The sequence below is a fragment of the Elaeis guineensis genome, chromosome 2 (assembly GCF_000442705.2).
Source record: "Elaeis guineensis isolate ETL-2024a chromosome 2, EG11, whole genome shotgun sequence".
NCBI classification, from domain to species: domain Eukaryota; kingdom Viridiplantae; phylum Streptophyta; class Magnoliopsida; order Arecales; family Arecaceae; genus Elaeis; species Elaeis guineensis.
Genome location: NC_025994.2, coordinates 126,185,742 through 126,309,773, shown reverse-complemented (window position 1 = coordinate 126,309,773; position 124,032 = coordinate 126,185,742). Strand labels below are relative to the sequence as shown.

Sequence of the window (124,032 nt, the reverse complement as noted above, 5' to 3'; positions counted from 1 at the left end):
TACTATATTTAAATATATTTTAATTTCTGATTTAATGCCATGTAATAATCATGTAATAGGATCTTAGATCTAGAGATTTTCTGATCTTAAAAAATAAATTTTGATTTATTTTAGTCTTCCGCTGTATGATCTTGAAAAAGTTTCAAGATCTAACCCTCTTTTTCAAGATCTAACCCTGAAACCCTAGATCTGGTTCCTACAATTGGTATCAGAGCCTAGGTTCTTTATTACATGATTATTTATACATGCTTAGATTATTTTTTAGATTAGATCTAATTTATAATCTGATTATTAAATCTGAAATTAAAATTTTAGATCAATCACAAACTGCAAGGTTGTCCTGCTGTAAGGTTTACCCCTTACAGTGCAAAGGTTGTCCTAGTTTGTGTAGATCTATCTTTAATCATAAATTTGTTAGATATGATCTAGATTAAATTTATGATTTATTAGATTTAAAAATATTTAAATCTGAAATAAAATCTCTTTGTTAATAATTTTTGTGCAAAGAAATTGTTTAAAGTTGAAATTATTTCAATTACATGAACCTGTTTAGATTAGATCTAAAGTAGTTTCATGTTTATTTCACTTGCATCTTGATTATGGATCAAACATGCAATATGGTTGGTAGAATCATATTGTAAAATTATTTTACAAATATAAAAATTATTTTTTGAAAAGTCAAACCCAACCCTCAGCCCAAAACTTAATTAAGAATTAAGAAGTTGTTTGATTAGGTTCTAGGATTGTGAATTGAAGAACCTAAGACACAAATCATAACACATTGGGTTAATGGGTTAGTGGGAATTAGGTCCATTAATTGGGTTAGACCTATGGTTAGATTAAAGATGGACTTAATTAGAGAATTGACTAAATCTAATCAATTGTTGTCTTAAATTAGGTCAAAGATTCTCTAGATCAATTGCAATAGTTGTAGTTGGTCAAGTCCATGTCTTTAATGAGAACCAAATGGACTTGATTTTTGGCTAAGCGGTCTAGCACGAACTGTTAGGTTGATCTAATCGAAACTAATTAAATCAGTTGGTGTCTAAGGTAAACCAAACCGGTGGTTTTTAATTGGGAGCCTGCTTACCTGGCCATTTCTGATGGTGTCTAAAGCAAGCTTTGGCAGACCCTCCCACTGATCGAACTTACCTGGTCTCTTGGTGAAATTATATTTTGATCGGATCACTTGACTATTCGAGCTAACCCATGTCAGCTAGGTAAATCAGTGTGACTGATTTAGGTGCTCCTAGACCAGCCCTTTTAATGGTCTCCCTTAAGCTGACTTGGTGAAGCCAGTGGGAGGATCATGATAAGCTGGTTCATCTGACCTCATCCTCTATATTATTTAAATCCTCTAAAATTATTAGGTCCTTAAAATGATAAAGTTATGGAGATAACTGAGTCATAGCCTCCCATTAAGGTGTTTGATAATGAGTCCATGAACTCAATAATCATTGCAGACCCAAAGGCCTGGTGCTTGTTGACTAATGAAATTATCACTCATCATATGACGACTTGGAAGTATCTCTCTAATGGTGGTTAGGTGAGCCAACCAAAGTTGGGCTTAATCATTCGTTGGTTAGATACACCAAGTATGATCATGTTAATGGTTGGACCTAACTGGATCCTTACAGTGGAGGCCAAAGCCTACTGATTAGGTTTCTGGAGCAAAATTAAAATTACTAAAAATTGTTTAGAGAAATAATTGGTTATGAACCTACCCTTAGATGTACATGGGTTGGCCAACCAAAGTTGGGCTTGTGTGCAGTCTAAGTGGATTCTAGTACCCGCTAAGGAATTAGGGTAATTCCTCGAATTGAAGGTAGAGGCTACCAATTCGAATAAAATAGTGGGAGAAACCTTTTGATTAAAGTCCAAATCTTTAGGTTTAATGAATCAATTACTAATTAGGTTATGGTTCTCCTTTGTGCAAATATGGCCACTTCCCTATCGCTCCGATCATTGTTGGACAATGATAAGTTGGTGGGACCCAACTTCGGTAGCTGGTACCGAAAGTTGAAGATAGTCCTAGAGCATGAACAGATCCTATATGTGATAATGGATCCTGCACCTGAGGAGCCAGCTGTCAATGTACGTGGAACAGTCAGAGACACTTACCAGAAGTGGCTCAATGACCGGACCACGGTGCGCTGTATCATGCTGGCTGCCATGAGCGATGAGTTCAGTCGCAGATTCGAGATGGCTCAGTCAAAGGACATGCTTCAAGTGTTGGAGGATGCCTTTGGCACATCCGATGACGTCGAGAGGCACAAGACTAGTTGTGCCATCTTCAACGCCAAAATGCGGGATGGTGCCTCTGTCACCGATCATGTATTGTACATGATCGAGCTGATGGAACGATTGAGCAAGCTCGGCTTTTCCTTGCATGAGTAGCTTGGGAAAGATGCAATACTGAACTCGCTGCCCAAGTCTTATCTCCCATTCCTCACTCATTATAGAATGACAAAGCCTGAAGAGAACTACCACGAGAAACTGGGGTTGCTTCAGAACTTTGAGAAAGATCACCAACTTTACAAGGAGTCGGTGAACTCAGTGGGAGGTTCGTCTTCTGGTTCTCGATCCTTTGAGAAAGGGAAGAAGAATAAGAAGAAGAAAGTGAAGAAGGTGCAAGTTCAGACTGGGACATCAGTGCAGAGCCAGACCAAAAAGATCAAGCCTGATAAGAGTCTATTCAACTGGCAAACACCCTAGATTAGATAGTGTGTCAGATATCTACTTATGGCACTGTAGGCTAGGTCATATAAACAAGAACAGAATAAACAGGTTGACTCAAGAGGGAATCCTCGAAGTCAGTGATTGTGAATCACTTCCAACCTGTGAGTCCTGTCTTCTTGGTAAAATGACCAAGTCACCTTTTACTGGAAAAGGTGAGAGAGCTACTGAGCTCTTGGGCCTAGTACATACTGATGTATGCGGACCCATGAGCACCAGTGCTAGAGGTGGATATTTCTACTTCATAACTTTCACGGATGACCTATCCCGATATGGATATGTCTATCTGATGAAACATAAGTCGGATTCATTTGAAATGTTCAAACGATTCTGAAGTGAAGTAGAAAAATAAACTGAGAAGAGTATTGAAACTCTTCGATCTGATCGAGGAGGAGAATACCTTTCTAGTGAGTTTCTCACATATCTAAGAGAGAATGGGATTCTCTCCCAATGGACTCCTCCAGGAACACCACAGCATAATGGTGTGTTTGAAAGGAGGAATCAGACTTTGTTAGACATGGTCCGATCCATGATGGGTTTTTGCTAGCTTGCCGATATCCTTCTGGGGATATGCACTCGAATCGGCCTGTTATCTATTAAATAGGGTTCCAAGTAAGTCTGTAATTAAGACTCCATATGAGATATGGACAGGGCGTAAGCCAGTACTTTCACACCTCAGGGTCTGGGGGTGCCCGACCTATGTCAAACGATTAGTCACAGACAAACTTGGACCTAGGTCTGACAAATGCTCATTCATAGGGTACCCTAAAGAGATAAAAGATATTTTTTCTACCATGCTGATGAACAAAAGGTGTTCGTCAGCCTTAAGGCAATCTTTTTAGAAAAGGAGTTCCTTGGTGAAGGAACCGTTGCCTCTAAGGTTGAACTTTATGAAGTTCAACAGGTAGAAGGACCGACATCAATAGCTGAACCTGAGTCGGATATGATTAGATCAGATTCGGAGCCCAATATACCTGCACCATTAAGGCGATCCGGTAGAGTACCGCGTCAGCCGGACAGATACTACGGTTTCTTGGTCCGGAACGGTGATCCCATCGAACTTGATGAGAATAATGAGGATCCGATCACCTATATGGATGCTATGCAGAGACCTGATTTCGAGAAATGGCTTGAAGCCATGAAATCTGAAATGGAGTCCATGAAGGTCAACGATGTATGGACATTGGTTGACCCACCTGAAGGGGTTAAACCCATTGGGTGTAAATGGATCTTCAAAAGGAAGAGGGGCACAGACGGAAAGGTGGAGACCTATAAAGCCCGTCTGGTTGCCAAGGGGTATCGTCAACATTATGGTATTGACTATGACGAGATGTTTTCTCCTGTGGCAATGCTCAAATCTATTCGGATAATGCTTGCAATAGCTGCCCATCTGGATTATGAGATCTGGTAGATGAATGTAAAGACAGCTTTTCTGAATGGAGAGCTGACTAAAGAGGTGTATATGATACAACCTGAGGGATTTACATCCACAGATGAGTCCAAGGTGTGCAAACTTCAGAGATCCATTTATGGATTGAAGCAAGCTTCTCGGAGTTGGAACATGCATTTTGATAAGGTGATCAAAACGTATGGCTTCATTAAGAATGGAGAAGAGTCCTGCATCTATAAATGGGCAAATGGTCCAGTTGTGGTATTCCTTGTCTTGTACGTGGATGACATTCTCTTAATCGGGAATGACATCCCCACACTACAGAAAATAAAAGTTTGGTTGTCATCACAGTTCTCCATGAAGGACTTGGGTGAAGCATCCTACATCCTAGGGATGAAGATCTATAGGGATAGATCTAAAAGGATGCTTGGGTTATCCCAGTCCATGTACATAGACACTGTGCTGAAGAGGTTCAGCATGGAGAATTCCAAGAAGGGCTATCTACCGATAGGCCATGGAATTTCTCTCTCTAAGAAGGATTGTCCGACAACTCCTGAAGAGAGAGAGCGTATGAGTAGAGTCCCATATGCTTCAGTCGTGGGATCTATCATGTACGTAATGACATGTACAAGACCAGATGTGGCATACTCACTAGGAGTAGTGAGTAGATACCAATCTGATCCTAGAGAGAATCACTGAAAAGTGTTTAAAGCCATCCTTAAGTATTTGAGAAATACTAAGGACCAATGGTTGGTTTATGGCAAGTCAGATCTGAAACTTGTGGGGTTCACAGACTCTAGCTTTCAATCTGACCATGATGACAGCAGGAGCGTGTCGGGTTATATCTTTACTCTGAATGGTGGAGCCATCTGCTGGAAGAGTTCCAAGCAGCATACTGTGGCAGACTCTGTTTGTGAAGCGGAGTATATCGCAGCATCAGATGCCGCGAAGGAAGCTGTGTGGCTAAGAAAATTTATCACCGAGCTCGGAGTAGCACCCTCCCTCGATGGTCCAGTCCTGCTCTACTGCGACAGCACTGGTGCCATAGCTCAGGTGAAGGAACCCAAAGCACATCAACGGACGAAGCACATCTTGCACCGCTTCCACCTGGTCTGAGAGATCGTGGATCGAGGTGACGTCGATCTTCAGAAGATCGACTGAAAGGAGAACCTCGCAGACCCCTTCACTAAAGCCCTGGAAATAAAGGAGTTCGACAACCACAAGTCGAAGATGAGTATTAGATACTGTGCCGAGTGGCTTTAGAACAAGTGGGAGTTATTGGAAAATGTGTCCCAAAAAGCCAATCGTCAAGCTGTTGACGGTTGAGCAACCAAGTATTGTAATTGATTTGTTAATAAATAAAATATATTTGGCATTTTCATCATAAGCTTTCATCTTCTAATGAACTCCGTTGTTATGATGAAGTCCTTAGGACTATTTAGATTCGATAAAAAGAGGATTTATCGATTAGTCTTTAAAATAGTTCACGACCAAATGATAGGCTGTTAATAAGGACGACAGCTTCTATCGAGCATAGGTCGCTGTAGGCCATATGAGTTGGTTGTCCTCTTAACCAAAGAGTGTGGAGACACTGGTATGGCATACAGGTGAGATGTAAGGGTACATCGTCATTGAACATGACCAACTCCAGAGCATTCTGCTGTCGAGAATGTCTCTGATGGGATATAGGTATAAGTGTCTCTTAGACTTGAGATCACCTCAGTGACTTGCAAGCAACTCACTGTGCTTTGGTACTGGACTAACTGAATTTCTAATTCAGGGACGGAAGGCTTCTGGGCACAGTCAAGTACTTGCGAAGTCAGAGTGTGATCGAGATGGGATTGACCACTCCAAGAGTTGGAGAAGAATGAGTCGCTGTATTTCAATTTAGCAAAACCTTGGCCAGGGTAATCCATCAGATGGATTTGATATTTTGAAATACAATGTGGACAATCTGATCAGAGTTGACAGTTGAGCTCTGGGGTGTCCTATGATCATTTTGGTCAAGGGGATGAATTATATGAAAACTATATCCGCATGGGTTCTAAGGATTTGTTCTACACATTCGACCTATCCGGTCGTCGGGTATCATTGCTAGATGGTCACTTCGATTGGTATAGGAATTTGTTCCTATGCTACCGGCTTAGGTTCGGACCTATGAGGTCACACACATTAGAGTTCATGATCCGATCAGATGGTTGATCAACGATTAAGAATCGTTCTAGGGTTAGATGATCAATACGATTGATATTTAACCCAGTGCAAGTGTTGCAGGAGGATCGATTAGCAATTCGATTGCTAATTGGCTTAATTTGATTAAGCCAATGGGCTGAGATTAAATCTAATTAAATATGATTTAATTAGATTTAGTTTGGGCTTGATTGGATCAAGTCCAATTGGTTTATTGGATAAGCCAAGTGCAAGGAAAGACTAGTCCTAGTTCAACTAGGACTTGGGTCAATCTAATTTCTAATTTGATTAGAAAATTAAATCAGATTTAAATCTAATTTAATCTGATTAAATTAGGTTCTTAATTAGGTTAAGATCTATCTTAATTAGGTTGATCTAATTTTGATTTGATTTGGTTTGAGAAACCAAATTAAAACAAGTCATGAGAAAGAATCCTAGTAGGACTAGGATTCCACCTTGCGCCACATAAGCCTTCTCCACGCCCTCTCTCTTATTCAACGCCAATCTCTACTTATTTTGTGTGACAAAAGCCCTCTCCCAGATCTCTCTCACGTTCACAAAAGGTCTCTTCTCTTCTTTCTTACATGGAAGGTGGTTTGGATCAAATCTAAAAGGAATAAGTTTGGATTTCGAATTCTATGAGATAGAGTTTTAGAAATCCAAAACTCTTTCAATTTTGCACCGAATTTATCCAATTTTTTTTTGAAATTTTTATGACTTTTAGAGTTTACATTGTACACCCTTTGCTGGTGTTCCATGCATGAAAATATGGAGGAGATGCTCAAGAGTTGGGCGTCCCTTAACTTGCCATGTTTGGATAAGCCTTGACTAGGTGTTTGACCTAGACAAGGACTCTATCATATCTCTCTATATAAGATGAGTTTCTTCGTGAAATTTCAAGGGGAGATAGATATTTGAGAGACCTTTCTACCATCCAAAAATTAGAGAGAAATACCTTTGGGTCATGAAGATATAAAAGACGCAAGTTTGGGTGTCTAGAGAGAAAAACGTGAAGAAGAAGAGGGTCTTCTTCTAGGGTTTTTATTTTCATATCTTTCCTCCTTCCATCTTGAGTTTCCTGAGAGTGTCTCAGATCTGAAACTTCTCCTTCTACTTTTCATCTTTGGAAGAGTCAAAATCAAGAAGAAGGAGGCACCTGATCAACCATCAAAGAAGGATCAGCGCAGTACTAGCATACTGTGCTGATTTCCTGAAGCAGGACTTCTGATTGAGATTCGTGGGCTCGTGTGGACGACTCCTAGAGGTCGGACGCGTGTGCAGCTTGCAACATCATCCTCAAGCCCAGATCAGCAAGGTTAGAACGTCTAACTTGCAAGGTAACAGATCTGATCTATTGTTTAATACATACATTAGATGTAGCTAGTATAGAAACATGTTGATATGATCAACATGTAGTTCATACTATATTTAAATATATTTTAATTTCTGATTTAATGCCATGTAATAATCATGTAATAGGATCTTAGATCTAGGGATTTTCTGATCTTAAAAAATAAATTTTGATTTATTTTAGTCTTCCGCTGTATGATCTTGAAAAAGTTTCAAGATCTAACCCTCTTTTTCAAGATCTAAACCTGAAACCCTAGATCTGGTTCCTACAGGGCATCCATCTGGTGCTTGTCCAAGGCGTGGTGGCTCCCTGATCAGAAAGCTGCAGGGATTTATCGAGAAGCTGCTGCTCCAGCTTCAGAAGATCTTTTGAAGATCTTTCAGATCAGATCCAGATCTAATTTTTGGAGTAAAGATTCACAAGAAGAAGAGGATCCAGATCCTACTTGAGTGGATATCGGTAGAGGCCAGGCAACTGCGTTGCTATTTTTGAACCTCGGGCATTGCTGCGATCATCTACAGGATAATCTAGTTACCCTAGAGGTATTTCTCTAATTCTCAAATTTTAGATTTAATTTTAGATTAAATATCAGATAATAAGAATCAAATCTAATAGATCTTAGATTTGAAATATCATAAGATAATTTTTTTTAAAAATATTTTGCCCCAGATCTCATTAGATCTGGAAGATCCTACAAGGAAAAAGACGATTTTTCCTTCAATTGGTATTAAAGCCAGGTTGATGGCTCTATTTCAGATCTAATTTAGATCTGATTTTTATTTTTATTTATCTGATATTAATGAATTTCAGATATCACATCAGATGTGATTAGATCTGAAATCAAAAAATTTAAAATTAAATCTAAGTAGATCTAACATGTATGAGATGCATGACTAGATTAGAAATAGTTTAAACTATGAATAGTCTTGAAGTTTTATATTTTAATTTGATTAAAATATAAATTAAATTTAATTTATTCTTTGATTTTTTGATGTTATAAATATTATATTCAGATCAAAAAATAGAAAATAAAAATTTAATTAATTCATAAGATTGATCTACTGCATGCCTAGACTAGTTGTAGAATTGTTCTAGTAACTGTCTAGAATAGATTTTATATTAAATAGTTCAATTTAAATCTTATTTTTCAGATATTACATGTGATGTATTAGATCTGAAAGTATGCTAATTAGATCATATTTTAATACATGAGATGTATGCAAAGCATGTATAAGTTAGATCTGAAATTATATATGTGATATGTAACTTAGATCTAACTAGTTTTGTAGTTAAATCAATATTTTTGATTAAGGTGTTCCTCATAGCCGTCCGGTTATAAGAACAAAATAGGATTTAAGACCCTCTCCTCTCATTCAATGGGGTGTTCTTATAGTGTGTAGGGGTGTTGCGCGTTCATCCTTAATCAGAAATCAAACTTATTTTTCTGCAAAATCCTAGATCCTGAAACTTTAGGATTTATTTTACATATTTTATTTATGAACCCAAGACTTAATTAATGAATTAAGCTTATGAAATTAAATTAGATCTAAAATTGAGAATTTCAGATCTAAGTCATTTTCATAAAATTAGATTCAGGTTTGGATAGCTCAATTAGGTCTAGCGGTTGATCAAACCGAATCAAAAGTTGATTAGGTGGGATCATGAAAACTAATAATTGACCAGCCTAATAGGATTAAGTCTAGGTCAAGGTCGAATCACATTCATATATGACTCGATCAAGTTAAGACCTAATTTGGCTCAGTGATTAGAGCCTGGATTGTAGGCTAACCCAATTGGTTCTGGTTCGACAATTTGGTGTCTAAGGTAAGTTGGGCAGATGCGACCGAATGATTTTTAATTGGAAGCTACTCGACTCGAATGTATTCTTGTCGAGTTAATGGCATATCCCTTCCACCGATTTCACTTACCTGGCCATATGTGTCGACCCAGTTCTGATTTTAGATAACTAACAATTCGAGCTAACCCATGCCACTAGGTTAGTCATAATTGTTATGACTATGTCAAATCGAGTTTAATGAGACCTAAATTAAATCTTCCTAAGAAAATATTAAATCTAAGGTCTTTCATCATTGTGGATGTGCGGGCCCTTCCCGGGGTTGATTGTTGTCGGCTGGTTACAGTAGTTCAGTTGCACCGGAAAGACGCAACCATGTCCATTAAGCATTGGATGCTACGGATTAGAGGATGGATTGTGCTCAATATTCTGGATACGGTGAGGGACTTAATCAGGAATCTAGTTTATGCAAATGATGGGTCTGACTTAACTAAGGATTGGAGCAATATTCCAGACACGATGAGCTTCATGAATTAGAGACCAAGTTTTGGGTGCACCATGATTAGAGAATCATTGGACAAGAGTTGTCCACTCTTTGGTTGACCCATCATCAATAACTGTTAGGTGAGGTGATGAGCCAGTCGGTGAGACCGCACCACCCACTAAAAATTATTAATCATAAAAATTTTCACATCTCTACCTAGGGAGTGTAGAGATCTAAAAAAATAGTGAGAGCCTAATTTATTTAAAAATAAATTTTTTAAATAAATTGGTTAAGTCTGATTATGAAATCTAACTAAAAACTTTTGACTCTCTGCAGAAAATATGTCTACGTCCAATCCCCTGACCAAAATACTAGACACCCACAGATTGACTGGACCTAATTTTAAGGGCTGGTTGAGAAACTACAGAATTATTCTGAGTTCTGAGAAACTGACTCATATCTTGGATCAGAACCCACCTGCCATGCCAGCACGTCCAACTGCTGAACAGAGAGCATCTCTGAAAAAATGGATGGATGACGATAACAAAGCCAGGTACTACATGTTGGGTGCCATGTCTGATGACTTGCAGTGCCAGCATGAGAATATTATGACTACCCACCAAATGTTGGCTCACCTACAAGAGTTGTTTGGTAAACAAAATTGTGCAGCCAAGTATCAAGTCTGCCAAAGACTTTTTAAGGCTAAAATGCGTGATGGGCAGTCAGTCCAAGATCATTGTTTGACAATGATCAAGGACCTTGAGGAGCTTGAGAAGCTCGGTGTCATCTTAGATAGGGATTTTCAGATTGATGTGATCCTTCAGTCCTTCTCTGATGCATATGATCAGTTCATCATAAACTTCCATATGCATAAGATGCAGTGTACCTTGGCTGAGTTAATGAACATGTTGGTTACGGCTGAGCTTTCTTTGAAAAGTTCAAAAAGCTCAGTCCTTACTGTGGAGCGAACTTCTTCCAAAAGAAAGTCTTTTGGAAAGAAGAAAAAGTCTGCGAAGAAGCAGAAGGTGGATGGAAAAAGGAAGAAGATGGAACCAAAGAAGAAGGCTGCTGAAAAAAAAATATATTTTCACTGCAATTCAGACGGTCATTGGAAATGAAACTGTCCTCAGTACCTGACCACCCTGAAGAATAAGAAGGATGGTCCTTCTGGAGGAATGCTCGTTATAGAATCGAATCTTATGATTTTCTCTACATTCAGTTGGATATTTGACTCTGGTTCCAGTGCTTATTTATGTACTTTTATGCAGGGTCTTGAGGAGAGCAGGAGGTTGAGGGATGGGAATATGATCCTATGCATCGGGAATGGAGCAAGAGTTGCTGCTGTGGTCGTGAAAACCTATCCTCTACGATTATCGTTAGGATTAGATTTAGTTCTTAGAGACTGTTATTATGTGCCTGCAGTAAGCAGGAATTTGATTTCTGTTTAGCACAAGAAGGCTATGTGATTAGCTTTCATAAGGACCATTGTAACATATTTTATGAAAATAATAAAGTTGCAAATAATTTTCTTATTAATGGTCTCTATCAGCTACATATTGATGTATCTGTATTTAATATCGAGCAAAATGTGAATGCCATAGGAATTAAAAGGCCTAGAGATAGTCTAAATGATAGGTATTTATGGCACCTAAGGCTAGGTCATATAACGGAAGATAGGGTTAACAAATTGGAAAAATTTGAATTATTGAGTCTGTTAACTTTCGAGTCATATCCAGTTTGTGAATCATACCTTCAAGGCAAAATGACCAAGCTTCTTTTTGTGGGACATGGGGAAAGGGCCACAGACCTACTTGCCCTAGTACATACGGATGTGTACGGTCCATTTGATGTGCCGGCTAGAGGCAACTATGTCTACTTCATTATCTTTACTGATGATATATCTAGGTACGGATATGTGTTTCTAATGAAACACAAGTCTGAAGCCTTTAAAAAGTTCAAAGAATTCAGGCATGAGGTAGAAAAACAAATAGGAAAGCCCATTAAGGTTCTTCGATCAGATCGAGGAGGTGAATACTTTAGTCGGGAGTTTCTAGACTATCTTAAGAACAATGGCATAGTCTCTCAATGGACTCCACCTGGAATGCCACAACTCAACAGGGTTTTAGAATGAAAAAACTGGACCCTATTAGATATGGTCCGTTCCATGATGAGCTTCACGGACCTCCCTGAGTTTCTTTGGAGACATTGTCTCATGACAGCAATATATGTATTGAATAGGGTTCCCTCTAAAATCGTTCCTACCACATCATATGAGATATGGCATGGTAAGAAATCAAGTCTGAGTCATCTCAGAATTTGGGATCGTCCGGCTCATGTCAAGAGACAGCAGGCGGACAAGTTAGAGTTCAGATCTTTTAGAGCTCGGTTCATAGGATATCCTAAAGAGTCATTAGGATACTATTTTTATATTCCGAAAGACCACAATGTGATTATGAATCGACATGCTATTTTTTTTGAAAAATAATTTATTCAAGATAGTGGCATCGGAAGAATAATTAAGCTCAAGGAGAATGTCTCCCAAGAGCAACGAGCTAAAGAACCTGAGGAACCCAATCAATTAGAACCAGTCCTAACACAACCTCTTCCATCTCATAGATCGATTAAAATTTTTCGTCCACATGAAAAGTACTTAGGTACCATACAAGAGGATGTAGAGAAAATGTTTCTCACGAGAAATGAGACTGATGGTGATAACCCCAAGACCTATAACGAGGCGATATCAGATATCGACTCTGAAAAATGGTTAGAGGCAATGAGATCAGAAATTGACTCGATGCACTCAAACCAAGTCTGGACCTTGGTAGATCCACCTGAAGGTATAGTACCTATTAGGTGTAAATGGATCTTCAAGAGAAAGATAGATGCAGATGGAAATGTAGAGACATTCAAGGCTAGGCTCGTAGTGAAAGGTTATAGTCAGTGCGAAGACATTAACTATCAGGATACCTTCTCGTTCGTAGCCATGCTAAAATCTATCCGCACATTGCTTGCTGTTGCAGCCTATTTCGATTATGAAATATGGCAGATGGACATGAAAACGGTGTTCCTAAATGGATATCTTGAGGAAGATATCTATATGGAACAGCCGCTTGATTTCACATCCAGTGATGATGATCACAAGGTCTGCAAGCTGCAAAGGTCCATTTATAGACTTAAGCAAGCATCTCTGAGCTGGAATACTCATTTCAATGATGTGATCAAAATATTTGGTTTCATCAAGAATGAGGAGGAACCATGTGTATTCAAGAAGGTCAATGGGAATACAGTTATCTTTCTCGTACTGTACGTTGATGACATCCTCCTAATTGGAAATGATATTTCTATGTTGACCTCCGTCAAAATATAGTTGTCTAAGGAGTTCTCTATGAAAGATCTAGGAGAAGCATCCTTTATACTGGGTATTAAGGTCTATATAGATAGACCAAATAGGATGCTAGAACTTTCACAGAAGATGTACATAGAGAAGGTGCTATAAAGGTTTAGTATGAAAAACTTCAAAAGAGGTTTAGTACCTTTTAGATATGGCATTCATCTCTCCAAGAAGATGTGCCCTAGTACACCTGAGGAGATTGAATGCATGAGCAAGATCCCTTATGCTTCGACAATAGAGAGCCTCATGTATGTCATGCTATGTACACGACCTGATATAGCCCATGCTGTGAGTGTCACAAGTAAAAATCAGTCGAATCCAGGCGAAGAGCACTGGACTTCTATGAAATGTATCCTTAAGTATTTAAGAAGGACTAAGGATATGTTTCTAATCTTTTGGAATGGAGAACTCTAGGTTCAAAAATTTATAGACTCAGACTTTATGTCTGATATAGATGATCGAAAGTCAACATCTGAAAGTTTGTTCATTTGCAATGGTGGTGCAGTCAGCTGGAAGAGTTTCAAGTAGACGGTAATTGCTGATTTCACCATGGAGGCAGAGTATATTGCTGCATCAGAAGCTGCGAAGGAGGTATTCTGGTACAAGAAGTTTACCACAGAGCTTGGAGTGATGTCATCGGATGCCATCCCTCTTTCCTACTATAATAATGGCGCCATAGCCCTAGCTAAAGAGCCAAGATCTCACCATAAGTCCAAGCATATCGAGCGGCGATTCCATCTGATCCGTGATTACCTTGAAAAAGGTTATGTCGAGATTAAGAGAGTCGACTCCACAGATAATATGGCAGATCCACTAACAAAGCCATTAGGCCAGCAGAAGATCGAAGCCCACCTTGAAAAGATGGGACTTAGATATGTAGCCAATTGGTATTAGGTCAAGTGGGAGTTTGTTAGATGTGTGCCCTAGATGTCAGATTGGCTGACACATTCCTGTACAAATATAAGGGCAAATTTATAATTTTGACTATAAATGAATAAAAGGGTTGTTCTACTATCGCATTGTATATATTATGTTTGTGATACATCCTTTGAGTTAGTAGGAATGTTAATTCATATTTTCAAGAGTTGAAAATTTAAGGCATAAATTTACATAACTAACTCATAAATAGCTCCTGACCATAAGATCATCACGAGGATCATTTTCTTAGGATAGATGTATCTTGAGTCTACGGTGTGGAGACACCAGAGCGAGAGTACAGGTATTCATTGAGAATGAGAGTACTGAGCGCGACCACCTCGAGCAGTCATAAGAAAATCTACCTTCTCGTCGATGACTAGCTCAATGCTGCAACTGTGTGTTTAGTTCTTTGATCTGAGGTACATCGATAGTTCACCTTGAGTGTGTTATAGTTTGACTATACCATAACTCGATCTCCTAGCCATTCGGAATCCTGAGGTGTATGTTGGCTTTAGCATATTCATTGTAGGAACCAGATCGCACCAAGATGGAAAATATGCAACCTCGATAGATAAGAGGGGTAGTCCTATGATGATCGAAAGATTGAGTCCTTAAGCCCATGGCCATGGCAGAGTGAAATAATGGAAAAGAGTTTTTCATTGAGGTTTCACATCGAACTTGGATCGATCGATTGATTCATATGACTGATGTTGGATTTGATGAGTTCACCTTAACCCTAATTCAGTCGAAACTCATGATAGAAGAACTCAATCACACAGGTAGCTGCACCGAGAGGTTCATCTTCATTTCTGATGGGTTGCCACCATATACTGCTAGGTATCACTGATGGATTTTGGAAGCAATTAGAATGATCTTGATGATCGATCATTCTATTTGTCTAAATCAGAAGAGTTCTGATCCATCGAAAGGAGTTTCGATGATGTCGATGATGAGATCATGACATGTCTCATTACCATACGGAAATAAACCAAACTGGATCACATAAACAAGAGTTAGGATCTGAATGTCATCAATTGAGCTAGTCCAGTTTGATTGATTTGGATTAGATCTAATTAGGTTCAAAGAAATCGTGCTAGCACACGATTGAGCCTAACTTTCTTCTCGTGCAATCTTTTTTTCATCTCGACTGAGCAAAATGTGATTTGACTCACCCAGAGAATCTTGAGAAGGTTTCTCTCAGTCTGACTGGAGCTAGTCTAGCTCAAAAAAATTTTGTCTTAATTCATGAGATGAATTTAAGACAACACCTGTCAATTCCTGTCACCTGCCATTTCTGTTTTAGGACATCGGTCAAACATTGACCCATGGACCTTGGACTGAAAGTCATTTGGCAAGAGGTCATTGGAGAGTTTTTGTGAAGTGTCCACCTACTAATTTTACCCTCAAAGTGGGCACCATAATCAGATATGACGTGCACCCCAAGTGGATAAGGATAGAGTCCCATGAGATGAGGACTCTATGCCTTGATCGACTCAAACTGTTGGGCGCCAATCTCACTGTGTTTATCCAGTGTTGGCGCCAATAGTAGGAGGATTTGATGGGATTTTTATCTGATATGATCAGATGACATCACTCCATCAATTAAATTTTTTTCAAAATTAATTAAAATTTTTTGATTGGTCGAATGATGTGGCACTGCATGGCGCAGCAGGGTCTATTTAAATCCTATCTGCACCTAGGGTTTAAGAGAATCTGCTCAATCGCCAGCAAAAGCCTGATATCCCTCCACTTCTCTATACCCCCTCTAGTCCTCTCTCTCTCCTCTTCATGTCCAAGAAGTTGGGCATCCATCTGGTGCTTGTCCAAGGCGTGGTGGCTCCCTGATCAGAAGGCTGCAGGGATTTATCGAGAAGCTGCTGCTCCAGCTTCAGAAGATCTTTTGAAGATCTTTCAGATTAGATCCAGAACTAATTTTTGGAGCTGAGATTCACAAGGAGAAGACGATCTAGATCCTACTTGAGTGGATATCGGTAGAGGTCAGACGATTGTGTGGCTATTTTTGAACCTCGGACATTGCTGCGATCATCTACAGGGTAATCTAGTTACCCTAGAGGTATTTATCTAATCTTCAAGTTTTAGATTTAATTTTAGATTAAATATCAGATAATAAGAATCATATCTAATAGATCTTAGATCTGAAATATCGTAGGATAATTTTTTTAAAAAAATATTCCATCCCAGATCTCATTAGATCTGAAAGATTCTACAAGAAAAAAGATGATTTTCCCTTCAAATCTCTACCTTAACTCGACATTCGACCTCCTCCTAACTCTAAGAGCTTTTGGATCTCCTCGTCTCCATTTCTTGAGGTAATTGTCTGCTGATCATGGATGGATAAATATGGGAGTCAAGCCAGACCGCTCGATCCCATTTTCGTCGTATGCTGTGCTCCTCCTGACTTGAGGCCTGCTCCAGGTATCATCCTACAGCAATAAGAATCTCACCTTGCGATATCACCTTTCATCCTTCCGAGTCTTGCGTCTCATGTCCGATCTATCTCTACCTGGAGCTCCACCTCGTACTGGACTCCTCCTGGCTCCTAAAGCTCCATCTCGCACTGGGCTCCCCATCAGGTAATAATATCCTTTCATCTTCTTCTTCTCCTCTAGAATAATCCTATCGTCGCGTAGCACCTTCATGATTTCTCTACCAGCTACCATCCTGTAGCCTCTCGAATCTAATCTGCTGAGTGAGATAAGATTCTGTCTGAAATCGGATATGTATCGTACCTTCCTCAATCTTCTCACTGCACCATCATGTGTCCTCCAGCTGACCATCCCGATGTTTCTGATGGCACAGCTTGATTCATCCGACAGATAAACAGTATCCTCACTATTTTTTAGAGAGTCAAACTACTCCTCTCTACAACATACATGATAGATACACGCAGAATCTAAAATCCATTGCTGGGAAGAAGTAGATACCTCATCAGATATCTCCAGAATATCTCTCTCTGAATCGCTACTGGCCATCGCTACAGTAGCCATCGTCCGATCCCTGAGTTTAGAGCAATCTCTGGCTAGATGCCCCAACTCGTCACACCGATAATACCTGATCTTGCTCAAGTCCCTTCTAGATATGAATCACCCTCATCGTGATCTCCTGTCACTCCGTCTACCGCCTCCTGCTCCTCTAAAAACCACCAAAGCTGAGCTGCCGTCACTTGAGCTCGAAGCTGGGTTCTCTCTTCTGAGAACTTCGTTCTGAAGAATTATCGCGGTGACCTCATCCATCTTAATGGTGCTCTTTTCCACTAGAAGAGCAGTCACCAAGGACTCATACGAAATGGGAAGCGATGCTAGCAAAATCAGTGTCCTGGTCTTCTCTTCAACATTTTCGCCAACACTGAGAAGGTCGGTGAGGATCTTTTAGAAGTGACTGAGATGCTCCTGCATGCTCTGTCCCTTAATCATCTGCAGCTGATAGGACTGCCTCCAGAGGAAGAGAGTGTTGGTGAGAGATTTTACCATGTACAACTCCTCGAGCTTCGATCACAGCACTGTCGAAAAAATCTCGCTAAGCACATAGATCACCACCTCATCCACTAGGTACATACGGATGGTACTCTCTGCCTGCATCTATAGTCGTCTCCAATCCTGCACCTCCATAGTGGTCGACTTCTCCTCGCACAAAAAAGCATCGATCAATCTTTGCTGAATGAGCACGTCCTTCACTCTTGCCTGCCACAACGAGAAATTGCTCTTTCTATCAAACTCGTTGATCTCCATCTTGATTGATCCTATCTTCTTCATCTTCAATCTTTCTCACTATTGCTGCAATCTGCATTCTTGTACCATCTCGCTCTGATACCACTTGTAGATGGATGTCTGGCCAGGACACCATCTCCCAGGATCTTTTCGATACCGCACGTTGCAGTAGGAAGAAAGAAGAAATAAAACAAAAAGCAATCAAATACATGTTTCAGTCAAAACAGGACTCGCCTCCATGGGACATGCAAACTTTACTATGAGAAAAAAAAATATTACAAAAGGAAATCACACCCTCAACCCTCGTACACCCAATCTTTTCCTCACAGAAAGTTCTTTCTCATAAAAATTCTCTCTAGGAAGACTCCCATAAACCTTTGAAGTGACCGCTGTCTGCTATCCAGAAGCCTTCCTGCTCTTCTCAGCATCTCGTCATCTCTCTCTCTCTCTTTGGGTTCTCTAATTTTCTGCTGAAGGAAACTGCATGCAACACCCTTCTGTTCCGTGATCAAGCCTTATGAAGGCTTAAAACCCAAAACAAATAGTAGGACTCCTTAGAGCACCCAAATAAACCCTTTGGACCGTTGGATCACGATCGGGAGCACCCAAGACCGTCAGCTCCCGACTCGATCCACGAAATAAGATGTAGACCTCGAGAAACGGCCCAGAAACGATGTCCAGTCTGCGATGGATCGTGAGAAATGCCCTTGCGGTCCATGCGCTCGGCTATAGACCATCCGATCCACTGTGGACCGAGATACACGGGCTGAACCCACGCTCGATGTGGATCACGTGCTACCGCGCTTGGGCCGTGCACGCTCCGCCGGCACACAGCCATTTTGGATTTCGTGCTAATTTCAATCAGACGTATCTCCTTCATCCGGATTTCGTTTGAGGTGATCTTAGGTTCGTTGGATCTCGTTTTCCATCGCGGATCTCACTGTAGATTCAATATAGATCAAATTTTGAGATGTCAAATCTTAATATCTTTAAAGATAATAATTAATACTATGGGTTTCTTCGGTTGATCTCTGTATTCAGTTTTTTAATTTTTTTTTTTTTTTTTGTCTTCTATGGATCTATTTTTGTTTAATTTAATACATCTAATTTATCCAAAAAATAGCCGGCTTAGAAAGTATCTTCTCTCTCCTTTTGTGCTCTGTCGGTGGTACTCTTATCCTCCCCCGCCTCCCACCCAGTTCTTTTCTTCCGTCTTCCTCTCAAATCCCTCCTACCTGCCGAGGACCATCTCTGACCATCACGTAGTAGTGGAGATCTAATTTGATGATTATAAAAGTCATGTAGATTTATAATAGTTTTGGAGCCTCTGCGTCATCCATTCAGGGCCTCCGTATCAAAAATGAAAAGGAGGAATCTGAAGAGACCTTTGCTTTAAAAGCGTTCAAACGAGATAGAATTTATTTGTTAAATAATTATAATATTAATTAACAAAATGAGGAATCTGAATAGACCTTTGCTTGGTTCCATTGATGAATTCTGAAACATATTTAGCTTTCTCAGAACCATTAAATTGTAGGAGAAGCATGCAAGTTTGAGCCGCCTCGGTCTATTTCCAATTTCTCTGACTATGAAACTATGGGAGAAGGAACGAGTTTCTGTAGAGGAATCATAACAGCAGCTTTTGAATACCCCAGGCGAGAAAATCTCTATCTTTTTTTTCTGGTTCTAACCATCCTTTGTCGATCGGTTGGAATCTGATGGAAACGTTGATCTCGGAAAATTTCAATCAAAAAAAAAAAAACTTTGATCTCTGAAAAAATTACGGCGATGAGCGGTGGATGCGACGAAGACGTTCCTTCGCACGAATCCACCGTTGGATCATCCACCGCACAGATCTCAGAGCGATCCAAACTTGGAAATGCAACCCAACGATGAGAGGCAAAACAGGCCAGAAAAAGAAGGAAATCAAAAAAAACAAAAAACAAAGAGTATCATCTACAAAGCTCCCATCTCTCCTTCCGGCATGGCAGCGCCGAACTCCTCTGGTACTCCTTCGATGCCATCGATGTTAAAGACGCAATGTAGAAGAAGACTGCTGTTACATTTTTAGTACTTAATTCCCACAGCCATCATTGCTCCGAGATCGACGACAAAGAGGAAATTTTACGATGGTGTTACGTCCTACAATGACGCGGGCAAACGTACTTGAGCATGGGCAACACCTCAAGGCCCACTAGAGATGGCTCTAAGGGGACTCAAAAACAACCATGCCCCGGATTAATGCTCCATTCTCTCCAAAATTTTCAGAACATTTTCTTCTCAAGGATATCTTACAATTGCAATGTGAGTATCCATATGTATGTATATTTAATTACACATCAGTTATTCATTGAGAAGATTTTGAGTACTTGTATAACACTAAAAAATCCAAATAATATCTTATAGTATTTTTGGGTAAGATTTTGACTTGTTACAAATAGTATTAAAATCGATCGAGTTTATGGTCATGTGGACTAAGAGATACTACAGCACAAGTTCATTAGGGCTGACAACGGGCTTATCGTGGTTTGTATGATTAGATTCATGGATTTGAACTCTTAACCTGACAAAGATGTCAAAGTTTACAAGGAGAGAGTTTATGACGATCTATGTGAATCCCATATTCATTGAGAAGATTTTTGGTATTTATACAAGACTAAAAAGACTGTGACCTTTTTGTCACATCTAATTGGATGGAAAAGGTTGCGTTGTAAGTCCGTGCTTGTATATTGTCACATTTTTCCATTTTTCCAACAGGACTGTGACCTTTTTGTCCAAGTCAATATGAAGACTGTAATCATGTGCTCGTTTCTTTCTTTCTTTCTTTTTTTTTTTTTATGCATGCTGGCAGCAGTGGTGCCACATGGGCCAAGTTGATTTCTTTCCTCTTTCTTTGCCGATTCTGCTTGATCACATGGCTAATACCTTGGTAGGGCAAGGTCTGAAACTTCTTTTGGCATATGTTGCATATTTAATATGGTAGGCAAGGTGTGAAAGACTCTTTAATCAATCTCAATCTTCTCCGCAACAGCTTATTCGCAAAGCCTATACATTATGTTCTTCTAATTTGCTGCTGTTCAACTTCTTAACGGTGTGCCGTAGAGGGACTAGGGTGGTATTAGTTCTTTTTCCATTTGTTTAATCCGTCTTTCCTGGTTTCATGGCTACCTCCTCCTTTTGGCATACTTAAGGTCAATTTTGATGCATCGGTGTTCTCACATGAAGCTGTAGCTGGCTATGTCATCAGGGATCATCAAGGGAAGCTACTTCAAGCAAGGGGTAAATAATTAATGTCTTCTTCAGTCCCTTTTGCAGAATTAACAGCTGCCTGGTTGGGTGTAAAAAATGTAGTTCGGTATCTTGAAGCCAATCATATCTGAGTTGAAGGTGATTCGGCTACGGTAGTTTCATGGTCATAATGTTAACTTTCAAAATCATGTACACATTCCTCTTCTTAAAGATTTATCTGGCTGGAGTACTCTTATCTTGTGCTCCATTTATGGTTTCTCATATTTATCGTGAAGCAAATCGGTTGGCTGACTACGTGGCTTGGAGGGCTCTACTTGGTGATTTTAACTGGGCATTAGGAGCTGCTATGGATTCATGTTGTCCACAAATTCTTCATGCTGAAGGTTATGGGATTGGCTTTAGACGACATCATTGATTTCCATATGTAATTCCCTTTATACTCTGTGTCCAGATTACTGCTACCCTTGTGTCAGTCTGTGTGCCAGTCCCTGTGCTAGTCCCTATGCCAGTCATTGTACCAGTCCTATTCTATGTTCACCGTGCGAATCATCCTTTGGTATGTTGGTTGCCTTTTATGTTATGGGTCATTTGATTATACATTAGATCCTATGTGCTACATATGCTCATATTACTTGGCTCTGGTTCTGGTTCATTACTAAGTCAGATATTAACAGGTTCCTAATAATTTTCTCTATGGTGATCTATGCTTCAATTGTTTTCTTCTCCTGCCTTCTTCAACATTGGAGTCTGCTGCTGGTTGCCTTTCATTGCTAAGTTTGCTAAGTTGGAGTTGTTTCAACCTGCTGCTCAGGTCTATGCACCATTATCATGGACACTTTCTTCTCATGGCATGCTTTGCAGTGTAAAGTTGGCTATGGAATACTATGCCAAGGTTCGTTCACAACAATCACATACAGTTGCTAATTTTTGCTATTGTCTGCTTGCTCATACTGATGGTGGGTTCCTGATTTTTTTTCTCTCACTGTGCTTTTTAATGTCTTCACTCTACTTGTTTATTTCACATGCTTAGCTGCTACTCTAAAGTATTCCGTACAGAGGGTTGGTTATTATCAATGCCTTGTTTACAGCTACTTTTGTATTCTATTCTGTATGGATCTGCTCTGTTGTGTTATGGTACTTTGTCGGTATCATCATTTCAGGAAGCTTCCTTATGCCCTTATTTGCCTTTCTACCGTTCGTCATAGGGCTCATATCAGGAACCTTGCTTAATTATGCTTTAATACGGCATTGTTCTCTTCCTCGACAGCTGCTTTCAACTTTAACATTTCATGTTCCTGCTTACCAGAAAAAAAAAAAAAAAAAAACCACTTTGGGCACAGTCCATTTTGGTGCTATATACTTATCACTGTTTATGATGTTTTGTTTTACCATTTCGTCTTCATCAAAGTTTCTTACTTTAATAAAATTGACTTCTTACCAAAAGTAAAAAATATCTTACAACGGATAAGGATATATTTTGCGTTGGTAGAGATCCATGTCAACCGCGAGGCCGACGAAACGGCAGACTGGCTTGCTTTAGATGCTTAGAAGTCCATTTTTGATATCTATGCAGGGGACTGTATTCCATACCCCTTGCAGCATATACTAGTTGCTGATGTACAGAAGTTCGGTTTGTGAGACCATAATTTTTTTTTTCCCGCCTTCTGGACCAAAAAAATAAATAAATAAATAAATGAAGAGGGTGCTGATGGCGCCGCTTTCAGATTTATGTTTTATGTCACGTGTCCGTGCGCTAGATGAATTCCAGGCGGCCAAGCAACTTGGGCTCCTCCACGAGTAACCGACCAAGGCAGCGGCAAAATTCTAAATTTTTTTTATAAAAATGACAAAAAGAAACGAAAAAGACAAAATAAAATAAAATAAAATAAATCATATGACGGTAGGAGTTGTGAACTATGACCAGCCTCGGGATGTTGAGAGTTGAGGCCATAGGATTGCTCTTAGGAGAAATTTTTTCTGCACCGTGCGAGAACGCTCACGTGCGGGCCTGAGAATGTCGGTGGAAAAAAAAAAATTTTTTTTCTTTGCCGGTTCCATGCGAGAGCGAATCATAATGCGCAGTACATGATTTTTTACACCGCGCACCGCGTGCGGTGCACAAAGAATTTCGCTTGCTCTTAAAACAACCTCTTGGATTCTGAATGAATGACATGCATTATACCGATAGGATTTGGGCTCGCTGCTTGGCACTTCTCCCTTCAAAAATTCAAATCCAAAGGATGGCATTTCACCGTGCTTGTTAAAAAAAGAAAGTTTTGCTAATTAAACAGTTGTAATGAAAAAAATGGTGTAATTCTTACAAAAAATAATGGTCTAATTATGCTATATATACATTAACAACTTCACATATTCATTTAGAAGGAGCTTCTATAACACTTATCAGATGGCTTTCTAATTCATCTCCTGCTAATAAAAAACTTCATCCACTCTTATAAGATTATTGGTGAATGATGCACTTATTGCTATCAATTTAGATTTCACATATTTACAGAAAAACTAGCAATATTAGTTGATTAGATAGCATCTTATGGGACATATACGGAATCTATCTCATAAGTTTCTTTGGCAGATATTTCTGTTTGATTTTTTAATATTTTATTTGTTGGCTTCTGTGGATACATTTATACTTCATTAATTTGAACCATTTGATTTATCAAAAAAATCTTTTTTTTTTTTTGAAAAAATGGTGGTAAGGCGTGGTAGAGGCGTAAACCTGTCATGCTTGTAAAGTTGGATCGTATTAAATGATCTTAATTTATTGGGCTATAACATGCATCACACATCATATGTTGCTTTCAAGGTACCCTGGAAATTATGTTGAAGCATCTTTTAAGAGATTACGCGCGAGGTGTGGGGGTGGGGGAGACGGGATTTGGTGGTGGGTTATAACATGCATCACACATCATATATATGTTGCTTTCAAGATACTCTGGAAATTATGTTGTAGCATCTTATCAGAACTTAGGATAATCAGGAGCATGGCCCATGATGACACCCCTCTACTTAGTGACTACAAATATTGGATTTTAATTTTTGGTGATGCATCTCCCAAAATTTGTACTTGGATAATTTGCTGTGGGCTTTCTTTTTGATTTTTTCATGGCAGAAAAGACAAAAAAGAAAAAAAAAGGCAAAAAAAATCATCCGGAAGGAGGTCTCATTCGATTTTTTTTTTTTTTTTGAGAAAAAAAGAAAGAAAGAAATGTTATGGTGAGTGTTGTGTGTGAGTACCATTAGATCTCGATCTCTTCTCTTCGGACCACCACCGAGCATCCACTTCGATTGCCCCAAAATAAAGATCGGATGGCTAGAGAAAAATTAACCCATTTCCTCAAGGTTCGATCTGAGCAGATGACTCATAGAGAACTCTGAGGTGCTGGACCATTATAGGAGAGAATTAAAATCAGTAGAGATTCCCTCAATTCTCAAGCAGTTACAGAAAAATATGGTACATAAGTTAACACCACTTATTACTTATTACCCACGATCAATACAATCGTAGGTCTTAATTCTCTATGGCGGTTATCGATTAGTAAGGTAATATAGTACTTTCCTCTCTTCTATAAAATGAGGCACAAAAGACCCTTTGGTAAGCTCTTCAAGAGATTCTAAAAATTCAGAAATACCTACTCATCGATTTTTCTCTTTCATTATTTTCAAAGCTTTAGCGAACTTAAAAATTGAAAGATTCTCTATCAGAGAATCTCCGATGATTGGACTTCTTCTCAGAATTTGAGAGCAATCATCCATCCTTGAATCTCTACCGATCACCGAGCTCTTAATCAGACAAGCACTAACCCCAGCCACTCCCTCTTCATACCGGAGCCTTGCAGCAACAGTGAGCATAGCACCTCTCTCTGGCAAGATGACGTACCTCTCCCTGGCAAGATGAGGTGATTTTTATTTTGTATTTTAAGTAAAAAAAAGGCATTTCTTAGTTAATTGGGTATATAATAATTAGTAACATGCTGCAATGCTTTCTATTGCCGCAAGACTTTGAGAAAGTGCTGATGTGCTTGGAGCTAAACTCTGCTTAAAACCCATGATGCCGAGGGTATCTGTAAAAAAAGTCCGCACACGTAAGTGTGGGAGAGTAATGTTGCCCTTCCTTCTATACTACAACACTTTCTAATTTTAAAATTCGATAGGTTTAGATTAGAGAAAATAATCTTCATCTCCTATCTTTATGTCATGTATCCATCTATTTTATTAGATTTGCTTTGGCGCACATAGATTATTTTATATATGCAAGTTTCAAATGTTAAGGCATTTCAACAAATATCGCAAAGTCATGTTTTGTACAGACAAATATATAGAAGCCATGCATCATTGGTAGATGTGACGATGAAAGCATAAGAGGCACTCATTGGACTTGTTCTGGGGATTTCTTAGGCCCAACAGGTGTCTTTGGTCGAGAGGATCCGAAAATGGAGTCGATGAGGGAGGAGGTAAGGAGTTTGAGCAAAGGCGGCGAGCAGGCGCTAGAAAAATACACGGATGATGGGTGCAGTGAGTGCTAATTTGGGCAGCATGCCGAGCACTGGTCAGACAGCAAACAAGAGAGTGCAATGGAAACAAAACATTAGAGAGATAGAGAACGAGCATGAGAGAGAGATAGCTAGGGAATTTTGAATCCTATACAACCTGATGAATTTTGATTTTAGAATTCTTTGGAGATCTTGAAGTTGGGAAGGTTCTTGCATATTTTGCCACTTGATCTCTAACTAGAGGCATATCAGATTATCAACAGGCTAAAAGGGGAGATTTAAACTATTTATTTATGAATAATTTTTTAAGAAAGACTTATTGGGCTTATATTTTATTGGAAGTAAATTGTAGGTGTAAATTTTCTTTCTTTTTTGTGAAACATGTAAAGGGGGCTTTAGATATATATAAAAGAGAGACGTTTTCTTCTTCTTAAAGAACCATTTAGCAAGGGTTTCTATTTATAATAGAAATTAAAGATGTGATGGAATAGGATTAGAATTTTTTACTACATGCAGAAACACTCGGCATTCTCAAAAGAAATAAGTAAATAAATAAAATAAAATCTGTCACTTGTTTTTATATTTTTAATATTTCATAGATATTTATTAGAAAAAGGTCAGAGGAAAGGACACCATTTCCTTTCTCTATGGTATAGAGATATCTGCTTTCTTGGAACTGAACTGCGGTTAGAATCTTTGGTTTGTTGAAGCGCATAAAAAGGACATTAAAATATGTAAGAGGATAAATTAAAAACACATCATTTCTCCCCAAGAGCATAGATACTTGATGTTTGCCAAAAAGCCAAGAAAGGTAGATACATTAGTTGTGTTAGGACGCAACACATGTACATATATGTGGGCCAGCTTCATCCGCTCAGGCAGGATGTGAGGATTGAGGACTGTTGTGAATCTCGCAAGTTCAATTCCAAAGCATGGATGTTTGAGCAATAGATGGCGTCATTTTGTACCTCATGGAATTCGGACAACAAAAAACTGAAAGCAAATGGCCCTCCTAATTATTATAGTTTTGTCATCATTGCAATTTTTTTAGTATAAATCACTTCAAGATCGTCCTAAAGACCTAGTCATATTAAAAAGAAAAATCGCAAGGTTAGATATCCATCCTTTTCGCAGTGGCTCAAAGATGTCACTCTAAAAGTCACTCAACATTACATAATATATGAACTTCAAAAAAAACATTACGTAACATCTAATTAGTTGTACCTCGTTGCGTTTGAGAGGTGCAAAGAGCTGTTCCAACCACCGTCACCGACAAAAAAGGAAAGAGCTGTTCCAACCACCGGCGTCCCAGTCTAATTGACGCACTAAAAAAACTCAGAGAATGGGAGTACGAACAAAGGGAGGAAAGAAAAAAAAAAAATCCCAAAACCGAGGCCGGAGCTTAGGCTTTTGCTTTTCAGATGCTTGCTGAAGACTGACAAACAGCCAGCCAATGGTTTTCCAAGGACGCACCAAACTCTGAATTTAGTGTTGGCTGCACAGAAGCTGGAGCCCGCCTCTAAAAACAAACTGGGCCCAAATCACTGTCATCACATCATCACCGTCGCCGTCATCATCATCTTCCGGTTGATGGTAGACATTGCTGAAAAGTATTCTTCTATCGAAATTCAATGGCTCTGGCAAATTATTCTGATAGAGGTCCATCTCATAAACAAATCTGCATAAACTTCTACTGGAATACAAAAATTAGAAGATTTTATTTTATTTGTAAATTAGAGAATTTTATTTTTAAGTGAACTCTTGGACTAAAATTTTAGGAAGACTCCAGTATTTTATTTTCATGCAAACTTTCATTAAGATTTTGAACTATCTATGTACAACCGTTTGTATTAACTGAGAGTATAAGTTTTTTTTTATTTATTTATTTTTTTTTGCATTATTGAGATTTGAGATTTAAGAATATTGAATTGGCCTCACCCTCCACTTTCTTCTCTTTCCTCTGCTTCTTCTTCTCTCTCCTACTTCTAACTATCCTGCGTCAATCGATAGTATCAGAGTACGGTATCCTCTCTGTCTCCTGAGCTTGTCTTGCATCATGTTCTGTCTACAAGTCGAGGCAATGTTGAATTTACTCCATGACACACATGAGCATCTATTTCGTCCCATGAAATTATTTTGCAAGTTGAGGCATCTTCAAAAAAATATCTATTCCACATGTAAAGCCTTGTTGAACATTTTTTCCACGATTGCGCATCCAATGCGGATTAGCACTCGCTCACCCACGGCTACGATAGCTATGCTTCAAGGACCATCTCACCATTATGTCCTACCTTGCGGGCTGAGTGGTTGGTGATCATAAATCTGAAAATGACTGCCCACAAGACTCTTCCTCGGCCCACAAAACACTAACATGAAGAACCCGTTTACGTCAAAGTTGCCGGATAGAGTAGCTTCAAACAGAGCAATCCAACCACGTACCCCCCCCCCAAAAAAAAAAACAGAGCAATCCAGCCCACAGATCCCGCATAGAAATAAAGAAAAGTCATGATTGAACTCGTCCGCTCAACTAAAACCGATAAGGACCTTGGTTGTTTTGGGACCGGGGCAAATCTTTCACTTCATGAAATAGTCGTTGAACAGACCTTGCCAAACAGCCAGCGAAAGAATGGTTTTCCAAGGACGCATCAAACCCTGAATTTATTGTTAGACCGCACACAATCTGTAGATCACTTCTAAAAACAAACTGGGTCCAAATCATAGTCATCACATCATCATCACCGTCGTCATCATCTTCCGATTTTTGTGAGGGTCATTTTCTATCAAAATTCAATGGCTCCTGCAAATTATTCTGACGTTGTACCATCCTATAAAAAATCTAGGCATACTTCTGTTAAATATGAAAATAAAAATTAAAAAACTATTTTATTTAAAAATTAGAAAATTTTATTTTTTTGCCAACTCCAAGACTAGAATTTTAGAAGGACTTTAATATTTTATTTCTACATGAATTCTTATTAAGACTTTGAGTTATCTATATAAACCGAGATTACTATTTTGCATTATTGGTATTGGAGAATATATTGAGTTGTCCTCATTCTCTCCTATCTTCTCCGTGTCCTTATTTTATTTCCTCCTCTTCTTCTCTCTCCTTCTTCTATCCTATGTCAATTTTGTGTTAGAGCACCTTATTTTGTATTAGAGCACCTTTTTCTCCCTACATGTTATGGTTGTAAGGATTCGTGTGAGAATGCGTTTAGTTCACATCAGCTATTCATTGCAAATATCTTGTATAATTATACAACACCAAAGAACCCAATTAATACTTTTTGGGATGAGGTCCTGTATTATTATAAATAGTTTCAAAGCAGATTTGGCCTATGACCAATGTAGATTAGGAGATACTGCAGTATGAATCTATTTAGGTGACCATAAGCTAATCATCATGTTTGAGATTGAACTTGAATGAATTTGAACTCTTGACTTTGCAAGAAATGAAAAGAGTATATAAGAATCCATATAGGTGAGTTTAATCCAATATCGGTTATTTATTAAAGAGGTCTTGAGTATTTATATATAGCTAAGAAACTTAATTAATACATTTCATTAGTCTTTTTGGATAAGGTTTAGATTGTTACCAAAGCACCAAGACAAATGTGTTGAATTTACCCCATGAACTTTGTTTTGCAAGTTGAGGCATCTTTGAAAGACTAGCTTATAACCCCATGCAATGTATGGGATACGATTTTTTTTTTAAAAAATATATTTTATTTTATTTATCTATTTTATTATATATATTTTTTATATATTTTAAAAATGATTAAAATAATAAAAACTATATTTTATGCATTGCGTAGATTATAAGCTATTAGATAAATCTTATGAAAATTTGATGATCTTGATTTTATAAACTTCCTTTCTAAACCCATTATTTGTTACTATTTTTATCTTTAACCATTTTGAAATCTTTCCATCTCTCATTCCCTTTCTCCATCAATCCTCTCCTCCCATATCCTCTAACTCTCCCAATGGCAGAGTTAATAATATTGCATGTCGACCATCACCATCACTAATGATAATAGCATCTTCGAGTTTGGAGGGGAGTGAAAATATATCAATGTACGAAACTTGACCGTGAAAATACCTCCGATGATCACATCCCTATCTCTTATAGGAGGAGACAACAATAGATGATCAACGGAGGGAGTAGGAGGGGAGAGAGGAAAGAAAAGAGAAATTTACAAAAACACAAAAGAGATAAAGGGCTATAATTAGCTTCGTAGTATCAAATTTGTGGTTCATGTGTGAAGTTAAATACTATTTAATAGATCATTTATTAAATTAAATATTATTTAATAGCACTACCATAAAAAAGATCTATGACAATGGTTTAAAATCACTACCATAGCCTACGACAGTGGTTGTTTAACCGCTGTCATTGTGGCCGTCGCCGTAGTCTATGGCAGCGATTTTTTTATCTGTGACCGTGGTTATGCCAACTGCTACCGTAGATAACCTATAGCAGTATTTTTTTAAATTAAATACTATTTAATAGCACAACTACAAAAAAGGCCTACGACAGCGGTTTAAAACCACTATCGTAGCTCAAAAAATCACTACCGTAGCCTACGACAGCAGTTGTCTAATCGCTGCCATTGTGGTCGTCGCTGTAGTCTACGGTAGTGACTTTTTTGCCTATGGCAGTGGTTATGCCAACTACTACCATAGATAACCTATGACAGTAGTTCTTTAAGCTACGACAGTGGTTCACAAACGGCTTCTGTAACATTTGACCGGTCAACATGTAGCTGTGGCAACGGTTATGTCAACCACTACCATAGATAACCTATGGTAATGATTTTTTTAAGCTATGGTAGCGGTTGCCAAACTGCTGCCATAGTTTTATGTACGGCAGCGGTTATGTCAACTGCTGTCATAGGGATCTATGGCAGCGGTTGGCAAACCGTTGCTGTAGCCTTTGATCGGTCAAAATGACCGGTCGGGGGTCGGACGATTGCCGGTAGTTGCCGACCGACTGTCTACCGAGGCGGCAGCAGTCGGAGGGGCACGACAGCAGGTGGTGAGGCTCGTAGCGAAAATGCTCAACCCCATGCTATTTGTGGTTGACAACTTAAGTCTTTATATACCGTTCATTCATTATTTTCACAGTCGATGTGGGACTATCAAAATCAACCATTGTTGGACCTACAACAATGGTTGCCATTGACCGCTGCCGTAAGTTGGATTTACAGCAGCGGTTGCCCATCAACCGCTGCTGTAGGTCAACCTACGACAGTCGTTGCCCTTGACCAACCTACGGCAGCGGTCAAGGGCAACTGTTGCCATAGGTTGGGTTAGTTATAATCACTGTCGTAGGTTTAACCTACGGCAGTGGCTCGCAATAACCGTTGCTGTTGGTAGAATATAATTTTTTTTCTGAATATAATATAATTTTAAAATTTAAAGTCCATCTTCATCATTCATTATCTAAATAATTATTGTTAGAGTATCGTCACAAAAGACCACCTCAATCCAGTAGTCATAAATATGTCGATCAATAAAATTCGATTTCGACGGTTATAAACGACCGTATGATGATCTTATAGATAAAAACCATCGATAGTCCGAAAGTTTGCAATGATGATCTCGATGATATTTGTAATATACTATTAAAATTTTATTTCAATCGGATATCATTATCATGATCAATTTAGTACGGAATGATTTGAACCATTAAATAAAAAATGAGTGATCAAAAGGCCAAACAGTATTCTATTATAAGGCATCCAATTAGATAAATAATTTTTGCTATTACTTTGATCGTTTGTATGATGATAATTGTAAAAATGATTAACATGTGTATATGAACGATCCAAAATTATACGTCTCTTGATTCTCATGCTTAAAGCCCTTAAATAATTATACTTGTGCTTTCTGTAAAATCTGCTTGACATGGATGGTTCATATATGTGCAGTTTAGATTTTACAATCATCACTGTACAAATGATTAAAATAGTAGCTAAGATTATTTATCTAAAAAATCATCTTAGTCGGACGTCATTTGATCTTTTGATTACTCATTTTTCAATTAACGATCGAAATCATCTTGTGCTAAACTGACTATGCTAATGATGTCCGATTGAAATGAAATTTAGATAGTATACTAAAAATATTACCAAGATTATCGTTGAAAATTTTTACATCCATCGATAGTCTATCTATCAGATCATCATGCGGTCGTTCGTGACTGTTAAAATCAAATTTTAATGATCGACATAGCTAGGGCTACTGGATCGAGACGGTGTTTTATGATGATACTCTAATGATAATTATTTAGATAATGAACAGTAAAGATGGAGTTTAAATTCTAAAATTATATCATATTCAAAAAAAAATTATATTCTACCAACGACAGCGGTAATTACGAACCGTTGTCGTAGGTTGAATCTACAGCAACGGTTATTAACAACTGCTGTCGTAGAGTCAAACCTACGACAGTGGTCGGCAACAGCTGGTGATAAATTTATTTTCAAAGAAGAAAGCTTTTCATGGATATATGGCAAATTGTGGCTTTACCAACACAGAAACTATTTTTTTAATATATAAATATATCTATATATAATAAAATAGAGAAGAAAACTTTTCATTGACATACGACAGATGGAGATTTTACCATCGTAAGTCTCCATTTTAATATATATATATATTATCATTATAAATTTTTATTTTAATATATATATATATAGAGAGAGAGAGAGAGAGAGAGAGAGAGAGAGACCGCATGTAAAGCCATGTTGAATACTTTTTCCACATTTTTTTTTAAGGTGAGAGAATTGCGCTTCAATTGTCAAGCAGATCTTGCTCATCCACTGCACATGCTACAGGGACCATATCACCATTAATGCCTCCAACCTGACATGCTGAGTAGGTGCTCATAACGTAAGAAGTTAGACTCCTACTCGGTCCACAAAGCACAAACATGAAGAACCTGTTTGCGTCGAAGTAACCGAAAAAAATGGCTTCAAACCGAGCAAAACAACCCACGAATCCTGGATAGAAATAAGGAAAATGTCATGACACCTTATCGACTCACCCAAAATCGATAGGGACCTTGGTTGTTCTGGGACCAGTACTGCATATATCCTTCGCTCCATTAGAGATACTTGGGGTTCAAGCAGCGGCCGGTAAGAGTTGGTGAGGTCAATGCAACTGAGTTTTGAGTTGGTAGGAACCGCCTTGATTATTCTCGTTTATGCAATGTGTGCGTGCTCAATATTTAAAAAAAGAAAAGAAAAACCAAAGAAAGGAAAAAAGATGGAGCGTGCTTCTGTGCTTTAGTGGGATACTTCTATAGCTAGCAATATATATATATACATATATATATATATATATATATATATAAAACAAACCTTCTGACCAGTTTACCCTGGCTCGATTCTCGATTTCACCTACTAAGATCAGACAATATTCTGACTTCCTAGCGAGTCAAATTGGGCCTGAACCAAGCTCGTTGATTTTGATTGGATGAAAAAAGTTGATATATATGTCCACTTCGACCAGCCTAACTTGACCAGTTCAATTCGCTGGATCTGGTATGCTCAGCCTCGAATATATACGTAATTTCTTCCTCCTTTGCCTCTTTAAAGTGGTGCTCCTATATATTGATGGGAGGTTATGCATGGAGTACAATTTCCATCGTGCAACTCCAACCTCTCCGCAAGGCTCGATCTACCAAGCATATATATATATATATTACTTTTTATCACTCTGTAATTGTCAATAAGGATGACCTGCTGCTTTCCGGGCCCGACCTGTGACTTGTTCGTCTTAATATTCTATTGTTTAGTGGAGAGCATTCCTTCAGTAACTTAGTAAACCATTTTCTAAGCTCAGATATTGGTTTAGGTCCGGATAAGTATGCCATAAGATTAAATGCTTTCGCTTTTTTATTTGTCCTCTTGTTATTTTATGCTGTCAACTTATATGTGTTAGGAAAATATATAAAACGAAAGCAGAAGGTATACCTTCTTTGATTGACGTTAGAAGCAGTGCCCACTAAGCAATGAGAAGTGACTATTGTAACGCCGTTTTACTTTTGCTTGATTGGTGCCATGCTAGCCTTCAGTTGATGGCTCAACGTTGAAGGGAGTAGGATCGACAAATAAACCTAAAGTCAACATCTTCTAAACAATGAAATGATGTACATATTTCAACAGCCAGTTGGCAGTGAATTGACAAACTATTATGTCATTGGCTCGTGTTATATTCGTGTCAACCTATTATAATTTAGCGTTGTTTACTTTTTCTTTCTTAAGCTTTGGTTGAAGATTCTTGGCACCAAGTGGATAAAATTAAAGTGTCCTTTCCCCTAATTAGGTGGAAGTCAAAGGTCAGCAGTAAGATGAATTTCCATTCAAACGAACAAATTAAAAACAGGTGGAGACGTGTTCCCACGCTGAAAGACATTCGAATTAAACTAAGTTAACCTTAGCAAATTTTCAAATGATCTGCAGATCCAGTCATGCAATACAACTATATTGAAGCTGATGTTGTCTTCCCTCAAAAACATAACAATTCTACTCAATTTATGTGTGAAGTTTCATTTTGTAGAAGACATGGGATAGACAAATCTTGTTGTAAGGTGGAGATATATATCAGCTTTCAAGCTCCAATTAATCTTTCCTTCTCTATTTGATGTGATCGTAAGGCCCGGTATCATAGGGCAAATGTTGTTGTATGCCGTTCTATGTCAAGCAGCTGTGCTTAGCGTAATCTAAATAGAATAAATATCTTATCCTGTAAGGTAGGTAGACAAACCTACAAGTTCCAAATTAATCCGCCTCTGACCTTTTCAAATGGGAGTAAAACAAGACCGTGGTGGCCTGCAGGAAGCAATCAAAGAGAACCTTATATTCTATATTAAGCTTCCAACAACCCTCGAACCTAACCCGGGCAATATGTGCGGCAGATTGACAGGCTCCTTGAGAGAGCCTATTGCACCAGTTTCCCACCACTCCAACCCTCAACCCTCAAAGAAACTCTATATATCATGCAGTCTCTCTTTACGTACTAGTAACAATTGTGCCATCTCATTATCTCACCAACTCTTGTGTCTTCCTCCACTCACAAAACTCTCTCTCTCCCTCCATCCAAAACACCAGAGAAGCAGGAGAGCAAATAATGGATAGATTACCCAAGTGCGAGGCTAACTATGGCCCCCTTAGCCCCGTCACTTTCTTGGAGAGAGCCGCAAAAGTCTATGCAGATCGCACCTCCGTTATATATGAAAACACCCGTTTCACTTGGAAGCAGACGTACGACCGATGCCGCCGTCTTGCATCCTCCCTCCGATCTCTGAACATCTCCAAGAATGATGTTGTAAGTACCAAAATTAACTTCACTTAATAACAGTTTTGAGTTCATCCAAGCTTCCAACAGAAGCGATTTACCAAATTTTCATTCATAATATCGACCGGATATCGTACGTACCATGTATATATATGTTGTAGGTATCGGTGCTTGCACCGAACATCCCGGCCGTCTACGAGATGCACTTCGCCGTTCCAATGGCCGGCGCCGTCCTCAACACCATAAACACCCGTCTCGATGCCAACAACATCGCTGCTATCCTCGTGCACTCGGATGCGAAAGCCTTCTTCATCGACCACCAATACACCAAGGTAGCTCGCGAGGCTCTCAAGCGTGTTGTCGCCGATATCGGCGAGCGCCATCCAACCAAGCCACTGCCTTTCGTGGTCATCATCGACGAAGTCCACTCCCCGGCAAGCACGAAATCCGGGGAACTACACTACGAGCAGCTCATCGCATGCGGCAATCCTCTGGACGAGCCTCACCGTCTCGAGGACGAGTGGGACGCGATCGCTCTCAACTACACGTCCGGCACCACGGCGGCCCCTAAGGGCGTGGTGTACAGCCACCGCGGCGCCTTCCTCAGCAGTCTCACTGTCCTCCTCCAGTGGCAGGTGCCCATCGAGCCGGTCTACCTGTGGACCCTCCCCATGTTCCACTGCAACGGCTGGGGGTTCGCGTGGGGCATAGCGGCGCGCGGCGGCACCAACGTGTGCATCCGGACCCTCTCCGCTGCGGCCATCTACGGCGCCATCGCGGCGCACGGGGTCACCCACATGTGCTGCGCACCGGTCGTCTTCAACATCCTCCTCCACGCTCCGCCCGCAGACCGCCGCACGATCCCGGGCCCCGTCCAGGTACTCACCGGTGGGGCCCCTCCCCCGGCCGCGCTGCTCGAAAGCATGGAGAAGCTAGGGTTCCACGTATCGCACGCCTACGGCATGACGGAGGCGACCGCGACCGCTCTGGTGTGCGAGTGGCGGCCGCAGTGGGACCGGCTGCCGCAGGAGGCGAAAGCTCGGCTCAAGGCCCGGCAGGGCGTCAGCGTCCTCACGCTCGCTGACATGGACGTGATCAAGAACCGCAAGAGCATGTCGAGCGTCCCGAGGGATGGGAAGTCGCTCGGGGAGATCGTGCTGAAAGGGAGCAGCGTCATGAAGGGGTACTACAAGAACAAGGAAGGGACGGACGCGGCCTTTCAGAATGGGTGGTTCTGGACCGGCGACGTCGGGGTCGTGCACCCCGATGGGTACGTGGAGGTGAAGGATCGAGCCAAGGACGTGATCATATCCGGCGGAGAGAACATCAGTAGTGTCGAGGTGGAGAGCGTGCTGTACCGGCATCAGATGGTGCTGGAGGCTGCGGTGGTGGCGATGCCGCATCCCCATTGGGGTGAGACGCCGTGCGCCTTCTTGACGCTGAAGCCGGAGTGCAAGAAGGGGAGTTTGAAGGAGGAGGATGTAATCGCCTACTGCAAGGCGAGCATGCCTGGTTTCATGGTGCCGAAGAAGGTGGTATTCCTGGCCGAGCTTCCCAAGGCCGGGCCAAAGATTCAGAAGTTTCAGCTTAGGGCTATAGCTAAGAGACTCGCTCCCACGCATGCGACAGAGCAAGCCAAGGCCCAGCCCAAGGACCAATTTGCACCCACGTCTCGTCTTTGAGTGCTTTTTTATTTTTATTTTTTTGTGTTCTTAAATATTATTTTACTGGTGTCCACTTAATTAAGCATTAGCCGTCCAAAAGTACTTTTCATCGCGCCGGTGGCGGGATTTGTTTGGTGTTATCATCATCCTGGTCTAGACTTGCAAAGATGGTTAAAGTTTATTAAGTTTGTCGATAACGACGGAAATAAAGAGAGTGACATCAAACATTTATATTTTTTTCTTTTATTTTTTTGCCTTTTAATACATTATTTTCAGGAAACACGCAATCTTAGGGAGATGAGGGGAAATTATTAGATGAACCTGACCAATCTAATAGTCACTTGCCATATTAATTACCCCCTTGTATTTCAACTATTCAAGATCGAAACAGGTTCATCCTGTTATCCACCGCACACGTACCCGGGGATTTGGACTGGTCCACTGGATCTCATCCATCTAATAATTTCTTGGAAGGGATGGCGGTTAAGCCCAATCCAAGAGATTCAGGAGCTCGATGTACTCTTAGAGGGGAGAGAACAAACATCCTGCAGAATTAGAGGAAATGGGGAAAAGAATACATTTCCCATGTGGCATAGATGGCCCAGGGCAAGGCCGCGGCCTAAAAAAGAGTTGTAGGTCACAAAGCCTGAATCTGGTCCCAAAGTTTAGAGCCCAAGCAATTTTGCACAGGGCAAGGCTTCTGCTTTAGATTTCGATCGTGGCAAAAGTGACGCTTGGGTCCAACCAAAACTGACTGATGTTATTGACACCATGTATTTTACTAAATTCTAATAAAGTTGAATTTTAATTTGGTTCACATTTTTTTATTTTAAAAATTTAAAGAAAAATTAACATTGGTCTGATTTTACTTCTGCCTGGAAGGTTTAAGATAATAAAAAGATAAAATCATAGAAGGGAAAGGAGAGAGAAGGCGAATGAAAGACATGAGTTTGCAGACAGACCACGTGTCTAGTTACGTCTAGACACCGGTTCTTCTGATCCTTTTCTGACTAAGAGATTCACATCCCGTTCAATTCCTTTTACAGAGCTTAGAGGTGCATGGGAAAGGCTAAAATGTGCGATCTCTGTTCTTAAATGCAAAAGAATCTTGTTGGAGGAGGACTCACCCATGGTAGTCAGTTGGATCTCTGGTTGGCCAATTGTCCGTGCTCACATTTCTTTACTGAACGATATTTTTCAATTTTGTTCTTCTGTGAATCGGTTTCATGCTCAACATGTGTTTCGCAAGGCTAATTTTGCTGACTCACCATTCCAATGGAGCTCCTTCACATTTTGTAGTCGTATACGATGGACCGGTGCTATTTCAGGAATCATTGACCCACCTTTTTGTTGTATGCCATAGTTTTGTTCTCTTCGGTTGTTTTTCTCTTTTTGACCTTGTCTTTTGTACGGTCTTTCCTGTATTTTTTTTTTCTCGACTTCAATGGAAAAAAAAGGAAAGAAGAAATCTGTCAATATCGTTCATATCAAGTATGAGCTAGGTTTGTTGCCGTTGAAGATTTGATTGTACTTGTTTTTTTTTTTTTATAAATATATATACTTTTTTGGGGGTACATGTTTAGTTATAAACATATGAAAGCGAAACATATCGGACTCTCTAAGATAGTTGCCGGACTACCAAAAAGTAGGTGGTTGGTGTGGGTGGGCGACCAACCGTCTCCATATTTGTATATCCTTTATTTATAAAGAAAGAGGTTTCTTAGCCGCCGGACCAAGCACATTCCTCTAGCTTCTTTTATTTGTGTTCTCTCTGTTTGTCTAATTTTACGTGGCTTCCATGAGTTTAAGAATTTGTGCTTACAAAATGCAGGATACGCGCAGGCATGCATTAAACCACACATTGGCTATGCACTGGAGAGGTAATGAGTACGTTAAGAGGGTCAAGGTCCCCAGGACCTCAACTAATAAACACTTCAAATTGCCAAAGATATGAGAACTGGTATCATATGAATGAAATTGCCAAAGATATATAAACACGTCAGTTGTACCATTCATTGCTATACTTACGAATACGATTTTTCATTCCTTTGAGAATAGATGTTTATGGCTGTTTTATTAATAGATTGATGTACTACAAATAAAGAGGATTTTTGTATGTTACACCTAAGATTTATTAATGTTGCATATAACATCTCTCCTTGCTTCTATTTACAAATCGCTTAGACAAAGTTTTTTAAATTTGCAAGACAATCCTTGGATTATTTTGATCCTAACAGATCAAAAGACCATTTTCCACCATACACACCCTTCTTTTTTTTTTTCCTTTTTCATCTGTTGGTTCTGAAGTGCTTATAGGTATGTTCCTAGCCCTTGGATCTTGTCGATTTGGTGAGAGATGTTCAAGGAATCAATCCAAGAAAGCCTTCTCTGAACCCTGATGATCTGTTCACTATCGATGTTTAAGAAGTCAAGCTAGTAGTTGATTTGGACAGTAATGGAGCCAAGCCAGAAGTGTTTTCTCTCTTGGGAGCCATTATTGCCCAAAACAAAAAAGGAAAAAAAACACTCCAAATAAGATAGCCATGAGGCAGGGGGAATTGGTTCTCACAGGGAGAATGGGAATGCGCGTCGGTTTCTTTGTTTGCAAATATACTCCAGCTACAGCCATCGTTCGCCAGTAAACAGAATATCAAACGAAAACAATTTTAGATAAAAAAAAAAAATAGAACGTATAATAAATTAAGAAGTAGAGCAAGTTAGTTCAAATAGCACCGTATGCACAAGTTTTAGGGGGACCAAGGTCTTACACTATGCGGATGATACTTTGGCATTCCTTAGAGCGGATAAAAGGCATTGCAGTTTTAAAAATCATTCTTTATGGTTTTGGGCTTGTTTCGGGACTTGCTATAGACTTCCACAAAAGTTCGATCTCTTACATTGGAGGCAAGAATGAGGATTGCCCAGATTGCGGTAGGTGGCTCAACTACTAGAAGTTTCTACTCTACTCAAATACTTAGGCCTTCCTCTCAATGGTGCCAAACCTTGCAAGTCAAATTGGCTTCTTCTCCTCCACAATATTGAAAACTACCTAGCTTCATGGAAGTAGTGTAAATATCTTTCTTTTGGGGGGAGGCTTACCCTCATAAATTCTGTGTTGACCTTCTTGTCTCTCTACTTCATGTCAATGTTTAGGCTATCTGCTGCTTGGGTGATTAAAAAAAATAGATGGATATAGACGGTCTTTCCTTTGGAACGGCTCCTCCTCCGCTTTGGGGTTCTCTTGCAAGGTCAACAGGAAAATTGTTTGTTTGCGAAAAAAAGAAGATGGTCTGGGTATTAAGGACATTTCTTGTTTCAATGAAGCTCTTTTGGCAAAATGGGGATGGAGATATTTGGTCTACGATAAGAGAGTTTGGAGGCAACAAATTGACCTGGCCTATCACAATAAGATAAAACATTCTAGTTGCTAGAAGACACCTATTAGTTGTTCAAATTTTTTGAAAGATGTTGTTAGATCTTTACCTGCATTCTAGAATCGAAGTTAGTATAAAGTTGGCAAAGGCCAGCACACCTTTTAGAAAGATGGTTGGATTCTTGACGCTCCTCTAAAATCAATCTTTCCGAAGTTGTATGCTCGCAGCAACAAAAAAATGGTAATTAACCTATGAATATTCAACAACAATGTAGCTCCCTGCTTTTCTTGCTTCAGTCCATAGTTTTGAATGAAAAGGATGATAAATTGACTTGGAAATTGACCAGCAACAAGTTTTTCAACTGTGCCCCCCACTATCGTTTCTCTGCTTCAAGGGGAGTACTGTGCAAATTCGCCTCGGCTCTATGAAGTACCGCTGTGCCACTCAAAATTAAGTGTTTCCTTTGGCTTGGGTGGAAGAAGAGGCTTAATACCAGAGGTTTTATTGAACGCAAAATTAGGAGACATTTGGGTGGTTGTTTATTACGTAATTGCCCAAATGAAACGGTAAATCATTTATTCTCTGAATGTAGTTTCTTTGCTCTCTTATGGAGATCCATTTGTCAGTTGCTGGAGGCTCTCTCAAATCATCACACCTTTGAAAATCTTTGTTTGGATTGGAAAGTCAAAAACTTTTGCCTGTAGTCTTGATGTTGCCTGGTGCATTCTCATGGTCATGCTGGAGGGAAAGGAACGCAAGATTGTTTTTAAATAGACATGGCTAGGCTAGATCTGTCTGTGAACAAGTCTTACAGTGTTTCAACTCTGGGCCTATACTCTATAATGCTATGTGGCTTGCTGAACATACAAAGCTTTGGCACAAGCTAAGAGAATTGAGAAGTTATTTGGATGGGTGAGCACTCATGATTCTTTTACTTGTCAGTTTGTAGGGTGATCGCTTGACTTCTGTCTCATGTGGGTGTCAATTTGGCTACGTGATCCCTTAATTTTTTTATTCTCTGTTTTCTATATGGGTGGCGGATGTTCCATTTCATCTTATAGCCACTTACCTGTAATCTATTTCTTGGCTTTCTTTTTATTCCTCTGGATGTATTTTCTTTTTACTGATTAATTAATAAAGAGGTGGCGGCTTTCTCAACCTCCTATTTCGAAAAAAAAAAAAAAAAAGGGCTTTTGAACTAAAGGCGGGAACTGGTCATGTACTGGTCAAGAAGCGAAGGCGGTGCCTGGGTTCCCTCCTCCCGACCCCCACTCTCTCTCTCTCCTCTCTTCAGCCTCGTCGTCTCCGAGACTAGAATTCCTTCGTCTCTCTCGCCAAGAAACCGAGTCCACTGCTCATCGGATTTCCCTTCCCGCCCGATCGCCGGAGGCCGGCTGCCTTCTCCATCCGAAGTCCCCAATCTCCCCGGGGCGTCAGTCCCTTCTTGGGAACCCCGACCCCACTTTGTGGTCATAGTTTTTTCAATCTTTCTCTCTTGCCCTCTCGCGCGCATCACCGTATCGCTCTTGGGTTCATTCTAAACGCGATGCGGTCCTAGTCTCCTCTTTCTTCGATAGCCTCCCTGCTTCTTCTTGGTTTCTTGGAAACGTTTGTCCTTTGGGTATGGACAGGTCAAGAAGTAAAGGCGGTACCTGGTTCCCTTCCTCCCTCCTCTCTCTCTCTCTCTCTCTCTCTCCCCCCTCTATCTTCAGTCTTATCGTCTGACTAGAATTCCTTCTTGTCTCTCTCGCCAAGAAACCCAATCTACCGCAACTCTTTCCGTCATCGGATTTCTTCTCCCGGCCGATCGCCGGAGGCCGGCCGCCTCTCCATCCGAAGTCCCCAATCTCACCGCCGGCGTCCATTCCGCTCTTTCCGGGCATAGTTTTTTCAATCGCGCTCTCTCTCTCTTTTGCCCTCTCGCATCGCCGTATAGCACTTGGATTCATTCTAGCGCGATGCGGTCTTAGACTTCCCCTTCTTCGATTGCCTCCCGGCTTCTTCTTGATTTCTTCGAAACATTTGTTGGTTGGAGGTTGGGTCTAGAGAACCCTAGAACCGAATCTTGATGCCATCAAGGGCGAGAACCCTTCCTTTTCCGATCAAGATCATGCCATTTCTTGATTTCTTGCTAGCATTCGATTCTTTTCGTTTCTTGGGAACCCTAGCGCGCTAGAGATGATTGGAGCTGGATAAGCAGCGATAACTTTTCGCTCCAGTCAATAGCCTCAAGAAGGGAAAGAATGCGGACAAGGATCGTCGGATCTCGAACAGGAAGCCAAGGAGTTGGAATTCCAGGTGTTTTGGGTCCCGAAATCGCTAAGTCAAACCTTGGTGGGAGGTTGATGATGGTGAGTATTACCATCCGCAACAGCCCCGCCCAGCCTTTTTGGGTTCGTCGGACCAGCAGCAGAACAACGGAAGCACCGCATCTCTGAAGGAGGTTTAATCCCTGAATTCTTGACTCTTTTCTGAACTTTTGTCGTCAAATTTATAGCCTTTTGTTTTACATCAGCGTTGTTTGTCCTTTTGTCTTTTCCCTCTTTCCCAGTATAAATTTATGATCAATAATTTTAGAAATACTTGTGGCAAAAAATTAAATGTCTTTGCATAATTTTGTTCAACGTATCTTCTTTTTGATGGTCTATCAATCAACTTTTTGATGACCCTGGGCTTTATCATACTCTCTTTTAATGTAATGTCAGAAAACTAACTATTTGATGGAATTGTTGATTCACGGATCGTTCTTAGTGATACCGATGATATTACTCTGTTTACATGACCTGCATTATTCAAATGTTTTTTGCAAGCCCGGTTCCTTTTAGACAAAGGAAAAGTCATATATTGCGTTACACCAAAAACTAATTGATAATTTGGAATGCTGTAAGATTCATTCGTCTGTTGAGTAACATCAGAGATGTGGAAAACTGGTGATCTGACTGTGTTATTTTGCTACATGGTCGGATCAAGTTAAGGCGAATCTAAAGATTTAAAGAGATTATGTGAAAGAAGACTAATATGAAGTGGAGTTCTCTGAGTGGTCCTTCAAAGTTTTGGTTGTTTGTTTACATTGATATATACTGTTTCTGAAGTCTTTGGATTGTTTTCCTTTTTTCTGGATTGAAGAAGTCTTTCCAAGTTGCTAACTAGCATCTGCATTTTCCATGATTTTCTTCTGAATGTCATTGACAAGATGTAGCAAGAAGGACCAGCCATTACTTTTATTTGCAAGCTTCAAAAACTCAAAGTCAGTAAAACTTTATTGAGAATTTGCATCATATATGCAGGCAATGGTGAAGGATTTATACCCCTGTTCATTTTAAGTATCCTGTGGTTCTTTTTTTATAGCTGTTTGCTTGGAAAGTGTATCACCTTTTTGATTCCCTCATACTTTCATGCATCATGAGTATTCATGAATAATAATCACTTTTAAACACCTGTTACCTGGATTTTGGGTTTTAATTACTGTAACAATTAATAGGGAGAAAGGGCTGAACTGACAGATGCATTAGAGTTTTTTAAACAATTGAATTTTTTTTTAATCAAATGATTTTATGATCATATATCTTGCAACATGATTGTGTGAAAAATTTATTCAATATCAGCCACCCTAAACAACATTAACTTTGTGAAGGTACTCAGTCATTATTTGTGTTGCCCAACTATGCAACCCAAGAGGGAGGAGGGGTGAATTGGGTTTTTAAAATTTTAAAGTTAATTTAAAACTACGATGATTAAATAACAGTGAGCAGGATATATTTAGAGAGTGATTTAAGCAAGGTATAGAATTAGATGCAAGAATGCAAGAAGATAAAGAAATTTAGAAAGAGAGCAAGTAAGCACTATACAAACAAACAAGATTTATAGTGGTTCGGTGCCAACCTTGCATCTACATCTACTTTCCAAGCTCCTACTTGGGAATTCAAATCCACTAAACCATATTCAACAAGAATATAACGTCGGTACCTCCAACTCTAGCTATCTCAAGTTAGAACACTTATTTTTCGGATACAAGCCAACTCAATACAATCCGATTCAAGGTTCAGACCAATTTTTTCAAGTTTTGGAACCCTTCCAAAATTAAAGATCAAGACAAAACAGAGTATGTGAGTTAATCACACGAAAATATAAATTTAGCTCCTTTAATGAGCAAATAAAACTTTAAATACACTTTACACAATAAGAAGGAAGCTTTTCTGATTTTTCTCAAGGTGATTGAAGACTTGAATGAGCTCTAGAGGGGTTGGTAAACTTGAATTGAAGGTTTCTTTTTCTTGAAGAGGTCTTTTTGCTTAGGGTTGAAATGAATGCTTGAGTCTCTTCAATCTTTTTTTCTTTTTTCCTCCTTTAAGTGCCTTTATAGCTTCAATAGATGATAGAGATAAATCTGGATTGAAATAGAGCCGTTGGAGATCATTAAAATAGCATTAAATGCTGTCAAAAAGAGCTGAAAACTAACCGTTACGAAAGTTTCCATCACAGAGGGTCGACTCATGGGGTCGATTTCTGTGGCACAGAACAGAAAATCACTATTCTGTATCTTTGACCTGCATAGCAACAGAGGTCAACTCATGGGGTCGACCCCTTTAGGTGTGCCAGCCAAAAATAGCATGCCGTTCAGTCCCTTTTGACAGGAGTCGACTCATAGGATCGATCCAATTATTTAAACTCAAATTTCTCTCAACATATCCATCCAAAAAATATGAAATTGCCTTCAATAGATCACAAATTTTCTGTTCTTGCTCTTGAGGCTTTCGAATCAGAACTTAATAAAATTACGATTTTGCCTCTGAAATACAATAAATCTTTTTTCAAGCCAAAATCATTAGTAACCCCTTCAAATGTGTTGTAATCATCAAAATCAATTTATGGAGTAACAATCTCTCCCTTTTTGATGATGACAAAATACTTGAGTAAAAGCAAAACATAATATATATAAAGCATTAATCAAAAATTTTAAATTTATGAAGATGCATTACTTAAACATTATAGTCAATTATTTGAATAAAATGCATCATGAGTAGTTTGAAGATTAGTGTTAAGATAGCTTATAAGATTATTTTTTTGACAAATTTGCTTTGATAATTTTACTTATTGCTCGATTTTAGACAAGTTTGCTTATTGCTCGATTTTAGACAATTTTGCTTATTGCTCGATTTTGTTCATCTACTCTTCCTTTTTGACAACATCAATTAAGATTATTACTCTCACTTTTTAAGAAAAAAATGAAAGAGACTCCCTCTCACTATAGCAATCATAAAGGACATTTCAATTTGCTCATATAGAAGATATTGCCATTCATAATATTTCATAACACATATACGAGGTATTTTTCATATCATATTAAGACATTTCAATTAATACCATTAATAAAAATCAATCCAAAGATATTCATAGAAGTTAAAAGCATATATATGTATATATCCAAAATGTGACATAAGTGTCACAATACATACGAGTCAAGTCAAAGTACATAGGCCATATAAAAATCATGGATAAAAATACAACTATCCATGAGTCAATCAGCCAACAATTACAAATGCCATAAGCTAGAACCTAGACATAAAAGACTAACTATGCTAGATCTAATAGATATCATGGCTAGAGGGATCAGAATCTGAGGAGTAAGAGATATGATGAGGAGTCTCAGGATCAAGACCACGGACACGTCCTCGACCACATCTGCCTCTACCACAGGTAGAAGTACCAGCACGAGCAGAAAGGCGAGAAGATCCTGGAGCCTGAAAAGCTATAGATTGTGCTAGGAGAGAAAGTCTGATGGTGTCCAATTGTTCTAAAGCTCTCATCATGGGCTGCATTAAGGCACCAATCTGAGTAGAGACAGTCTCACTGGAGTTACTGAACTATCTCCTCAAGAAGTCAAAATCACCCTCCAAAACTTTTCGAAGTCTAGTCGCCTCTGCAAACAGATTGAAGACCTCTGTGATGTCCTCATGCAGTTGGAGATGGGCTAAAGCTAATACCTGCCTTTGCAAATCTAGAACTCTGTCGTCAGTCTCAGAACACATCCCTCAAGCTCCTCAAGTCGTACGGACTGAGCTGTGAGCATCTGAAAGACAGTAGAGATATGAGGGATCAAAGTCTGGTCTGAGTCAGCCTGAGATGTCGACCTCTGAGCAAAGACTGAGGTGGCAAACTGTTGAGATAAAATGGAGGCAATATGTTGGGACATCAACTCAATCTGATCATCTGCAAGTTTGAACTTTGAAGGATGTACCGTGCTCCTTGACTGTGGAACTGAAGCATGCCTCCTCACTGACTCTGAGGGACCAGCCTCGTGATCAAATACGAACTAAATATCAGGAGATGCTCTGTGATCACGAGGAGGTGAAGTCGATCCCTCCTCCTCTGCTCTTTCCTCTGCTCTCTCCTCAACATCCTTCGACCAACCACCATCAGTCTTTGAGAAACCCATGTGGTGCAGTGTGTGGCGGTTGATGGTGTCAGAGTGTGACAATTTGGTGACTGTCTCCCCCTCAAAACAGACTTCGAACCTCTTAAAGATCAGGGTAAGTGCCATACCATAAGGCAAGTGAGCCTTAGACCTGTTCAGGGTCTCCCTCATGCCCTCAAATATTAAAGCAGGAAGGTTCAAGGAGTCTGGGTGATCACATGGTACATGATGCAAATATCTCAAGCAGATAAGAGGTCATGCCTGCCACTCCTAGGAATAAAAAGTTTGGTAACCATGTGATGCAAAAGCTTCATTTCAACTGAAAGAATTTTTGCTTCTAATTTATTCAAATTTTTAATAAATGCTCTTCCTAAAATAGCACTTAATCCTTCTTCTTTGATTGGGAGTTCCATATGAGTATAGCCTTCACAAGGCAAGTGTAAGATTTATCCCAAGTGCAATGGATCAAGAACTATGTTAACCCCTTTCACCAAGGATTTTACTGTTCCATTGCAATTACTCAAATTTAAGTAAAATTTTCTGACCAAATCAACATAAGTATTTTTCTTTAATAAACAGTAAAACTCTCATCTTTGATTTTTAATCTTTGATCTAATAGAGAACCCTTCTTTTTCAAAAAATTTGAAATCTATATTCTTTCTGAGTTTTACTTTTTGATTGGAGAGAGGTACCTTGCTTGGACTGAGTGGAGACTGTGAAGAAGCTGGAGCAAGATCTGAAACTGGAGTTGGAGCAGAAGAAGGCTCGACAGCCATTCTTTTTCTACGCACATCTTCCTCTAACCCTCGAACAGATTTTCTTCTCTGCGGTAGCTTTGATTTGGGAGTCATTTTGGACAGAAGAGACTTGCAAATGCTTAGGAGAGTTAATGAGTGAGAGAGTGGAAGAAATTTTTAGAGGAAAAGCAAGGATTTTGAGGGGACAAACCATCGGTTTGGAGAAAAGGGTTTGAAGCTAGAGTAAGCTCGAGCCCCCCAAACGAAGAAGAAAGAGAAGAGAGATTTAAATCCTAAAGGGGCGATTTAAAAGAAAAATTCTGGTGAGAAGAGGGATTTTGAGATGAGAGTGGAGAGGGAGGTGATCTTGTTTGGTGGAATAGGGAAGACGAACGGCAAAGGAGTCGGCTCTTTGCAATCGGTGAAATCCTAATAAAATAGAGTCCGATTGGTTTTAATAAAAAAATTACAAGTTTACCCTAAGGTCAATCCTAGGGGTCGACTCATGGTAAGGAAAATAAAAAAATGATGGAGAAATTTTGAAAAGCTTGAAACTTGAAAAAATATTGTCTATTTGAGAGATTGATTATTTGAAGGATAGTTTTGAGCTTTTAAGAAAGGAGAGATGTGAAATTAGCTCAAAATCAAATTGGTTCAATGAATTTTTGATAAATTGAACTTGAAATTAGAAGGATACTTAAGCTGAAGGATCAAGGATTCCTAATTCTCTTCTAATTTCACAAAATCTATCTTCACTTAAGGCCTTGGTAAAGATATCAGCCAATTATTTTTTCGTACAAATATAATCAAGAATTATATCTTTATTTTGGACATGTTCTCTTATGAAATGATGTCTAATTTCAATATGTTTTGATCTAGAATGCTGAATTGGATTTTTAATTAGATTAATAGTACTAGTGTTATCACATCTTATAGGAGTTTCATTGAGTTTGATGCCAAAGTCCTCAAGTTATTGCTTAATCCATAGGATTTGAGCACAACAACTTCTGGTTGCAATGTATTCGGTCTCGGTCGTAGACAGTGCTACCGAATTTTGCTTCTTGCTAAACCAAGAGATTAAATTAACTCTAAAAAATTGACAAGTTCCACTATTATTTTTTCTATCTAATTTACATCCAGCAAAATCGGTATCTGAATATCCTATTAAGTCAATTGATGAGTCCTTAGAATATCATAATCCTAGAGTTTGTGTACCTTTTAAATATTTAAGAATTTTTTAAACTGCATTTAAGTGTGATTCTTTTAGATTTGATTGAAAATGTGCACATAAACAAACACTAAACATAATATCTGGTCTACTAGCAGTTAAATACAATAAAGAACCAATCATCCCTCTATAAAGTTTTGAGTCTACATTTTTACCTCCTTCATCCTTGTCAAGCTTACATGATAGGCTCATGGGTGTACCAATTGCTTTGGAGCTCTCCATTCCAAATCTTTTGAGTAGTTCTCTTGTGTACTTGTTTTGGGTGATGGAGATCCCTTCCTTTGTTTGTTTGATTTGGAGTCCAAGGAAGAATGTAAGTTCTCCCATCATGCTTATCTCGAACTCCTGCATGAGCTTAGCAAAATCTTGACAAAGAATTTCATTAGTAGACCCAAAAATAATGTCATCAACATATATTTGTATAACTAAGATATCATAATGATTTCTTTTAATAAAAAGGGTTGTACCTATATTTTTTCTTGAAAAACCATTGTTAAGCAAGAATTTATTTAACCTTTCATACCAAGCCCTAGGTGCTTGCTTTAGACCATATAGAGCTTTGTTTAATTTAAAAATATGATTAGAAAAAGTATGATTTTCAAAATCGGGAGGTTATTCTACAAAAATTTCTTCAGCAATATAACTATTTAGAAAAGCACTTTTGACATCCATTTAGAATAATTTAAAATTTATAAAGTATGCATATGCAAGTAAAAGCCTAATTGCTTCTAATCTAGCAACAGGTGCAAAGGTCTCATCAAAATCAATTCTCTCTTCTTGATTACAATCTTTTGCAACCAATCTTGCTTTATTCCTAATTACATTTTCATGTTCATCCAATTTATTCCTATATATCCATTTTGTGCCAATTACTGGATAATTTTTAGGTCTTGATACTAAAGTCCATACATTATTTCTTTTAAATTGATTAAGTTCTTCTTACATAGCATTTATCCAATTATAATCTTTTTCAGCTTCATCTATAGTTTTAGATTCAAGATGAGAAACAAATACAAAATGATTGTATGCATCTCTAAGTGAAGAACGAGTTTTTACTCCATATGTAGGATCATCAATGATTAGTTCCTTGGGGTGATTGTGATCATACTTCCATTCTTTGGGTAAATCATTTGTACCTTAAGGTTGTTCTTGTTGTTCTTCACCTTCATCATCTTGTTTATTTTTATGTTCTTCATTTTGAATTGTTGAGTCTTTTAGGGTGAGCTCCTCCATCCCTTTTATAAGAGGATCTGCATCATCAATATCTTCATTCTTCCTTGAGGGAAGATCATTAGTCTCATCAAAAATAACGTGTATTGACTTCTTTACTACTAAAATTTTTTTGTTGAAAACTCTAAAAGCTTTGCTAGAAGAGGAATAATAAAAAAAATAGCTTCATCGAATTTTGCATCAAATTTTTCTAATCTTTCTTTACCATTGTTCAAAACAAAACATCGACAACCAAAAATGTGTAAATATGTAATATTTGATTTTCTTCTTTTTCAAAGCTCATAAGGTGTTTTCTTTAGAATTGGTCTAATTAAAGCATGATTTAATATGTAACATACCGTGTTAATTGCTTCCGCCCAAAAATATCTTAGGAGGTTGCTTTCACAGTACGGGTCATTTTTTTAAGGGTTCTATTTTTCTTTTCTACTATCCAATTTTATTGGGGTGTCCTAGGTGCTGAAAAGTTATGATCAATGTCTTTTTCATCACAAAATTTTTCAAAATATTGATTTTCAAATTCGGTTCCATGATCACTTCGAATATGTTGAATTGAAAAAATTTTTTCATTAGTAATTTTTCGATAAAATTTTGAGAATACATGAAAAATTTCATCCTTATGTGCCAAAAAGAAAACGTATGTAAAATGAGAAAAATCATCAATAATTATAAAGCCATATCGTTTTTCACCCAAACTAGTAGTTCTAGTGGGTCCAAATAAATCCATGTGCAATAATTCTAATGGCCTAGAAGTTGAAACAATATTTTTAGATTTGAATGATACTTTTGTTTATTTACCTAGTTGACATGCATCACAAATTCTATCATTTTTAAAATTCAATTTAAGTAAACTGATAACCAATTCCTTTTTAATAAGTTTTAAAAATAAATGCATGCTAATATGTACAAGCTTACGGTGCCAAAGCCAACTAGTCTCATTAATTTTAGCATTCAGGGCTACTAGGCATTGCAAGTTTATCTTGGAAAGATCATTCAAATCTACCATATAAATATTACGATGTCTATGCCCAACAAATTTAATGCCTTCTTTATTGGGACTAGCTATTATGTATCATGAAGATTCAAAAATAACTTTGTACCCTTTATCACAGAATTGACTAATGCTCAATAGATTATATTTCAAACCATCTACTAATAAAATATTTTCAACAAACTTGGAGGGAGTGATACCAATGTTACCTATACCGATGATTTTTCCTTTGCTATTATCTCCAAAGGTGATCATCCCTCCATCTTTTGCATCAAGTGTGATGAATTAGAATTCATCATCGGTCATGTGTCTTGAGCACCCACTATCAAGATACCATTTCTGATTTGTTCTTTGGGATGCAAGACACACCTGCATGCAAAAATCAAATTTTTACTTTAGGTACTCAAGCTTTTTTGGATCCTTTTTGGTTAGTTACAAAGGTTCCTTTTGAAACCCATATTTTCTTCACATTAGAATTTTCAGATTTGTTAGAGAAACAAGTATAGGATTTGTGTCCTACTTTACCACATTTAAAGCAAGTAATATTTGAAAACTTGTTGCTTGATAAGTTCGCATAAATATTTTTCAAAAATTTTTGTTTCTTTAAAGGGTTGTAGCCAAGACCGGCTTTATCATAAACGGCCTTTTGATTATCAAGTATCATTTCAAATTTAGTTGAATTAAGAGTGAACTTTTCTACTATAGATTTTAACTTAGCAATTTCATTTTTCAAGTTTAGATTTTCTTGTGTCAAGACTAATATTTCATTTAAAATAGTTTTATTTTCTTTTAGTAAAGATTGATTTTTTGATTTTAATTCTTTGTTCTTTACCCCTAACTTCTTTAGATCTTTGGCTTCTTGGATTGCGGTCACTTTGGCCTCCCACGTCCTTGGTAAAGACCTAAAAATCTTTCTCACAAGATCGCGATTAGAGTAAGACTTACCAAGATTTTTTAGACCATTAATAATATTCGTAAAACGAGTAAACATTTTAGTTATTAATTCATTATGCTCCATTTTAAAGAGTTCATATTTATGCATAAGCATGTTAATTTTTGATTCCTTAACTTGATTAGTGCCTTCATGTGTTACTTCTAATCTATCCCATATTTCTTTAGCTGACATGCATGTTGAAATGCGATTAAACTCATTAACATCTAAAGCACAATATAAAATATTCATGGCTTTAACATTGAGTTGAGCTATTTTCTTGTCAATCTCATCCCATTCTCTTTCGGATTTGGTTGATTCTACATAATCAATTATCTTAGTGGGTGTGTGTGGTCCATTAACTATGATACTCCACATATCATAGTCAATTGCCTGAATAAAAATTTTCATCCGAGCTTTCCAATAGGTGTAGTTTGACCTATTGAAAAGTGAAGGTCGGTTTGTGAACTGCCCCTCGGCTAATGAAGCACCAACTTGAGTTGCCATAGATCTTTAGCTCTTTGATGGTTAAATCAAAGTAGGACTAGAGCACCGAACTCTAATACCACTTGTTGCCCAGCTATGCAACCCAAGAGGGGGGGTGAATTGAATTTTTAAAATTTTAAAGTTAATTTAGAACTACGAGGATTAAATAACAGTGAGCAGGATATATGTAGAGAGTGATTTAAGCAAGGTGTAGAAATTAGATACAAGAATGCAAGAAGATAAAGAAATTTAGAAAGAGAGTAAGTAAGCAATACACAAACAAACAAGATTTATAGTGGTTCAGTACCAACCTTGCACCTATATCCACTTTCCAAGCTCCTACTTGGGAATTCAAATCCACTAAACCGTATTCAACAAGAATACAACGTCGGTACCTCCAACTCTAGCTATCTCAAGCTAGAACATTTATTTTTCGGATACAAGCCAACTCAATACAATCTGATTCAAGATTCGGACCAACCTTTCCAAATTTTGGAATCCTTCCAAAACTAAAGATTAAGACAAAATAGAGTATGTGAGTTAATCACACGAAAATACAAATTTAGCTCCTTTAATGAGCAAATAAAACTTTAAATACACTTTACACAATAAGAAGGAAGCTTTTCTGATTTTCCTCAAGGTGGTTGAAGACTTGAATGAGCTCTAGAGGGGTTGGTAAACTTGAATTGAAGGTTTCTTTTTCTTGAAGAGGTCTTTTTACTTAGGGCTGAAATGAATGCTTGAGTCTCTTCAATCCTTTTTTTCTTTTTTCCTCCTTTAAGTGCCTTTATAGCTTCAATAGATGGTAAAGATAAATCTAGGCTGAAATAGAGCTATTGGAGATCATTAAAAGAACATTAAATGCTGCCAAAAAGAGCTGAAAACTAGCCGTTACGGAAGTTTCCGTCACAGGGGGTCGACCTCTGCACAGGGGTCGACTCATGGGGTCGACCTCTGTGGCCATGAGTCGACATCTGTTGCTGTGCAGGCGAAAGATACAGAACAGTGATTTTCTGTTCTATGCAACAGAGGTCGACTCATGGGGTCGATCCCTTTGAGTGTGCTAGCCAAAAATAGCGTACCGTTCAGCCCCTTTTGACAGGAGTCGACTCATAGGGTCGATCTAATTCTTTAAACTCGAATTTTTCTCAACATATCCATCCAAAAAATATGAAATTCCCTCAAATAGATCACAAATCTTCTGTTCTTGCTCTTGAGGCTTTCGAATCAGAACTTGATAAAATTATGATTTTATCCTTGAAATACAATAAATCTTTTTCCAAGCTAAAATCATTAGTAATCCCCTCAAATATGTTGTAATCATCAAAATCAATTCATGAAATAGCAATTTGAATGCTTCATTCCATTTTACATCTATCAGGTTCTGTTTTTAGAGAGCATCATAGCTTACATTTTACAAACAAAAATTCCTTATGTTTGATCTATATCTTTGACAATCCTAGCACAACAATATTTAGACAAGTGGCACAATTTTCAATATTTTATAATTTTTCCAATGATACTCACTGTGCTAATATTTGACAATATTGTTATAAAACCATCTTCATGGTTTGTTAACCAGAATGAGATCTGGCCTCATAATTCCATTTGCATTGTCAGTTTATTTCCTTTTTCTTCTGTAGCTTAATATCACTTTGCAATCTTTGTGGTCAATGTTTTAATCACAGATGGATGCAGCTGATAATCTATGTATTAGGTATTATACTATTATCATGTAAAGTAAATGCTATATATCATGCATGTCTGAAACAAGTGTCGTCCATGGTTTTTAAACTGGTTTCATTTTTTTATTATATCTTTGTGTATGTAACAAATAGATGGATGCAATTGATAAGGGCGCCCTGTGGCTAACCTTTTCAATCCACATGCTTGAAGTTTTTCATGCTTCTCCAAATGTATTTGTTCCTTTTATTTTTTAAGAAGTTCTCCCTGATTTCTTATCAAGCTAGATGGTCTCTTGCTTGATTTTTATCAGGTTCTTAGGGGTCTCGACATCTATTCATTTTCATGATTTTTAAAGAAAGATTCAGTTTGCCACTAGTCTGACTTTTATCCTCCCTTTCAATATGCGCATTTTTTATGTTATCAATTCTTGAACTTCCATGGTGGAATCATTTGAAGTTCTAAATGTCATTTACTTCTCATGCAGCAATATAGTTAACATGAAGTATCTTCAAATATAGATGTGTTCATAGAACTTTCATTTCAGATCTTCAATACAAAAGACTGAAAATGTGCTACCAACACCTTTGGATATATGTATAAAAGAATAAACAGAAAACGAAGACATAAAAGAGGACATAGAAATTGATGTGAATTGTCTTGACAAAGGACCTGTTTTAATCATATGTTACTTTTATAATGTTTCTTCACAATAACCTTTTCTTTTTGGAACAAACATATCTAAGGTAAAGAGGATGGGCTTTTAGTTTTTTGAAGTTGGGATTCTCTCTCACTCTCTCTCTCTCTTTTCTTTTCTTTTTTTCTTTATACAAGTTCTGGCAAACAACTAGTAGTCTCAATGCGATATTTCTCTTTTTTTTTTTAACAAAATTATGCACCTCGTTTCCATTCTAAAAATTTCATATATATGGGCTATTCAATGCTTGTATCCCCGTATTTTGGGATCATGATATTTGTCGTTGTTGTTTTTTCTTCATGTCCTCCTTTTTTTTTTTTTTTTTGCTTTTTATCATAAGATTTTTTTTTTTTTTTTTTTTTATGTTTCTTATTAGTTTCATCAAAAGCTGTATGGAAAAAAAATGACCAATGATAATTTTAGGGTTGGTTTCCAGTATGCATAAGTTTTAATAATTGTGCCTGGACAATTATTACTATATCACTTGGTGACGTGGGGATCTATATTGAGGTTTTAGTGGCTCGGATGAAATGATTATTTTACCTAGATATTGTAATGTAATTGATGCATATGCACACAGTCGGAAGATGCAGTGGTCTAGGATTTACGAAATCAATGCATAAATCTTATTGGCTGTATTCTGGGAATATGATAGGTTTTAATAGTAGGATCTAGCTTTGATTATAGCTGCATAAGGCTGTCTGGATCATTCAATAATTGGACCCCTCCTGTTATACCACAAACATAATGTAACAATAACCATAATCGCATTCCATTTAGTTGGCGTTGTCTTCATGGGCCGGTCGTTCCTACCAAGGCTACCTTCGGTGCCATGCAAGTTTTGCCAAAAACTGGGTCATGTTTATTCATGTTAGTTTGGATTTGTCTTTCCTCTCTCTAGACCCATAGACATTATGAACGATTTCTCCCTGGAGAGCTCAAATCTTTCTTGCGCATTGCTTGTCATTTACATCATTCTTCATTACTTCGCTCTCAAATTCTCGCAGCTCCTCTACCTTATCAAATATTTTTATTCATCAGTCTATCCTTTGTAATTTGCCAGAGACAGTTCAGTTACAGTTATATTGTTTCTTATTGCCTGGTATATTAGGTGATGCAACACTACTTGTTCCAATAATCACCAATTAGACATTTACACTCAGTAAGCATCGTCCTCTTCGTTCATCTGCTCTAATTTTATAAGATATGATTTCTTCTCTCTATTTCTTTTTGCATTCCAGGATAACAATATTAACCATGTTGTACTAATTCTTGGCTATCGATTTGATTGGGGCCTTTGTCAGGACTTATCCACCAATTAGACATTTACACTCAGTAAGCATCGTCCACTTTATTCATCTGCTCTAATTTTATAAGCTATGATTTCTTCTATTTCTTTTTGCATTCCAGGATAACAATATTAACCAGGTCGTACTAATTCTTGGCTATCAATTTGATTAGGCCCTTGTCAGGACTTACTCATATACTATGTGTTGTGGACCACCATCTTGGTCTCGATCGATTGTATCCTCGGCTCCTATCGAAGACATATAGAGATCGGACCTCAATAGACATGGAAATAAGAGACCAGACTCAACCGACCTGAAAGAATCAGACTTGAAAATCCAAACCAACTTGCCTACAGAGTAATCACCTTATGGTCGGTAGCTTGGACCTCGTCCATAACTGAGGTGCTTGGGACATCAATTCCGACTAAGGTGCTTAGGGCTCATATCTTGACCACAGACAAAGTGTTTCGAGGTCGGTCGATGCCGATCTCAGGGAGGTACATATAAGGCAGCAACTCTGATTTGGAAAGTTCATCACCATCACGATTCTAGAAAGTTTGGATAAGGAAGGAGATCGTCAGAATCAAATCATGCCTTGATTGGAAACCAGCAACTGATTCCACATCGCAAATGCGGAAACGATCACCGTTAGCTTGATCCACACACAATCATTGGAAATTAGTTAATCTCCTAGGTATACATAACTTCAATTCCTCCTCTATAAATAAAGGGACGTGGGGATCTTCAAGATAAACTCTCAAAAATATTCTTTTTTTTTCTTCTTGTTCTCCATCTCCTAACTTGAGCATCATAGGATCCTTATCGAAAAATACTCTAGTTAGGATTTTTTGCAGGTCTCAAGCTGGCTCTTAGAGATCGCTGCCTGTGCATACTTTTGACACCTCGATCGAAGAGATTGTCTCCAATCTCAGGCATAGGATTTGGTAGCAATAGTTGGCGATGGAGGAAGGGTCTCCAAATTTCGTTTCAGGGTTTGATCTAGGAGGGAGGGATTCACCATGAGACTATGAAGAGGAGTATCGAATGCATCTCGTCGTTCGAATAGAGTATGGGCAAATAATGTCCTTCAAGAGGATGCAATGCCTGAACTAGTTCAAGCGAATCCATCCTTATAGCCAGTGTCAGCAGTATTCAACGAGCAGTACAATAGTCTCATCTAGCAAGTACATACCTTATTTATTGCAGTGCGAGGGATGCATCAAACCACTGCGTCTTAACCTATTCTGGAGATTCCACAGCAGGATAAGGCCAGATCAATGGACTGACCCTCACCTCTGCACAACCCGAGGTTGGGGGCCAGTCACCTTAGTTGACCAATTAGCCCCATCTGAGGAGGATGCAGGCATTTGCCAACCCCACGGTTAGAGAGGGATTCTACCTCAGACAACTTTTCTCCTGATCGTCATTCTGTGACTGTTTGGGATAACGAAATGGAGGGAAGGCTTCAAGAGATGTAGCATTGGATCAATGCATTGTAGAACTAGGCTCCATAGCAATAAGGTATGGAGCTTGGTTTCAATACTGACCCCTATTCACCCATAAGATCTTGGACGAGCCACTCCTAGCATTGTTCAAAATGCTGCAGCTGGAATCATATGATGGGATTGCTAACCCCATTGATCACTTGGAGAGCTTTAAGACTTTGATGTTCCTTCACGGGTAATTGATACAATTCTTTATCGAGCATTCCCATTGATCCTAAGAAAGATTGCCCAACATTGGTACTTAAGCCTCCAACTAGGCACGGTTGGTTCCTTTGGTCAGCTTGGTTGAATGTTTGTCATCCACTTTGTTAGCAGTCGTCAACAGCACCGAAACTCAGACTTCTTTATCAATATCAAATAGTAGAAAAATGAGCTCTTTCAGGATTACATCAACCGCTTCAACATTGCAACCTTAGATGTGCAAAATCTGGACCAATTGGTGGCCATGACTGCACTTTAAGCTGGATTGCTCAAGAATGATCTCCTCTTCTCGCTTGAAAAAAAGTATCCGAGAGATTTCACCGAAATACTAAAACGAGCCTTATTGCTCAAAAAGATAGCAACCTAAGTGGGGAGGGGTGAATTTGATTGTTTAAAAATTTTAGAAAATTTACAATCTAAGCAATGATGTGCTTCAATTTAAAATTAATTTGAGTGATTATGAAGTGTAAACAATGTGTAAAAAATAATTTATAATGATTCGGTGCAACCTCCGCACCTACGTTCACTTCCTAAGCTTTTCTTAAGAATTTTACTATAATCATCCAATTATAATATGTTTATTTTATCCGAATTTATAAACAAATCTAGTTGATTTTTTGGGATTATCAATCAAAATCGTACACCGATCATTTTTCGAATTGACAATCAATTCAGTTGATTTTCTAAAGTCACCAACCAAAATCTATAATATCCAATTTTGAGTTTGGATAGGCCTTTACCTTAAGTTTATTTTCTCTAAAAAAATTTGTAAAAAAAAAATAAACAAGAAAAGGATGTAGAAGAAGTTGGTGATGATCACTCTTTGAAAGCTCTCAAATCTGTGCATAAATCTCTCTTTTTTTTTTCTCAAAAGTATTCAATGAACCTTTTATTTATTTGAAAGTTTTCTTCTTTAAGCCCTCTTTCTCTTGCTTTCTAATTGATTCTTTAACTTTTAATAGATTTGAAAGTAGCTGAAGAATGATTTTTGACTGTTGGAATGCTTGAAATAGCCGTTGGAACTAAAAAATTAATCATTGGAGTAGTGTAGAAAACTAGCCATTTGTGCAGTCCTAAGTTATGAGTCAACGCATAGTTTAAACGAGTCAACTCTAACTATCAAATAAGTCGACTCACAGAATCAAGTCGACTCTTGCAGGGATCCTGAAAATGTAGTTTTTTATTTTCTTTGAGAGAGTCGATTCTTGCTGTTTATGAGTCGACTCGTCGACTATACCTATGCATTTCAACGTGTTAAAGTTGACTCTTCACTTTCAGAAGTCGACACCTATTAGCCAGACATGTCAAAACTTATTCAGCTTGACAACATGAGAGGATTTCTTTCATGGATGATTTCTTTACTGTGAGCATTTAGAAAATCCTACATCTACTTTTGAAACATATGATTAGTATCATAATTATTTAATATTTTGTAATCATTAAAATCAATCATAGAATCAATAAGCTAAAAAGTATGCAAATACAGAAGAGGCCTGGGATTGGCATGGAGAGAACCTCAGCATTGAATCCTAGGCAAAGGGTGGTCAAAAAAGGAGAAAGGAATGTAAGCAGGAAAGCTGATGCAACAAGCGGAGGTCGTGCCAATCATGAACTTCGCCTCAAAATGATCGAACCAAATCTCCATTTAGATGACGTTGGTCTAGGTCCCTACCTTGGATCACTCCACTCAATACCCTCGAAGCACATATACTAATGAAGATAGAACATCAAAGAGATGTCTCGAAGCCAAAAAAGATGACAACCCCATCACATACGAGGAATACGAGAAAGTATTGTCGATATCATCGAGGCCACACTCATGATACTGAGGAATTTTGGCCGCTCAAGGAGGAGATTGAAGCACTCATCCGATGGGGGCGACTGCAGTCATATGTTGATGAATAGTCGAACCATAAAGAACCCAGAGGTGAACCACCTTGGCGTGAAGATCCCCAAAGAGATGGACCGATGGTGGGAGTGATCCATACCATCTCTAGGGGACAGCTTGGCGGCACCTCCTCTTGTCCAAGTCGAGTTGAGGAAAAGGAGTAGAAGAAGAGGAAGATTGAGGATGGAATCACTTTCTTCGAGGCTAACCTAAGGGGGATAAAATGTCCGTATAACAACTTTATTGTCATGACTTTAAACATTTCAAATTATGATGTACATTGTATTTTGATTGATAATGAAAGCTCTGCGAATGTCTTGTTTTACGATGCTTTTGTGCAAATGGATTTGATTTCCAGCCAACTGAAGAAGTTAAACTCTTCCTTAGTCGGATTCACTAGTACTACTGTGTTGGTGAAAGGGGTCATTTCTCTTCCTGTGATGACAAGACAAACTCCAAGACAATCAACTGTCAATATCGACTTCCTAGTCATGAAGCTCCCGTCCGTCTACAATGCCATATTAGATCAACTTGGGTTGAACTCTCTGCAAGTCGTGGTATAAACTTATTATCTAATGATGAAGTTTTCCACTCCTAATGGGATCGACGAGCTTCGGGGAAACCAGCAACTGGCTAGAAAATATTACATGGCAACCTTGCAGGGGAAAGCAGTTAAGGAGTCTCAACCTATGGAAGAACTTGACGTCTGAGATAAGCTGATGGAGCAATGAGGGAACTACTGGAGGACCTCGTCCCAATTTCAGTGAGCAAGTCCAACCCCATCAAAATTGTTCAGATCAGCTCCAACCTATGTGATGAAAACTGCCAGCATCTCATCTCGTTGCTCAGATCCAATGCAGATGTATTTTTGCCTGGTCAGCTTTAGACATATCAGGCATAGACTCGGAGATCGTTGTCCACCATTTAAATATGGATCTAAAGCATCGCCCAGTCAGGTAGAAGAAGAGGATCTTCGCATCAGAATGATAGAAGGCCATACAGAAAGAGGTTGACGAGCTCCTGAAGGTCGAGTTCATTCAGGAGGTTTACTATCCTGAATGGCTGGCTAATATGGTACTGATCAAAAAGGCACACGAAAAGTGGTGTGCATGCATTGACTACACCAAACTCAACCAGGCATGTCCTAAAGATAGTTTTTCGCTACCTCAAATTGACCAATTAGTGGACGCTGCATCATGGCATCAACTTTTATCCTTCATGGACACCTCCAACTACAATCAAATTCATATGGCCACTAAGGACAAGGAGAGGATGGCTTTTATTACTGATAGGGGTGTTTTCTATTATAGAATCATACATTTTGGTTTAAAGAATACAGGAGTGACTTATCAAAAGCTCGTCAATAAAATCTTCAAGCAGATTGAAAAGAACATAGAGGTATATATGGACGACATGCTCATCAAAAGTCGAGCTACAGAGCATCATATTGCCAATCTCGAGAAGACCTTTGCAATATTGCGATGTTCAGCTCAACCTCGCTTGGGGATGGGAGCCTTAGCTGAGGATTTCTTCCTCCTAGCAATATGGTGAACGGCTTCAATATCCTTGGGCTTCATATTTGAAAATGGAGGAAGTCAGTCAAAAAAAAATAGAGAAAAAGTATTGAACAAGATCGACTTACTTTAAGGGTCGACTGGACTCAACCCAATGTTATATAATATCTCGAAAAGGAGCTTAGGAAGAGGAGCAGCGTGACTGAAAATGAACTTTAAGGCCTCCTCCTCGACATCAGAGCACCAAAGGCTTACTTGACGACCTTCGAGGTCAATCCCACGATGTGTCAAAGTCCAAGGACTGCTCGGTCAAGACAAAAAAGAATGCTCCTTCTAATTATGGACTAAGAAAGGAGTGTCCCGAAAGAAGTGTCACCCCATTCGAAGAGAAGTATACCACCATCCGGCCTCTTTGGGGTGTTTCTTGAATGAGAAACATGTCCTGAAGAGGCGGATGGTCAGTTATGCTCCGATGAGGAGGCAATGCGTGACAAAAGCTATTATAAGCACCATGAGTTTGGCACCACACAACAAGAAACTATTTAGAAAGTCCTAAGTAGCTCTACAACAAAAAAAATGAAGAGGTAATCTGAGGTCGGCTTTTAAGGACTCTTCATAGAGTCTGATTCATTCTCAAGGAGGTAGGACGATCCGATCCTTGGGACTAGCAAGCTCCAATTTAAATTTTAGAGGAATTTGATACTTAAGGCACAGCATTTTCAAATCTTCTTACGTAAGGACGGAGGGCAATCAAAAGGGGCTAAAGTTAGACACGTCCCTTACCTCAGAACCATTCGAGGAACATCCAATGTTGGACGCAGGGTCCTCATTGACCTGATTACCATCCGAGGTCTAGGTGGATGGAGATAAGCTTGACACACTCATCCCTAAAAGACTCAAAAAAGGAAAAGAAGAGAAAGCTAACGTAAGGTGGAGACGACCAAGCAAACCCAAGGCCTGGACTTCGGGGTCGGATGCTGGAGCCTGGCTACAATCGAAGAAGATTGCAACTATCAATGGTGATCACAGGAGCTTGCCAGAAATTGCCTAAAGAGCTCACTTCTATTTCTCAGAACAGTAAAACGGTGAAAATGAAATGACTAAAGATGATACGGCACCTATTTATAAGAGCTCGAATGCCTCCGATCTGGTGGCAACTCCTCTAGCCACCATTGATGCACGCCAAGTGGCAGTGCATGGTTGGGTGCGGTAAGGCTCATGTGCATTCAAAGGCTCAATGGCTCATATGGACAGATTTAAGTCGTTAGCAGTGCCGATCTTCAACACATGTCAACGACTTAGGGGATACTTCGCATGACAGCTCGTCGGTTCGACCTTGATCTCGGATTCATACTCTCTTCGATTGATTTCAACATGAGCTCGAACTTGAGAGGGGGGTATCTGTTATGGACCACCACCTTGGCCTCGATCGATTGTCCTCAACTTCTATCGAGGACATGTGGAGCTCGAACCTCAGTGGACATGGAAACAAGAGGTCAGACTTAGCCGATCTGAAGAAATCAGACATGGAATTCCAAACCAACTTGCCTAGAGAAATCATCTTATTGTCGATAGCTCGGACCTCATCCATGACTGAGATGCATGGGACCTCGATTGCGACTAAGGTGCTTGGGCTCGTACCTCGACCATGGATTAAGTGTTTCAAGGTCAGTTAATGCCGATCTCAAGGAGGTACATAAAAGGCAGCAACTCTGATTTGAAAAGTCCATCACCATCATGACTTTGAAAAGTCTGGATAAAGAGATTGCCAGAATCAGCAGCATCGCAAATGCAGAAATGATCATCGCCAGCTTGATCCACGCACAATAGTCAAAAATCAGTTAGTCTTATGGGCATGCACGACTTCAGTTCCTCCTTTATAAATAGAGGAGTGCGAGGACCCCTAAAGTAAGCTCTCGAAAAAACTCTCTTTCTCTTTGTTCTTCATCTCTTAACTTGAGCGTCGGATGATCCTCTTCGAAAAACACTCTGACCAAGGCTTTTTGCAGGTCTCAAGCCGGTTCCTGGAGATCGCCGCCTCTGCATAGCTTCATCACCTCGATCAAAAAGATCATCTCCACCCTCAAGCATTGGATTTGGCAGCAACACTATGTTTTCTTCTTGAAATTTCTTTTTGAGGATTTGACCTTGTTTTCTGTTTTTTTATCAACATTACATCATTTGCAAATAACATGGTATGTCCTTTTTTTGGGTGAAGAGAGATCTTTATTCACTGCTGCAGTTCAAGACCAAAAATATAAACTGAGCCCCAACACAAGTAACAATAACCACAAAAATACTCAGCTCTTAGCACAAAAGCATCAATATGGGAAAAACAAAAGAGTAGACAACCAGATAAAATACATAATTCTCTATACAAAATCCAAACAAAGTAGCTATGTGGGTAAGACATCTATACAATACATGAAAGCGGAGTTCAGAGCTCCCCCCTACGCCACGTGTCGAGCTCTGAACTCCCCCACGATGGATTTTTTTTAAAAAAATCTTGGACAGCTTTTTTTTTCTTTTTTTTCCATGGAGTCCTCGAGCCTTCTTGAATCTTTCGACCTCTCACCAACACCTAGTTTCTCCCTTATCTCCTTGCCGCCGCCGCCCGCTGGTCTTTGTTGCTGCCTTCTTCCCTATCTTCATCAGCATCGAGTCCCGTAGATCTCCAAAAAAAAAGATGCCAATCTCAAACCCTTTTTTAATCTCTCAAATCCTAACCTTTTCTCCCTACCCACCATCGCTGCCACTCCCATACCCTTTCTCTACCCGTTCGATTTCTCCCACCACCGTCGGTGCTCACAATCTCCTCCTCTAATCCTTCAATTCCCCCCACCACCATTGCTTCTCCCACCACCCTTTCTTACTCATCCTTCTGCCACATCTGGTTGGTCGATTTTGTGCACCAACGAGTGCTTGGGACTGGTTACATGGAGGGTCTCTTCTCTCCCCTTTTCGTCTTGGAAGATGGTGGAACAAAGCACAACAATCGAAAATCGATCCTATCGTGACTGGCCAAGCAATCCATTGATGGTATACATCGACCCCGTTACCTTTTTTGTTCTCCCTTTTCTAATTCCTTTCTTCATTAATTTGATCCTAATCCTATTGCTTTCTCTCTTTTACTGCTGTCTTTTTTTTCCTGTTCCCTCTTTTCGATGTCCTCTTCTCCTATTCAACCCTCCCACCTGTCTATTTTTTTCCTCTTCATTTTCGTTGCTTTCTTTCTGGTCCCAACCATTTATCCCTATATTGTTTTGTGATGTCCTCTTCTCTGATCCAACCTTTTCTACAACCCCACCTATTTATTCATTTTTTTGATGTCCACTTCTCCGATCGAACATCCTGTGCAACCCCATCCGTTTATTCCTTTTTTTTTCGGTGTCGTCTTCTTCGATCTAACCCTCTCTACAACCCAACCCCAACCCAACCCTAATCCTAACCTAACCCAAGCCATACCCCCCTAACCCTAACCTTAACCCTAAACCCCAATAGAACCTAACCCTAAACCCCAAAAGAACAACCCTAACACTAACTCTAACTAATTCCCTTACTCTAATCCTAACCGGAGAACCCACCCTAACCATGTAATCCGAACCCTAATAGCAAGTGGGTTCAGCCCGCTAACCCAAATATCTAGGATCAGATCCTCACACTCGCTAATCCAATAACTCGAATCCAAATATTTGTGATCCATGAGGCTCCCAATCCAATAACCCAATACCTATTTGCTCTACCATTAACCCATGACTATGGATCCAGAGCTCTTGCATTCGTAGACCCATTAGCTCATTTGTTATTTTTCTCCAACCCGATCTCTCACAACATGCGCATCCCTTTTTTTTCCCTCTTCCTTCGTTAGAAGCTTGTTGCTACTCAGCAGCAACCATGCCTGTATTGCTCTCTTCCTGGATGGACATTGACGAAGGCTGCCACGGCATGGCAGTAGCCCTTTGTCCCTTCCCTTTTTTGTTCATTGGAAGGCTGCAAAATTACTGTAGCAATCGTGACCCCTTTTTTTTGTTTCACGTGGACATGGGCAGGGCTACTATAACAAAGTAGCAACTCTCTGTCCTTCTCCTCCCTCACATGATGTCTATCAATAAAGGAGTGGAAGGCTGCCACAATATATGCAGCAATCCTCCTACATTCTTAATAAGGAACATATTGTTTCTGATTGAGCAATGAAAGACTGCACACTAAATTGATGAGGGAACGAAAATAAAAAAAAATTGATAATAGTGAAGGTGTCTTCCAACTCACCTTCTTTAGCTCCCTTTTCTCAATTTTTTGGCTGTTGCAAGTGTAGTAGTAACCCTTTCAAAATTCTCTTAGATGATGCTTTTAGACTATAAAATTGATGAGAGGATCTCCCAAACACATTCTCTTATGCACTCTAATCATTCTCTAAATGCAGTCTAGCTAAAAAAATAAAGGGGATTGGGGAGCTATTGCACTCGCAGCAACAATCCTTCCAAAATACTCTCAAATGATGTTATAAAACTCAAAAAACTAATAAGAAAATCAACAAAGAAAGAAAAAAATTCTTAGACCTACCCTCTTTGAATCCTTTTCGAGCCATTCCCTGCTTTCCTCGCCACTATCTCCTGTGGGTCTTCATCATTGAAAAAGCAAAAAAAATTGAATAGCCTATACAGAAAAAGATCTGATCTTTTAAATTTTCTATCTTTTCTTTGTTTTTGTTGATTTTTTCTATCTTTTTCTAATTTTATTGTATTTTTTTTGTTTATGAAAGTATCAATCGTGTGGGAGGCTCGGAGCAGCCGAATAGAAAAATTTAGATCCATCTCAATCAGATGGGAGGCTTGGAGCAAACGAGATAACTTTTTCTCTTTCTCTATGAAATTTACTAAAATCTATTATTTTTTATAAATAATTTATTATTATTATTTGGTACTTAAAAAAATTATTATTATCTTGATGTTGATTTAATTTCATGATTAGACCACTTAAAGGTAATTAAATAATGAAAAAAATTATTAGTATTAATTTAATTTAATAACTATAGGTCTCTTACTATCTCAAAGTCCAACAATGAAAATAACATTTATGATATTGGTATATTTTTTTATTAGAAAAAAAGTGAGTTATAGCTTTCTATTTTTTGTGAATAATTTTATAGTTTTGGATCCATCTATTAAGTAAATATCTTCAAGAACGTATTCATTACATGTTGCTCTATATTAGTTTATTGACAAACAAAAAAATTATGAGATTATAAATTTTATTTTATTAAAATTTATTTTATTATATTATCTATTATTGGAGTAAGTTAATTGAGTAATTTTTTTTTCATATTTTATGTAATTTTTTAATTTGGTTATGTTTGCTCATATCATTTAATTGTGGAGTATTTTACCACTTAGATGGTTCTTTTCTTTTTATTATATTTAGCTTTTTATATCAATTTAAATGGATTTTAAGTTAAGATAAAAATATTATTCTAAAGAGATATGATGTGTATGATATTAAGCAGGTTTAGAAAAAAATTATATGAAATTTTAAAATTTTTGATAAGATATTTTTAATGATTTTAGCTTCATAGCCCTAACTATGGACTTTTATCCTATAAATATTTTAAAATATATTTAAGATTTATTTTCAATTGATTGTTTAGATTTTTTTCATGTAAATATTTGATTTTTCTCTTAATTATAATTGCATAAATAGATATTGTTGAAATTTCATCAAGAAAGAAATTTGAAAGATCTATACAATACATGAAAGGGGAGTTCAGAGCTCCCATTGTGCGCTACGTGTCGAGCTCTGAACTCTCCCACGATGATTTTTTTTAAAATCTCCAATAGTTTTTTTTCTCTCGAGCCCCTTCTCGAGCCTTCTTGAATCTTTCGGATCTCTTGCCCACACCTGGTTCCTCCTTACTCTCTTTGCTGCTACCATTGTCTGTCGGTCTCCATCGGTGCCTTCCTCCCTATCTTCATTGACATCGAGCCCCATATATCTCCAAAAAAGAATACATCGATTTCATCTCTACTCTCCTCGCTGCCACCTCCCATCGGTCTCGACTGTCGCCTTCCTCCCCTCCAATCTCCCTCAAGTGCTTTCCTTCCCTCCGTCTTTTTTCTCCGGCAGCGTTTCTTTTTTTTTTTTCTTTTGCTTCTCTCACCCACCCATCATCGTCACTCCCAAAAGTTCCTCCCTACTCTCCTTGCCGCCACTGCTATATGTCGGTCTTCGTCGGTGCCTTCCTCTCCGAGCCTCCCACCCTAAAATAAAGAATAGAAATTTCATGTATCAGAAGAAAATATAAGACATGAAAAGGATCTCGCCTTCGTTCCGCTGGATATCCTTTCTCTAATGTGTCTTTTCGTCTGACGAGGATAGTTGCTACCTTAATGAGGAAGGAAAGCTTTTTTACTTTTTTTCTTTTATAAAAAAAATTTCGATAAAGGAAGGAAAGCATTCGGAAATAAGAACTTAAGATAACTCCCCATTGGACCCTATTCCCAGCCAATGCCAGTTCTGGTTCTCTTCTCAACCCTTTTTCGCGACTTTAAAAACTCAACTTGGTTCTTCCATGCATTCCCAATTCGTCGTGGCTTCTTCAACTCCTCTCTCCGCCACTCTCCGGCCACAATCACTACTGCCTCCCAAGCACCGTTGAGGAGCTCCTCGCAAGAATATGCCATGACAAATCCCTCCCTCCTTCCGATGCCATCGCCCGGAGGGAGCTGGCTGCCCTCGGAGAGGAGGCTTCTCTCCGAATCTTGCATGACATTTCCACCACTGGGTGCGTGAAGAACCTATCTGGCTTCATTGTTTACATAGCCAAGAACTCTCCTGTCGCTTTGGCCCAAAACATCGAGGCGCTGTCCACCCAGGAGAGTGCATGCTTCTCGGGACCATCTTCTCCTGCCTTTACGTCAAACAGAGGTAATTCTCATTCTTGAATTTAAAACGAACAATTTTTATGTAGTACTTTGATTTCTTTTATGCTAATTGGTTTTAAGAACCCACCTTTTGATTAAAAGATTTGGTGAACATAGTTTTATGTTTGATTTCTTTTACAGATGATTTTACTATGTGCCTATTAGATTGCGAGATGCCTCAGAGACAAATAGCAAGCCCCCAGATGGAAGCATTGGATGAACTGGAGTTTAGAAAAGTTTTCTTGATTTTAAGCTACATTGGCAAGTGTTGAATGAATTTTTTTTTAGTTTGCTACATATACATTATCTTAGAATTCATAAATTATGTAAAAAATTTCAGAATACTTTCTTGATTTTAAGCTGTATAGGCAGGTCACTGATCGTAAGTTTTTATTCCTGTTAGTGTACCACTTATTACTTTAGAATTCATAGGATAAATCAGGGAATGGAGCTGCCGCTTCCGTCATCACCAATGAGCGATATATCGAGCCACACCAGCTCCATTTTTTTCCCATCGAATTGTTCTCGAGCTGTGGAAGCATCATTTTTTTCTTTTTTGCTTGGAATCCTTGCCGAGCCTTTAGTTTCTCCCTTCTTCCCATCGTCACTGGTGTCAGCCTTCCTCCGATCTCCGTCAAGTGCTTTCCTTCCCACATATTTCTAAAGAAAAAAATGATTAATCTATATAGAAAAAAATCTTGCCTTTTAATTTGGCCATCTTTCCTTTATTTTCGTTGATTTTTCTCAATGTTTTCTCGCCTTTTTTGCCTCTGCTTTATGCTTTCTTGGGAGTCACAATCGGGTGGGAGGCTCGGTCGAAGCAATCGGGCAGGGAAGTTTAGATGATCCCCTACTTTTTTTTGTTCTCAGGAGTCTAAATCGGGTGGGAGGCATGGAGCGGCCGTCCTTGGCAATTTAAACCGGGTGAAAAAATTGGAGGGCCGAATAAGGAAGCTTAGATGATGGCTTGAGTTTTCTGTGGGGTATTTATATAGAAGAGCCTAAAGGGTATGAATATTATATGGTGGGTATCCGATCTTTTCTCCATTTTAGGAACTTCAATTGGATGGGAGGCTTGGAGCGGCCAAAAAGGAAAGTTTGAAGGATGGTTGGATTTTGTATTAGATACTTATATATAAGAGTCTAAAGAAAATAAATGTACTATTAATTAATTTAAAAATAGATATAATTCTATGGATTAAGGTAGTGATTAGGATATTATCAATTAATTTAAAAATAAATATAAACTGTGCTCTATTGATTAAGATGGATAGACTCACCAAAGATCTAGAATTTGTAGACATATATACTTTATAATTTATAATATATATATATATATATATATATATATATATATATATATATATATATATATATATATATATATATAATCGAATTTGGATGGTGGATATTCGAGAATAAATCTCAAATCTATTTTCAGACTCAAACAAATTATAATTTTAAATTCTAAATCCATCCCAAATTCAATAGAATATTGTTAAACAGATCCTATTAGATTTCAAGATGAATTGAATATCCAGAAAAATCTATCTGACTGCTATCCCTAAGCTCATTTTAGTATTAGATGCAGGATTAGCCCATTATATTTTCAAGCCCATGTATTGTATTTTATATGATCTTTTTTAAATTTTTTTAAATAAATTTTAAAAATTTATATCCAAACATATAAAATATCTGAATTTATTATATGTAGGTAAAAATATTAGAAAATTTAAAAAATAAAGTTGATTATATTAATTGGATGATACTAATTCATTAAAAAAAAAATTGAGTTTTATAAGATTAATTTTAGGATACTATATTTAAATTTATTATATATGATCCAAAAAACATCCCAGGACCAACATAAATAAAGTTGATAATTTTGCTTATATAAAATTTTAATATATACATATGTATGTGGTTAAAAAAATTGATAATTAAAAAAATAAATTTAAAATTACTAATTATATTTGCTAATTGATTTTAAGTTTAATATTTAATAATAAATAATCTGTTTATAAGCTTGGGTCTACTCGAGATATGTTGGGCCAGATTGGTTTAGCGTTATCTTATAAATTGAGTTCAAAAAATTAGCAGCCAAAGTTGAATTAAAATATAGAGTTTGTTTATTTTTTTGAATTGAGTTTGGATATATTATTGGCTTAACTAGGGATTTTGGAGCTAGGTTAATAATATTTTAGGTGCAAAATAATATTTCATTATATCCAATAACTTACATATGAAAAAAATTAAATTATCTAATTATTTTTAAGAGATAAAATTGCATGCAAAGCTAATTTAAAATCAATTGATATTTTCTATAGTTAATCATATAAAATATGTTATAATTGCAAGGTTGCAGTAAAGATTTATGATTTGTTTTAGTGTGATCAATATGGTAAAAATGATCTGTCCCCATACCATGATAAACCTACAATATATTTATTAATGCTATATTTTATTTATTTAAAATAACTACATTATCTTTATTAAAAAATAACTTTAATATGTTTATTATCTCAAGATATAAATTAAACAATACATAAAATTAATACAATACCTTTTATAATTTTTAAGAAATTAGTTTAGCAACTAATTGATGCCTCAATACTTAATTTTGCTACGGATATAACTATGATAGATTTAATTTTTACCAGTTATTATCAAAAATATCTTCAATAATATTTATGTATTTTACATAATATTTAGTTCACAAAGTTTTAACGATAGTATTTATAATTTTAAAGTCACCAATATATTTTTCAAAAGTTAATTTTGACTTGATAATTTGCCAAAAAATAGCTTCAAACCTATATTATATTGTATGCAAAATCTATATTAATAAAATATATTTTTTAATTTAAGTTAAATCTCGCTGCAAAGCGTGGGCTACGTGCTACTAAGTAGCATGAAAGCCAGGATCAGCCAAGTGGAAGCAGCAGAGTGCAAGGCCCAAAATCCCAAAGTGACAATAAGTGGTCAGATCTTGTGCAAAGCAGAATAATACACTTGCTTGTACCAGCAGCATAAAAAAGACCCCTGATAACAGAACATATTTAAACAGAAACAGCTGTGCCATAGGATTAAGATTATGCAACTGGATGTAATACCAAGGTGAAACAATGAAGCAATAGAGGTGAACCAGCATAAAGTGGAATGTTTTAGTGACAAACTGAAGCTAAAGTTACCTTTGCATAATCACCCGCGCAGCAAAAAGCGAGGAGCTGAAGAACAGTCTACAAAATAGAACCAAGTAACTCTTAAGGCTTTATAGATAAATGCAGCATTGGTTATGTTGGAGAATAATACCCCATGATACGATAATTTCAGAACTCTGCAATTGAAGAGAAGTCTAAAACTGTAGTTGCTAGACAGCAAGGAAGCAGTAGCGACCAGATTATCAAGTAATACAGCTGTATTGCAGGTTTCAAAATGAGTCCACAAAACTTGTAGAGTCATACATCTCCTCTGACAGCAACATAGCATTTCTTCTTAAACGCTAGTAGCAAGCAGTTCATAATGTGTAAAATATATAGATTTGCAATCACCCTTCATGTACACACACTAGCCATGGTACATATCCGCAGCGTATTCTGTCATTCTATATCCAACTTATGCATAGCTCTCTTTGATGAAGTCTGACAGGTTAACTTCATAATCAGGTTTTCTGCAGAGCATTGACTGGATTGTTTCAGCAAAATCATTTCAACGTAATGAAGCCTTCATTACTCCACTTTGCTGCACGCTCAATGCTTTTGCAATCAGGAATCTTCTTATTTTTAGACGAAAAATGGAAAATAAAAATTAATACTACATGGGAAATTTAAATAGTAATAGTAAAATAAAGGAGAATGATGATAATTTGTATAGCCTGATTCTCACTGAATAGAGAATGGCTATAAATGGTATGAACAAGATTCTTTATCAGAAGATGTCCACATGAGGGTTTCCGTATAAGGGTTTACTAAAGAAACAAAGAAAAATTGACCCTAAAAGATGATAACAATAGATACAAACTGGTTCCAGGAGCTTTAGCAAGCATCATGGATCAACTTTCAACAGACACTGAACAATTACAGCCATTATATCATGCTATACTAATACAACCAACAATACAAGCATGTGATATTATCTCAGGAATGCCTGAACTTCCAATTGCTAATTTCTGATTTCATCCGCATAGAGAAGTGTATTACATGTAGACCCCCATATTCGGGGAAAAGTGTGAATATGCAAATGCAACACTTAATTGAAAGCTCTCAGTATCCAGGTAGCAACATCAGCAAGAGAAATCCTTCCTCCATAATTAAGAACTTTGATCGACCTAACACTGGAAAATACATCCCTCAACCACAATTCTAACAGCTAATCTGCAAATACTTTCATGACATTGGCAATATGCCACCATTGCTACCAATTCTATCCTTTAATGCTCATGAGAACTATTAAGACTAAGATTCACCATCTCAGTATCGAATCCATACCGGTAAAATTCTGTCATAATACCGATATGCAGTTTGATACAGTACAGTAGCATCAGTATGGGGTGACACCGCATATTGAAATAGTACTGATATGGTACAATATGCTCCACATCGGATGGTATGAGGCTGTACAGAAGACCATGATTAAGACTACCGACATACTAATGGGCTTATGGCAGAATAGCAGAATTGGATGGATTGCATCCCACAGCAATCAGCAACTCAGCACCACTGAAAGAAGTTCAAGTTTAGTTAAGCATTCCTTTCTCTGAAGTGACTAGCAGGAAGATATACCTGCAGCGTAATTACTTGGCTGATGCTACTTCTCCACCTCTTTTATGATTTTGGAGACTGAATTATGTCCACCAAAACATGATACTGTGAGATACAAGCAACTTCAGCTAAGCCTCTGTTTCAGGTTCCTTATTGTATTCTGCCAGTAATGGTTGGACATCTTTGTGAGGGTCATCAAAGCTGCATGTGCAAAATATGCAATATAACTCAGGCTTCAATGGGAATTTGATGGAATATGAAACGGTATGATCCTGAAACACATTTGTGAAACATAAAGAGTCCTTAGTCTATTACTCATTACCCAACTTAAAAGCAGTATTCAAGAAATTTAACGGTTCAGCTAAATGAATCTTCTCAAATCTGAAAACCATATCTGCAGAAACAATTTTGTATGGTAGCATCTATCTATACTGAATTACAGAGGGTCTGAGGGATTTCTGTCTACAAAAATTTTCAAAATTTTCAGATAAACTACATGTTAATGCAAATCCATTTGCATCATTTCCAGATCAAACATTCTTAGTTTCTTAAGAAGCCCATGACATGATTAAGATCAAGATTTTCAATTGTGTTTCCCTATCAATTCCAAAACTTGATTGTGAATTAACATTTTTGATGGAATGAGACATTTAGAAATTCAAAAAAAAACTTCTATGCACTCTCTTCACATTTCACATTGCAAGGTCTGCAAGGGATACACTTTCAAGCAGTCATATAATTCATCTTACTCTTCATGATCACCTTGCTCTAAATAGATCATTTTCCAATTACTATAGTATCACAAGGATGTTTTCTTATTTGTATATCTCCAATCATGGAAAGCATGCTACAGCTCATTGATCATTACAAAAAACAACATTTAACAATTATACCAGGAAGTAAAACATTCAACCCGTGAGAAAATCTGAGAAGATGATAAGAATCCGGATCGTGATAGTTAAGAAACTATCCTGATTGGACTGCTTAATCTTTTAACCAAACAGATCCGTCAATAAAGAACTAGGTCTTTACCAACATCAGATTTAACAGAAAAAATAAAAATCAAAGATCAATTAAGAAAGAACGAAGATCCTTGACAGCATATGATCTGTAGAATAAGAGATCACTCTTTTCTCTCATCACGATAGAGGAAAATCCTGGAGGAGACAAATCTTCTCTTAGTGGGATAGGCTTGCATGGATAGATGATGGAGTCGAATTGAGGTCGTAAGAACACTGGATCTCAAGGAGATGAAGATTAAAAGGATAGGAAAGAAAGTAGACCTCACATCCTCTCCTTGTGGGGTGATTTTGGATCCACACGCACTCTATCTCAGAGCAATTGACACAAGTATTTGTAGGCTTGTAAAATCATTCATTGTCCTCTTCATGAAAAATACAAAGGTTTATATAGGATCCCAAGGGTCTTATTTCTTTGGGAATCCCTTACCTTTTACAAGAAAGAAATTAGCCCTCCCACAAAAAAGTAAAGCATTATGTGTAGTTTCCAAACAAAATAATCTACCATGGGAAAAAAATCAGCCCTTCAACAAAATAAGTAGGTAGCCAAGAATTCTTAAGGAATACTAAGGAAGAAATGAAACTCTATGTGGGCGCTTGATGCTTGGCACAACTTGGCATGAGGATCCTCGGGCACGGCACATGCTGGCATGCATATTTCCTCCCTGGACGTATGGAGAGTTGTGACTCCAAAAGTGACGCGGACAAACCCAATACAAACCCAAATATGACCCTATGGACCTAAAACTAAATACATCACGATAACTTTATTGACTGAAAATAAATAACTGAAGTAGAGTTAATCTAATGGTGCTTCTTCGATCTAAATCGAATTCCAATCATATCGCCAACTTCTAATGGCTCTGATGTCTGCATTAATTCTCCCAGGATGGGGAGAACTCGACCCTATTGAGTGTGGGTCGATTCTGCTCTGATGACGCTCAAGCAAATCAGATCAATACGCTGCAACTCTTCTCAAGTGATCCAGATATCTTTAGACTCCGATCGACCTCGCCATATGATCAAATACCACTGATAGCCTCGACTCCAAGTGAAAAGGATCTGATCGTGTTTTGCTGACATTTTGGATGGTGGACACACAGGGACAGGCTCGCTCTCAAAGGTTGGTTCAAGCTTAAATGGCTCACTAGGTATCCGAGTTGGCTCTTTATAGGCGACGAGATCTGTAATGTTAAAAGTAGAGCTAATCCCAAAATCGAAAGATAAGTCCATAACATACGCATTCGGTCCGACTTTTTTTATGATCTTAAACAAACCTGCTCCTCGGGCATGTAATTTCTTTACGATTTCGGATGGAAACCATTCAGGCCTCAATCGAACCATCACAATCTCCCTCTACAAACTCTTGGGCACATCGATGAGAATCTGTATTCTGTTGATAAACTTTATTGTTAATGCTAATTTTTTTATTGATCTCTTTATGCAGACTCTGGACATGCTATGCAAATAACTCTGCAGATTCAAAAATCCTAAGATGCATGGGCAGTGAAATGAGGTCTATTGGTCTCCTAGGTTGATATCCATGAACTACTTCAAAAGAACTCATGCCAATGGACCTATTAACAGAGCTATTATATGCAAATTCGGCTCGAGACAACAAAAGATTCCAGTTACCCATATGTTCCCCGATCAAGCAATGCAACAGATTTTCAAGACTCCTATTAACCACTTTGGTCTAACCTTCCATTTGCAGATGATAAGCAGAAAAAAATTTTAGTTGTGCCTAGAAGGTGCCATAGAGTTTTTCAAAAATAACTCATAAATCTAACATCCCTATCAGACATAATGATTTTAGACAATTCGTGTAGTCTAACAATCTCATCGAAGTATATCCTTGTAACTTTCGATGCGTCAGACGTTTGACAATAGAGAAGAAATGAGCTATTTTTGAAAATCTATCTACAACCACTAGAACAGAATCATACTTCCTAGCTGTCCTAGGTAATCCCAAAACAAAATTCATACTAATATCTTGCCAAGGACAGTCTGGTATAGGTAAAGGTGTATATAGATGGTGTTTTGTTTTCTCTGTTTGACCACAGCATACATTCTACATTGGGCAATAATTCGGACGACATCTCTTTTTAAGCTTGGCCAAAAAAACTGAGCTTCTACCAACTCTATGGTTTTATTCTTACCAAAGTGTCCAGCTAATCCTCCAATGTGTAGTTCCCAAACTAGAAAATCTCTTAAAAATGTATAGGAGACAGCCTAATTCCTCTAAACAAGTAACCATCATGAAGGATGTATTCACTATATTCTCTAGATAGCCCTTTATATACAGTGGTATGCTACCAAAATCTGGACACTCCTTATAATCTTCTTTAATCTTATCAAAACCAACAACTTCTATACTAACGGTGGACAGCAAAGTATGACGATGACTTAGAACATCAGCAGCGCAATTCTCTACACCCGCACAGTGTTTCAAAACAAAAATATAGGCTTGCAAAAACTCGACCCACCTACCGTATCTATGATTCAATTTTTTTTGAAAATTCAAGAATCGGAGGGCCTCATGGTCAGAGTACAAAACAAATTCTTGCGGTAGTAAGTAATGTCTCCAGTATCTTAAAGCTTGAATTATCGCGTAAAATTTTTTATCGTAGGTAGAATACTTGAGTTTAGAATCGTTAAATCTCGCTAAAATATGCTACTGAATGATCTTCTTGACTAAAGACACCACCAATCCCAACTCTTGATGCGTCGCGTGCTACTTCAAAAATTTTAGAAAAATCAGGTAGACGTAAGACTGGGATGTGGGTCATCTTGTCCTTAATGTCTAGGAAGGCTCTATTGGCTGCCCTAGTCCATTCAAAATCTTCCTTTCTAATACAGTCACCGATGGGAGCAACTATAGTGCTAAACCTTTTTATGAACCTACGGTAAAAGGTTGCTAATCCATGAAAACTCCGCACGTCATACACACTCTTGGGTACCGGCCACTTAATTATTGCTCTTATCTTTTTGGGGTCGACAGATACACCATCGAAGGTAACAACAAAACCTAAAATGATACGATCTGTCATGAAAGCGTACTTCTTAAGATTGGCATACAAACTTTCTATTCTAAGAACTTGGTACACTCTTCGGAGATGGTCTAGATGGTCCTCCCTAGTTCGACTATAGATCAAAATGTCATCAAAGTATACGACTACAAACACTCCTATAAACAGTCGTAGTACTTGGATCATCAACCTCACGAAAGTACTAGAGGCATTGGATAATCCAAATGGCATCACCATCCACTCATATAAACCATCTTTTGTCTTAAAAGCAGTTTTTCACTCATCTCTCAATCTAATTCTTACTTGATGGTAACCACTGTTAAGATCAATCTTAGAAAAAATAATGACTCCGGCCATCATATCTAGCATGTCATCTAATCTAGGGATGGAGAAACGGTACTTAATGGTGATCTTGTTAATGGCACGACTATCTATGCACATCCTTCATGTACCATTCTTTTTTGGAGTCAATAGTGCAGAAACCACACAAGGACTCAAACTCTCTCATAAATCTTTTTTTATCAGCTCTCCAACTTGTCTTTGAAGCTCGACATGCTCAATAGGGTTCAACCTATAGTGGGACAAGTTGGATTGGATAGATCTAGGAACTAAATCAATGGCGCATTGAATATTTCTCATAGATGGTAAATAATCTGGGAGATCCTTAAGGAAGACATCATGAAAGTCACTAAGAAGGCTAGCTACTTCTTTGGGATAATCTACCTTAGGATTCTCACGAACTTCTCTTGTAGCAAGCATCCAAACTAATGATCCTTCACTCATGATCGTCTCTAATTCTTTAGCACTTATTAGATGGAGGCTTTTCTTCTTGATGTTTTTCTTGTCCATTGTCTATCTTTCTATTGATAGTCTTAGGTGAAGAAGGATTAATCGTGATCTTCTTACCCTGATGAGTAAAATTACAGGAGTTGGTTCGGCCATAAATCATAACATCATTGTCAAACAGCCAAGACCGACCTAATATGATACTTCCAACTTTCATGGATAAGGCATTGCACCAAACATGATCCTGATAAGAATGAAGCTGGATGGGAATACGGTATCTAAATTTGATGACAATAGAAGAATCTGTCCAAGACACACGGTATGGGCTGGGATGATCTACAAAAGTTAATCCTAATCGCTTATCCATGTCGATGGAGATGGCATTGATACAGCTATTGCTATCAATGATGACCATACAAATTTTATCACCAAGTTTTATGAAGGTATGAAAAATAGAAGTCCTACGTCAGTCTTCACTTTCCTTAGTTTGTGCTAGAACATACCTTATGACTCCAAGCCTAAGGTCTGACTCGGATGCCACATAACTTAGAATATCCTCAGTACTCTCAAACTGCTCGGCTAAGTTTGGATCAGCTTCATAAACTTCCTCAATATTTTTTAAGATTTCTTCCTCTAATTTTTTCACTAATAATGATCGGTTAGGACATTGTGCAGCAAAGTGACCGTACCCATGGCACTTGAAGCAATCTACTTCCTTTTGATAACTCTCCTATAGTTCCTTTTCCTTTATCTTCTTTTCTTTCAATAGGATTTGTAGGTGGGGGTTCATTACTAGGAGCCTAGTTAATATTGGGTCTCAATCCAGAAGGGATTACTCGGCTGGGTTCAGGATGATGGGAATTTGAATATCTACAAAACCTCTCAAAATCTAAGGTAAGTTGATAAGCTTGTTCTAACGTGGTTACCTCTCGCAAAAAGAGCTCACGCTGGATATCCTCTTATAATCCAGCTCTAAATCTAGATAAGGTAACAACCCTATCTTCAGCTACTCCACATCTTATAAGGTACTCATCAAATCTCGTGTACTCAGTGACCGATCTATTTTCTTGAGTAAGTCTCTGCCATTGATCTAAAAGTCTTTGTTGGTAGGAGATAGGGAGGTACTTCTCTCTGAGTTTCTCTTTCATTTCATCCCAAGTTTTTATCAGATTTTGTCTTCTCTGGTTGAGAAAACGCTCAACACTTTTCCAATAAAGTCGGACTTGCCTAACCAACTTCATCCTAGCAAATCTAACTCTCCTTGCTTCAAATATTTCGTACCATCCAAAGTAGTGATCCATATCCGATTCCCAGTCTAGGTACTCCTTCGGATCTAAACAACCATCAAAATTTGAAGCTTCGACCTTTACATTCCTAAGGATATGCTCATCTTGGTCGAACTGGATATGATGCGGGCATGCCCCTATAGGTCGATCTAGTCTAGATTCCTATCTCCCTGTCCTATAGGTAGTCGGAGAGACTCAGGTTTAGGTTGTTTCTACCTAGCTTCTTCTAATACTACTATTCTCTCATTCATGGCTTTCATAAAATTTTTTATGTCATCAAACTTTTCCATCAGAGCATTAATGATGGCTGCTGTATTGGGGTCCATATTGGTGTTGAGTGGGGAAGTAGGACGTTGGTACTGGGTACCTGATGAATCTCATGATGGATGTTTGGCTTTAACCACCATGGCCTAAAGAGAAGTGGGATTAAGGGCAATCGGAGCAGCAAGTTTGCAGAAGAAGGATTCCTGTCTAATATCAAGAGAGACAATGCCCAGCCCTCCATTTTGCTTAGAAATACAAACTTTGCTCCAAGCAACTAGATGTGTTCCTCTACAATCAACAGGATCGTCCCAGAGAAAAGCCCGCTATTCCTTTTCCAGTCTATGGAGAATACTCTTAGGAACCGGAAGACGAGAGCATATGAAGAGGAATTGAAGAAAGCACTGATTGCAATAAAGTCACCCTTCTAGCTAAAGAAAGGGCTTTCCATTTCCAAGAAGATATTTTCTGGGTCATCTTCCCTGAAGAAAAGCAAAATCCCCGACACTCAGCAGCTGGGGGGAGAAAGGGAGCCCCAAATATATCCAGGTACCATGGACCAGTCTAACTGAAAGAATATGCCGAATATGAGCTTTGATAGAGTTGGGGGTCTTTGGGCTGTAGGTGATACGAGATTTAGTCAAATTAATTGTTTGGCCAGAGAGGGAACATTACGCATCAATTATAGCTTTTAGGCACCCCACATCCTTAGTAGTTGCTTTAATAATGAACAAACAGTCATCAGCAAAAAAGATATAAGAGATCATTAGTCCTCCTCTAAGAAACTTATACACTCTCAGATGATTAGATATGGCACATTAAATGAGAGAGGATAGATCTTCCGTACTCATAACAAACAAATAAGATGACAGGGGCAGCCTTGATGCAGTCTATGTAAAACAGAAAATCATAGAGAAAGAGAACCATTAATCATAGTGGTCATACAAATCTAGGATACAGAAATAAGGTGCAATAAAAAAATTAAAATACCTGAAAGTAAATTATGAAATTTAAAATGCAAAAATTTAACTTGTGGGAATTTAAATTGCTGAATTTAAACTAAAGCTCTTATCAACTAGCTCTGATATCAAATTGATGCAAGACAACCCTAACGAAAAAGAAAAGAAACCAATCCTAAAGATCAAGCTTCCTTCTATTCATCAACAACAAATCAAGTTCGATCAGTGGCATCATTATTTCCAAGACAGACAGTATAATTACCTATACTCTACTCAGAAGGCGTGATTGATTGATACGAGACCAAAGCGAGATTAATTTAAATGATGCAGATGAATGCCATTCTAAAGATCAGTAAACAACTAGCAATAAGAAAGTACATAAACAGATAGCAGAAATTAAACATGTTCATGAGTAAATACAAAAAAAATATGAATGGGATGATAAAGAGTAAAACATTAAATTCGTGAGACAATCCAAGAAGATAATAAGAATCCGGATCGTGATAGTTAAGAAACTATCCCGATTAAGGTTCTTAATCTTTTAACCAAACAAATCCGTCAATAAAGAACTAGGTCTTTACCAACAATGGATCTAACAGAAAAAATAAAAATCAAAGATCAACTGAGAAGGAACGAAGATCCTTGACAGCATATAATCTATAGAATAAGGGATCACTCTTTTCTCTCATCACAATAGACGAAAATTCTGAAGGAGACAGATCTTCTCTTGATGGGATAGGCTTGCATGGATAGATGGAGTCGAATCAGGGTCGTAGGACCACTGAATCTCAAAGAGATAAAGATTAAAGGGATAAAAAAGAAAGTGGGCCTTACACCCTCCCCTTGTGGGATGATTTTGGATCTCACATCCTCTCCCTCTCGGAATAATTGACACAAGTATTTGTGGGCTTGTAAAATCATTCATTGTCCTCTTCATGCAAAATATAAAAATTTATATAGGATCCTAAGGGTCCTATTTCTTTAGGAATCCCTTAACTTTTATAAGTTAAGGAAGAAATCAACCATCCCACAAAAAAGTAAAGCATTATGTCCGGTTTCCAAACAAAGTAATCTATCATGAGAAAAAAATCAGCCCTTCAACAAAATAGATAGGTAGCCAAAAATTTTTAAAGAATCCTAGAGAAGAAATGGGACTCCATGTGGACGCTTGATGCTTGACACAACTTGGCATGAGGATCCTTGGGCATGGCACATGCTGGCATGCATATTTCCTCCCTGGACGTGTGGAGAGTTGTGGCTCCAAAGGTGACGTGGACAAACCCAATACAAACCCAAGTATGGACCCAAAACTAAATACATCAAGATAATTTTATTGACTGAAAATAAATAACTGAAGTAGAGTCAATCTAATGGAGCTTCTTCGATTCAAATCGAATCCAAATCATATCGCCGACTTTTGATGGCTTTCGTGTCCGCACCAGCTCTGCTTCCAACAGAGATTACTAGATTGCAAAAAAGCAGCTCAAAAATCAAAATAATAGCACAAGAAAGCAGCAAACAAAACAGATTGATATAGCCATTCTCAATTGGCCTCGTCATACATTTTATTTTTTGAAGATACATAACTTAATAAAGCATATTAAGTAATCTTTTTTTAACAAAATTCAGAGCACCAATTTAAGACACTTTCATAGCGAACAATAAATACTCCCAATTTTCCTTGATCAATGTGCTTTTCCCATGCTCTCTTGCTATTTATAAGTGTTAAAATTTAGGAAAATTGCATGGCCATCCATTAAAGTAGATTGAAAAGAAATTTACAGCCTGAAAAAGAAAGTCTGCATTACAAACTGCAAAATTGTCAACTCAGTTCAACACTGAGTTGACAATTTTTCTAAGGGATGAAGGTGGCCTGAAGTTGAACACTGATTCTTCAGTTCATAACATCTGCTTCACGAGATTAATGTGGTTCTATACGTCCAAGTTTGTGTTGCCTTCTTCATTCTTTACATAGATTCTTCCGAGAAATTTTTGCAAGATTGTTAAGTAGCATGAGCTTGACCTCCATAGCCAAGAAAGTAGGTCTCTTGTGTGATTGGTGATTGGTCTTCTAAGTATCCTAGCAGACTTATCCAGACCAAAGATGGCTTAACCAGGATTGAGAACGAGCAAGAGAATTGACACCATGCCAGGAGCTGGTCCTAGAACACCCTAAAACTTGACATAACAACAAATTGATCCTTGAAATCAATACCATATTGATAGGAGGAAAGCTTATTGGTTCAGTAATAAATTCAATGCTAGCTACAGATAAATTGATATCCTTTACTTCAGATTCAAATTAAAGTTAACTTGTCCATTAAATTTTCAAACAGTATTTGATGGTCATTAATAAATATACAAAAAAAATGGATTTAAAATCATAGTCATGATCCACAAACTGAATGAGTAATAAATATATAGTACAAACAAAGCAAGCACTTTGTGCATTGTTTGCTAACTCAACAAAATAAGTTTGTTCAAATAGCCACTTCATACCAAATACTGTCAAAATAATTTAGGAAATATAAAGATAGGTATTTTATTGAATGCACTAGCTTCACAACTACTTCAGATCATAATAACCAATAACCAATTCATAATAATATAAAAAGCAAGCTTTTACTGGCAAAAGTCAACCCACCAAGTTTAACTTCTATAATTAATCTGATATTGGATATCTATAGTGACGAAGTATTAGCGACCCAACAACTCATTTCAAGGTCCTCAAATGTTTCTAAGAAACAAAAAGTAATAGTTACCGCTAAAATCTCTTCACAAGATGCAAATAATGAATGATCAGAAACATAAAGTTGATTGATAGAAATGCCCCTTCAGGGATCCTAATTTTCCAGATGGCACATAATGAGTTCCCAGGCCCACATATGGTGCATCAGCAGGAGATGAAATCCTTTTCCCAGTCATTCCAACTGTAAATCCCTGGAAAGGAACTTGTAGAGTTTAGGAAACCAACAAGAACAAAGTGAAAAGCATCCTTAAAAGATCTTAATATAAAAATGAGCAATGCAACTTCACTTCTGTTACAAGGGATTCTGAGTCCCCCCTCCTTGACTGTGTTACTCTACAAACATAGCAGAACACATATGGCTGTAATAAGTAAATAGAAAATCATAGTATAGGAAGAACTGACCTAGTAAGACTAAATATTGACTGAAGTACAATCAGAAAACATGACCACACACTTCCAAAAACATTCAGTAAATGATTACAAAAAATATTTCAACATACAAGAGTATAGACAATTGAGAGAAATGAATTGATAAATGTTGGGTTGATTTTGCTCAGACTAGAATCAAATAGATCCTCATCATATCAATTTTGGTTGGACAACATCGAGGCTCTTGAAAATCAGACTTGAAATATGACAAATCAACAAGACATTTAAATAAACCCATTAAAAGATCTGCAAAAAAAGTGCCTTCAATTCTGAAAGGCCCAACCAAGAGTAATACAAGTGCCAGCAATGAAGGATGAATTTCAAAATTAGCATGTAACCGATCTACAAGAAAGATGCTTTGCACTCTTTAACTACACTTCCCAATAGCCTAAAATGCACTGTCTTGCAGTTCCCATATCAGACTCGGGACATGCAACGTCCATGAGAGAACAATGGATGGCTGGGACATCCCAATCTGATTTTTTTTTTTTTAAACCTAAATTCATATAACTCCCCCACAACTAACAATGTTTGGTATATCTCTCATGAATGTTAGTTTTGGCAAGTGGAGATGGATGATTCGAACATGTGGGCCTCGCTGCCAGAATAGCTCCTGAGAGTTTGATTTTAATGTCAAAATAGATTGGTATACCATATCTACAACCTTAAAGGGCCTAACACATGAATGTACAGATCATCGGGTGACCTCAAAGTTTTCAAACACCTAAAAAGCGAAACTAACAAGTATGATAGGAGCATTGGATATTATCACTAGCATCACACACACAACTGAAATACCAAGGGACAATTCTTTTTAACTAAAAAGTTAGTTTTATCCTTAGGAGCAGGAAACTTCCACTCATAACAACACACATGCTTCAAGTCTCTCCCAAAAACTTTCCCTTGCATCTGCTTCCTAAGAATTTCCTTATCCAAAAAATTTTTAATAGATCTATCTCTCTGCATCCACACCTTCACTCACTTCAGCTAGCCAAGGTTTTATTCTTAAAACAAAAACAACTTAAATAGTTAAGGTGTATTTGTATTGCATCCGCAGTGTATCATTGAAGTGAGAAAAAACTTTTTATCTACCAAAAAAAAAAAGATAATAAAAACATAAAGGCTTTTCGATCAACAGGACACCTTTTAATAATTTTGGAGGTATTATATAGACAGTATATGAATGACATCTACGACAATTTCCTCTCAAGAATGCCCACACGCATGCACAGACAACAATAAATTCAAAACATCTGAAGGAAATAATTACATCACATCGCTAAAGCAGCTCTTTTTGTCCTTAATAGATTTCCTTCCAATGGAAATGCTTTTGCATCCAAGGACCAACATTGTTCCATGGTTTATAATGTTGGATCATAAAGACCGTGCAAGCATAAGTTCAATGTCACATGGATAACAACATTAAGTTGGTGTTGTAAAGGCAGGAGGAACAGGGGTAACGGTAAGTATGCAAACAGAAAGATAAAAGGCAAAGAATGACAAAGAAGGTTGTAGCAAACTACAATGCTATGGACAAGTCTAGCAAATTTCCAAGGCAGTTCTAGCAAGGTTATGAATTTGTACTTGCATAAATGAGTCAATAAAGAGGAGGGAAGGGCCTATGAAAAAATATGTATAGTCATAAGTAGAGGTGCAAATGAGCTAAGCAATGAGCTGCTAGAGCTTGACTCCATTATAACAAGCTCGAGTAGCTTGAACAATTTTTCGAGTTGAGCCCGAGTAGCAAAGTATTTAGCTCAAAGGCTAGCAAAGTATGTAGCTCAAACGCTTGCGTGCATGTGTACGTACATACATATGTACATGCACACACACACACATATATACATGTGTGTGTGTAAAAGAGTCCAATATATATTATTAATTTAGTATTCTAAAATAAAATATTTATATTTTTTTAATATGATCTAACTCCTGATTTTTTATTATATTTTTTAATTATGACCAAAACTAGAATTCGAGCTCGAGCTTGAGCTCAAGTATGACTTGGTTCATATCCGAGTCGAGCCAATCTTGGGTATGGCTCTTTTTTTTTGACTGAGTGAGTTCGAGCTTGAATATTAAGGCTCAATTGATCTCGAGTCAACTTTTGAGCCCGAATATTTTGAATTGATTCGAGCTCGAGCCTTTAGTTGCTCGACTCAGTTGCGTCTCTAGCCATAAGATCGAAAAAAAAGAAAAAAAAATGGAGGGGTATGTACCTCATAATAGGAACTATCAGCTAATAAGGGCTTTTGAGGCTTGTTGTTTTATTGGTTGCATACTGTAATACCGCTCCCCCCACCCCAACTATGCCTGCCCACACGCATGTGCATAAATATACAAAGATGGAAATGAGGAAAAGAGTTGATTTGATAGAAAAGTTTTGAGGGTAAGTTTCCTAAAATTTGTAGAAACATGAAAACTTGTCCCAATTAAAACAAGAACACATTGATGGGAAAGAAGAAAAACAAAACATCTTGATAAAAATTGATGATCAGAAAATTCTCCAATATAGTTATCTTTTCATTTCATATCTCACATATACAAGGATAGAGTGAATAAAAAGCATTAATCGGATCATAGTGGGATAGATGGCATGGAAATGAGAATTTCAAGATTCAGCAGTGCTGCATTGGCTAAAATACTAAGCAAAAGAAAAACTTTGTGAATAAGGTTACATGTTTGTGAACAATGATATGCCAATGGCATGTACTAGCACCAAAACAAAGAAGCTTGTAAAACAACTTTGAATCATTTCTTTTACATTAAAACTTACCAGATTCTTGAAACCCATCATGCTCAGTAAATCCACAATGCTACACTTGCCAACAGAAACTGCATTAATTCACTAAATATACATAACTCCGAATTACAAACTGTACATCAAGATTATTAGAGAACAAAAGCACCAAACTGTGGTTGAAGTCCTAAATGGTTCATCTGTTCTTGTATTGCTGATTCATTTAAATTTTATGTAGTTCAATGAGTTTCACACTTTCACTGTTACCTGCCATTCTCCTTTGCTCATTTAACCAATGCTAATAAATTAGTTTGGGTGATGAACAAATTTGGCAAGTTGTGGCATCCCATCTTCACTTCTGCACCCACCCCCAACCCTCACCCTACATGTGCACCAACACCAACACCCACACCCACCCCCACCCGCACACATACACACTCTGAAAAGGAAAACACCAGGAAGATGTTGTTCTCCCTTTTGCCTCCAAAATTGTCATTTTGCAATTCTACATGGTACTAGAGCAATAGGTTTTTCGTTTTTAACCTAAATCCTTCCATTTCTTCTTCATGGTGTTTTCTCTTGACATCTTTTCCCGCATATATACCAGGCAACATGTTTCAAAGTCAAAGAACCCTAGGGTTCCCTAGCAATGAATGGCGATCTATATGGTTCATTATTTGAGTATATTTTATTCGAGTTTTAGCCATTGTGATTCCCTCATGCTAAGTATATATGCACTTAAGTACGAATAGGATGCAATGTTTCGGCCCTATTTGGATGCTGGAAGATCTCGTCGGTCTGGCAAAAACCTTCCAGCAGGGTCAGGCAGGATATTATTATTGAAGTTAGAATGAAGCAAACACAATCGACACAGTATTTGAAGGTGATCTGGGAAGCTGGAGGAGTGTCTAATCCCTATTTTTCAGGGATTAGATAAAACATCTCACAAAAGTGATTACTTAACCTGAAAAACAGGGATAAGTTACTATGTCCAGCAGCCCCAATCACTTTCCACCATGGTTTCTTGTGTTATGTTTGAAATGTTAAGGCCTCATCAGATCGATAAGATCTTCTGACATCCAAAACAAGCCCCAAAAGCTTGTTTATTGTGTACACTATCTTCTGATCACCGAGAAAAGGCTACTTAGAATTGTTTCTATTACAGGTGCATTGTTGCAAATGCAAGGTAAGCAAGCTAAAATTTAGCAGGACATGATCACAAGTAATCATATTAGATACCTTCATTTTTTGCACTCCTTTCCTATCCTACCATCTAATAATGTAGGTTCTTGATACTTGAAACATACAGCAGGATATTAGCATTACTTTGATCACTTATAACAGAAGATAGCAAGAATAAATACTATGTTAGATGACCTTAACAAAAACTGAAAGGTCAAACTACCTTTAAGGGTCTTAAGAAAAGGTGATATTTTCTCTTATCACAATAACCATGCCTTGTCAAGCCAGAAACAACTCATTATCTTCACAAGGTCCAGTGTGATATATTTTTAGTGGTGTTTTAAGTTATGATGTACAACTTGAGAAGACAAACAAGTTGAGGCATTGTTATGAAGATCAGTTGAGTGATGAATGTGAAGGAAGTCAAAGGGACACCGCCACAGCCCCTTCTTCTGGACTATCTGCAGCTATATAAGCAAAACCAACATCTGGGAACAAGCCAATTCCATTTTCCGGCATGGCAAGAAGTGTTCTTTGGCATAAACCATATGAAATCAAGTACCAAGTTAAAACTAATTTTCACACCAGGGTAAATATGAAACTACTAAATGTCACTGCTTTGAAAAAAGGTATACCTCAGTGACAATTCGGTAGTGGCCATGTCCAGACAGGCCAGTCCCAAATCCCATTGTCACACAATCCATAAAACAAATGTAAGGGCATCTGATATCCAAAAATTTTACACATCAGTGAATATCCAGAGCAAACACCTATAACAGAACAACAGCATGAGCTTAAAGAACAAGACTACAGTTTAAGTGAATGAGAACTTAAATCAACCTTTATAATGACTCAAAATGTAGTCATATTAATTCTTTTGAAAAAAGAAAAAAAAAACAAGAAGACATCCATGCAAAAATAAGAAGCTTCACCTCAACAACATATAAAGTTTCATCTCATATGTTGGCTCGTAGATAATAAAGGTGAGAGATATCCCCAAAGCTCTAAACAACTTTTTGAGAGCAGTCATCGTTCTACATCCAAGTAACAACTTAAGCCAGGGATTACACTACATGCCATCTTTAAACAAGACCAATGCAAGTAAAAAAGACATGAGAAAAACTCATATTTGATAAGCTGACCATGTTAAAATTTTCCTATAGTCATCCATGGGAGCAATTTAACATTGATTGTGGCGAAAGAAAGGTTTCCAAAAAAACAAAACATTCAGCTACAACAGTTTCCTTCTTCTAATCTCCACAAGCATGACATTATCATGACAACAAAAGCAAGGAAAAAGCATGCCAGATGTTATACAGACAAATGGAAAAAGATTGAACAAACACAAGCAGAATAACGTAATTGCTCAGAAGTTATGTGCTGATGCATGCAAAAGTGCTGTTTATCAACCATGTATAAATATCTTGACATTCTCAACATGTCAGGAAAATCCTAAAGAAGATTAGGTCATACTGCTACAATCTTCTTGATACTCATCAAATTGATCAATAAAAGTTTCGAACCTTCAGAAGATCACTTTACTGTATTACTTATATATTTCTATTCATAAGGTTGTCTTGCATCAAAAAAATGAAAAGTATAACAAGAAAGAAACAGTGAGAAGGACGACATCAAAAATAGCAAAATCAACCACATGTTTCATACTCTACAAGCAACTCCATTAACAAGAAATCAAAACTCCGATCTAATTCTTCTTGTAACACATCATGTTCCTTATAATGTCAGATAAGCAAAATGCCAGGGTAGTCTAGAAAGGTAATCAGCCACACCTACTTGACAACAGTTACACAATTTAGATGATTTGTTTCCTTTACCATCAGAGTAAACCCATCATTTATCTCATAGAGCCTTGCCATGGGCACGGATTTGGTAAATTGTCCAGCTTGCGGTCCAGCAAATACAGCTAATACTAGGATCCCATGTTTTTCACTTAATCCACAGCAGCAAACAGATATAGAAACAGAAATCTTCATCATTTCTTTTCCTGAAACGAGGAGAAAAGGGGAAAAAAAAGGAAAAAAAATCTGCATCTCCATCCTCCTCTGTCAGTTCCTCCTCCCATCTCTACCTCTGCCTGTACGATAACAGGCTCCTGGCCTGGCCTTTCTCCATCTCCACCCCCCCCCCCCCCCGGCCCTTGCTGACCAGCAGCCTCCTCTGCCACAAGCAACCAATCATTTTGAAGAGGCGGCTACAGGTGGACAAAGAGATGTGTAGCATGACTACGAAGGGGTTGCTCTCAAGAGCAGGGGACACCTGGGTTCATCATGAAGACAAAAGGCATGAGGAAAATCCCCTTTCTATCACCATTGATCATGAGCTCTAGCAAATGTTCCTGGGACCCCATGCTACTTGGATAATGGCATGCTCATTGAGAGGGACCGAACTCTTCCTAAGAGGGACAAGCTGAACAAACCTTTCCAACGTCGGGCAAGAAAGGAACACCAACAAGCTTCTAGAGGTTAGGGAAGGAAGAGAGGTAGGTAGGGTTTGGTGTACTGGAGGTCCTTGACAGCAGAAATTGGTGGTAATAGCGAGAAATGAAAGAAAAGAGTAGTAGCGAAGATATTGAGCAGGAGAGAATGACAGCCTTGGTACCTTTACTTTTCCTAGCAGGTGGCAAAAGAAAAGGCAGGTGGAGGAACCAGACAGAAGAAGAGGGTAAAGCAGCAATCCTTGAGATAGAGATAAGTTGTGAGTTGGGGAAAGAAGTCAATTCAGGAAAAAAGTAGATTTCTGCTTCTGTATCTATTTGCTGCCATGAATTAAGTGGAAACATGGGACCTCGGTATTAGCCATATTCAATGGACTGCAAGCAATGTGGTCCACCGAATCCAATACCCTTCAGTATAATGTGAATAAAGGGGCATACCAAGTCTCAGTATCCTACCAGTACGGTGCAGTATGCCCCGTGTCAGGCATTTTGCAAACTTGCTATTATGAGTAGCATTCAGCTAGCAAAGACAACCAATTATGATATTTTGCATCAAATAGTATCCTGATTCACAGTATTTCCTGCATACTATACAAAAGATCTTATTAGAATAAAGCAAAGCATCATAAAACAGCATACATATTATCCAATCATGCATGGCAATCACAACACAAGACATACTCTAGGCCCACTAAAACACCCTTTCCATGAGTTGTGTAGTTTTGTCCTTTTGAATTTCAGCTATAACACCCTTAATGGCCATTCTTGCATTGGCCATAATTCAACCCTCAGGCCATACCAAGCGCCCCATAAAACAGATAAGTAAAAGAAAATGCACAATGGAATATTGAAAGAGTGATGATTTTATTGTACATTGGGAAAGGGCGGGGGAGGGGCATGAGGCTGTTAGTGGTTATTGCAATTGGTAAAAGGGGAAAAGCTGCAGAAAAGGCATGGTGAGCTGCTTTCCACAAGGACGCATTCGACACTTGGATCACTTTCCCACCCGTGAAGATAGCCTTTGTATCTTATATCCATCTCTGCACTGCCATTTCAAATATAAGCCACGGAGGACTAAAAAGATTACATAAACATATGATCAACGAAAGCTATCAAAGATACTTATAAAAAGACAAATGCAAGAGTAAATCATCTCCATGAACCGCATATAGATTAAATTTAACCCATCACATGACGCATTCCTCTGAAAGATTGGAAGAATGATAACTTTTCAGAAGAAAAACTAGGTCATCTTATTTCAATTGTTGTTAGACTAAACAATTCGCATAGGAAATGGCATTTTGAAACCCTAATATGAGCTACCGATCAAATTATCGTCAATTTCTTCCTACAAAACTAACAGCAATTTAACTCGTGCCTTTATGCTGGTTCAGCTTTGACGGGATCAGAAATCCTTCAAGAAGATCTAGAAATCATAACAAAAAGAAAAACAACTAGATATTCTAGGACATGGACTAAATTTTCTATTTCTTGGCAAGAAGTTCGATTCTTGAAGATTTAAAGAATCAAGTCAACTCCTAGTCACTGGATCCGCTTCTATTCTCATAACATGGAATCGAGGCACTACGTAACCAAGATTCAATAGAAAAACTCACGAAAAGAAACGAAGAAGAGGTGGGAAAGAAAACAATAATAATAAGAGAAAAAGAGTAGAAGGAGACCGAGGTTCTTGGCGTTGAGGGCTTTGGGGCGGACGAGGGTGATGACAGCGACGCCATGGGGGAAGAATGTACCCTTGACGAAATCGTCCGCAGCACCCGCCATAGCCGCGGAGGGGCGAGACGTTTGAAATGGAGAGAGAAAGAGAGAGAAAGGAAATGGGATCTTTAACGAGGATTTTGGGATTCGATAGGGGCGTTGCGAGTGAGGTGAGCGGAAGAAGCCACGCTGAGAGCTGGGATGCGTTCCTTTCAAGCTTTGTCCAAGTCCCCGAGAAAAGGGTATTCTCGTCAGGGACCGATGGGGTGATTCTGTTTATCTTTTCCGTGATGCGATTTTATAAATGTGAAAACGCGTTGACTCGCCGGTTGTAGAACGGACCCTCGCGGAAACCGTTACTGACCTTTATAACAACGGTTATAACGGCCTTATTTGCTTTAAAAAATATAATATTTATGAATTATCACTATTATAACAGTATTCTATTCTAATAAAAATAATAAGCGATGATAAAAAAGAGATTTATCTTTCCATTTATTTTTTATGGATTTTTTTTTGGGATCACATAATCACTTACAAAGAGAAGTTTGATGGAAAATAAATTTTAAAAAATAATATTTAAAGAAAAAAAAATTGCTTGAAGATGCGCATGCAATACGAAAAAGGAGGAACCAATGAAAAGCCAAGGTAGAGCCTCAGAGCCGGCCCACCGGCCCAAGCGAAGATCGACACTCGAAGGCCTTGACGAGGAGCAGCCCGCAAAAAAAAATGTCATCGAGACGATAGACTCACTAGCCAGGCACGATGGCCTGCTTATTGTGCTATTTCAATGCTTCGGGGAACAAGATGTCGAAGGAACAAAAAGGAAGAAGACTGCTCTCTCATCGATTTACAAGCTTGATCTTGTTTACGCCTTCTTTCTTGTTGCCTGCTAGATTCACTGACTTTGATGAGAATTCCCAAATTATCTCCCATGTAACGTAAATAGTCAGTCCTGGTGGCTCTCCTAAGAGGGAGAGTGGTGCTATTATGTTGTTGTATGTTGATAATATGAAACTTACTCGTGATTACTCCGTTATCATATCGCTGATCAAGTGTCGCCTTCTTCAATTATTTGTCATGAAGGATGAAGGGCATCCTAAGTATTTTCTTGACTGGAAGGTCACACATTCTCCTTGTGGATATTTGGTATATCAGATCAAAGTTTGTCGTTCAGTCAGAGAGGGTGAGTTAGGCATTCGGTCATAGAAAATAATTGATAAGGCCTTTCACTGCAAGATGCTTTTGAAATTTATTAGTAGTTCAGGTTTGTGAGTTTTTTTCTTAAAAGCTAAATACATGAAGTCATCCCATATTCAGGATTTGCCGACCCGCTTCAGATATTTGTTTCCTCCCGCCATCCATGTAGTTCAGCGCCTCTACCACCTGCCTCTCCCCAATCAACTCACTCCTCTTCTTTTGACTAATCGGGGAAGATAAAACACTTCAATCAATGTGAGAAATATGACTATTATTTATATTATAATAATCAAAATAATATATCATAGTATTTATTATTGTTTATTTTTTAATATAATATAATTGAAGAGTCATCAAAAGTGGTTGTTATTTGAAATATTGATCTATTTAGATCCCAGCATATCAAACTAGTGAAGTCCTTAGCAGTTATACTAAGGGTCCATTCTTTTATGAGTAAAAAAATTATATGAAAATCTATATTTTTTTAGATAAATATTTTTCAGATAATATTTAGATAGAAAAATAATTTATTCACATTCTTTTATATATTAAAAAAATAACTTCAAAATTTGTTGTCCATGTTCTTTTGCATTACTACTTTCTTGGATAAGTTATAAAATTTATATATATTTTTCATAATATCTTTTATGCTTTTTAAATTTGAGAAAAATGAACGACTGAGTTATTGGACATTTGATGATGGAGGCATTGAAAATTAAGATGAAGTATTTAGGAATAAAATTAAATTTCTATTTTATTGACCGATAAAATTAGGTCCTAGCTTTTCAAATTATCAAGTTATATTTAGATATATCAGGTTGTATGTTGATACACAATACATATTTATAAACATATAAATGCAATTGTTATGGTATCCATCATCTTCTTGTAATGGACAACAATTGCATCCAAATATGCTCCATACTTTTCTAAATATTGGTTTCTCGAGTTATTGCACTATAAGAATATTCATTCAGGTTCAATTATTGTATTGTTGAATATTAGGTATAGTTTTATTCAAAGTAGTTGTTTAGATCTTTAATGGATAAGATGTAGATGGGCTGTGGCTACATGGGGTAGCAGACATTGTATAACAATGTCTATGCTTCTTTTTATTTTTCTAGTGGAATATAAGTTATGTTTGCCGCCCTTGAGATTAAGCATAGGATCTCTTCCAATAAGAAAAATATGACAACTAAGGGTGCATTTGGTTAGCCATTAAATTTTTTTTTTTTTACTTTTCAATTTTTAAAAAGCAAAAATCAAAAAGTAATATTTGATAACATCATGAAAAGTAAAAAGCAAAAATCAAAATAATCAAAATAATTATTTTATATATAAAATAAAAAATTTTTACTTTTCAAAATTTATTTTTTTACTTTTTTTTGCTTTCGCACATCTAAAACGCCAAATCAAAAAGTAAAGAGCTCAAACTCTTTTTCCTTATCGAGCTCTTCACCTCCCCACCTTCTTCTCCCTTTCTTTCTGAACCCTTTTTCCTCATCAAGTTCTTTATCTGTCATCTTCAAATATTATTTTTTTTGCTTTATATCAATGTTGTTATCAAACATACTTTTTGCTTTTTTATTTTTACTCAATAGCAAAAATAAAAAAAATAAAAAATATTTTTTAAAAATTAAAAATCAAAAAATGTAACCAAATGCACCCTAAGATATTACCTGCTTGGCTATGGGAATGTCTATATGAATTGAACGTGAATTAATCGATCACATGACATCAAAAAAATCAATATAATTCATAAGGGTAGACTCCAAGCATGTGGCCTCATGGGTTTTTCTCTCTTTCTTTTTTTGGGTGATCATAATCTATCAATATTTGCATGAATTACGAGAACAAGTAACATTTAGCATATAGAGTATACCTTGTCCCTATTCTATATTACACAAACAACCAACAATGGCTTCGGTATCTCAAGTCTTATGTTTTCTTTTCACACCATTAGTGATTTTTTGTTTCATCATTTTTTCCTAGGTTTCACTCAAAGATTTTCTAATGGCTTAATTATGCAAAAAATATTTTGAAGTTTTTAAAAATTTTTAATTTTATCCTCAACTTTTATTTAATACAATCAAATTATCCATGATCTTTTATATATTGCAAAATGGTTTAAAAATTTATTACCTATGTTCTTTTGCATTACTAGTTTCTTGATAAATTACTAAGATCTATATATATTTTTCATAATATCCTTTATTATATAAATATTATTATATATAATTATATAGTATAATATATTATATTTTATATATTATAATATATAATATTATATAATATATATGCATAAATATAGATAATATATTTTATATATAATATAATATAATAAATTATATTATATATAATAAAATAAAATATATATTATAATATACTATATAATATTAATATATATTAAAATTATATATTATTATATTACATCATATTATATTATAATAATATAAGATATTAACATTATATTATCATAATAAAATAAGGTATTGTATTGTATCATTATATTATTATAATAATATATTAGATTAAAATCATAAAATATTATTGTCCAATAATAACATAATATTATATTATATATAAGATAGTATTATATATTATTATTATTATTATTATTATTATTATTATAGGGCTAGGAATATATTAGGAATGGAATTAAAATATTATTTTCTTAGTTGATGGGAAAATGACTTATCCGTCTCTTAGATAAAACTTCCTTCTATTTCATAGGTAAATACCATCAATGAAAAAATAATTTATCTATCTAGAGAAGTATGAGAACATGGATAAGTTGATCAATGATAAAGTTGATAATTTTCATTGAAAAATTTGATAATTTTCATTGACTAGCTTTTTCATGATATTTATCCATCAAAAAATAGATTCTGAAAGAATTATTAATGATCCAATTGTGGATTCGCACGAAGAAAGGTGAATCTTTCTTTCGCCACCTTTTTTCATGCAAAAAATACAACCCGAGTTCTAATGAAAATGCTCCGTGTGGTTTACAAGGACTTTTCTATGGAGCTGCGGTAGAAAGGATGACAACCTACAACAATTAAGAATGCTGATAGATTGGGTATAATATGCCGGATAGGTCTTTTTCGCATACTCATCCTATACTTGTATCTGGATAGGATGATATGGGTAAAATAGATGGGATGAGTTGGATGAATCGGATTAGATAAAAGTACAAAAATCAATTTTTTTATATAAATCAGATAAATAAAAAATATAAAAATAAATATTATTGTAATGTATGAGAGAGGGTACCATTAATCCTATATTTGTTATGAATCAAAAGAGACGCTAACTTATATGAGATGAAACATTCTCTTCCTATGAGGTAACTTTTGAAGGATAAAACTATGAGTGCCCATGCTATAGCAACTAGAGATTGAAGCAGACAATATCTTATGTATGTGGAAGTGGAGATCAATCCGTCCAAATCACGAGCCTTGGACCGCATATTAAGTAGATTATGGTGCATCTCTCACAATTTTGCCTAGAGTCTCTTTTGACTGAGGAGCTATTGATGGTGAATCAAGAGGCACTTTGGCAAATAAATTTAAAAAATAATCAATTATAAATAATTAAAGGTGATGGTATGTAATCTTTATATCTTCAATCTTTTTTTACTACCAAGTAAATAAGGAATGGAGAAGAAATTGTGAAAAAATATATATATTTGAATGGGATTAGAGATTCCTATCAAAAAAAAAAAAATTGTGATGAGTTTTATCATTATTCTATCCGTTTCGGATATGCTATAAGCCAGATTAAATTTAGCGTAAGAGGAGGATCCGCAATGGGATGGAGTAAATGATGGGTTCGGGTTGTATCTTTTGCAGAATGGTCGGTCTTCTTTGACGATGTCATCGCATCAAATCACCTCAATCTCTTTCTTCAATATCCCAAAGCGACTGTTGTGTGATCAACCGATTTAGGCAAGGGAAGCAATCCGAACCCGTAAATTGCCGCCATCCGTAAGGAAGGTGGGCCATATCTTATTTTAGTCCCCCATTGCGTCGGAGCAGGAGCGCGGTACAACCGGACTTCGTTGGAGAGAGCATAGAAAGATGATCAGTCGTAACCAAAACCGCTGAAATTTCACGGCGTTTATTGCTTTCCAGCTGGGGGAAAGGGGTACGGCCGGTAAATTTGTCAGCGACCGGGGCTAATCGTTTCTCTAGGATCAACGGAAAAAGTAAAAAGATTAGAAAGCCTTCCAGAAATTTCACGATAAGTATTGCCGTGTCTCGCACTTTTGCATAACCTAGTGTCGCATCTCGGCCGTCCATGTCATATACGAGGCGATCTCGTCCGCCCATTTTTTTCCTCGATATTCTTGATTCCCATCAATGCTGTTTGGGTTCGGTCGGCACAAGAAAGAGAAATAGTCGTCCAATTCAGATCTGACGTTCCAGGACAGTCCAAATGGCCGCCTGAGGAGTTTTTTCCTTTAATTTGGTATTTCTTTTTTCTCTTTCTTTTTCCGTTCTAAACCCTAGGTATCGTGAAATCGACGAAACCCTAGCTCTCTAGGGTTACGAAATTACTCCGAAAAAATCAGACAAATCGAAGTCCTTTCCTGCGCGAAACCTGAGATTCGACGCTTTAAGCATTTCCCCCAATGTTTCTTGCGCGGATCGGTGCGTGATTTGGATTCTCTGGATGTTTTTTTTCCAGGTTTGTATTTTCCCTGCTTGTTACTTTGATTGATTTGGTTTTAATGCGGGATCGATTGGAGAATCGGTTTTGATCGATTCTATCGTCTCTCCAGGGATCGATTCTGGTGCTTCTTGGAACAACACGCTCGGAATTTTGCAATCAGATCCGAAATTTCGGTTTCGATCTGAGCGTAGATGACATTTGGGGGTTTTAATTTTTCTTCCTGTGGTTCGAGGGGTTGGAGATGGAAGATAGCGTTCAGAAGCCTGGTTCATCCAATGCCTCTAAAAAGTCGAAATCGTTGCATCTCGAGAGCATCTACGCTGACAAATCGAGGCATCAAACTGGAAAGTCCAGAGTTAATAACTGGAATTCGAACACAAGCCAGGAATCTAAGGATTCAATGCGGAAACGTCGATCATCATGGGAACATGAAGGCTCTATTGCAGTGGAATCAAGGAAGAAAAGGAGCAGAAAAAATGTCTCGTTGAGTAATTTTGTTCCCGTATCCGAGAGGTGCCAGAAGGATTTGAATGCCTCGAGATTAAAGCCAAATGGTTTATGTGGCGCTTCGCTGAAAGAGGGTGATTTAAGCGAGCATTCAGCCCCAAGAAAGGATGATGACAGTAGAGCCCTGAATGCGGGTAATTTGGAGAGCTCAAATTGTGTTGGTGACACTGTTGCCATTCTGAAGAGGCCCCATGGCATCTTGGGGAAAACAAAATATTCTGATAGCTCTACTAGGTTGAAGTATGCCACCAATGATTCTATTTGTTGTGCCAATGACCAGACAAGTAAATTATCCATCAATTTGAAGCCCCCCTCTTATGTGCCAATTGACAAGAAGAAAAAGAAGAAATTCCATGAACTTGTGGACAACGGTTCAAGTACAGACCGTCCTGACTCCAGCATGAAGGTTGAGAGTGGGAATGTTGTCAAGATTACTTTGAGAAAAGCTAGAAGAAGAAAGAGACAGAGCACCATAATGGAAAATAGGACCCAAGTGGAGGCTCGAGCTTGTTTACTTAAGGATGAAACGAAGTTTTATGATGATTTCCTAGATGATGATGAGGAGAACCTTGAACAGAATGCTGCTAGGATGCTTTCATCTCGTTTTGATCCAAGATGCACTAGTGTCTTGGGGAATAAGATGGCTTCTGTAAAAGCAACAAATGGATCATCTTTACAGTTATCTCACAAGAACTTCAAGGGTGAAGGATCACAGATGGTTTCAGTTGATGCCGCTAGTAGAGTGTTAAGGCCAAGAAAGCACATTGGTAAAAGTCTTGTCAGGAAGCGTCGCCATTTCTATGAAGTCAACTCTAGCGATATGGATCCCTATTGGGTGATAAAGCAGCGAATCAGGGTCTATTGGCCTTTGGACAAGACTTGGTATTTTGGTGTGGTTAAGAATTATGATCCGATAACTAAGATGCACCATGTCAAATATGATGATCGGGATGAAGAATGGATTGATCTCCATAATGAGAGGTTCAAATTGTTGCTTTTTCCAAGTGAAGTTGCTGGTAAGCTTAACCCTGAAAAATTAGGGTCAGTTGTGAAGCAAAAAACTGAAGATGAGGATAGGAATGATATGGATGAAAACTCTAGGGCAAGCATTATGGAATCGGAGCCCATTATCTCATGGATGGCTCGGTTAACTGATGCAGTCAAATCATCCAAACATGTTATCGGAAAGAAGCAGCAAAGGATACATCTGCCCATGGATTGTGGGCCTTCAATCTCATTGTTACCTAATGCATGCAAATCTGTGAACGAGCCTAGTATGGTCTCTAATAAATTATCCTCTAACAGTACTATGCCAGATTGGTCAACCAATGAGCACATTAATGAAGTGCCACCTGTACTAGAGAGAAGAATTGGTTCTGACAACAGGAAGATATCTTTTGTTTATATAAGGAAACGCTTTCGCAAGAGGGTGAAGGGCTTGGACAATGCACTAGACAATTCTGCTTCTGTAGGTGGGCCCATTGGTTTGCTTGCTTGTGTTGCTGACAATGAGTCAGCTTTGGAAGAACTGCATAATGCTGTCACAACAAAAGAACTGAAACAAATTACATGGAAGTCGATCTTCTTACTCCAAGGCATTCATTTTCATGCATTTGAAACTAAAATCATTTCGCTATGTAATGCTGATTTTCTCTTTCATCATGGTAAACTGATGCATATATGGCCAACCGTTCATATGGAAATAGTTATTGTTGATAGTGTTCAGGGACTAAAGATTTTGACATTTGAAGGCTGTTTAAGGTGGACAGTTGCTATTATTTGTTTGATCATGGCCACGATCAATCCACAAGAAAATTGCAACAGGCTGCCAGAGCTGCAAATTCCATTCACTTCAGTTGGATTTAAGCTTTCAGGTCTGCACCATGAAAGAATGCAGCTTCTTTTTGTGACATATAGTTTTGTGGAGCTGGAGAGTTCGAAATGGAAATTCTTGGAAAATAAACTTAGAGAAGAGTGTATTTCAATGAGCAAGCTACCTATTCAGGACTGCACGCATGCCAATGTGAGGAGCCAGTTGAGTATAAGTTACCACCTACCATGCGCTTATGCTTTTGAAGAGCCAGACACATCAAAGGTAACTTCTTATGTCCTTTACATTTTACTTTATCTTTCTTGCTGAATATTAGTCACCTATCCTGATATTCATGATTTCTTTTTCTATTGATTTCTCATGCTCTTGTGCTGCAACTCTTCTAGATTAAGTTTGCTTCATTCATGGCATTGTTTATTTACCTTGATTCACCATATAAATTATCTTTTGCTTTTTCTTTATGACATGCAGCAGATGTATTTAGAGTGGTACTATTAAGTAATGAATTTAGAGTAATACTATTTAAGCAATTAAATAAACTAATTGAATCTTTGTGATTGCATTTGGATTTTGTTTTGGACTTTCTACAAATGGTTAGAGCACAAGATGCATGTGTGCTTTGTGAAGTTACATACACAGCAGTATAGCCAAAAAAAAAAAAAAGTTGCATACACAACAGATAATAACTCAGCTTCTTAAACTGGTTTGCTACATTATGGACTAGATTTTTTTTTTTTTTGGACTGAAAAGTTTCAGAAGAAAATACAGTAAAAAATTATCCACTTTTTGTAATAATTGACATCACCTGGAAAGAGAAAGAATTATGGTATCACACATGTTGCTTTATAAAAGGAAAGTAAATTATTTCATCGTTTTATAACTTCTTAGTCAGATTTTTTTTTTAATTGTTGAGCACAGTGAACACTTTTGGATGCTCACTGAGGTTGTCCAAGGATAACTTGTGTCTGTAGAGGAAACTTTGTCCAAGGATAACTTGTGCCTGTAGAGGAAACTTTGAATAACTGAATAAAGGAGATGGAAGAAATTGAAGGATAGGAAGAGGCCGTGGAGCATTTCATCCTAAGCTTTTGATGATAAGATAAATCTCCTTTTTAACTGGTTTAGTCATCTGAATTTTATGGGATTTTACATTCTGCTGGGACCATCCCTCAAATTTTTCCACCCAGCATTATCTTCTCAACAACTCCCAATCGCATGAGGAGAGTTGTCTGGTCGGAAAGTTATTGGAACATCCAACGGCCCCTTATTTCATAAACACTTACAAACCAGGCTTGATGTAACACAAAGCTTATTCTACATTTTTGGTGCGTGAGTCAATGGTAGTTTAATATTGGCATCTTTAACCAAATTCTGCCTTGGGTTGGGTAGGGGATCCGTTTCTTTTTCTCATTTATAAAAAGTCTATAAAGATTGATAAAGTTATTATCGACATTTCTTTACTTGTTTAGATATAGTCGATATATCATAAGCCATCCTGTTGTTATACAACATTATCTCTATAGTTATAGGCATTTGGATATTGCAAGATACCTTCATTTAACTTGTCTATCTGTCCTTGGTATAATAAATCTAATATAACAAAACTAGTAGGACTAGGGATTTTCTGTTTTCAAGACCACAATTACCAATTGTCCTTGTATTTGACTATATTTTTGGCACAATTTCTAATGATGGCCTTTGTTTTAATTCTGTTGGATTTTCTACTAGACTGTTTTAGAATTTGCCTTAAAAAATTGCATTCTAGATTAATCCCTATCAATTAATGCTTGATCATTTGCTAACAAGTTACCAAATAAGATCCCTATCAGTGGGGTAACCAGCCAGCGACTGGTTCGGCATGATATGGGTCTGTACCATGGCATTCTAGGGTGTACCAAAAGGTCTGAAACAGAGAGGGAGAGGGAGAAGGGAAGAAAGGGAGGGAGAGGGAGGAAGGGGGGAGAGAGGGGCCAAGGACTCACCTGCTCGGCAAGGAGCTTTGAGCTCTCCAGATGTTTGAAGAGAGGGAGGGAGAGAGGTACTCACAGTGACTAACGGATGAGTGTTTCAAGCAGGTGGAGCTGCGGAATCATATGATTAGGGGAGGGCTTCGAACCAAGAGGGGGAGAGAGACCTCAAGTGATCGGAGAGGGTGCAGAAGTGCAACTAGGGCTCAGATTCTGCGAATGGAAGCGCAATTAGGGCCAGCTGTTATGTACTGAACGAAAGTGCTGAACCGTGTTCAAAACCTACCAGTCTGGTTTGCTAGGCACTCTCCGAACCAGTCGGCTCGGCATGGTTCAGCACACCATGCCTCTCGTAATAATTTTTGTTATAATCAGTCAAGTGTAAGAAGTCTAAGAAGATGACAACCGAAGGAAACCCTTTGTGTCGTTGTGAAGTAACTTGCTATTCCACAATAAATCCAAGTTGTTATTATTTTTTTGAAACCCTGAAACGTATTCAGATAACATCTTGTTGCAATCAATCAATTAGTTGCTAATGCCATCATGGCATAAATCCAAGTTGATAGTGATGCTAATTGAGCAGAGGCATGTTGCTGTAAGCACGCATGAGTTAGGTGAGTCTTTATCATAAAACATTCACAAAGTAAAGCCTAATTTGATTTATGCACAGTCTGCAGTTGAAATAATGTATAATGCATCTACAACAAAATTTCATTCTAGAAGAATACATATTATTCATTTTCCAGTCCTTTGTTTTACATTACGACACTTTCTCAAAAGCTATCAACGTCAATGTCAACAACTTGTGGTGCTTGAAACTATGTGGAATCAAAATGCAATATTTCTTTGGTTTTATTTTTATATTTTATTGTCCTAGTTAATTTGTTTAGGAATAGTTATTCTAAGAAATTTATATTGGCAAACTCAGAATAGTGTGAATGTGGCTCTAGTTTGTCTGTCTGTTTGTCTGTTTGTTTGTTTGTTTGTTTGTTTTTTTTTTTTTTTGTTTGTTCCCTTGAAATTGAATTCTCTGTTATCTCCCCTCTAATCTACTAGAGTATGTACTATTCCAAATACTATAGTTTGCACTGAAACTGGAAGATGATATGGCATGCTTTTAAAAAGGTGAAATTATGAGGTTTATGAGATAGGGTTCTGCTGAATTTATTCATGTATGATGAAAGTTAAATATTATTACTTTATTCCCAACCAGGGTGTAGAGAAGTGGAGTTTAAATTTATTTTAATAGGGTTACATGGGCATGCATACAAGAATTGGATTCAGACATGTTTCTAAGTATCTGACTTGGCAATATAAAAAAGGATATGCAGATAAGTAGGAAAAAAAATTAGCTTAATATATTTAAATATTGTATAAAAGAATAAGGTCTTTCAAGGTGCATGTTTCTGATCCAAACCTCCCATTTAGCTTAAGAATTTTACAAAATGAAACTTGCAAATTTTTTTTCAATACCTAGATTCTTAAGTCTTAACCAATCTCTAAAAGAACAAAATCTCACTTTTAACATTATTATAGTGAGTCAAACTCATAGGTGAGGTCCAAGTCTCTACCAATTTCTAAAAAATGTAAATAAGACAATTTGATTAGTAATCCAAGAGTCTGATGAGTGTTTGACTCGGATATGCATCTAATACAGATTCTAGGAGCTGGATGCGAGTGTGCAGGTAACACATCTGTTTAATCCTCATGTGAATTTGTGTTTCATTTCTTTTTTCCCCTTAAAATATGAATCTATCCATGGTATATCTTGAGAAACAATGTGCTTCTTTACCAGCTAGCATGAAGTCATATCACCATACTTCTTGTTTTGACATTGTGAAAATTCAAATGCTAGCAACTTTCTTTTTCTCTCTTGTGCAGGATTTCCCAGAAAGAGATTGCTCAGACATAATGCAAAGAGGTGTCTTCAGAAAATCAGCGTGTTTGACTATTGACCTTGAACTTTGCTATCGTGATGACAAGTGCAAGATGCTTAAATCAAATGCTCTTTGTTTTTCTGCTCAACCTTCATTTTCTCTGAACATGCATCTCAAGTCTTTGATGGATAAAAATGCATCTTCCATCAGCTTTCAAAAGCCCAGTTCAACGTCTTCACATGACTTCCCAGGAAACTATGATGGGTTAATTGGTGAGGGCCACTCCCCCATTGAGGATTTGTCTGACCAAGTATCAGAGGTCACCCTCGAGAATCTTGGGTCTTCTTCCGGCCAGACTGCTACCAGTTCTGGATGGTTAAATTATGGTCACTCAAAGGTAGAGACTGATGCTCTCTCTGTAAGCAATGATGGTGATTGGATGAAATCCTCTCAGAAACTCCTAAAACATGATGTTGATATGACTGGGAATTCTGTAGGTTGCAGTGATTTGGGGAAGAATGCAAGTAATGAGACAGGGATCCAATGCCAAAAGTTTTGCCAGGGTGCTGAAAAGACATGTTCTTCGTTCCCTGAAGATTCTTCTTCTCCAGATCAGTCTGATGGTGCGTATACTTCTTGTTTGAATGAAGGCAATGCGCAGACAATATTTTCTCAAGTTGAGGAACAATCATATGGTAGTGAAAGGCAGTCTGTTCTATCTGCATCCAAATTGGTCTCAGAAATGAATGGTGATATGACCCACAGCCCAAATACAACTCAACGAAGCATATGGCATCACAATCAGCATAATTTGATTTCACCAAAATTTGCTCCTTATTCAAAATTGTGGCCAGAAGATTTTGTTCAGAATGGATTTGTTAATACCACTAGAAAACCTCGAACTCAGGTTTCATGTTCATTGCAAGTTGGAAATTATGGCTTTGGTTTAAAAAATCAAGGCCATCATAAGAATGGACATCTTTGTAAGAAAATTGAAACTGCAGATGGGATGCATAATGGTTCTGAGGTTCCTCAAGCCTACCTAGAATCATTGACTTGTAATGCAAATGTCCTGGTTACAGTAGGGGACAGGGGTCAGAGAGAATGCGGGGCACAGGTTGTTCTTGACTCTGATGGTCAAAAGGATTGGCGGATAGCAGTAAAATTTTCTGGGGTCACCAAGTATGTGCACAAGGCAAATCAGTTTCTGCAGCCTGGCACTTCAAATCGTTATACTCATGCCATGATGTGGAAAGGAGGAAAGGATTGGGCTCTGGAGTTCACAAATCGAAGCCATTGGTCACTTTTTAAGATGATGCATGAAGAATGCTACAATCGAAACCTTAGAGCTGCTTCTATTAAAAACATTCCTGTACCAGGTGTTCGTCTAATTAAGGATGGCGAGGAGGATGTTGTTGAGGTGCCTGTTATTCGCAGCTCAAATTATCATCGGCAGATTGGGACTGAGGTTGAGATGGCCTTGGATCCATCTCATGTGTTGTATGACATAGATAGTGATGATGAGGAATGGATTTCAAAATACAAACTGCATTTGGATGGTAATGGGAGTAGCAAAGCTGAGATTACGGATGATATGTTTGAGAGGATAATGGACATGTTTGAGAAAATTGCGTATGCTAAACAATGCGACATCTTCACTGATGATGAATTAGTAGAGTTCATGGTTGATTTTGGTACACTGGACATCATTAAAGCTGTCTATGAACACTGGCATGAAAAGAGGCAGAAGAAGGGTTTGCCCCTGATTCGGCAATTTCAGGTGAGCTTTATTCTGTATTCTCTCTATTTCACCAGTTCTTCAAGTTTTTGACATTTTCTTTTGCATTTCCTAAAGCTATACTAAAATCAGATAATATTTCTTTTGGTAAGTAACTTCATTTGTTGAATCATGATGATTCCTTCCTTTTCTGCTTCTCTTATTCCATTTTCATTCTTTTATATGGCCCAGCCTCCAATGTGGGAGCATTACGAGCAGCAAGTAAGAGAATGGGAATTGGCTATGAACAAAATTCGCAGTTCACTTGGTGGGTGCCAAAATAAGACATGCCAGGTTGAAAAACCTCCCATGTTTGCATTCTGTTTGAAGCCACGGGGCCTGGAAGTACCTAACAAATGTTTGAAGCAGCGATCACACAAGAAGTTGATGTTCACTGGTCCCCACTATTCTTCTACAAGAGAGAAGGATGGTCTCCATGCTTGTGGTACAACTTTCACATCATTCTAACCTGCTCTTGCATTATGTTTCTCCTTGATTGTCCTTTTTCCCACTGTACTTGTCTTTCTATGTCATCAGGCAGAAAATTAAACGAATTCTCAGTTGGCGGGAAGAAGGCTTTGATATCTGAGCCAAACCATGAGTCATCTTGTTCTCCTCGGTGGCATTCATCTCCATCTGGCTACTCACCAAGGGACGATGCAAGGACTGGAATTCTAACAATGAGCAGAGATGTTCCAGATAGAAGCCAGCACCCGAAGCTTTGTAGGATTAATTCAAAGAAAAACAGAACGTTGCTGCCTCCAAGGGATTCTCAGATGCTGCCATTTTCCCATATATTTTCAGATTATGGAGAACCAAGGAGAAATGAAGTCAATCGATGGAGCGCTGATGTGTGTGAATGGCCTGGCATGAAGCAGTCACAGTTGAATGAGTTTCAGAGGCAACAAGCTGATACGAGAGAGTTTAGGTTGCATGATGCATCAAGTGCAGCTCAACATGCATCAAACATGGCTAAGCTGAAGAGGGAAAAAGCTCAGTGGTTGTTGCGCAAGGCTGATCTTGCTGTTCATAAAGCAACATTTGCATGTATGACTGCAGAAGCGATAAAAGCATCTCAGAAAGATGTGATCGGTGATGGTTAGATATGTATCAGTTATATCTCAGGCATGAAGAAAGCAGGAGAAAAAAAGGTACCTTTTTTTCCATTTTTTAGCCCAAATGTTTGCATAGATTGGCTGAGGCATTTCTTTCTTGAAAAGAGCTGTTTTGCCATCCATGATGGTTTCCAGGCAAACCATTGTCATTAGGACTGTGCAGGGCCAGATAAGTCAATTTTGAGAATTTTGATCAGCCAATCAATTTTACCATTTTGGCTTCTCTACTGTAGTAACTCTCCATTAAGCTGGAGTCTTCTAACTCCAATCAGGGGATTGTATGTAGTTTTTTGGTTGATACATATTGTACAGAAATTTTTTCTTCTTTAGTTATATGTTATTTCTGCAAATGTGTGCTGATGGGAGTGCAAATCCAAAAATACAACTATGTGCTGAAAGTGTTTTTGTTGCCATGATCTCTATGCTTGCTTTATAAGCAACAACAGTGAATGAATCTGCCAGGATAATGGTTTTATACTTCAGTAACATACTCATAACTCGAGAAAGAAGTGAGGCTGAACTTGGCAATGGATGAGTTGGAAGCGAGGCTGAACTTGGCAATGGATGAGTTAGAAGCAAGGCTGAACTTGGGAATGGATAAGTTCCCTTCCTATGATGGTTTGGTGGTCTCTATCATGGAGGGTCAATGTAGGACTTGTCATTATTAATGGTTTGGTGCTAATGCTTATCTTACCTGATCATTCCTTTTACCCTGGCTATTGCCTGTGACAGGAAATCTGTTGCAGTGGAGACATTCCTGTAGCACATTTGAGGGTCATCTGTGATGCTTCATCCATTCTTGCCTAAAAATCTTTTTCTGTTCTCCTGATTTTCACTTCTATCATTATCTTGCCAACAGAATTTTTGTCGCCTAGGCTGCTTTGCAGACAATTCATTTATACTCATGGGAACTTCACATCCAGATGTCTTTATAGTCAGAAGCGAAAGTTGGGAGACCATTTTGATCATGCTTGGAACCAGAAAAGAATCAGCTGCAGGGTCCTTTAGCTTGTCGAGGAAGATGGTTGTCCTGCCTCTTGTCATAGTTGCCCAGGAGTCAACCTCAGGTAAGTTGCTTTTTGTAAATTTCTTGAACCCCAGGTTTGTGTTGGGCCTACTTATTAGTCTTATCTAAAAGGCTCCCCAGCAGACAGCTTTTCCTGGAAATGCCTTCAGTGATGCTTCACTGTGATTAACTATGCCACCGGGAAGCATAGGAAGCAGGATGTTATCTGTTGATAAGACTTGCTTGCTGCTGATCTTTTCTATTGCATCTTTTGTAGCGTTGGTTTTTCTTTTTCCTTTTCTTTTCTTTTTGGTGAAAAAGATTGCTTGTCTCATTGTTCTTTGCTTGATCGGAGCATTTGGGTGGTTGTCATTTGAGATGTTAGTTGTTATGGGAGGCTTTTCTGTCTTGCTATCCATTATACTAATTGTAATCATTGGTCTGACTCCAATCAGTTTCTTCCCCTGTAATTGCCGCTTGGTTATGCTTACAATTTGCACTTTTGATCGCTTGATGATGAGGTTGTTGAGAAGCTGATGGTTACCGTCCGTGGTTCCAGCAGCTGTTCTTCAACTGCAGTCAATACAGCAACCTTAATTCAATAGAAGGTACTGCCTATTTTTTCAGGGTTTTTGTTGTGTGATTACACAATCAGATTATTTCTGGGTCGCATATTTTCTGGTTGATTCTTGGTCTCATACTCTAGGCAAGTTTTCTGGGGCTCGACATATGACCCAGATTAGAATAGGTGATTAAGATATTTGAATCAGTGATCCATATAGCTTGCTTGCATGCCTTTATTTGGTTTTTCATGACCTGCCCTTGGTTCTTCAGCTAGCTCACTGGCTTATTTGTCACCTTATAAAATGCCAAAATTCTACACCTTCAGGAGGTTCTGTTTTCAACTCAACCATCGTTGTTCTTTTCCTCCCTTTTATCAAAATTCTTTCCTTGTGCTTGTGATAAGTTAAATTTTTGATTACTTGCAAACCGTACAGGCAAAAACCATTGGTCCCAGTTAAACACGAGGCGCCATTTCATGTGACGGTTACCGATATTATTAGTTCGTTGTTTAAGAATAAGAAACCAAAGAGCGCTGAGGGCAAATGATATATATATATATATATATATATATATATATATATATATATATATATATATATATAACAAAAAAAAAAAATAATGATGCAAAGATATATTAGGAGGAATTGTTAGTTCAATATATCAGTGGTAAATGTTATCATATCTTAAATTTGAGATATAACATAGTTATGCAATCATTGGATACAACAACCAACAATCATAATCTACCTAGATGCATAATAAATAAAATATAATAAAAAATCCAATTCAATCATTCACTAAGTAAATAAATATAGCTCAAAACATCTAAATTCAAATATACATACCAAATTCCATAAATCAAAATTTATAAAATCATCAACTATAAATCCATAGGTTATAAATATTTTATAAAAATGATTGAAAATAAAATTAAAAGTCATTTTTTCTATATATTAATATCATAGTTTAAAATATTATTTTTATACCTGCACTACTTATCGTACTACTCTTAGGCATGGATCTTTCCCAAATCTTGGAGGTCATATAGGGACTTTAAAATATTTATATTTTTTTTAAATATACATATTTTTTTTTTTGAAAATCCAACGGGAATGGGTGATTCCCTCGAGGTATGTTCATTGAAATGTTAAAAAGTACAGAGTTTCATGAGGGGTCGGCAATAATTGGTGTCTAAGGCGACTACATAAATATATAATGAGACCTCAGGAATATACAGATAAGTTAAGAGAGGGATATGATAGACCACTGTGGGTTAATGGGAGGTGGAAAAGCGAATAGAGCAATGAGGTTCTCCAAGTAGTAGAGAAGCACTCTCACAGGACGACTAGTTTACAAAAGCAAGCACTATTTTCTGCTGTCGCGAAGTTTATGTTAAGAGGGTTTAGTGGGAAACCAAAGCTAATTGTGAAGCTCTCCAGCAACCTGTGAAGTGCTCATGAGCGCTAATCTTTTTTTTCGTCGGAGTCTTCAGTCTTTAGTTTATGCATGGTAGAAAATCCTCTGCAGTATTCTAAAGAGAGCTGAAATTAGAGGGCGTGATGAACAATAGAAAGTCGGAGTGCCCATGATTTTTCTTAGCTCTACAATCTGAGAGTGCAGGCTTTTGAGCATGTCTTCCAGACGCAATTTCTTTGATCCTTCCATTTGTGAGGCCAATGTCGTCCATTCCACAAAAATATGAGCTGATTTCTTTGCAATTTCAAGCATCGAGAAGGCTTCGAAGCGGAATATTCTGTTGTTATGTTCTTTCCGGATCATCCAGTGTATTGTGAGGAGAAAAGAGATGATAGCAAGGTCTTGATCCTTTGACTGAAAGTTGTAAATCCATACCTCCCAAAGTTTGGTGATGCTCATCGACAGCTGTAGGTGACATATCTCTTGCATTACAGATAACCATAAGGTTTTAAAATATATGCAGTTCAATAGGAGGTGGTCTACAGTCTCATCTGTATCACAGCATAAGCCACATAGATGATCGATCTGTATGTCTTTTTGTTTAGGATTTTTTTTGTTAATATTTTGTTATGGAATGCCAACCAGCCGAAAATCTTGACTTTCTCCGAGAGTTGAAGAATCCATAATGATTTATCGATGGCTTGATGCACACCTCCATCCATAAGAAAGAGATAATAGTTTTTGACACCGAATTTAGCTGTTTTACACCACCTCCAAATTCTGATATCTTCATCCTCCGTTAATCTTACGGTTGAGAGGTAATTGATGAGTTTTAGGTAGTCTTCTGTGGCTGCATAGCTCAGTGGGGCATTAAAGTTAGATTGCCAATCATTCTGGCTAAAGAACCCAGCAATGCTCACTGGAGGGTTGATGGCAAAACATTAAAGATCAGGGAGGACCTTGCTCAAAGGAGTGTCGGTAGCCGAGACATCATACCAGAAAGACGTGCTTCTTCCGTTGCCGACTCTTGAAGATGTAAATTTTTGAAAAAGTTGGAAAAGCTTAAGAACTCCCCTCCAGAATGGTGAAGCCCATCTTATAATTGATCTATTAGTGGGCAGCGGCAAATGGGATTTGTATTATATGTTTTGAATTGTTTTCACCCAAGGTCTCTCTGGTTGCGTATAAAAGTTCCACCATCATTTTAGAAGAAGGGAGCGATTTCATCACTTTGATGTTTCTGATTTCCAACCCACTCATGAGTTTAGAGAGGCAAACCATAGCTCAGTTTGCTAGGTGCTTGATTATTCCGCGGTGCTCTCCTCTTCTCCACAGAAAGTTTCTGCAAATATTGTTGATTTTTCAGATAACCAAGTCAGATAATGGAAAGACACACATCCAGTATATCGGGATGGTGCTAAGGATATGGTTTGTGAGAGTTAAATGCCCGACTAATGAGAGAACTCTATACTTTCAGTCGATGAGCTTCTTTTTCAATTTCTCAAGAATGAAATTTCAATCACGTGCCTTCAGAAGTGTATGGTGAAGAGGGATATCTAAATAGTTGGTCGCCAACTGAGCAGTCGAATATCCCAACATCTTCGCAAATGCTTCTATTATCTCCATTAACAAGTCTAAATCAATAACACTAGTTTTGCTGAAATTTATTTTCAATCCGATAAGAAGCTCAAACGTGTATAGGATGATTTGAGGGTGTTGACGTCTGCCTTGTCTGCTCTACAGAATAGGATTGTGTCATCTGCATATTGTAAACACTTAGTTTTAATGCCTGATAAAGAAGGTCCGAGACAATCTATAAGATTGTTGCAAGCTGCCATGACCAACATCCGATTTAAGACATCCGGACATTAGCAGTTTAAGACATCCGCATATTGTAAAATATACATATAAGTATATAGAAAAATACTGAATAGTATAATATGATTTATGTTTTAGAAACATGCTAGGTTTATTAAAAGTATTTATTGAATTAATTTTCATAATAAAAAATAATTTTTATATCACATATGATGATTTTTTATTTTAAAAAAATATGGCATCATCAATCATAAACCATATGTATAGAAAATATGATAATTTAAAAATTACTAAGTATAAGATCTATTTACTTCTTCCACCTTGGACCTTGCAAACTTTACTAAATGAATCTACTAAATATATTTAAAATATTACAATCATAATTAATTTTTTTCGATAACTTAAATAAAATTAAATAATAATAATAATAATAAAAAATGATTGGTCGAGCGAATTACATTTGATAGCTTCGAATAGATCAGGTCTAAATGATTCAATTAAAAAATTATAAAGTGCAGACTCGATCAAAACTAAAATAGTTTAATAAGACATATTGATAGTAGATTTCAAGGATATCAAACATTACGGCTATTTAGGGCTTTTGTAGGATTCAACTTGAGTCCATAAAATACAAAGTGATATCCTTTGTACACTACGGTCGGTGTAAAATCACGTACACCGTCCGTGATGATTGGTGCCCATGATGATTGATTTTTATGCAGGATCGATAAAATTTTTTTTTTCATACATCGCATTCCGTTCTATGCATGTAAATCAATCATTATGGATGATGCGTGCGTTTCTGCACCACCCTCGGTGCACAAAGAATTCCTCAAACACAAATATTAGACTTGGTTCTCGGATCCATGGATTAAAAAAAGGGAGAGAACAAGAAAGAAAGCCTTCATCTCTCCTAAAGAAGAAAGGAGGTCGGGATCAGCGGGAATCATGGCTCGGCTGGCGGCCGGTGGCGGTGACCGCTCGACGAGAAAAACCAAGGTAAAAACTCAGAAAAACAGGGAAACCTGGCGTTTCTTTTGTTTTTGGGCATTGGCCGCTCATCGACGGCCATGGATCCCCCGTGGAGGAAGGTAGGGAGGTGGAGTAGTTCGGCCAGAGGCTCATCAACGGAGAATAGTGGCGGTGGTGGCCGGAGAAGGGGAAACAGATTGAAAAAATAGATGTAAGTAGAGCAAATTTTCGATTTATTTCCAACCGATTCCTTGGCCTACAATGGTGGTTTAAGGCTGTGGGAAGAAGAGGAAGCAGTGGTGAATAAAACTGGAGCATTACCTTGCCTCCGACTGTGTTCTCTGGCCACGATTTCCGATGGCCACAATGAAAGGAAACCGGCAAGCTCAAGATGGAAGAAGGGGCAGCAGTGATCTGTGATCGTCGGTATTTCGAGGGGTGGAGGATGTAGGGAAGAGGGAGATCTTTAAATAAGGGCTGTGGCTAGCCTCTGGCGGTCTCCAGGAGTCCGACTACCATCGGAGTCCTCTTCCAGATCCTTTATTTTTTGGTGTGTGGGCTTGGGTTATTGTAGAGATGGGTCGGTAGTGGACTGGGCCATCACCAATACTGTCATAAAAGATCGTGATTTACAAAGTTAGCCTCCAAAGACAAAAGTGAGGGTTATTTTTGAGGCTATTTATCCGAGAGTTGTCTGTGGGCAAAATCATTGCTCAAAACTTTGTGAAATCAGTATTTCAAATCTAACGAACGTCGTTGGTTTTTACAGTTCTACTATTTGTTTTAATTGTCTGTCGGAATATAGAAAATTAATTAATAGTTGTTAGTCTATATTTTAGAGGGCACATGTCAGTCATTGGAGTCATCTCAAGTCAAAACGAGTGCCAAACATGATGGGTAGCATCATGATAGGTCGACCATGGATTCATAAACGTGTCCAGACTTGGATTAAGGATTCAGCCTATTGCTGTGCTTATGACTGCTCACACGTCGAGAATGACATTTTAACTACTCTAGTGCCGTGAGTCGTTAACAGAGGAGGGATTAGGCCGGGAAGGCCAATGAGCACCTCATGTTCCTCTGGTTTCAGCTCTATCTTAGCCTCATTGTGAATCCAGACCAAATTTCCGTGGTAAATTAAACCAGTCTCAGCAGAATTGATCTCCACCTAAAAAGCTCTCGAACAAAGTCGCCTAAAGAGTCTTGAGCAAAGTATCCAAATTATCTTGTATTTTATGAGTACCATCAATATAATTCAAACCTGAACTATTTCGGTTCTATTGTTACACCTCAGGCCAGTCCTGACCAACATACAACTAGACAAATGGCACAATAAATTGATAAAAGTGACATCAATTTTACATTATTATCATGCTCGAATCTCAAACAGCACAACAATATACTAGCATAACATTTTATCCACACATCATCATCCCAGGACACCAGAATTTACCCTAGATTCCTCATTGGAAACCTTGCTATCTTTCAGCAGTTCCATTGCTGCTAAGACCCTGTCAAGAACTTCAATGAGCATCTGATGTGCAGTGAGCTGTGGAAAATGCCCATCGCACCCTATAGTCTCTACCATTGCCTTACCCTTCATCTTGTGTTGCATATAATGGGCGACCGAGGTCGGCACAAGGAAATCATTGGTACCTTGGATTATGGTGCAACGCACCTCAACCTTCTCCAAAACATCCCTCAGATCACTCAAAAGGATCAGCCTTGCAGCAGAAAGTGCGATATCGGGTCTCATTTGCAGAAAGCTCCCCTTGAATTTCTCAATGGAGATGGGATCATCTACCCCAATAGCAAGCGGGACAAAGCTTTGAGCCCATGACTGGAAATTAGACTCGATATCGGTAAACATCTTTTCCACCTCCATTCTCTCAAATCCTCCTTCATAATCTTCTGAATTTAAGTACCTACAAAAAATAAGTGGGTGAATTAATGCTTAGTGATTCTTTAAATCTTAGGAGGATACACATATGATGTTCTGATGCTAATGTTCGATCCACCGAATAGCTAATTGGTTAGAGCCCTTGCCGCTATAGATAAGGTGCACGGGTTTAATTCCACATTGGGTAAGCCTTGTTACCCAGTGGGCTATTATCGAAATTATAATTGTTATCGTTGTCGTTATTTTAGCAAAATGATAAGGGTTACCCACGTCACATTCCATTGATCGATGAAATGATGGCCGGCCAAATAATCAAAGAGAAATTCTTTCTGCACTGCAGGTGGTGCGGCTCGGCGTACACCGCTCGTGATGATTGGTCGGTGCGTAGGCTCGAGCGTCGGTCTCGAAAAAATTTTTTTTTTTTCTCCAAGCCCATGCGCCGGTCAATCATCAGGGTGGTGCGGCTCGAATTTCTCATAACCAAAAGGACAAACACAACCTCATCGTTTTAAACAAGCGACAGAGGTTCAATTCCGTAGGTTGTCGGTCACCGCTACTCGACATCTTAGTATTTAAATTCTTTGTTGTTGTTGTTGTTTGAGTAAAATGAGGAGGGTTAACTGCATTACATTGCATTGGTGGTTGAAGATGGAGGGCCAGTTAACCAAAATTATTTTGCTGTTATTACTGCTGCAGCTTGAGTAAAACAGTAAGACGCAACTCATTGATAGTACAGGAAACTAGTTGAGCCTGTTTGGAAAATCCAACAAAATTTTACCGAATTTCCTATTGGATTCATGGAGTGGACAGTCTATTTACATAGAGCCTATATCAATCCAATATGCCTCAAATCCAAATCCCGTAGTAAAAAAAGGAAAAACAAGTCGAGGTCTTAGGCCGGGCCGGTCTTTTGGGGCCCTTCTTGGACCCTCTCTTTTGCCCACCCCCATCCACCAAGTGCACCGAGTTTCAGGTTGCATTGGCCTTGTCCGGCTGTTGTTTTTTCACCTCATATGGTTTTCGTTGTTTGCTTCCGTTGTTTGTTTGTGTTTAGCTTTGTCGATTGGATCATTGATTTCATGGCCAAGGTCCAGTGGTCGAAAAAAAAAAAAGTATTGCCATCAATCACTCTCTAGTGATCACCACTCAATTTACCTGAGCTATGGAAAATAGGAATTGATGGACCGAGCGGTATTCAATTATCGGTGTTTTTAACTTTTTTGCAAAAAAAATATATTGTGTTCAATCCTATATATATATATATATATATATATATATATATATATATATATATATATATATATATCCAATGCAGCCATAAAATAATATTTTCTTTGGCTTTTTAAGTTGCAAATATCAATTTCTTTGACTCCCTGCTTATATTATGAAGTGTCTAACGGAAAATAAAAACAACAGCCGTTACATTTCTGGGCTTCGTCCTTCAAATTACATGTCATCATGACATGCTTGTTCAAGTCTGCAAATGGTAAATCTTTGTCTGACTGCTTTTGGTTATGCTCTTTAGGCGGCAGGTGCCATGAGTCCCAAGTACTGATGCCGAATTATTCATGAATTTAACATTCCAAGCAACAATACTAACCTTACCACCATCAACAACAACGCCAAACGACGCCGACATTGATAAGAGGGCTTATAGATTTAATTCAAGCACATAATTTTGTGTATCAAAGTTGCAAACTTCAAATCCTAAATTACCAACCAATTTGAGGTGGGTGACCTGGACCAGGACCAGGACCAGACCCAACCCAGTTGTGTTCTCAAGCGCCACAACGGAAACGAAGGAGAACCAATTTAAACCAATCTAACGCGCAAGCATCTCTCAAGGGAAAATTAATTACTTGTCTACCGAACAAACTGTGAACAATTCTAATTAGGAAATCAAGCTTACCAGCAAAAATAAAAGAAAGCAAGGGTGGAGGTGATACCTGGGTGACGCTCCGATGAGCACAAGGTGGGTGAAGAGGTCGGGCCTTTTAACGGAAGCAACGCAACCGATCATGCCGGACATGGAGTGGCCGATAAAGATGACGCCGGCGAGGTTCATGTGCTCGATGAGAGAGATGAGGCCATCGGTGAAGGCAGTGAAGGAGGAGTAATTGGACGGCTCCAAGGCCTTGCCGGAGTCGTCGGTGGCACCGGAAAAGTTCCAGTCGAAGAGCAAGACTTGATACTTTTGAGACAGGTGCGGCACCACCTTGTCCCAAACCGACTGGCTCCCACCGTAGCCATGTGAGAGCACTACAGTTTGCTCTCCATTCCCTACGATCCTTACGTTCCTATACATGGCAAGCAGGCACACCGACAAAACGAGAGAGTGAAATGATAATGATGATGTGGGTGACCCCCGCAGGGGATGTGTAGGGGTACTATATATTGATAGCGGTTGGAGAGTTTATTAGCTCAAAAAAATTTCTCCATGTTATTATGGTGACGGGAGTTGGAGACTGTTGGGCAACGGAATTATTAAGCGTTCTCGCAAAAGATCTTGATCCTAACATTTATAACTGTTGAGTGGATATTCGATCAGGACATCACTTTTTAGAGATACAGAAGGAAGAAAAAAATAAAATAAAAAATAATCAAAATACGTGGATCAACCATAAAAGAACTCGTCTCTACGGGACATGCAAACTTCACTATGAAAAAAAAAATTATAATAGGAGATCTCATCCTCAACTCTCATATACTCAATTTCTCTCTCACTAGAAGTTCTTCTCACAAAATCTCTCTCTTAGAAAAACCCTCCTAAACCCCTGAAACGACCGACGTCCGCTGTCCAGGAGCCTCCTGCTCCTTCTCTCTCAGTGACGTGGTCTTTCTCTTCTCTCGGGTTGGTTTCCGCGCGACCACAGACCTCATGGGTTTCCGTGAGGTAAAACCAAGCCCCAAACCACTGTTTCACCGATCAGACTCTATTTAAAGGGCTTAAACCTAATTAGAGAGGGATTAGGAGTCCTAAACAAAGCCAAATAACCTCCTGGACCGTCGGATCAAGACTAGAAGTTACCCACACCATCCGATCGCGTTCCGGTCCACAGAATAGTATCGTGGACCGCGAGAAACGCCTGGAAAATGCCCAGGCGATCCACACGGTCCTCCATGGACAGCCCGATCCACCGTGGATCGGGGTACAGGCCTAGGCACAGCGCCTGGGCCTGGGCCGACCCCCGCGCGCAGGCCCGGGCTGCGCCTGCGTCGAGCGCCTAGGCCCGGGCCGCTCCCCGCGGGGCCGCGCACCCACCTGGGCTGCGCGCCTAGGTCGCGCGTCCCGCGCATTGGCCCCGCCTGGGCCGCGCTCCGTCGCTTGCGGCCGCGCTGCCGCCGCTCCATCGGTGGTCCTCCACCGCCTCGGATCTCGTGCCGACTTCAAAAGCTCGTATCTCCTCCATCCGAGCTCCGTTTGGGATGATCTTAATCTCGTTGGACTTCATTTTTCATCGCGGATCTTGTTGTGGACTCAATGTGGATTGAATCTCGAGGTGTCAAATCCTAACAATCTCCACCTCGACTCGATATTCAACCTCTTCCTAACTCTGACAGCTTCTGGATCTCCTCGCCCCCATGCCCTGGGGCATCACCTGTTGATCTTGGATGGGCAAACATGGGAGTCGAGCCAGGCCGCTCGATCCCATCTCCGTCGTATGCTGTGCTCCTCCTGACCTGAGACCTGCTCAGGGCATCATCTTGCAGCAATAGAAATCTCACCTTGCGACGTCGCCTCTCGTCCTTCCGAGTCTCTTGTCTCGTGCCCGATCCACCTCCACCTGGAGCTCCACCTCGCTCTGGGCTCCGTCTGACTTTCGAAGCTCCACCTCGCACTGGACTCCCCGCCAGATAATAATATCCTCTGCTCCCCTTCTTCTCCTCCAGCACAATCCTATCGTAGCGTAGCACCCTTAGGATTCCTCCACCAGCTACCGTTCTGTAGCATTTCGAATCCAGTCCGCTAAGTGAGATAAGATTCTATCTGAAATCGGAATGTATCGGACCTCCCCCAATCTCCTCACTGCACCATCATGTGTCCTCCAGCTGATCATCCCAATACCTCTAATCGCACAGCTCGATCCATCCGGCAGATATACAGTGCCCTCATTGTTCTCCAGAGAGTCAAACTGCTTCTCTCTGCAACATACATGATAGGGGCATGCAGAATCTAATATTCACTGTTGGGAAGAAGTAGATACCTCATCAGATATCTCCAGGACATCTGCATCTGAATCGCTGCCGGCCGTTGCTACAGCAGCCACCGTCCGATTCTTGAGTTGAGGGCAATCTCTGGCTAGATGCCCTAACTTCTCACACCGGTAACACCTGGTTTTGCTCAAGTCCCTCCTGGACTTGGATCGCCCTTGTCGCGATCTCCTGTCGCTCCGTCTACCGCCTCCTGCACTTCCAGAAGCCATCAAAGTTGAGCTACCGCCACTTGAGCTCGAAGCTGGATTCTCCCTCCTAAGAACCTCATTCTGAAGATCGCCGTGGTGATCTCGTCCATCTTAATAATGCTCTTCCCTATTAGAAGAGCAGTCACCAAGGACTCGTACGAAGGTGGAAGCGATGCTAGCAAAACCAGTGCCCTGGTTGTTGGGAATAGTGTCCCAAAGTCAATCGTCAGCCTGTTGACGGTTGTGCTCATTTTTGTATATGTACCTGAATTATGAATTAATAAAATTTATTTTGATATTTTTCATCACAAAATGTTTCATCTTCTAATGAACTCCTATGTTGTGGTGAAGTCCTTAGGACTATTTAGACTCGACAAAGGAGGATTTGTCGTTTAGTCCTTAAATCTGTTCGCGACCAAATGATACGTTGTTACCAAGGACGACAACGTTTATCAAGCATAGGTCGTTGTGTGCCATATAGGTTGGTTGTCCTCTTAACCAATGAGTGTGGAGACACTGGTATGGCATACAGGTGAGATGTAAAGGTACATCTGCACTGAACGTGACCGACTCCGGAGCTATTTCTGCTGTCAAGATTTGCTCCGATGGAATATGGGTATAAATATCCCTCTGACCTGAGACCGCCACGGTGAATTGCAAGCAACTCACTGCACTTAGGCACTGGACTACCTGAATTTTTAATTCAGTGACGGAAGGCTGCTGGGTGTAGTCAAGTACTTGACTTGTCGGTGCGTGTGTCAAGATGGGATTGACCACTCCAGTTTAGGAGCTGTGTACAGTCGTGTTTCAATTTAGCAAAATCTTGGCCAGGGTAGTCCTTGTGAGGAGTCACAGGATTGTTTGAGTTGAGTACGATTCGGATGATCTGATCAGGGTTGACAGTTTAATCCTGAGTCGTCCTAAACACAGGGGTCAAAAGGATGAATTATACAGTAACCATATTCATGTAGGTTCTGAGTGTTGCGATTGCGACTCTTCGATCTATCCAGATGTCGGGCACCATTGCTAGATGGTCACTTCGATTAGTACAGGAATTGGTTCCTGTGCTACTGGCTTAGGTTTGAACCTGCGAGGTCACACACATTAGAGGTTCCTATCTGATCTGATGGCTGATATAGAATCCTACATGTTTGGGACTCAGTGATCGAGAATCAGGATTCTCTGATCATGAATTCCACACATTATGGGTACCGGGGTCAAGAGTCCCACTGGTTGGGATTTTTCGATCAGGATTACATATCGATGAATTCTGATGCCTGATTGCCCATGGGATTTGGACTCAGTATTTATGAGAGGTTTAATTAGTGATTTGATCACTAATTAACTCAATTTTATTGAGTAATTATTTTTGGATCAAGTCCAATTGAATTGGATTCAGTTGTGTTTGACCCGATTAGGTTAAGAGTTGACCTAATCATCGAGATGGTCTGGTCCCTGATTTGATCAGGGGTTGGGCTTAATCAATTCCTGATTTGATTAGGATTTTATTGAGCCTAATTAAGCCTAATTTAGTTGGATTTAAATTAGTCTAATTGGACCTAACTTATTTGGTTCAATTAGGTTGGTTTAAATAATCAAACCACCTTGACCCAATCTCCATGCGCCACCTCACTTCCAGTGCACCCATTTGAATTCATGAGAAGGAACTTCTCATGAATTTTTTTCTCACGTCAAGCCCTCTCCACACCCCACTTTAATATGCCATATGAATGGATAAGGATGATTGGTTGGCCATTCAAATTCAAAATAAAGTTTGAATTTGAATGGGCAATCAATCTTTGCACCTTATCCCTTTTTTTACGCCACATTTATTACATGAGAAAAGATTTCTCATGAAATCACTCCATGCACAATTTAAGCCATACCTCACGCCTTTAGTGGATAAGGGATGAGTTGGTGTCCATTTGAATTCAAAATTTAATTTGAATTCAAATGTGCAATTACTCATCTTTATCCTTTCTTTTGGATAAGACGTTTGACATTGTTATAAAAGGAGGAGAAGAGTGGGGCGTGCAAGAAGAAGATTTTTGGAGAAAAATTCTGGGGCGTGAGAAGTCTTGTGCGTAAGAAGGAAGTCCATATCCTTCCAAGAGAAAAAGAAAGAAAAGAAAGAAAAGTGGGTGCAAGGTTTTCGGTGAGTTCCATAGAGTTTTAGCCTGGGGTTCGGGAAGTGAGAAAGTGAGCTACGAGTGTCGTGAGCCTACAAAATCTCAGAGAGATCTTCAACATCTTCTCAAGCATGTCTGTTGACGATCCGGAGCGTCCGAAGAATCGACAGACATCGATCGAAGGAGTTCGATCAGCATCGACCGTCAAAAGGACTCTACAACGAGCTAGCACTCGTGAGGAGTCGATCAGATCGGAAGCTTCGTGTGAACGATCCGCAGAGGCTAGACACGCTGTGTGGCTGCGTCGCGACGATCAGACTCTCCCGATGGTGATCAGATTGCGGCGATCTACTATCCGCACAAAGGTATTGTGTTCTGAACACATTACAGTAAAGTATTTACTGTTCAAATTTGAATTTCAAATTTAAATGCATGCATGCTATATATCATATTTAAATCCTAGTGTAGGATAAATTCATATTAATTAATTAGATTAATTAATATTTTTTCACTGTAAAATCATAATTTTGAAAAAGTTTTAAAATTACCATTTTACCCCTGCATTGAATTCTCCACACTGGTCTTCTCCTCAACATTCTCACCAACACTGAGGAGGTCGGTGAGAATCTTCTGGAAGTGGCTGAGATGCTCCTGCATGCTCTGTCCCTCAGTCATCCGTAGTTGGTAGAACTGCCTCCAGAGGAAAAGAATGTTGGTAAGAGACTTCCCATATACAACTCCTCGAACTTCGATCACGGTACCGTCGGGGAAGTCTCGTTCAGCACATGGATCATCACCTCATCCGTCAGGTACATACGGATGGTACTCACCACCTGCATCTGTAGCCGTTTCCAATTCCGTACCTCTATGGTGGTTGGCTTCTCATCGCATAAGAGAGCATCGATCAACCCCTGTTGGATGAGCACGTCCTTCATCCTTACCTGCCATAAGGAGAAATTGCTCTTACTATCAAACTTGTTGATCTCTATCTTGATTGATCATGTCTTTTCCATCTTCAGTCTTGCTCACTACCGTTGTAATCTGCATCTTTGTATCGCCTCGCTCTGATACCACTTGTTGGGTAGATGTCTGGCCAGGACATCACCTCCCAGGACCTTTTCAGTACCACGCAATGCAGCAGGAAGAAAGAAAAAATAAAATAAAATAAAATTAAAATACGTAGATCAGCCACAAAAGGACTCGCCTCCACGGGGCATGCAAACTTCACTATGAAAAAGAAATTTTGCAAGAAGAGATCTCACCCTCAACCCTTATACATCTAATTTCTCTCTCTCACTAGAAGTTCCTCTCACAAAATCTCTCTCTTGAAAAAATCCCCCTGAACCCCTGAAGCGACCGGCGTCCGTTGTCCAGAAGCCTCCTACTCCTCTCTCAGCAACGCGGTCTCTCTCTTCTCTCGGGTTGTTTCCGTGCGACCACAGACCTCACGGATTTTCGTGAAATAAAACTAAGCCCTAAGCCACTGTTTCACTGATCAGACCCTATTTAAAAGGCTTAAACCTAATTAGAGAGGGATTAGGATTCCTAAACAAAGCCAAATAACCTCTTAGACCGTCGGATCACGATCGGGAGCCACCCACGCCATCCGATGACGCTCCGATCCACAGAATAGTGCCGTGGATCGCGAAAAACGTCTGAGAAATGTCCAGGCAGTTCACGCGATCCTCTATGGACCGCCTGGTCCACCATTGGCCCAGCTTGGGCCGCGCTCCGCCCCTTGCGGCCGCACCGCCATCCGCCGGCGGTTCTCCGCTGCCTCGGATCTCGTGCCGACTTCAAAAGTTCGTATCTCCTCCATCCGAGCTTCGTTTGGGATGATCTTGGTTCTGTTGGACTCTATTTTTTATCGCGGATCTCGCTGTGAGCTTAATATGGATTGAATCTCAAGGCATCAAATCTTAACAATAACTTTGTTTTATAATGACCCATGTTTTATGATGAGAGACACATTTGATAAGGTGTGAAGCGTTTCAGATAGATCAAGACATGGAAATTGGGGTGAGATTTAGATACGACGAAGGGTAGGAATTTCTTAACAACCAACACATGGTTCTATAGAAATTCTAATCAGACAATTAATTATTCCCTTTTTTTTTTTTTTTGTTCTAAATTTCAACAGAACTGTGTAGGCTATTAGCTCCAATGTGCATCCCTAGCAATCGCAAACATTCAATTTGGTCAAGCATAGGCTGAATATTTTAGACATTAAGCTACAGTGACCAAAAGAAGCCTGATTGGTTGCTCTTAAATGATATGCTGAGATAGCATGGCACTTGCATGAACTTGTCGTTACTAAGCAAATGGATCTGTTTTAGGTCCAATTTCTAGTTCCAACGGTATCAAACATGAACTTAGCTCAAGACATATGCTATCATTTGGCACCTAAAGTTCATGGATATTTAGAATTTGCGGTTGTACTTTAGCCATTGGTTTTTTTGGTCATTGACACGAAGGTATCTTAATTGCTTACTTGCCAATGATGCTTCTGCTATTGTATAGAAGTAGCTAGCTGTAGAACGAGGACATTTAGAGACGCGGACGTTATTGACGATATTAGTCTTTGTGTTGAAAGATAATGGTTATCGCTTCCGATCCAAAAGAACAAGGAGAGGGTAGTTGCCCCGAGATGAGGCCTACATTTGATCTTTTTAAGATGCGTCCAAAGCCAACCTTCGCAGCACTAAATGCTGATGGTTTCACTGTTGAAGATAATGGATATCACTTTCAACCCAAGGGGGCAGTTGCCCCTATAAGAAGATGCTGTGTTTCAAACGCCTTTTGGACATGACGCCTAGATTTGATCTTTTTAAGATGCGTCCAAAGGCTACCTTTGCAGCACTAAATGCTGATGGCTTCACTGTTGACAAGACCTGTACAAACAATCAATGCTGCTCAACGACAAAGGCGGATCATTGCTGCGTTTTTTTTTTTTTTTTTTTTTTTTGAACTTAGCAAGCAATGAGGCGGAGTGATCCAAACCAAGCAGCAATGATGTGTTGTGCTTTTCCTTGGGAGTCGCTGAAAATGGAAGAACCAAAAATACCGCCCAATGACCTTTTTCTCTTTAGAAAAAAAATTTAAGATAGAATAAGTTTCATTTTCAATTCTATGCTACTTCATCCTTCAGGAGCTTAGCCCAATGATACAATTCAACCAAGTGCTCAATGATTCCCCATAATTTTTGAATACTCACTACATTACAATTTTCTCTATCTCTATTTAATTTAGTCACTCAATATTAACTCTAATCTCCCGTTGAGCATTTAAATGGTATTAAACTCTAGTGAAGTGATTGGATCACAAAAAAACATAGAAGAATTTTGAACTAAAATAAAAATCTTCATATGATCGTTATCATAGAACGCATGCTTTCATTCATTTTTACACTAATCTTTTGATAGGAGAGTTAACCACTAACGTGTAATCGTAAACAGGGATACATGTAACTGTTGCCACACTTAGCGATCCTATAATGACAAATTTTGATCCGGCAACATCTATACAAGTTGTGCCTCAATAATGTTTTATGTGCAACAAACCTAAACCCCTTTATTTACCCAAAAAACAAGCCTAAACCCCTTCAAATAACTCCAACAAATTATAAGAATCAAATGAAATCTACATTATAAATTAAAAGGGGAATCTAAAACTTCCCAGCGCACAAATATTGGGAGTGCCAGCACGA

General features: G+C 38.3%; 4 protein-coding genes across 18 annotated transcripts; 2 read left to right on the top strand and 2 right to left on the bottom strand.

Annotated features, from left to right (window-relative positions):
• The first annotated feature begins 34,650 nt into the window (after positions 1–34,650).
• On the top strand, positions 34,651–36,941 carry LOC105035081 (trans-cinnamate:CoA ligase, peroxisomal). Its single transcript, XM_010910847.4, has 2 exons — positions 34,651–35,076; positions 35,208–36,941. Exons 1-2 carry the CDS (start codon positions 34,879–34,881, stop codon positions 36,726–36,728), a joined length of 1,719 nt encoding a protein of 572 aa, XP_010909149.1. The 5' UTR covers positions 34,651–34,878; the 3' UTR covers positions 36,729–36,941.
• Positions 36,942–70,867: 33,926 nt separating this feature from the next.
• LOC105034314 (3-hydroxyisobutyryl-CoA hydrolase-like protein 4, mitochondrial) lies at positions 70,868–91,417 on the bottom strand. 12 transcript variants are annotated; one of them, XR_012138292.1, is made up of 7 exons: positions 91,131–91,417; positions 90,322–90,488; positions 87,926–88,027; positions 87,629–87,716; positions 82,739–82,833; positions 72,575–72,756; positions 70,873–71,534 (listed from the first exon to the last, which is right to left on the bottom strand). XR_012138292.1 is itself a non-coding variant. In XM_073251029.1 (6 exons), the coding sequence occupies exons 2-5, from the start codon at positions 90,345–90,347 to the stop codon at positions 82,693–82,695; spliced, it is 357 nt and encodes a 118-aa protein (XP_073107130.1). In that variant the 5' UTR covers positions 90,348–90,488; positions 91,131–91,417; the 3' UTR covers positions 70,868–71,534; positions 82,656–82,692. The 12 variants fall into 12 exon arrangements, 7 of the variants coding, with proteins under 7 accessions (XP_073107130.1, XP_073107125.1, XP_073107128.1 ...); XR_012138291.1 differs by lacking the exon at positions 70,873–71,534 and adding an exon at positions 71,655–72,511; XM_073251029.1 differs by lacking the exon at positions 72,575–72,756 and having other exon boundaries at positions 70,868–71,534; positions 82,656–82,833.
• Positions 91,418–96,705: 5,288 nt separating this feature from the next.
• Positions 96,706–107,750, top strand: LOC105032482 (uncharacterized). 4 transcript variants are annotated; one of them, XM_073251021.1, is made up of 6 exons: positions 96,706–97,059; positions 97,154–99,646; positions 103,231–105,006; positions 105,196–105,448; positions 105,541–106,154; positions 107,042–107,750. In XM_073251021.1, exons 2-5 carry the CDS (start codon positions 97,286–97,288, stop codon positions 106,104–106,106), a joined length of 4,956 nt encoding a protein of 1,651 aa, XP_073107122.1. In that variant the 5' UTR covers positions 96,706–97,059; positions 97,154–97,285; the 3' UTR covers positions 106,107–106,154; positions 107,042–107,750. The 4 variants fall into 4 exon arrangements, with proteins under 4 accessions (XP_073107122.1, XP_010906300.1, XP_010907019.1 ...); XM_010907998.4 differs by having other exon boundaries at positions 106,978–107,750; XM_010908717.4 differs by lacking the exon at positions 107,042–107,750 and adding an exon at positions 106,851–106,985.
• Positions 107,751–113,211: 5,461 nt separating this feature from the next.
• On the bottom strand, positions 113,212–116,224 carry LOC105061317 (strigolactone esterase D14). Its single transcript, XM_010906229.4, has 2 exons — positions 115,741–116,224; positions 113,212–113,819 (listed from the first exon to the last, which is right to left on the bottom strand). Exons 1-2 carry the CDS (start codon positions 116,097–116,099, stop codon positions 113,324–113,326), a joined length of 855 nt encoding a protein of 284 aa, XP_010904531.1. The 5' UTR covers positions 116,100–116,224; the 3' UTR covers positions 113,212–113,323.
• Between the last annotated feature and the right edge of the window lie 7,808 nt (positions 116,225–124,032).

Excerpts from the sequence above, each read along its gene's own strand:
- LOC105035081 (XM_010910847.4), top strand. The coding sequence starts at position 34,879 with ATGGATAGATTACCCAAGTGCGAGGCTAACTATGGCCCCCTTAGCCCC. Across the intron at positions 35,077-35,207 it reads ACATCTCCAAGAATGATGTT|GTATCGGTGCTTGCACCGAA; the intron begins GTAAGTACCAAA and ends TATATGTTGTAG.
- LOC105034314 (XM_073251024.1), bottom strand. The coding sequence starts at position 90,347 with ATGCCCCTCCCCCGCCCTTTCCCAAT. Across the intron at positions 87,717-87,925 it reads AAACTTTATATGTTGTTGAG|ATGCCCTTACATTTGTTTTA; the intron begins GTGAAGCTTCTT and ends TTTGGATATCAG. Across the intron at positions 72,757-82,738 it reads TATGTGCCATCTGGAAAATT|AGCTTTGATGACCCTCACAA; the intron begins AGGATCCCTGAA and ends TTTTGCACATGC.
- LOC105032482 (XM_073251021.1), top strand. The coding sequence starts at position 97,286 with ATGGAAGATAGCGTTCAGAAGCCTGGTTCATCCAATGCCTCTAAAAAG. Across the intron at positions 99,647-103,230 it reads AAGAGCCAGACACATCAAAG|GATTTCCCAGAAAGAGATTG; the intron begins GTAACTTCTTAT and ends TCTCTTGTGCAG. Across the intron at positions 105,007-105,195 it reads CCCTGATTCGGCAATTTCAG|CCTCCAATGTGGGAGCATTA; the intron begins GTGAGCTTTATT and ends TATATGGCCCAG.
- LOC105061317 (XM_010906229.4), bottom strand. The coding sequence starts at position 116,099 with ATGTATAGGAACGTAAGGATCGTAGGGAATGGAGAGCAAACTGTAGTG. Across the intron at positions 113,820-115,740 it reads CTCATCGGAGCGTCACCCAG|GTACTTAAATTCAGAAGATT; the intron begins GTATCACCTCCA and ends TATTTTTTGTAG.